Below are 144,179 nucleotides of genomic sequence, written 5' to 3'. Positions count from 1 at the left end.
CAATTCAATTATACCTATCTTTAATTCATTTGAAGATAGGAACAATTGATTTAAAAATAGGTACAAATGCAATGAATTGAAGATAGGTACAATTGAATTAAAGATAGGTACAATTGAATTGAACCTATCTTCAATTACTAAAATATTGGCAATAATGAATATTCCCTGTATAGTACGTCATTTCCGTTACGTCACAACTGTCGCGTAAAATGCATAAAAAAAATCGTATAAAATAATTAAAGAGCTTATACTGGTTTTTCAATGCTGAAACCCTAGTGTAAAAGGGATGTCCTAAAGATCTATAAAAGAAAAATCAGAGGTGACATTACTGCTTAACACCTACTGTATATATATTTATAAATAATAAAAATAAAAAAAAGATTGAAGAAAGGTGACTTAGAAATAAAATCGGGATCGGGATGATAAAATAGGCAATATGATTAACTTTTCGAAAGATTGGGCCTTAAAACAAACAAAAACTCATAATAATTGTTACCGCTTTAATAAATAGAGTGATTATCAACTGAATTATACACTCTTAGATAAAATTATGGAAAAAAATAAAGCCAGTTTTTTATTTAGGTATATAGTGACCCTAACTACGTCACTACTCTAACTCCGTCACTTTTGGGGTATTCGGGTATACATGTTTTTGGCTTACTTATTGATATACATGTATATTTTAAAAAGTAAATGATGCCTTTTGCAAATATATTGCACACACATATATATTATTGCGAATTTATCTTTATTTCATCTTCGTTGTTGGTGCTTCCCTCGTTTCCCTCCATGTTGAAATGTCTTAAAGGGAGCGTTCATTATTTTCAACAATACACAAAATGAATTGAACCTAGGTATAATTGAATTGTACCTATCTTCAAATCCTTTGTAGATATGTCTGAATTGAACCTATCTTCAAATTAATTGTACCTATCTTTAAATGAATTTTACCTATCTTCAAATGAATTAGAGATAGGTATAATTCAATTGAACCTATCTTTAATTGAATTGAAGATAGGTATAATTCATTTGTACCTAGGTATAATTCATTTGTACCTAGGTATAATTATTTACACCTATCTTCAATTCAATTGTACCTATCTTCAAATAATTGTACTTATCTTTAATTCATTTGTACCTATCTTCAAATGATTTGAAGATAGGTTCAATTATTTGAAGATAGGTACAAATATTTGAATATATGTTAATTTGGCGTTCCATAGGTTTGTGATATATTCCTTTGGATTTACAAGGCAGCCATTGAACGGATTTTTAATTATTTTATGTGCTTTACAGGACGCCATACAATTTTTATGGAATGGCAACGAAAACATCTGTGAATGATTTGATCGTATGTCCCATTTGTTATGAGATTTTTCAGGATCCCAAGTCATTGCCACAGTGTCTGCATACATTCTGTAAGTCTTGTATCAAATCTTATATATCGTCTTCTGTAACAGATAAATCACTGAACAAGACTTATTTTCACTGTCCTGTGTGTCGGAAATGTTATCACGTGACAAATCCTGAGGAGTGGGTGGATACCTTACCACACAATGCGCATGCGCGGAGGTGGCTGAACGTCTTTCGCTAAACGTAAGAAATAATTAGAAGTTATCTCTGATTTGCTTGAAAATTTTCTCACAAAGATGTGCAGCTAACGTATTAAGACGAAAAGGGATTTGCTGGCCGACATACACCAACATAACTGAAAGGTACGCCAATGCTATCGAGTTATTTAGATCTGATGTACACAACAAAAATGGCGGCCGCCATGAGAACCACATGGTATTATCATCAACACTGAAATAGTGTAACAGTGAAGTAGCGCTGTGTAAAAATCATAATCAATTATTAACTCTTGTGATTTATAAATCATGACCACGACACGCACACACAGACGTCCAGCTAAATTTGAAGAATGCATCACAGGAGACGACTTGGACGAAGTCGTAAATTCAGACGAGGAATCTGTAACCGTTCATCGACAATGTGATGGTAAGATTAACAACATTACGTTCAAGATTGAAGCAGAAAATATTGACACTTGGAAACACGGAATCGTTACGTTCTTTGGTGAATCAAGAACAACATTGTTGAACAGTAACAGGGTTGTTAAAATCAATTATGACACCAAAAACTGGGTAAAATTCAATTTTTTTGACACAGGAAGTGTTAACATACAAGGAGCTTCATGCTTAAGTTTCCATGACACTTACTTTTCAAAACTGGACATGTTTATAAAGGAAATTGTAAGAAAACAGACAGAACCACAGAATCTTGGCTTGGTCAATAAACGAAACAACTCGGATAACGAAAGTGAACAATCTGAAGCGATGAACAATTCAGAAACTGAATTAAAAATGGTTCCTGACCTAGAAACTGAACTTAAAACAGTTCATGAATTAACAAACAACACAGTAATTTCACAATCCAGTGAATCCACACCAATGAAAAAATCAGGAAATGCCCCAAAACGACAAATGACTCCAAAAGAAAAAATAAATCACCATAGTAAAACTATAGAAATGAAATTTAATGAAATCCATAACATCTTGTATGTCATAGACAACACATTGAAATCATTTGCTGAGAAGCTGTCTCAACTTAGTTCAATCAAAAGTCAATCAAAAATACCAGAGTTGTCTCAGTCACTCCTTACAGATCTTCTGAACACTCACAAGAAAAAACTACATGAACATCTAGATGATATTGAATCCAAAGTCAAACATTGCAACTCCACAATTGATTCTTTACATGTAAAGACCAACGTACTAGATAACCAATTGAAAGAAATCATTGGATCTCAGAATCAACAGACTTCTTTGTTAGAAACTCTTCAGTCCCAGATCACAAACCTACAAGACCGTGTTGAATACATAGAGACTACGAATTCATCATGGCTTACACATATCGACAATCCAAAACATCTCAATGAACATCTACCTGTGGTCTCTCCAAAAGCGGGCAAAAGCCCAACACTTCCTAAACCACATTCATTACAATCATCGATTTGCAGTACAAATGCAAATAATCCGGTTGTAAACTCTTCACCAGCAGATGTTATGTTACCAAACCCTCTTGACAACAATTTGCAAAAAACAGAAGATAATGCAAACACAGTTACAGAATGTGATGTCCTTATCCTAAGTGATTCCATGCTTAAAAGAATACAACCAAAGCGATTTACACCAGAAGGGAAAACTATAATACGTTTTATAAGAGGAGGCGCAAAGGTGTGTTCAAACTTCGTTGAGAAGTACTATCATAAATTCAACCCAAAATCAGTGTTGATTCACGTTGGAACAAGAGACCTCCACAACAACAACGTAAAAAGTGAGGAATTCTCAGATCTTCTAAAGTTATGTACAACAGTTTGGACACACTCCAAAATATACTTATTACCAATCATATACCGAAAAGATATTAATGCTAGCAAAGTGGATCAGGCAAATGCTGCAATCTATGCAGCTTGTCGTCAATACTCAAAAGTCACTGTTGCAGACCCATTCCAACCAACAGAAGACATGTACCATGATGATGTCCACCTGAACTTTAGAAAAGGCCTACCAGCCATTGTAAAACATTTAAAATTCGCTCTCAACATTGCTCGTGACAATGGAAATGGTCGTCGTCAATCTACCCTGGGCTCGGCGGGAGCCACCATGCGGCACAGCGGATCTCGGCCTGTGAGTAACACCAAATACGAGAACCCTCCTATGTTCCACTTCCATGGACACCCAGGCAGTGCACCGTGGTTTTTTCCGCCTGCGGATCCGTGGAGGGCGCCCTGGGCCATTCCCCAGTTCCAACGTTAAAATTGAATAACTGTTCAACTGCTTGAAACATGTTCTGTGGCTCATTTAGTACTGAATAACTTTGGAATATTATGATATTTTACTTGCTTTTGTTTTTAATATTAGCTACTTTCTAAAGCCTAAAAAAACACTGTACCAATTTAAAGGGAATATTATGATAATTTACTTGCTTTTGTTTTTAATATTAGCTACTTTCTAAAACCTAAAAAAAACACTGTACCAATTTACAAATAGACATATAATAAGTTTTCTTTTTTTCTTTATTTCTTTTTTTTTATATTATCAGATATTACTAGTCTGAATACTATATAATGTCAACATTATAAATAACGGTTAAATTACATAAAACATTCTACAACTCAATTACTCATTTAGCACTGAACAACTTTGTAATACAGTGTATTATGATAATATGTTACTTGTTCTTGTTTTAGATGTAAGCTACTTTTGAAAACCTAAAAAAGCACTGTTCAAATTTACAAAATAGACATATATGTCCATTAAGATATATGTTTATTATCAGATAGCTAGTCTGATTACTGTATAATGTCAGCATTGTAAGGTATTGCTGAAGAATTTTTGTTATCCAAATTGTTGTACTACATATAATGTACTGAATTGTCCCATATAATTACGACATTTCATCACTCTGTTGATGACTTATTGAATACATCGTATATGATGCTTTAACTAATGTCTCTATCCACTATGAATTGTGGGTTTTCAGGAACAAGTAATTTTTTCTTTTTCTTTTTTATTCTATTTTAGTGTTAGCAAAGAATATTTGCTCAAAGATATGCATATACTTATTACAAAAAGTGTATTTTTCCAGTATCCCTTTTCATTTCAATTTAGTATGAAAAAATATTCAAAACACTCCAAACAGTGTAATGCAGATTTTCTGAAGTTGGGTATGTGGAATGTTGAAGGTCTATCAAATGAAAAAATCCAAGATCCTCATTTTCAAAAGCAATTGTCCCAATTTAACATAGCTAGTCTAGTCGAAACCTGGACAGGTGAAACAAACCAATTCAATGGATTTCCTAATCACCAATTAATTCATTCAAGTTTTAGGAAAAAACATAAAAAAGCTAGGCGTTATTCAGGCGGAATACATATCTATGCTAAAACAACAATTATAAATGGTATAAAACCAGTAAGTAATAATCATCCAGATATTTTATGGATCAAACTTGATAAAAGTTTTTTTAGATTACAAAGGGATATTTATCTTGGAGTTGTTTATATTTCTCCTAAATACTCTAACGGCAATGTAAACGACATTGAAGACATATATTCAATTCTGCTAAGTGATATTGTGAAATATAGTAAGTATGGTGATGTAATCATACAAGGTGACTTCAATGCGTACACCAATACCCAACCTGATTTTGTTATGTTTGATTTTGAACACACAAGTTCTGATGATGTTCTATATCAACCAGATAGAATTATGTCAAGAAATAATCTTGACCACAAACATATTAACAATAGTGGCAAATGCCTTTTGAACCTTTGTAAGGAATCTGGTTTACGAATTTTAAATGGTAGAACAACAGGTGACCTAACTGGTCAGCCAACTTGTATAACATATAACGGCTGTAGTCTTGTTGATTATTGTCTTGTATCTAAGTATATTCTGAATTCAGTAGGTTACTTTGAAGTTTTAGATTTTACATCCTTCTCAGACCATCGGCCTATATGTTGTGCAATATTTGACAGTTTTTGCTCAGAACCTTGCTCCGATAGATTAAATAATTTACAACCTATTCCCGGAAAATTTCTGTGGAACAATGATGCAATAGAATCATACACTAATAATATTCAAAGCAGTTTATTTCAAATTAAATTTTCTGAATTTATGAATAATGAATTTCTTGATTGTGAATCAATCTCAAAAGCCTTTAGCTCAATACTTGTTGAATGTGCAGGAATATCAACCAAATTTATTATGAAAACATCAAGAGGCAAACATAAAACAAGGAAAAAACCATGGTTCTCACAGTCATGCTCTGATCTTAGGAATACAGTTAAAAATTATGAGAAACTTGTAAACAAACACCCATTCAATGGTGAATACAGGAAAATGTTTTATACATATAAAGCAAAATACAGAAGACTATGTAAATTTGAGGAACAAAATTATAGAAACACAATTTGTAATGATATTTACAAAAATATTAACAATAATCCTAAATCATTTTGGGAATTATTGAACAAACTGGATAAATCTACCACAAGACAGGTTTCGTCTCATGAAGTTAATTCTGAAGAATTTTACCAATTTTTTACAAACCTCAATAAAGCTGACAACAATCTTAATGAGTTTCATAAAGATATATTAAAAAAATTTCATGCTATGAAAAATAAACTACACCATAGCAATTTCCTTGAACCAGAAATCACCATAAATGAAATTAAAACTGCCTTAAAATCTCTGAAAAATGGGAAAAGCTCATCTACAGATATGATAGCAAATGAGATGTTAAAACATGGAGGTTATTTAATGTTAAATTCTTTGGGAAAATTGTTTAATTTTATACTAAATTCTGGTACATTTCCTCAAAGCTGGAATGAGAGTTATTTAGTTTTGTTATATAAATCTGGAAATAGGCTTGACCCTAGCAATTATAGAGGTATATCAATTACCTCAAATCTTGGAAAACTTTTCAATAGAATAATACATACTAGGTTACTTGAATTTGTAAAGTCCATGTCACTTATAAGTGAAAATCAAATTGGCTTCAAAGAAAACTGTAGAACATCAGACCACTTGTTCTCTATAAAAACTATCATTGACCATTATAAAAGTAAAAAAGTATATGCTGCTTTCATTGACCTTAGAAAAGCATTTGACACTGTATGGAGAGAAGGTTTATTTTATAAGCTCCTTAACTCTAATATTTCTAAAAAATTATTTAATATTCTTTTTTCCATGTACAGCAACACAACCAGTAGGATAAAATTTTCTGATGGGTTAGGTAAAATATTTAACTCTGAATGTGGTGTCAAACAAGGGGATGTTCTTAGCCCTACACTTTTCAATATATTTATTGATGGTATTGTCAGTGACTTGAAACAAAATGTAAAATGTGAACCTGTACATGTAAATAATCTCAATGTAAACTGTCTGCTTTATGCTGATGATATTGTTCTTTTATCAGAGAGCAAAAGTGGTTTACAAACTAGTTTAGATATTCTTTACAACTATTGTTCAAATTGGAAATTACAAGTCAATGTTGATAAATCTAAAATCATGGTTTTTAACTCAAATAGTAAACATCAAAGCATCAATTTCACTTTCAATGGAAATACTATGCAAGTTGTATCAAAATACTGTTATTTGGGTATTGTATTGAAAAGTAATGGGAAGTTTAATTTAGCAACATCTGTGCTTGTTGAAAAGGCCAGAAAAGCATATTTTAAAATGAAAAAAATAATTGGTATTGATAATCCATGTAAGCTCTTAGAAAAACTTTTTGATTCTATTGTACTTCCTGTACTTCTTTATTGTTGTGAAATATGGGGAGTGGATCTCTCATTGAAAGATATTTCAGTTATCGAAAAATTTCATGTAAAATTTCTTAAAGATATACTTGGATTACATTGCAAAACATCTAATGCTGGTTGTTTGGCAGAATTAAACAGGTTACCACTTTGGTCTAAAATCTCATTCTCAAGCATTAAATATTGGAATCACTTGATAACATCTAACTCTTTGGCATTTAAATTATATCAGGGAACGATCAATTCCAATTCCTGGACTAAGAAAATTTATGGCATCCTAGACAATTTGGGATTCTCAAACATTAGTAATTATAAAAGCACAATCCAACACTTTTTACCAAACATAAAGCAAAGAATCATTGACCAATGTATCCAAGAGCAATCATCAAAAATTTTTAGTTCAGAAAAACTTTCATTTTTTCAAAAATTATATATGAGAAAAAGAAGTCCTTATGTTGATATACTCAGGAAAAGATCTGAGAGATCCTCTATTAGTAGAATAAGATTACAGTACCGTCAACGCGGATCCCGTATTTTCCGCGCACCCCCGCGGTCCAAATTGCAACGCGGTTTAAACACCTGTCTCAGGTAAAAACCGCGTGCCCCCGCGGTTCAATCACCCAAAATGACAACACCCCCGCGGTTTGAACGATCGATTACAGGTGTTAAAAAGTATCGAAAAGGAACACGAGTTATCTCCCTCGATTAAAAAAAAATTTAACATTCATTAAACATAAATGTACGTTAACAAATGCATAAAGATAATCATGATCCTTTTATAGAAAATCACATATTTTGAAGGTAAATATTTTTCTTTAATATTTGCTGTTTATTTGGTAATACTGGGGTAATATTTGAATTCTAATCATTTAAAGCTGTTATCTGTACAATCCAAGGTGAAATGAGCCATGCCCGCAGGTGGTTGAAAAATCATGCTTTACTAATTATTGATCTATCGATGTACGATTAAATTAAATTTTAAAATCTAACAAAAAAAATGTAAAATTAATAAGACTTATTTACTTAAATTAAATATTTTACTTTATAAATATTCAGCTACGTATATTTTTTTTTTCAATATCATTTTATCTTTTTATCCTATGAAACCGTTAAAAATTCATTCAAATTTTAAAAGTGGCTTAATCGCTCATATTACGGAAAATCACGACTTTATAATTGCTGTAACAAGCGTCATTGTTTTGATAAAATTTTTATAATTTGTTAGGAAAATTGATTTCAACCAGCTCTGTAGACCGACTAGTTGTAGCCTTATAAACACACCTGCTCACAATTAAATGTTCAAAGAAAAATCAGTTCTCCTAATTAAAACACAAAGGAAAAAGGTACTCATAATTAAAATTGTATGATTCTTCACATCGCACGGGTTTTATACAGTTTTAAACTAAGTGTTGCCCTGAAAAGATACAGTGAATATATACACGTATATTCTGTGATTTTCATAAAACAATGGCTAGGCGTTCTGGTGTGCGTGAAGATAGACATTTCTTTACAAGAAATGGAATGAGGTTGTTACATCACAAAACAACATGGGAAGTTGTACATGTAATTAAATGCATACATCTCGATTTACTTTTAAAAAATTCAAATGCCAACAATTTTTGTACACATTTCCTTCATTGTGTATATTAATTATAAGTCGCGATCATTTCCTGTGTATAGTGATTAACAAATCTAGGGTAGAAAACGACATGCTCTAGGGGTTTTCACACCTATTCAAGACAAAAGAAAATCTCCAAATTGCGTACAGCTTCGTCTAACCGTAGACCTATCTTACAGAGGAGGCTTCTTGATCATGTTGATTGAGTGTCGCCGATCTTGATTTTATCTACGATCTTTATGTGTGTGAGTGTGTGTGTGTGTGATTGAGAGAGAGAGGGTAATGCTCTTTAGCCCCCCCCCCCCCCCCCCCCCCCCGACGCCACTGCATTCAATTGAAACATAATAATATAAAAATTTCCTAAGTTTAGTATTCATAAAAGACATTGTGATTGAATCCAATATGCAGTTTCAGTCTGAGTCCACTTGCTTCACCTGTCAATCAAATCAGCTCGCGAGCTGCACCACGTGCTTCTTCCTTGATAAAGGAAAACGGTTCAGTTCTATTAGTCTTCAAGTAAAGGAAAAAAAGAAGTTTGCCTAACAATAAAGTATTTAACACTGTTTATGATGTTTAATTTAATGCTTGACACCGTGTTTGTGAAGTTTAGTTCGTATACAACGTTATTTAAAAAGAAAACTAATTCTCTATCTCTCTTTTGGGGGAAGAGACATGTTAAACACCTTTTACAGTTTAAGAAGGCAGTAACATGAAACAATTATTTATTGTTACTGTTAGATAAATTGTTTGATATACGGGAAGAATTCCTGGTTGTCACTTGTTGCAAGGAATATCCACCTGCCTCATACCCGTGAATTCTGTGCGTTCAAGCGAAGAGTGATTTCCTGTCAGTGCGATGGTTTCACACCTTTGTGTAAAACAATTGGGACAAATACAGTTAACTTTGACAGTCATTTAAACGTTGGAAAGGGGGGGGGGTACAAAAAACGTTATAATTCGCTACAGATACGACATATGTGTAGTAGCTTCATATTCAACACACATAAAATGATATCAATATCTTTTTATATTTTAAGGGTAAAGTAAAATTTTCATATTTTGCCGTTGATCGTATGGTATACGTACACCGCGTAGCGTGTGCTTGTCACGGACTAGGTTAATTGTCTTGAGTATCGACAGTCTCTCTCTCTCTCTCTCTCTCTCTCTCTCTCTTAGTCTATATTGAAGGTTTTAGGTTTTTGCGGAGGGGGTGTATCTTTAACAGTTAAACAGATAACAGTAAAATGAATAGCTATTTATTGCTTTTACTGTTAGTAAAATTGTTTGAAAACAAATGAAATTCCTGATGGTCACTCGTTACACGGATTATCCACCTGTCTCATATACATGTACCAGTGTATTCTGTGCATTCAAGCGTAGAGTGATTTCCCGTCAATGCGATGGTTTCACACCTTTGTGTTAAACAATTGGGACTAAAGTCAAGTACAATTTACATGTACTTTCACAGTCATTAAACGTTGAAGAGGTGGAGGGGGCGGTTACGAAAAACGGTATTCGCAGCTGATACTACATGAACATTTGTGTTGTAGCTTCATATTGAACTCACATAACATTATGTCAATATAACTTAGTATTTTAAGGGTTGAGTAAAATTTTCATATGATGCCGTTGACCGTAGGTAAACGTTCTCCGTGTAGCATGTGCCTGTCACGGACTAGATTAATTGTCTTGAGCATCGAGAGAGTGCCGTAAAACGAGCTACAAACTGATATGGATTAAAACATTTTTGTAGTCGGAAATGTTTAAAATCATTAACAAATCGAAAAATAATATTTTATAGTTCTAACCCTCTCCGTCATGTAGATTACATTATAAAAATGATTAAATATTTTTGAAATAATAGGTATATCAACAGTTACATGAAAATTATTACGGGTGCAGATGATTCTTTGATTAAAATATCTCTAAAATAATCGATAAGGAGTTTTGAAAACGTGCATTAAAAATACGTAATCATTTTAATAGGTTAAATGAAAACAATACATCAGGCATGGCCAGTATAGAATGACTCTCAGTGTTAGGTGGCCGTCTTATTGTCTAATAGCATACAGGTAAAAATCTCCGATCTCTTATTCAACGGTAGGTCACACCGCCGCGGTTTAAACATGTCTGCAGCGAGGACCGCGATGAATTAACCGCGATGGTGTAACGCGGAAAGGATTAAATAACCGCGGGGGGAGCGCGGTCAAATACGGGATCCGCGTTGACGGTACTGTAAGTGCACATAAACTTGCAATAGAAAGTGGTAGATATAATGCCACAATTAGGAATGAAAGATATTGTAATGCTTGTAAAACTGGTGCAATTGAAGATGAAACTCATTTTCTTTTTCAATGTAAAGCCTATTCTCATCTAAGGAACAATTATTTTAGTAATTTTTATAAGATAAGTAAAATAAATATTGCCAATAACTTGGACAAAGAAAGATACATTTTACATGTATGTTTAAATAGTGAAATACATACTATTTTAAATATTACTGTTAAATTCATTAATGACTGCTTTGAACACAGATGTCAATTAGTCTAAGGAAATGTTAAACTGATCTATATAGATCAGTAAAAATATATATACTGTACATGCAACTATTGTAAACATACAATGATTTTCTTATATATTCATTGGGCCTTTGCCAATTATTGTAATTGTGTCTGTGCCAATAAAATATTTGTATTTGTATTTGTATTTAATCGTCAGTTTAACCGACCAGGAGCAAATGGAAAACAAAGAACCTTCGTGTGATATCTGCAATAGGCTAAGCAATTTTCAACCGGCAATTTCTTGGTGCCAGGAATGTTGCGATCAATTGTGCGAAACTTGTGTCAAATTTCACCAGGTCGGCCGACAAACTATGGAACACAAACTGTGCAATATCGGGGAGCAAACCCAGAAGATTAATCTTAGCGTTGAATTGTTTTGCAAGCAGCATACCAGTAGAAGATTAGAAGTTTATTGTTTTGACCACAAAGAGGCGTGCTGTCTAATGTGTGCTACGGTGTCTCATAGAAAATGTGAAAAAGTCACTAGTCTGGAAGATTGTGCCCAGAATTGCAGTGCAGACATACCAAACATTTGCTCTGAAATGGAGGACATCCAAAAAGCGTGCGACACTGAAATAACACGAGTTACGGGCGACATGAAAAGTCTAGAGAAAGAATCAAAAGACATAGAACACAAGGTTAAAACCATGACTGAAGATATCATCAATGTTGTACGGGATAAGGAACAAACTCTTCTAGAGAACCTAAAGAAAATAGAAAAAAAGCAATCAATGCTCTTAAAAAATAGTATAGACGAGTTTTCCGATATAAAAAAGAAAATAGAACATGATGTCCAAATTCTAAAGAATTCGGATAGACTACACAAAATTTCCTTATTTTTGGAGTTAAAACGAATAGGAAAAACAGTTTCCGAAGCTCATATAGACGTTGATAGGCTCCAGAAAGAATATCACACATCTACTTTAGATGTACATGTCGATGAAACTGTACAAGCGTTTCATTCTTCTTTTAATACTTTTGGAGAAATCAAAGTCAAGACCAATAGCAAAATAAATTATCAGTCTGGGCAGATTGTGTTTGAGAAATCAGTGACCGTGGAAGAGAGTCAATACTTTTCTGACGTTGACGTTATTGATGACCGCTATATCGTAACTACTGGTCGGGATAACAAAATGGTGTATATATTGGATGAAAATGGAAAACGATTGTCGTCATTGAAACTGGCTGGATCTCCTTGGGGTATTGCAGCAATGCAAAACAAAGCTTTCTGTGTGGCTATGCGAAATCCTGGTCTTGTTGGGTTTTTTAAAGTACATGGAAATCTTTCAATTTCAACTGAAAAGGAGCTGAATATGTCTCAAAATGCATGGGGTATATGTGTATATGAAGACAGAATCGTTGTTTCTATTGAAAGTAAGTACAATGGTCAAGTATTTAAATTTTATGACCAAGAAGGCAATTATTGTGAAGAACACATAATAACACCAGGATCTTCAAATTGTGGTGCAGTGCTAGCTACATCAAACAAGTGTCTATTTTATACACACCACGACGGGAATTCACTTTTTTCTGTTGACATTAGCAAATCAAAATCAGCTTCCCCGGTGTACCAAGGAAATATTATGAAACTACCAATAGGCGTAACCTGTGATCCGAATGGGAATGTTTACGTCGCTTGTTATGGATCAAATAATGTTCTTCAATTCGATAAAAACGGAAACTTTATCAGAGAGATTATAAAAGAAGAATCAGCGGTTCAGAGGCTGTATGGGATACGGGTCAAAAGATTGGGAGATGACGTCAAATTGATTCTTACAGCACATGGAAAGGTGCTTGTTTACAATTTTATGAAGTGACTGATGTAGTGTTTGTGGTGATGATTACATGAAAGTTGTTTTATTTGTGACATTTTGTTTTTTTTAATTTCAAGTAATGTGCTATTTGTTTATAGAGCTAGACCTTACGAAATATGTAATGTAACTGTTCATGCATAAATTTCGGTCTGAGAGATAAATAAATTTTACCATGGACTTCTACAACATACTATGATATCAACTTAATGGTGTAAAATTTAGCAGCATATGGCTATCTGTCTACCACAAGTAATGTAGCCATATGGTGTAATATTTTTATCAACTTTATTTGTGATTTTAACTATTGATGCATTTTTGGATACTCTTTTATCATTTCTAAGATGGTGAAACTATAATTAATTCCAGTGTATTGAAGGTCATTTAAGGTTTAGAGATGAAGTTTTAAGTACATTTCAAGATTTAATAGGTGTGTGCTAGAGTGATCTTTTTTTGTAAAGAAAAAGTTTAAGTATGGTTTGATTACTTGTATAATTGTGTGAAAATCAGAAAACTTCCACCTGTGATTTTGTGTACTTGCATTATGTGAAATTGATTGCAAACAAAGGTTTGTGTGCATATTAAATATTAATCTGTTGTTGAGTTGAATATTTATATCAATAAATTTATATGTAGCCCTATGGAGTTTTTTCCATTCTATGAGTCAAACTGTAGTTGAGACATATCTATTTGATATCTATTTGATAATACACTGCTCAACAATGTTCATGTACCCTTTCATGTATAGGAAATTTTACATTTTGAAGATAATGACTTGTGTTATTACGTCACATTGAGACAAAAAAATGAAAGATTCAGAACCTTTAAGTTCATCAGTCATAGATCATAATGATTTATCTTTCGATTTGATGGACGGGTTTAATACATCCACCACATGAATGTTTTGGAGTGCACATCGATGTAAATGAAAACAACTTTTTGAAAGCCATTCACCATTCAAAAACTCTTTAATAAAAAACAAATGAGGTACATATATGTATTTATGAAATACCTCGCTGAACTGTCATGATTTTTCGCGATCAGAGTTTTTTAGGTAATTTTTAGTGACTTAACTCTTCCTCTTGCCATGAATAACCCCAGTACTCAATTCATGAATAATCTTTCAAACGACTTTCCTTAACATTTGTAACATATTTTATACAACTCATCATACTGACATAATTTTGGTTTGTCTCTAACAATTTGATATGTAGTGTTTCAAGCGACAATTAATATTTCACGTTTACAGTAGTTTATATTCAATCAAAGTACTAAAATAACTGAAAGCTGGACTCTTTTGATGTGTAAATAACACGGACGAATAAGTGTATTAGGTAGACACTTTTAAATAGTGCTTGGACTTTTGGTAGTTGTATCAAACAGCAACTTGACGTAGACCTGTCTGCTTCTGTTGGCCATACAGCCTTGCCTCTTTGAAATTAACGAGATTTGTCTGGCTTTTGAACTAAAATTACGCAATATATGCATATTTCACTCAAAACCAGTGTCAATTTTAGATTATTTTGACGCAAAAAATATTAGTTACGTCCTACCAATAAATAATTTCGGTCGGGGCGTGATCAAATCTATCATAAAGCCCTTTGGGCTTTATTGGATTTGATAACACCCGACGGAAATTATCACCTCATAATACTCAAAGAATGATTCCTTATTCCTTTTAAAAGTAATTGTGCATTGTTGTAAGAAAAAGAAAAATCACGGATTAGAAACGTATTTTTTAGTATAATAAAACCCTAAAGTTGTTTAATGTTTTTGTTTCGAATTTTTTAGGGTGGAAATATCTGTAACCCTAGATCTGAGTTTTTTTCTTGAGGGCAAAACGGATTTTTTTAAATTGTCGAATCCTACATATAGTTAGGTTTTGGCGACAAATCTTTTGTATATATAACTACTAGTGCTTTTCTTGTTCAAACCATTCACAAATATTAAAGAAGCAAGTGACAGTATAAGGGTTGAATGATAATCCAATGAGACAAATTTTTGGGAAAACAAATAATATATCTCAGATCTTAATTCATTAACCAGAAGAATTTTTAACGTAACCAAATTGACAACTGGTACAGGTTGCTAAAGCTATTTGCTATACTGAGTCCTTTACAATATTTCATTGAAGAACCATTTTCAACTTTGAGATGAAGGGGGAAGCCGGTTTGTGATATATTCTGTTTGGTTTACAAGGCAGCCGTTAAAAGGCTTTTTAATTATTTTATGTGCTTTACATGACACCATACAATTTTTATGGAATGGCAACGAAAACATCTGTGAATGATTTGATCGTGTGTCCCATTTGTTATGAGATATTTCAGGACCCCAAGTCATTGCCACAGTGTCTGCATACATTCTGTAAGTCTTGTATCAAATCTTATATATCGTCTTCTGTAACAGATAAATCACTGAACAAGACTGATTTTTACTGTCCTGTGTGTCGGAAATGTTATCACGTGACAAATCCTGAGGAGTGGGTGGATACCTTACCACACAACCATTTAATTGTCAGTTTAACCGACCAAGAGAAAATGGAAAAAAAGGAACCTTCATGTGATTGTTGCAGCAGGCTGGGTCAATCACAGCCGGCAGTTTCTTGGTGTCCGAAGTGTTGTGATCAATTGTGTGAAAACTGTGTCAATTTTCATAAAATCAGTCGACTCACTATGGAACACAAACTGGGTAATATCGCGGAAAGAGACCAAAATCTTAGCGTTGATTTATTTTGCAAGCAGCATACCAGTAGAAGATTAGAAGTTTATTGTTTTGACCACGAAGAGGCATGCTGTCTAATGTGTGCTACGGTGTCCCATAGAAAATGTGAAAAAGTCACTAGTCTGGAAGATTGTGCCCAGAATTGCAGTGCAGACATACCAAACATTTGCTCTGAAATAGAGGATATGCAGAAAGCGTGCGACACTGAAATAACACGAGTTACAAGCGACTTGAAAAGTCTGGAGACAGAATCAAAAGACATTGAACACAAGGTTTCAACCATGGCTGAAGAAATCATCAATGCTGTACGGGATAAAGAACAAATTCTTATAGGAAACTTAAAGAAAACAGAAAAAGAACAATCAATGATCGTACAAAATATTCTGGATGAGTTTTCAGATGTTAAAAAGAAGATAGAACATGATGTCAACATTCTGAAGAATTCAGACAAACTACCCAAAATTGCCTTATTTTTAGAATTAAAACGAATCGGGAAAACAGTTTCCGAAGCTAAAACAGACTTTAATAAGCTCCAGAAAGGGTATCAAACTTCTGATTTAGAAGTACATATTGATGAAACTGTTCAAAAGTTTCATTCCTCTTTTGATACTTTTGGAGAAATCAAAGTCAAGGGACAGAACAAAGTAAATTATCAGTCTGGGCAGCTTGAGTTGGAGATATCAGTGATTGTAGACGGAAATACATACCTTACTGATGTTGATGTTATTGATGAGTGCTGTATCATAACTACTTGCCAGAATAAAAATATGGTATATATTTTGGACGATAAAGGAAAACAGTTGTCATCATCTAAATTGACTGGAACTCCTTGTGGTATTGCAGCACTACAAAACAAAATTTTCTGTGTAGCTCTGCGAGGTCCTGGCGCTGTTTGTATGTTTAAAGTACATGAAAATCTTTCAATTTCAATTGTAAAGGAGTTAAAAATGCCTCAGAATGCATGGGGTATTTGTGCTATTGAAGATAGAATCGTTATTTCAGTTGAACGTCCTCAAGGAAACGCCGGTCAAGTTTTTAGATTTTATGACCAAGAAGGTAATTATTGTAAAGAACACACAATAACACCAGGATCTTCAAATTGTGGTGCAGTGCTAGCTACATCAAACAAGTGTCTATTTTATACACACCACGGCGGGAATTCACTTTTTTCTGTTGACATTAGCAAATCAAAATCAGCTTCTGCAGTGCACCAAGGGAATAATGTGAAAAAACCAGTAGGCGTAACCTGTGATCCGAATGGGAATGTTTACGTCGCTTGTTATGGATCAAAAAATGTTCTTCAGTTCGATAAAAACGGAAACTTTATCAGAGAGATTATACAAGAGGAATCAGCGGTTCACAGTCTGTTTGGGATACGGGTCAAAAGACTGGGAGGTGACGTTAAATTGATTCTTTCAACATATGAAACACTTCTTATTTACCATTTTATGCAATGACTGAAAATTATATTTGTTCCATTATTCACATATTGGACATACGGGGTCATTTCAAGCAAATATGATAAATGGAATTAAGGTGGCTATGCATATCAAGGGAATCTTATTTACTTATTTAATCTGACCAGAGTCTTAGATATGTGATAATAGTATAGTTATTGCAAATACATGAACATGTATCAGTAAAAGACAAAGAGAATTATCAAATCTTGTGCATTGTTACTTTATAAGTACATGTACCTATACTTTAGAATTAAATCATGACTTGATCCAATTATATTTGTTATGAGATTTTTCAGGATACAAGTGGGTTACGGCAAAGTCATAATACGTTCTGTAATTCTTATGTTAAATCTTATATACACGTATCATCAATGTATATCAATGTATTTAAGGAATGTTTTTAATTCTTGCCCAGATTATCCGATATAACCTGATTTGGGGCAGTGCACGCTTTATAATCCGTGCAGTGCTTTAAACAAGGTTATATCGGATAATCTGGGCTGAAATTAAAAACATTCCTGATGATTTAATTAAAAGTCTTTTAAAAATTAATTTTTAAAGATAGAAAATTATTTATTTTAGCATAAAATTTGAATTTACGTAAAAACTGTAACACGCACATCAATATGGGGTTGTGAAGGGGGCGTGGCTACATAGCTAACCAGGTTATACAAAATTAAAAAAAATCTGTGTGTTTAGCCAATCAAAATGCTTGTTACCAATGAAATTTAATTATATCATCGTGTATATCGAAGTCATTGAAAAAGATTGATTTCATTGTGGTGTGTGTCGGAAATGGTATCATGTGACACGTCAGGGGGAGGATAGACACATTTGATCGTCAGTTTAAGAGAGCTGGTGGTCGTGGAAAGACATGACAACCACTGCACTGGAAAAAAATATCCAATGAAATTTAAAAATAAACAACAGACTGAAACAGGCACATGTATTGCAAAATCCTCGACCGTTGTAGAACGTTTCTGTTTAATGTAATGTTATATCAACGCACGTCACTTTTGTCACATGCGCAAACCACACATTGCACTGTAGTAATAGTGCAGTGACCGTTTGGAATTTGAAAACGGGGTTGTTGTAGAAACTGCTGAAAACGACAACACCTTGTTCCTTTCTTGGATTTACTTAGGGGGATGGGGGTATACTTATCACTTCAATCTTCAATTTCACTGTTTATTTCCTTATTTAGTACTGAAAAGCGCTCACCTAGCACTATTGCTACTTTTTTGAAAATGTCAATTGCAAAATAAATGTGAATAATGAAAAACAGACATTGTAAAATAACATTGTTGGTTTTCAAAGTATAAGTGTAAGTGTAAATGACATTGAATATGAGTTATACTTCTTCTTTTTCACGCCGACGATACCGTCATAATGGCGGAATCTGCAAACTACCTACAAAATGCCCTCAACGAATTCGATACATTTTCTACTCGGTGAAAACATAATAATCATAAATAAATCATAATAAGAAACATAAAACATAGTTAAACAAAAATAACAATTTTCTCCATAGGTGCAACATTGAAAAATATTTTTAGTATAAATAAGAAGTTTTTGAAAATTTTAAAGACTTCAAATACTTGGGTATTGTACGTATTATCAAGATTTGGGTCATTTACTTATGTAAAAAAATATTTTTGTGTGAACAGGCTCAAAAAGTCATTCATGATGTTATAAGAAAAATTAGGAAGGACAAGTGCACTTCAGCTACAAAAATATGGGCCGTTTTTATGAGAAAATACAGTGTCAACCATTTGCTTCTTTCCCGTAATACATGTATATATTTAAACACTGACGGATACTTTTGATTTATATGCACACTTAAATTTACCAAAATAAGCATACGTTTTAAACAATTGAGGACTTTTAATTGCTAATAAATAATCTAAACCCGGGAAATTTGTTCCGAACCTACTTGAATTGTGTCTATTTAAATCAGAGGGAGGAGACATTTAAATCAACATTATTCTGTTGGTGGATCGATTGGCGCGTTTGCTGCATTATACTTAATGCATCAGTTTGCGTCTGAAAGAAATCTAATAAAGCTTTGAAAATGCATATGACAATTGTGATTAAACAAACATCCCCGACCATACAAAGTTGATGGAAACGATTTAAAACGTGACAGTGATTTACAGTGAGCACAAGCGACAAGCTAAGACTACCTGGATAGAACTCACGTGACTGTTTGAAATAATTTATTCCTAACGTGGGGCTCAAACATTGGTCACGCAGGCAATAGCTGTCACTTGCTGTAGGAAAAACATTGAAATTATCATATGTTTTTCATATTTTAGGTACCAGCCTAATGACTCCAAAGGGCTCTGTGCCAAGTTGGTTGAAATTGACCAAGTGATTCTGTAGGAGAAGAAAAAATACGAAATGTTTACAAAAACGATGACAATTACGACAGACAACAAACGAATTTTATCAGAAAAACTCACTCGAGCTTTCGGCTCAGGTGCGCTAAAAATTGTAAAACCTTAGATATTGGTCTTCTTAGTTTCAATATTCTATCTAAGCTTTTTAGAAGGAGGCTCTTTATGAGCATTTAGTTTTTGAGTACATGTATTTAGTTTTCTTTCTAAGTCCAAGTCTCGGTATTAATGAAAACACTGTAGAAGTTTATAATATCTTCACGTTCAACTAAAATTCAGACCACCAACTTGAAGAGCATCACAATAAATTTATCCCAGGTTATTTGTAATTGAAAACAAATTAATTTGTTATGGTGCATAAAATAAATTACAAAAATGTTAAATACAAAAATACACAATTAACAAACTTCCCTTAAGAACCATGTTAATGAAAGTTTAAGTAACCCAAACCTAATTCCAACCCACTTAGCAGGGTCTAAACTCCTATCATATTCCCGCCCGGTGTTAAATTAAGCACCATAGAATCTTAAACAAACGTGCTATACTATGAACAAGACAGGTAAACGGAGTCTATAGCCTTCTTACTACATGAGAAGTGACCTGACTCGAATGTATTTATAACTCGAACTATCGTTTTCCCAAATCACATCGAATCTTTCCGATTGTAAATTAAACGATTTCAACCAATCAGCATTGTCATTACGTTTTGCTGACGCTATAGACGAACATGAACTTGACATGAGATCATACTAAATATACTTCTATCCCACAACCATAATTGGATGTAATGTCTATGCCATTTGTTAAGAGATTTTTCATACATTATGTAAGTCTTGTATATTTATATTTTATGTATTGTATTGACTTCTGGTTGAGGGAGGGGGGCATTGAATAAGACTGATTTTTATAGGTCTTTGTGTTGATAGGGACAGAGTATCACGTGATAAATCTGACGACTGGATAAACAATCTAACAACAAATCATTAAACAAAAAGTTGGATTGAAGAGAAAATGGAAGAAGAAAAAAACCCATTGTGTGATAGTTGTGACAGGCTAGGTGATTCACAACCTGCAACTTCCTGGTGTCCGGAATGTTGTGATCAATTGTGTGAAAATTGTGTCAAATATCACCATGGAAATAGACTTACTATGCAACACAAAGTTTGTAACATCGCCGATAAAAAGCACATATCTAGCAAGAAAGTTGACTACTTTTGCAAGAATCACCGCAACAAAAGACTAGAAGTTCACTGCTTTGTACACGCAGAGTCCTGTTGTCTTTTGTGTGCCACCGTTTCTCATAGAACTTGTAGAGAGGTTAAAAGTCTAGATGACTGTGGGCAACAACGTGTTGCAGATATTCCAAATATATTCACTAAAATGGAAGAACTTCAGAAAACATGTGAAACGCAAATAAACCGCATGACGATGGATATGAAGAATATTAAGAAGGAATCAAAATACTTAGGACAAATGGCTAAAACCACGACTGAAGAAATCATCATGGCATTGAGAGATAAACAAAGGACATTTCTTGAAAACTTACAAAAAACTGAAAGTGAACAATTAGTTCTTGTACAAAAAACTCTAGATGAGTATTTGGAAGTTAAGATTAAAATGGAACGCGATATTCAAATACTGAAGAATTCAGAAAAACTACATCGCTCTGGTTTATTTTTAGAATTAAAGCGAATGGATAAAACCGTTTCAAAATGCCATGTGAAGCTGGATAATCTAAAGGAAAATTATCAAACACCAATTTTAGATGTAAAAATTGCATTCGGTGAAATCAATGTCAAGGATATTTATCAGCTAAAACTAAGCCTGCCTGTGTTTAAGAGATCATTGCATGTAGAGGGGAGTTTATGCCTTACTGACGTGGACGTTATTGATGACCACTATTTGGTAACCACCTGTCTGTATAACAAAAAGGTTTTCATATTGGATGAAAATGGAACACAGTTGTCGTCACTCGCACTGTCTGGTACTCCTTGGGCCATTGCCTCAATTCAATACAAAACGTTATGTGTAACCCTGCGAGACCCTGGTCGACTTTGTTTTTTAAAAATAGATGAAAATCTTTCAATGAAGATTTGGAAAGAGCTGAAAATGCCTCAAAATGTTTGGGGTATTTGCGCTGTAGAAGACAGAATTGTTGTTTCTGTTGAAAATCCAAAAAATTGTCTTATGTTAAGATTTTATGACAAAGAAGGCAATTATTTTGAAAAACAAATAATGCACGAGGCTTCGCGTTGTGCTGCATTATATGCTATTTCAAGCAAGTCCTTTCTGTTCACAAACAACGAAGGAAATTCGCTTTTTAAAGTTGACACTAACAATTTTAACCCAGCTGTTTCACTTTATAACGGAAATAATATGAAATTCCCACAAGGTGTAACATGTGATCCTGAGGGAAATATTTATGTCGCTTGCTTGGTTTCAAATAATGTTCTTCAGTTTGATAAAACTGGAAAAATTCTTCGAGAGGTTATTCATGATGACCCTGCAGTCCAGAACCCATATGGAATTCGTGTGAAAAAACTTGGGAATAATATCAAATTAATTCTTACAACAAAGGGAAAATTGCTCATTTATCATTTTATGCAGTGATAAAAAAAATACTGTATATTAAATTGAAGTGATACATATTTCCGCTAGACATGTATTTCTATTCAATTCTGCATTTTTTCTTTATTTGCAATCTTGTATTGAGTGCCTTTCAAAAACTATTTACTATGTCCATGTTCAGTGCATTTTTTTCCTTTCACTTAACCTATAAACGTATCAAAATCGTTAGGATTTCAAACGATGATAATACCTAATATAAAGAAACCCCTTTTCAAAAGAGGGCATACAAGAAGGGCGTGAATTGCACGTGTTAACGTACAGAAGCTAATGACATAAAAACCTGCTATAGCAATGATGATGCAAGGCAACGTAACAAAATACTACTACAAATATGCAAAAATGCCTCTCTCTGGAAATCCTATTGCAGTTTATTTCTTACTAATTTCCTTTTCCTTACTTTGATACTTTTTTTATTCAACTGTTTGAATGAATTACATTTGACATTTACATTTGACAATTACATTGAAATTAAATTTAGATTCAAAGCACGAGAAAACCATAGAAAGCAGGAGATTCAAAAAAGGCCGCCATAAGAACAATCTTAAAATACTGATGGGATAAAACTTTTTTATGTTGAAAATGTAGCATGCAATTTAAATTAATATTCCCTATGGGTATGGAAAGTAGATATCAACAACATATCAAAAGAAGAAGTCGACATTTGTTTTTAAATTAAACTTTGTCCTTCTAAAAACGAAAATTTTTCATGTGTTTCTATTAACGGGAGTGCAAACACAATCAACGTATTTCAAGCGAACTGCATATCATCCGGTGCAGCATTTTCTCTTTTTTGACAAAAGTTTAAAAATTGAAAAGATAAAATAGTAATCCTACTACATTATTAATGCCCCATGCAACTTTTAAAACAAAGTATGACTATTACGAAATCATTATAAGATCGAATATCACAAAGTTTTGTTCTCTCTCTCTCTCTCTCTCTCTCTCTTTCTCTCTCTCTCTCTCTCTCTCTTTCTCTCTCTCTCTCTCTCTCTCTATCGTGCAAGCATTGTTAGAGTCTATCAAGAGTCGATATAGACATTATTCTACCCTCTCTAGAGCCTTTAGAGGCATTGAATCACATTCTATAAAGCTAATGCTTAAGGCTCGTTTGAGCGCCAACTCAGGCATTATTTATTACTACACGCCAAGGTCTGTTTTTTCATACCATTTGGCTTTTATGAATGTAAGCGCATTTTACATTGTATACTGACAAAAGAATTGCACAGCATGTCTTGTATTATCATTCATTAAATTTTGATTTTTTTTTGTACGATTTGTTAGAGTTAGAAACTTTATAAAGACTTTAATGTCACTGTACATTTATGTATAATTACTAGTATATATATCTACATTATCTGTCTGATAGATGAAAACTAAAGTACATTGCAGCGTGGAACTTTGCCTAAAAACATTCCATGATATAAACTTGCTCATGAATTGCTGTTTAGCCGTAGTTATATGTGACCAAAGAGTAAACCATCTAATTTACTTGATTTGTGATGTTAATTGATGATGCAAGTTTGTATAATTTTCTTTTTTTTTTTCTTCAATGAGTGTTTCATAACAATATATTAATTTGATTTACTTACGTTAATTTACATCAGCATTATCAGTTTACTACTTATACATTGATTATTTCAGTAAAAAAGTTTGAAGAACGATCTGGGCATTTCTATGAAAAACAGAAAAAAAAACAATTTTACGTGTGATTTTATGTGCATGTATCATGTAAAATTCGTATTAACCATATAAATGTGTTTTTTAAATATATAAAATACTAGATGATATCCCACGTAAGCGTGGGAATTGACACTTTACATTTTTAAGTGATACAATGCTTAATATGTAAAACCACATTTTTTGTTCATTTTTGCATATAAGGATGTCAGATTTTATTTCTTAATTTCTTGTTTTCTTTAAAATTCTTTAAAACAGCATTGCTAAATATATTTGGAAGAGCGGGTAGGGATGAAAAATAGAAACTAAAATGTATGATATATACATGGTCATTAATTTATTTTCAAACCAGTGAGTCGGTTATAAGTTCGTCTTACTCCTAAATTTTGTTCTTAAGCTTAAATTTTATTGTAAATTTTGTCACTGTTTCAAAAAAGAAATTCAGATAAAAGACTCTTATGAAGAAAAAAAAATTCTCACCAGAGGTCGTGCTTCGCAAGCGTCTATTCGTCAAAACTAAAATCGCGCATTAAAGAAACGACCCCCACCCCCATTGTGGCCCCGATCTACACCCTGGGGTCATGATTTTCGAATTGACTCATTTTATTTGTCAAATCTTTATTTCTGTATATACCATAAATAAGTTTCCAGTAGATATACCGGTATACACTCTTTACACTCTTTACATAATCATTCATAATTATTCCATTGCAAGTATATACTTTGATGCAAACTCCCACTTACTTGGATCCGCCAAAGCGTGTTCACCACCTTACTCGCATTTCTTTCGGGCTTGTTCATCGAAAATGAAAGTAGGTTTTAAATTCATTTCTCAATAATTACTTATCTGGTAAAATTCAAATATAGCTTATGGACATCATATAACACGTGATGAAATATCAACCCATTATGCAACCTGGGGGATGTGGGGCTAACTTGTTCATTTGAGGATAATAATGTTACCATTTATTGACCTGGTTTGTTTTTGTCCAAAACTGTTGTCAAAAGATAAAATAGCAAACAATACGAGGTTCTACATGTTGTTTTATATGCAAATTACGCATACAAGAGCAGAACAATACCTTTTTAGTCGCTTAGCTACAGCTGCACAGCTACAGACTAATATTCAAGATTTTAAAGTCTGAAGAACTAGATGATAGCCCTCGCAAGTGCGGGAATTATAACACTTTACACATTATTATAATATAATGCTTAAAATGTTGAACCATATTTTTTTTCATTTTTGCATACACTTTGTCCAAATTTTTCCTTATCTTTATCGTTTAAATTTGAAATAAAAAACCCCTGCATTGTTGGATATTTAGAGTAGAACGCCGGGATGAAAAATCTAGACTGAAATGGATAATGTACATGTACGTGGCCTTAATCCGGTTTGTTGCAGCAGACTGGAAAAAAAGTAAACTTTTTCATTCTACATGTATTTATTTAAAACCAGTGAATAGATATTTAGTGTATTTCTCTGTAATTTGGTTCTTTAGGTCAATTTTCAATATAATTTCTATAACTGTCGAAAATAAGAATTTCAGATAAAAGAAAAAACAATCTGGAGGGGGGCATCCCCGTTAAACTTTACCATTTTATGCATACATCATTTATCTATACAGTATAGCAATCGCAACTTCCCGAGAAGTTGCGATTGACAGTATATAGACGTGGAATACATTTATCTGTTCAGTAATGTTTAAGGTCTACAACCAATCTGTCGTGGTATGAAAATTTTTCAACTCCTACCCTACTTTTAATAAGAATATCAAATTTATATTCTACTTCTAAAACTGGGGAAAAAAAATAAAATTGCATCGTTCTGTTCTTGTATGCGTGAATTGCATATAAAACAACATGTAGAACCTCATATTTATTGCTTTTTCATCTTTAAAAACATTTTTGACCAGTTTTTTGGCAGAAGCCATTCCAAGAAATGTTTACATTTTTTTCCTCAAATGTACGAGGGTCAATCAAAAAATACGAAGACTTTTGTCATAGCTATGTTACTTTACGTCAAATCATTGCTAAATTTGGAAGACATAATTTAACAATAGTTTCAAACAATTTGCAAGAAAAAAGTTAATAAATTCCTTTATTTCTAAGAAATATTTAGAATCTAATCCTGCAAAAACGAGGTCACGGCGCACGGTCAAAATTTGTGTTATGTCGACAATAAACCCTATAAAGTCGAAAGTTATATCTCTATAAATTGGGCTTAAAACCAAATAATATTGAAACCTCAAATTAAGTTTTGTCTTGGTATTCTATGTTCCAAATAATGACGCGATATATTGTTTTGTCGAACAGATAATTATTACTTACTAAAGACAGATAGTCCTCTTTAGAATTGACTAAAATCATCGACGTCACCGGACGTCACGGCGCAACGAGAGGTACAAACAAAATGGATTTAACCCAGGAAAAAGCCGACACAAGCTGTAAAAATGCTCAATGGTGCAAAAAATAAGTCAACAATTATTTGCAAGTTTGTGTTAAACTGTAATAAATTCTGTGGGGGTGGTGGTAATTGTATTTTGAATATAACACAGTCCGAAAGAGAGTAGAATATCTGTAAATATTTGGTCAAAAAATAAGTAACGTCAACCGACGTTCAGGGTTATCGTTACTGTAAACCAACAGATAGACGGTTAGAAAATGAAAACTTTGAGGAACTAACTTATGATTCTCGAACAAATGTGTGCAAATAAGATGTTAAGTGGTTCAGTGCAATTTTAAATTGTAAGGAGAAAGGCACAAGAGACTAAGCGTGATATAAAGATGGGGTTAATCTATAAACTGTGTGTGTTTAATATTGACGTCATGCATGTTTTGAACGTTACCGTGCGCCGTGGTGACAAAACATGTTGTTTTTAAAAGGGGGTAACAAATATACCGTATCATCAAATAGACTAAAACTTCGCATATCAATAACATGAGTGTTGGTGCACAGACTAATTTGTTAAATATGACTTTCATGAAAAATATTTGATATACAGCCACATTGTCTTCGTATTTTTTTGATTGACCCTCGTACAAGATGGCCGCACATTCCACTTAACATCAGTATCCACTTTATGATGAACCATCAGTACCTGTTCTTTAAACCAACTGTCAGTGCCAGTGTAGAGCGAGACACACAATTTTCAAGTTGCACATCATTTCACATTAAATAACTAAAATAATCACTATTTAAAGAATATCTAAATCTTGATTTGATGGACTTAACAGGACGCCGGCGACACTCCAATGGCTCTTGAAGTAAACAGATGTGTCGTCGTCCATTTTATTGAATATACATTACCCTTCATTAATTAAGAAATTAGAATCAGTGGTTTGAGATTCATAAGACAGTAAGTATCTTTATCAGATTTATCGACCTAAATCAAACAAAACTGACAATTGAACCAAAGTATTTACATCGCCTTTGTCAAACAGCTATCACGTGAAGGATCATGACGATCAGTGGATGAATACCAAATAATCAGTTTCTGGCCAAAATAACATGGAAAAAAACGGCAAACTTTGTGATTATTGCAAAAGACAGAGAAATGTGAAGATGGCAACTTCCTGGTGTCCAGAATGCGACGATCGATTATGTAAAAACTGTGTCAAGTTTCACCAAGTCAACAGACTTACTACAGCGAGAATCAACTGCTTTAAAAAAGCCATCAAATAAACCTTGTTATATCTATATCATCAAATACAGCAGTAACTGTGATGTACATTTTTACATTCTCAAAGTCAGTGTCTCAATATTGCACAACAAAAACAAAAATTGACACAAAGCCATTAGGGGCTTCCCTGCTTTATTTACCAGTGATTGCTTTTAATTCAGTTATTTGATTGTTATGTTTGTGTAATGTTCATGGCAAGCTGAAAATATAACATTTTCAGCGGTAGTAATATTTTGATATATTTCAAAGCTACTGGTCTTTAAGATTTATCATATATATCATTTAAGTGTTAGGTTAAAAATAAAACAGACTTATATTGATCTGTCATTGAAACCAAAGCAATATTCAAAATGCACAAACAATATTTTTTAATATAAAAAGAAACATATTACATGTAATATACTTGATCAGATGTGAAGGTAGACGAAAATTTAAAAAATAGACTTCAGTCGTACATGTTTGGATCTAGAGATGAGAAATGTCAGAGGTCCAGGCTCCCTCCACCCCTTGGAAATTTCAGTTAAGTTACTTAAAATTTACCTTATAAGTGACATTCTTGCACAGATCTTCTTTATGATTTTGTTATGAAATTGTTGTCATATCGACTGTGGTATAGCCAACAAAGTTTCATGAAGTTATGAAAATTCTTACACTAATACTGTTCTGTAATAAGTGTAATCTGTAGTGCACATACACTAATACGTCTGTAATAAACATGTTTTTAAAAAATGACAGTATATTGCATAAGCTATTAAAGTATTGTAGAATCTGTACAATTTTTTTTGGGGGGGGGGATTCAAAAACTGCTGAATTAAATCAACAGTATTTTTATTTTCCAAGATAAACATTTGCTTTTGTAGTATTTGTAGTACAAGTACATTGAATTCAGGTAGGTTGACATATTGATTTTAATATTTTGTCAAATTGACAATTTTGTGTGTACCCTTAAATTTGCGAATAGATCAGAATCATTTTGTTTTTGATCTTTTTTTGTAAAGAAAAAGTTTAAGTATGGTTTGATAACCTGTATAATTGTGTGAAAATCAGAAAACTTCCACCTATGATTTTGTGTACTTGAATAATGTGAAATTGATTGCAAACAAAGGTCTGTGTGTATAAATATTAATCTGTTGTTGAGTTAAATATTTATATCAATATATTTATATGTAGCCCTATAGAATTTTTTTTTCATTTTCTGACTCATATTATAGTTGAGACATATCTATTTGATAATACACTGCTCAACAATGTTCATGTAACCTTTCATGTATTGGAAATTATATGTTTTGATGAAAAATGACTTGTGTTATTACATCACATCGAGACAAAATATGAAAGATTCAGAACCTTGACCAGTCACCACATGAATGTTTTGGAGTGCGTTTCAATGTATATGAAGACAACTTGTCCAATATACTCTTTCATAAAAAAACAAATGGAGTATTTGTGAAATATTTCACTGGACTGTCCTGATTTATAGCGACAAGAATTTTTAAAATTTTTTTTTAGAGACTTACTCTCCCTCTTGCAATGAATAACCCTAGTACTCAATTTATTAATACTCTTTCAAACAATTTTCTTTATCATTTGTATATACTTTTCTCGCATGTTTATCTCAATATGCGGTGGATATCAATCATGGGATAAATTTTTAATATTCCATTGTGTGTTCTTACGCCACGTGACGTCATAATTAAACAGTACGTTTATTATTGACGTAGAATGATAAAGTAACAAAATAATTCAGATGAAAAGTTATAAATGTGCAGCATTTAATGCTGTTTCAATTATTATTTTTATACAACTCATCATACGAACATAATTTTGATCTGTTTCTAACATTATAAATGCATGTATTGTGTTTTAAACGACATAAATGGGTTTAATATTTCCCGTTTACAGTAGTTTAACGTATATTTAATCAAAGTACTAAAAGAATTGAAATTTTGGCTTTTTTGATGTATAAAATAAGACGGGCGAATAAGGGTATTAGGAAGACCTTTTTGAACAAGTGCTCGGACGTTTGGTAGTCGTATAAAAAAGCATTTTGATGTAGGCCTGTCTATTTGACTGTTGACCATACAGCCTTGCCTCTTTAAAATTAACCAGATTTGTCTGGCCTTTGTCTTTGAACTAAAATTACGCAATCTATGCATATTTCACTCAAAACCAGTGTCTTTTAAACTTATTTTGATGCAAAAATATCGGTTACGTCCTACCGAAACTCCAAGGTTTTGTTAAGATTGTTCTAATTGTGTTGGAGAAGTGTTTAGACCTGCATTTTTTTCTGGATTTTATACTTTATTCCAACTCGACACTTATAAAAGACAAACCTGGATATATTACCACTATTGGCGATACTGTAAACATTCAGAAAAACTCTTCAAGAAAAAAATCACATTTTATGTTAAACTTTTACATAAATATGAACAGTTATTTCCTCATTAGTCGCTCAGCTAATGGTCCTCGTCGATATTGAACAGTGTTGAATAGAGCACAATGATTAAGCATTAGACTTGGGGGGGGGGGGGGTCATATATGGTTATGTAATCTTGCTGAATTTATTCATTCATGATATGTTAAAAATTTAAAGTAAAAATAAATGAAGCCAGATTTAGAGATGATCCATCCAATTAAGTAACAATAAATATACACAATTTTAATGTAAAAAAAATCTGTGACTTTCAAGACAAAGGCCATTTTATCAATCTTTGGCTGATAAAAGGGAAAACAATGTAATTAATACTGACACACAATATTGTGCAGTGAATTAGAAATCTCTGCCCAGAGAGTGCAAAGTGCAGTGTGCGATACTGATGACTCGAATAAGAAGTCTTATATTCTTTATGTATTCTTTTGTCCTCTCATTTTGTTCAGTATCGATTAAAGGGGGTCTGTAGTTTGTAAGGAATACTGTATAAGTAATTGTGCCTGTTTTAAGAAAAAGAAAAATGATGGATTAGAAACGTACATAGTATAGAACCCTAAAGTTTTTGAATGTTTCTGTTTCGATTTTTTTAAAGATGGAAATTGCTGTACATACTACATCATAGTTAGCTTTAGGCGGCAACTCTTTTGTATAAAAACTGTTGCTTTTCTTGCTCAAACTATTCATAATTATAAAAGAAGCAAGTGAAAATATTAGGGCTGAATGGGGCAAATTTTTGTGAAATCAAATAATACATCTCAGATCTTTATTCATAAACCATAATAATTCTAACGTAACCAAATTCACAACTGGTACAGGTTGCTAAAGCTATTTGCTACATTGAGTCCTTTACAATTTTTCATTGAGGAGCCACTTTCAACTTTGAGGTGAGGGGGGGGGCGGTTAGTGATTCGTTCAATTTACAAGGCAGCCGTTGAAAGGTTTTTAATTATTTTATGTGCTTTACAGGACACCATCAAATTTTTATGGAATGGCAACGAAAACATCTGTGAATGATTTGATCGTATGTCCCATTTGTTATGAGATTTTTCAGGATCCCAAGTCATTGCCACAATGTCTGCATACATTCTGTAAGTCTTGTATCAAATCTTATATATCGTCTTCTGTAACAGATAATTCACTAAAAAAGACTGATTTTCATTGCCCTGTGTGTCGAAAATGTTATCACGTGACAAATCCTGAGGAGTGGGTAGATACCTTACCACACAACCATTTAATCGTCAGTTTAACCGACCAAGAGAAAATGGAAAACAGGGAACCTTCGTGTGATATCTGCAATAGGCAGGATAAATCACAACCGGCAATATCTTGGTGTCCGGAATGTTGTGAAAATTTGTGCGAAAGTTGTGTCACTTTTCACCAATACAGCCGACTAACTATGGAACACAAAGTGTGTAATATCGCGGAACAAACCCAGAAGATTAATCTTAGCGTTGATTTGTTTTGCAAGCAGCACACCAGTAGAAGATTAGAAGTTTATTGTTTTGACCATGAAGAGCCGTGCTGTCTTATGTGTGCAACGATTTCTCACAGAAAGTGTGAAAAAGTCAATAGTTTGGAAGACTGTGCCCAAAATTGCAATGCAGACATACCAAACATTTGCTCTGAAATGGAGGACATCCAAAAAGCGTGCGACACTGAGATAACCCGAGTTACGGGCGACATGAAAAGTCTAGAGAAAGAATCAACAAACATAGAACAAAGGGTTAAAACTATGGCTGATGAAATTATCACAGCTGTAAGGGATAAAGAACAAATTCTTCTTGACAACCTAAAGAAAGCGGGAGAAGAACAGTCAATGCTCTTACAAAATGTTGTAGACGAATTTTTAGAGGTTAAGAAGAAGATAGAACATGATGTTCAAATTCTGAAGAATTCGCAAGACCTACACAAAATTGCGTTATTTTTAGAATTAAAACGAATCGGTAAAACAGTTTCCGAAGCTCAAGTAGGCGTTATAAAGCTCCAGAAAGAGTATAAAACATCCACTTTAGATGTACATATCGATGAAACTGTAAACAAATTTCACTCTTCCTTTGATACTTTTGGAAAAATTAAAATCAAAGGACAGAACGAAGTAAATTATCAGTCAGGACAGCTTGTGTTGGAGAAATCAGTCACTGTAGAGGGGAGTTCACGGCTTACTGACGTAGACGTTATTGATGGCCGCTATCTCGTAACTACTTGCGATAGAATTAAATTAGTGTATATTTTGGATGAGAATGGAATACAGCTGTCGTCACTGAACCTGAATGGAACTCCTTGGGGTATTGCAGCACTTCAAAACGCAACGTTCTGTGTGACGATGCGAAATCCTGGTCTTATTGGGTTTTTTAAAATACATGAAAATCATTTAATTTCAAGAGAAAAGGAGTTGAAAATATCTCAAAATGCATGGGGTATATGTGTTTATGAAAACATAATAGTCGTTTCTATGGAAAATAAGTTAAATGGTCAAGTATTTAGATTTTATGACCAAGAAGGCAATTATTGTGAAGAATACACAATCTCCCCAGGATCTTCACTATATGGTGGAGTGATAGCTACTTCAAAAAAGTCTCTTCTTTTTACACATCACCACGAACATTTCCTTTTTTCAGTTGACATGAACGTGTCAAAAACAGCATCTACTGTGTACAAAGGAGATAATATGAAATATCCAATAGGCGTGACCCGCGACCCGAACGGGAATGTTTATGTTGCCTGTTTTGAGTCAAATAATGTTCTTCAATTTGATGAAAACGGAAAATTTATCAGAGAGATAATAAAAGCAGATCCAGCTGTTAAGAATCCGTTTGGGATACGGGTCAAAGGATTCGGAGATGACGTTAAATTGATTCTTACTACACAGGAAAAACTGCTTGTTTATTATTTTGTGAAGTAACTGAAAATATTGTATGTTTGTTTCAATTTCTCCTATAAGATGTACAAGACAGTATATAAAATGACGAATATTTAGGTTGCTAAAAACCCCATTGGAATTTTCTTAATTAACTATAATTTAATCTGGTCAGAGTTTTTTAAATGTAATACTACTGTCTAGAAAAGCCTATACAGATGCTTAACTAAAACGTACTAGTTAAAGACGAAACGAATAATAAAGCTTGCGCATTGGTACTTTTTAACTACTTGGTATTAATTCTATTAAATCATGTCCTATTTGTGTTATGTATGATATATTTTTTTATATGTTACCTCGATATCTAAATACACTCTGCAATTCTTACTTCAAATCTTATATATCGACTTCTGTAATACACAAATCATTGAACAACACTAATTTTCATTGTACTGCGTGGGACGTGTTATCATGCGATCTGTCATCCGGGGGAGGCTTGATTGACAGGTTTTATTGTCAGTTTAGTTAATCGACCAAAATCAATTTCCATTTGCATTATAGAGGAAAATGCCAAAAATGATGCACAATCCAGTGTAACACTGTCATCAAAACTACAATGATAAATAGGGAAGATACTCTATAATTGGCTTAGCTAAAAAATTCAAATAATAATAGTTACATCTACCAAGTATTTCATCCTCTATTTCTTACGGAAACTTATAGTTTCTAGTAATTCATAGCTCTTTAGCAACAGCCAGACTGAAATCTACTTCCCCACCCCATTTATCGATTGGTCAAAATCTACAGCGATAGAACCTGGCAGGAGTGAAATTAACACGCCCTGTTTATCGATTGGTCGAAACCTACAGCGACCTAAGAAAAATCACGGACTGCACGAAATAATCATGATGGTCTCACAGGAGACGATTTGGCTGTTTCTTTTTAATAAGGTACTTATATACGTTAACAGTAATAAAGTGAATTTTACTAACTTTTCATAATCAATTTATGAACTATTTAAAAGAAAGATGTTAATATAAACAATAGCATGGTTTCTTTGATGATTCATACGGGTTATGAAGGTAGCAATCATTGTAGAAAAAATTTACATAATCCACTAAGTTGGGTTATGAATTTTTTCTGCAATGTCGCTACTTTCATATCCCGACTGAATCACCAAAGAAAGCAATTTATTGAAATAACTGCAGTAAAATTAAACACACCTACAGTTTTACTTTTATCACTATTTAAGAATATTATTTTCCAACAAAATAAATGCAATAGTGTATTAACTGTTTACTTAACTACGACCGAAATACTGTAGTAAAAACCGTATAAGCCCTGTTGGATCCTTGTGAGCCCAAAAACTGTGTACGAGCGTTGTTCGGAAAGCTCTTTAAAATATGCAAAAATACCGAATGAATAATATGTCCACGTGATTTGGCATTCTTTATATCGTTATGATACTTCATTGTCATCATAATCATTATATAAATAGTGCCTGTTTGGGACTTTTGTCAAGAATTTTTGGATGAGTCTACCCCTCCCCCCCACCCCCCACTTTCAAAAACGATGCTACGTGCCTGAACTATACTTACATTCCCTGATAAATGGCTTTGTAGTTCAGAAGAGTTGAGTTTTTCTAACTACGCACAATTAATGAAAGAAGATAACCGTGGATAGCAATAGGTCAAGCTAGTAGTGATTTATGCAATCTGAAATTGGACCACTGGCATTAGGTATGGTATACCATACTTTTATATGTCATGAGCACCATTTGCAATTAGGATAATTAAGTGTGCTCTGCTTATGATATGAAAGTAACTCAGATTTTTTCCCGAAAGTCCGAAAGACCTGCCACCTGGGGGATGTGGGGCGAACTTGTTCATTTGAGGATAAAAAGTTAACCATTTATTGAACTGGTTTGTTTTTGTCCAAAACTGACTAAAGATGTTGTCAAAAGATAAAAAAGCAAACAATATGAGGTTCTATATGTTGTTTTATATGCAGATTACACATACAAGAGCAGAACAATACCTTTTCAGTCGCTTAGCAACAGCTGCACAGCTACAGACTAATATTCAAGATTTTAAATTGTGAAGAACTAGATGATACCCCTCGCAAGCGCAGGAATTAATGTATTTATTAAAGGTTCGAATAACACGTGTTCTTGTTAATTACACCTGTAATCTATTGGTTAGTTGTTGGTCACCTTGTCAGGTGACATTTAAATATTCATTGCACGGGTTTTAACTGACCGATGTTAGCGCAGATTGTTATATAGCCATTCGAAGGCTCTTTTCAGTGCAGATAACTTATTTCCCAGCCACCCGCCCCTGCTTTTGATGTTTATCGGAATATTATGTTAAAGTATTGTTTTATTTTGTAGAAATGAAGATAAAGAAGAAAACAATGCATTTAGATTTGTGTATTTTCATGAATAAGTAAACTGCACTTCAGAGCGCTTCATATCCTAACATACGTGTTTGTGTTATATTTTATAAATTATTTATGCTCGTTTGAGTGGAACGAATAAGAACATAATTTAACACTTTACACATTATTATAATATAATGCTTAATATGTTGAACCATATTTTTTTTCATTTTTGCATACACTTTGTCAAAATTTTCCTTATCTTTATCGTTTAAATTTGAAAAAAAAAAAACCCTGCATTGTTGGATATTTAGAGTAGTGCACTGGGATGAAAAATCTAAAGTGAAATGAATAATATACACATGTACATGTACGTGGCCTTAATCCGGTTTGTTGCAGCTGACTTAAAAAAAAATTCTACATGTATTTATTTAAAACCAGTGAATATGTATTTTGTGTATCTCTCTGTAATTTGGTTCTTTAAGTCAATTTTCAATATTATTTCTATAACTGTCGAAAATAAGAATTTCAGATAAAAGAAAAACAATCTGGAGGGGGGCATCCCCGTTAAACTTTCCCGTTTTATGCATTCATCATTTATCCATACAGTATAGCAATCGCAACTTCCCGAGAAGTTGCGATTGACAGTATATAAACATGGAATACATTAATCTCTTCATTAATGTTTAAGATGTACAACCAATCTGTCGTGGTATGAAAATGTATGAATTCAAATGAAAACACACGCTAGGTTATGCATTATTATCCATTTGCATGCATATTTAAATCCAGAGTTGTCAGATTCAAAGTAGCTGGTCAAAGCCGATGGTTATAACTTGCCCTACACTTTGCCATAGTGTCAATTAGTCAACCCGTTTCTGGAACCCCGTTCTGGAAAGTTCTTTCCATTAACTAAAATCGTAATAATTGTTCCATTTTACTTTTTAACTTTTTGTATTAATCGAAGTCCGATCAAAAGTATCTGACCGCGATACATGATGAACTCGTCCTACACTTTTCGTTAATTAGTCAATTCGCGTTCCTGGTTACCCCGTTCTGGAAAGTTATATCTCTTTTTCTCACCAGAGGTCGTGCTTCGCAAGCGAATGAGCATCGCCCACTAAAGAAACGAATTGACTTATAAATATTTATTCAACATTTGTCAAATCTTAACTTTTAAATATTCTCTAAATAGGTTCACAGTAAATATATTCACTCTATACGTAATCCTTCAATATCATTTCATTGCAAGTATATATTTTGATCGAGACTATCCCCGACTAGGATCCGCCAAAGTGTGTCCACTGCCTTACTCTCATGTTTGCTAATTTGGGCTTGTTTATCTAGAATGAAAGTAGGTTTTTGATAAATTTCACAATAATATCAGATAAAATTCAATTGTAGCTTACGGATATCATCTCACATGTGTTGCAATACCAAAGGTGTAAGCAAGTACTCTGGTGCATGCACTTTGAAGTTTATTTGCAAAATGTATACCTTACTCTCATTTTTGCTAATTCGGGCTTGTTTATCGAGAATGAAAGTAGGTGTTGGATTAATTTTACACTAATAACTTCTCAGATAAAATTCAGTAATAGCTTACGGATATCATCTCACATGTGTTGCATTACCAAAGGTGTGATTTAAGCAAGTACTCTGGTGCAGGCACGTTACATAGTTTATTTGCAAAATGCCTTAATTTATAAGTATAGATATGAAAGGAGGTCATAAGTATCCACTCTACGACCATTTGTTGAAAAAACGGTCTAAATTTGCATATTTTAATTGTATTTTTGTCTTTAAAGAGGGTACCCTATTCTAAGAATAGGTTTCAAAAACCACCAAATCGCACAAGTCTAAGGGAGAACAATAAAGTTTTATTTTCACAAAAAATTATTTTGTATATTTTTTTTTTTAAGACAATTCATTTTTGAACTCCTACCCTACTTCTAAAAAGAATATCAAATTTATATTCTACTTCTAAACCTGGGGCAAAAATTTAAATTGCATTGATCTGTTCTTGTATGCGTAAATTGCATATAAAACAACATGTAGAACCTCATATTTATTGCTTTTTCATCTTTAAAAACAGTTTTGACCAGTTTTTTTTTTTTTTTGGCAAAAGCCATTCCAAGAAATGTTTTACATTTTTTCCTCAATGTACAAGAAGGCCGCACATCCCACTTAACATCGATCAGTATGTAAATTTTCCGATGAACCATTGGTACCTGTTCTTTATAGCAACTGTCAGTGCCAGTGTAGAGCGAGGCTCACAATTTTAAAAATGCACATCATTTCACATTAAATAACTAAAATATTTATTATTGAACGAATATCCAAATCTTGATTTAATGTACCTAACAGGACGCCGTCGATACTCCAATGGATCTTGAAGTAAACAAATGTGTCCTCATTTAACTGAATATACATGATCCTTCATTAAGAACCCAGAATCAGTGGTTTGAGATTCATTAGGCAGTAAGTGTCTTTTTTATAATATACATCGACCTATATAAATAAAACAAAACTTACTATTGAACCAATGAATATATTTTGCATTGCTTTTGTCAAACAGCTACCACGTGACGTATCATGAAGATCAGTGGATAAATACCAAACAATCAGTTTCTAACGAAGAGACCATGGAAAATAACGGCAAATTTTGCGATTATTGCAATAGACAGGGAAATGTGAAGATGGCAACTTCCTGGTGTCCAGAATGCGACGATCGATTGTGTAAAAACTGTGTCAAGTTTCACCAAGTCAACAGACTTACTATGGAACACAGTGTGTACAATACTGCTGAGGAAAACCAGATAAGCAGCGTCAAAATTGACTTATTTTGCAAGCAGCATTCCAGCAATAGACTAGAGGTTTATTGTTTTGACCATGAAGAACCATGCTGTCTTATGTGTGCAACAATTATTCATAGAAACTGTGAAAAAGTAGGTACCTTAAATGACTGCTCTCAAAAATATGCAAAAAATATCCCAAGTATTTGTGCCGAAATGGAGAAACTTCGAAAAGCAAGCGTTGCAGAGATAGCCCGAGTAAGATGCGACATGGAATGTTTCAAGAACGAATCTAAAGATGTAGAGCACAGAATTAAAACTATGACCGCAAAGACGATCGTTGCTTTAAAGGAAAAAGAACGAGTACTTCTTGAAAACCTTGAAAAAACAAAAATAAAACGGGAATTTATTTTGGTAAAAACCCTTGATGAATATTTGGATATTAGAAAAACGGTAGAAGACAGTATTCGGATTTTGAAGAAAAATGACCGACTGCCTAACATTGCATTCTTATTGGAGTTAATGCGAATTGGCAAAACTGTTCCCGAGATTCATATATACATCGAGGAACTACAAAAAAACTATCAAACATTTGTTGTAGATGTGCATTTTGATGATGCCTTTACATCAGTGCACTTGTCTTCCAATCCATTTGGAGAAATCAAATTAAAGACTAAGCACAAAATAGATTATCAGTCGGGGCAGCTTGAGTTGGAAAGGTCAGTGACTGTAGAAGGGAGTTCCTACCTTTCTGACGCCGATGTTATTGATGGTCGCTATATCGTTACTACATGTGAAGAAAGTAAGATGTTATATATTCTGGATGTAAATGGGAGACAGTTGTCGTCATTAAAACTGCGTGGATGTCCTTGGTCAATTGCAGTTTTGCAAAATCAATGTTTCTGTGTATCTCTGAGAGATCCTGGCTGCATATGTATATTAGAAATGCAAAAAAATCTTTCCATTACGACTCTCAAAGAGTTGAAAATGCCTCAAAATGTATGGGGTATTTGTGCTGTTGAAGACAAAATTGTTGCTTCTATCGAAACTCAAGGTCACGGTCAAGTGTTCAGATTTTATGACCACGAGGGTAATTACTCTGATGAACACGAAATAACACAAGGGGAATCCCAATGCGGTACCTTGCATGCTACGACAAGCAAGTGTATATTATTTACTCATCCAAGCGGAAATTCTATCTTTTCAGTTGACCCTGACAATTCCGAAGGAGCTACCAAACTGTATAGTGGAAATAATATGAAATATCCAATAGGCTTGACTTGCGATCCAGAAGAAAATATCTATGTCGCCTGTTTCGGTTCCAATAATATTCTCCAGTTTAATGGAAATGGGAAATATCTCAGAGAGATTCTTCACAAAGATTTATCACTTCAAAACCCATATGGAATACGTGTTAAAGGATTAGGTGACAATATAAAACTGATTGTTACAACGATGGACAAATTGTTGATTTATCGATTCAAGCAGTGACTGAAAATCACGAAAGGTCTTAAAGGAATTAATATGTTAGATTAATTTGAGTTTTAAAATATATAGCCTTATTAGACTATATGGTTTATAGTTAAGATTATTTCCTATTGATGAAAAAATTATCTTCGGTTAGCTTCTATGTTCCAAATTTCTTTCATATAATTAAATCATGTTTTAGTTTATGTGTTGTTCCTTCTTTTGCTTTGGTAGGCATTAGACCAGGAATTCCCCTTTTTAAAGGAGGTGTGATGCTTCTGGTGTATACCGGGGTGTGTGTGTGTATATATATATATATATATATATATATATATATATATATATATATATATATATATATATATATATATATATATATATATATATACACACCATAAGCATCACACCTCCTTTAAAAAGGAGAATTCCTGGTCTATGGTCTGTGATAATAATTGATGCCTTAGATTATTTGATTATTTTTAGTTTGCAGGCAAAGTGATGGACATTAAAATAATAATGTATTCATGAAACGTCTGTTAAGAAGTTTGTAGAATTTTCCATGCAATTTTTATTAAAAAAAATTTCCTAACATATTCGAAAAATACTATTTAAAACAGATATGATTGTTGGTTTTATCTTAATCCTATAAATTCATCAAAAATGCTTCAGCTATCTAATGAGCGCAGAAAAAACGTGTGTTTACAGTTTATATTCTGCTAAACCGATTTGCTCAAAACTCTTGCTAACATATTTTAACCACATGTTAAAATCCACTGGCTTTATAAACAGTGGTCAAGGTTTTGTTTAAATTATATATGTGAATTATGTCGATGACTACCAGAGTTAGTATCCGACAATGAAGAGCCTAGAGATTACTTTGTTTGTCCGTCAAATATGGCCGCAATGAAAAGAAGTGACCTTGATTTCTACATGCAAGTGTCTTTTCCACCATCTGTACGAGTGCTCAAATATTGTTCTTGTGCGTGTATGAGCTGTGTTGTAGTTTTGCTGAGATCTTGATTTATATAAGCATTCTAAAATTGCTTTAATGTATAATCATTATCAGAGTTTTTCTTTCATATGAATTTGAACAAAAATAACTATCAATACTGAAAATTCCTTCTAAAAAAGAAATAGTATTAATATCCAAAACTTTCTTCAGTTAAAAAAATGGCAATTTTAAGGTAGTTTGTGCTGTGATATTAATGACAACTAAAGAAAAAAGGCAATAATTTGACATTGTTATTCATTACTAAAATGTAAATGACTAGAATATACTTTCATATTGTAAACTTTGGATTTACAGGGCGGCAGTAAACATGACAAAACTTTAAAACATTACTAATTTGTCTTTATATCTAAGACTGTGTACTGTCTTTGAAGAGACCGAATGGAAGTATTTTCGATTGATACATACCATTTCGAGCTCGACTAGGGCTACTTTATGAACACATATGACAACGAAAGCATGCTGACGGCGAGAAAACCAACAGTCGCTTGAAAAATCTTTCAAAATTGGCAGCATTTACGGGTCCTCAGTAATGGAGGGCCTTTTGTAGGTAAAAGTACCTTTAAGGGTGTGCTTATAAAACTTCTCGTATGTTTCTAGAAACAATTGACTTATACCTATAATATCGGTGTTTCGTGTATCGTCTGCCAAGATTTATATCAAACAACAAGCCAGAACCCATGTTTAATCACTAGATAGATAAATGGCTTAACCCATCTTTGTAGAATGGATAACTTCAGCCAGAAGTTAGCCATTGATTTAATTACTGAGTATTTTTTTGGGGTAACATACATGTAATTTAAACTGACCAAAATTTAAAGATAAAGATGGCGTATTTTAATTAAATAACATTAGTAAGATGTAAAATCTATCTATTATCCTCCTTGCAATTTCGAATAAAAATTATTCAATTTTGTACCCTACAGGGCACCATCAAAAACTGATCAGAATGGCGACGGCGAAAACACTTGAAAATGAGTTGATAGTATGTCCTATTTGTTTTGAGATATTTCAGGATCCTAAGTCATTGCCACAATGTATGCATACATTCTGTAAGTCTTGTATCAAATCTTATCTACTGTCTTCCGTAAAAGGTAAATCACGGAACAAAACTGATTTCAATTGTCCTGTGTGTCGAAATTGTTATCATGTGACAAATCCTGACGACTGGATAAACAACTTGCCAGTCTTCAGTACAACCTATGGAGAGAAAATGGAAGACAAAGAACAAACATGTGATTATTGCAAAAGGCAGAATAAATCACAAGCGGCATTATCTTGGTGTCAGGAATGCTGTGACAGACTATGCGCAAACTGTGTCAATTTTCACCATGTGAACAGACTAACTATGGATCACAAAGTGTGTGATATTGCTGAGAAAGACGAAATGTGTAGCCTCAAAATTGACATGTTTTGCAAGAAACATTCAAGCAGAAGACTAGAAATTTATTGTTTTGATCACGAAGAGTCTTGTTGTCTAATGTGTGCCACAGTTTCCCATAGAAAATGTGAAAACGTCAGAAGTTTGGATGAAAGTGCTCAAACATGCACTGCAGATACTGGTATCAGATGCGTTGAAATGGTAACGTTCAAGAGAACATGCGAAACGGAGATAGCCCGAATCACAAGTGACATTGAGCGATTAAAAAGGGAATCAAAAGATGGAGAACACGTTGTTAAAAGTACGACCGAGAAAATTATCAAATTGTTAAAGGATGAAGAACAAAACTTTCTTGATAACCTAAGAAAAACGGAGAAAGAACAAGCAGGTCGTCTGGGAAAGACTTTAGGTACATATTTGGATATCAAACAGAAAGTAGAACAATTTATTCAAATTCTACAGAAATCAACTCAACTACATAAAGGATCGCTGTTTTTAGAATTAAAGCGAATGGAGAAAATTGTTCCCGAATTCCATTCTGTCGTAGAAAAGCTACAACAAAGCAATCAAACATCGATGAAGCTGTGCAAACATTTTATTCATCTTTTAAAAAATATGGCGAAATTAAAATCAGAAAGTTAAGGCAGCTTGTGTGGGAGAGATCAGTACCTGTAGAAGGTAGTTCGAGTCTTACTGACGTAGAAGTTATTGATGGTCGCTACATTGTAACCACTTGTCAGAATGCAAAAATGGTATACTTATTGGATAAAAATGAAAACCGGTTGTCTTCATTAGGTCTGCCAGGATCTCCATGGGCTATAGCAGCATTGCAAAACCAATCTTTCTGTATATCTTTGCGAGATCCTGGTCGAGTCTGTATCATAAAAATACATGAGAATCTTTCAGTTACGATTTTAAAAGAGTTGGAAATGCCTCGCAATGCATGGGGCATTTGTGCTATTGGGGACAAATTCGTAGTCTCTATCAAAAGTCAGGGAAAAGGTCAGATATTCAGATTTTATGATCAAGAATGGAATTATTTTGAAAGACAAGTATTTCAAGGGGCATCAATATGTGGTGCAATACTAGCTACGTCCATGAGGTCGCTTCTATTTACGTACCACGACGGAAACTCGTTATTTTCAGTTGATATTAACAATTCAAAGCCGGCCACAAAATTGTATCATGGGAATGATATGAAATCACCAATTGGTCTTGCATGTGATCCCGAAGGATATATTTATGTCGCCTGTTTTGGATCCAACAATGTTCTCCAATTCAATGAAAATTTGAACGTAGTCGGAGAGATTATTCAAAAGGATTCAGCAGTTCAGCGCCCATATGGAATACGTGTCAGAAGGCTAGGCGAAGACATGAAATTTATTCTTACAAGTGGGGAGAAATTGCTTCTTTACCATGAAATTGCTTCTTTACCATTTCATGCAATGATTCGATGGAAGTTCAAAAAAGTTCAAAGGAACAGTAACATAATGGCCCTCAACATCATATCTTTATTTTTCTTGGCAGCGTGTCTTGCTTCGCCAACGTGTCTGGTTTGTTAGCGTATTAACTTATTAGTCTGGTTAATCACACGTCTTGACTGAGATTTGAAAAAAATGTATTTTGACACTTTTTTCAAATAAAGAATTAGTAAGTTGTATAATTTCTTTGGTCCTTTGTATAGTTAAATATTTTGTATGGAAGTAAAAATTCGTGAAACTTTTTTATCTTATTCGTGTTGATAAAAAGTTTCATTTTATAAAACATTTTGGTTCAATATTAGCTGTCTTTCAAAAGGAATGGAAGTTTTCATTTAAACAATAAAATGCTTTCTTTGGTGATTTGCTGGATATGAAGGTAATGATATTGCAGGAAAAATACACAACCCGCTATAACGCGGGTTATGTACATGTAAATTTTGGTCTGCAATAATCGCTACCTTTATAACCCGCACGAATCATCAGAAGACAAACAAACAAAACATTTCATTGTTTACATTTACATCTTTCTTTTAACAAATTAATGAAATGATCGTAAAAAGTATGTAAAAGTAACTTAAGGTACCTCACTACATATTATACACTTTTATATCTTATATATATTATAATTTTATATCGTTCGAACGAGTTGTATATCGTCGTAGCTCAGTGGTTAAAGGTTTGGTCTTCTGAACCGCAGATCATGAGTTCGAATCCGCCGTTCATGTTCACTGAATTAAATTTTTGAAAATGTAATTTTTCATCCAAAATTGCACATATCATATTTTTGCCTATTAGACTTAAATACTTCTTATCCATTATGATATCTATCATGATCAAGTAATTTTCTGCTGATTTGAGAAAATATTTCATGGTGTAGTGAGCCACCTTAAAATTACTTCTAATGTACATCAGTGCGTTGGATAAAAGAAATAGCTAAATTGTCTTAAATTTGAGTCCGACATCAATAGATTATTTCGTGAAGTCCGTGAATTTTGTTAGGTTGCTGAAGGTTTCGACCAATCGATAAACTGGATCGTGTAGATTACAGTCCTTTCAGTTTCTATACAGCAGTAAATTACAATCAATTTTCGTATTAAATGATAGGAATCATACTTCGTGGATGTAAATATAAACTGGTATCGCCTGATTATTTCGCGTGGTTCTCGTTTGTTCGGGTTTGCTGCCGCGTGGAAGTCTCTGTGTAGTAAAAGAGTTGATTCCTATCGCATTAGCTCTGGATATTTGAAGTATGTTTTGTTTTCTTCAAATATTTAATATAATAACTGATGATTAATTACGTTTAGTTGATGATCGTCAGGTTTTTGGCACACAGGTTTTGGCACCACGACACAGGTTTTTATATTACAGTCAAAGTGTGTTTGTGTATATCAGATGATGTAAAAGCAGGTTCCCAGGTCTATCTGCTGGTATTGATTGGTGCAAATAACAGAATTATATTTCATTTCTGTGCAGAATGTAGATGGTGAATGTAGAAGCCGTTTGATTGCAAAATCATGATAGGCAATCAGTTTACATTTGGAGTCTTTTTGCTCATAAAAATCTATCTACTATTTTGCATAATTCCGTCCCAGCTAAGACATCACGCTAATAAGCTTGTGTTAATGTAACTTTTGCAATGTTAATAAAACATTGTTTGAAAATGATATTTTACTTATAGTTCCCTTACTTCTTAATCCAGCATGTGTTCAACAAACAAATCGTTTAGAGATAAAACCCTATAAGATTTGAAAATTGCATGGAGAATGTAATGATTCTAATTGCTTTCAAAGAATTTGCGTTCAAAAAAGGTTAATCAATCCAAAACTAGCGCACGTTTTTGTCCGCAATAATTACACATTTGTGTTGCAGTGTATCTCCCAAGTCGTTCATTCGAATTTATTTTTCAGACCAGGAGCTAAAGACCTGCAGCTAGCTTTACTTTTCAGGCACGTAGCAGTGGGGGAGGGGGGGGGGGGCAAACTCATCCAAAAACAAAAACTTTTGACAAGCATAAAAACAAAACAAAAACAAAAAAGACAATATGCACAAATCTTCAAAATCCTAATCCGGGGGAGGGGGGGGGGTCGTAGTAATATCTATACTAGTAACTTCGATTTCTCTCATTTCCATTCCAATTTTTTACATACTCGCAAAAAGCGGGGGGGGGGGGAACTCCATGTAATTCAATTTTTACTATGTAAATTTAAGAAAATCATTTTCTGCGAGAAAAGGTGAGTGGGGTGGGGCTGCCCCCACCCCCTGATGCTACGTGCCTGCTTTTTTTTTTTGGCTCCTCTATCCAAAAAACAATAAATGAAGTTTTATTTATTTTGACGATATTATGATAATTTTCACACTCACGTAAATTTTATGGCGTCATGAGCTCTGGCATTTCTAAGGTTTGAAAGGTGCCTTCTCCGAAACAATGCAGACAATTATGGGAGCAAGTAATATTAAGATTTTTCACAAAAAAGATTAACCGATGTATGTTTAATGTGTCAACGTTTATATTCACAATTGATAAGAGTGTTATATGGGATGTAATAAGCAACAATGAGCAAGGGCTGTTCACCATGCACGTGTGTAATACATGTACTGATTTAAGGGGGAATAACGTGTGTACACCGTGGCGTCGGAAGCAAATTGTAAGTGTGTGTGTGTGTGTGGGGGGGGGGGGGGGGGCTAGACTAATCCTCAGAAATCTTGACAAAACCTAATTCCCAAAATCATGAAAATCTTAATCTGATGGGGGGGGGGGTTTAAACCTATAGTTCCAAAAACTGGGGGTGGGGTAGTACATCTCTGACTCCAACTTATCAATATTTCAATCTTTTCAAGGTAAATTTAACAATTATGTTTGCTCGAGAAAAAGTGGGGGGAGGGGGGCTGAACCCTCTATGATGCTATGTGCCTAATGGTTAGTTCTAACTTTGCAAATAAAGTTGCCCCCCCCCCTTTTCAGACGCCTATGGTACACATCACAGGCACGTAGCATCGGGAGTGGGGGTGGGGGGCTGCTTCCCCTTTTTTTGAAGCAGGCACTTATCTTAACTTTACATAGATGAATATAATAAATTGAAATATCATGGAATTGTCCACCTCCACTTTTGTCTGAGCATGTAATAATTGCTTGTCAAGATGTTTTGGATGAATCGGCCCCCACACACTTTCAAAAATTATACGTACTTGAATATCTTTTGTCTATTTTCTATAGTTGGACCAGGCACGTAGCATCAGGGGGGGGGGGGGCAGGGGGCAACAAATTTTTTAAAATTTACATATAAAAAATGGAATTATCATGGAGTTGCCCCCCCCCCACCTTTTTTGGAAGTAGCACGCCAGCCCCCCCCCCCCCCCCCCCCCCCCCCCCCCCCCCCCCCCACGGATTAGGATTTTGAAAGATTTTTGGAAACTTAAAATTTCCCTTTTTTTATTTTTTTATTTTTTTTGCTTGTCAAGACTTTTTGGATGAGTCTGGCCCCCACTTTCAAAAACGATGCTACGTGCCTGTGGACATTTAATAAAATAATTTAATTTCAATTGATATACATGTACATGCACTAGATTTATGATCAGCAGCAAAAAATTAAAATTCATTTCTTATAAGAAAGTCTAATAAGAACATGCATGCTTCCATTGAATAAATTTGTTTAGTCAGGTAAGATTTTTGGAAAGCTATTGTATCGCCGCAAAAAGAAAATTAAGGGGGGGGATAAGACTCCTCCTCCTATGAGGACTATAATGCTACTCGTATCTCATGTATTTTAACGAATTTTTGTTTGTGAATCATTTATTTAGGTTTATGTTTGCTTAATTTGTAAATGAAAAAGTCCATCTGATCGACATCAAAACGAATGTTCAGAACGAGCTAAAATGGGACGAGTTGTCTTGCATCCAATTAATATAATCAGCATAGTTTCGTATGTTCTAATATACAGTTTAAAATACTAAAAGGATGAAAACAACATAATTTTTGGTTTTGAATTTTAATTTCTCTTGCCTTACTGTGAAAATGATATCAAATAAAAATTTTATACGAAAATAACGCTAATCGAAAGGAGAATTCCATAGCGCGGCAAAACAAAAATGGCTGCAGACAGACAATGTTTTTAAAACAGCAGTTTGTCATTACGAACTGTATGAACAATGAATACCAGGAGAGGAAATGATCCTGAAACAATAACTTTGTTACTTCAAAAACTATGCCTGAAAGTAACAGGATTATCAGATGGTAATGTGCTAAAAACAAACTTGGACATGTTTTATTTTGAACTAGAGTGGAAAAATGTGTGTGGTGGGCATTTAATTTCATCAAGTGGAAGAACATGATCGATCTTTTTATATTTTTATGTATTTAACTGTAATTTTGAGTTACTATAGAAAAACAAAACGAGAGAGAAAGAGTAAATCATTTCATAATGGCACGGACACTGGAAGTTAATATAAATAAATTTGAGATCTATTGTATGAGTATGTACATACAATATATTTATATTAACTTACAGTGCCCATGTACAGTAGCACATATGTTTGAAAATAAAAGTTATAGAATATAAATCAATAAAAATGAATATATATAGTATCAGTACTTTAAATAAAACAAAATATTGAACATGTTGATATCAATTTATTGGCCATACATTTTAAAATAAGTCTGTGACAGTCGGGCTGTTTTTATCACTGCCATCAGATAGTATAATTGGTAGATTATCTGACTTAGGATTCAGGGGGCCCAATGTTTGAAATTTGTATTGATCAATCATATCTCTCACATTCTGTTACAAACCCTGTCACAACATGCAATAACTACACCACTGCTCTATTAGTATTACAGGACAATTTAAAATGGGCCTATAGTTAAGTTTTTATGGGTAGATTATTTTACATTATGACATTTGAAGATTAACTGTGCAAAAAACAGTATTACAAACAACAATCTGTTTAGAATATATAAATATTCCAAATGAGATGTAAATTTTTATAAATTTGCAGAAAAAAATGTTTTTATACATTCACTTTTTTTGTATTCATTAGATGTGACAATTAACTTTGGCAAATAAGTTTACCTTAACCCTACATGTGTGATTTTTCCACAAATGGTTTTGGGCTTTTTTGGGGGTTAATCTCCAAAACAGTAGGGTTACAGAAAACTTTTGGCCAAAGTTTTTTGCTCTCTATATGTATATTAATGCAAATATATTTTTTAATGTTCCCAACCTACCGGGTATTTAATGTACTTGCATGGGCAATAATTTTTCTATATTTTTAAGTGTAAATAAAAAACTTCATTATCTAAAATAGCAATCAAGATAAGGTTTAATTTATTTTTAGCTCACCGAGACGAAGTCAAGGAGAGCTTATGCTATACCCTCGGCGTCGGCGTCGGCGTCCGGACCTGGTTAAAGTTTTTGTTGCAGGTCCTGTATCTAAGCTATTACTTGTCCCATCTTCACCAAACTTGCATGGATGATGCATCTGGACCTACTTATGGACTTGAAAGACTTGGATGCCGAATCTGGGTCCTAAATTTCAGATGCTGGAGGAGGTTAAGGTTGTTTGACCAGGTTAAAGTTTTTGTTGCAGGTGCCCTTTGATAGCAATATCTTAGTTACTGCTGGTCCGTACTTCACCAAACTTGCATGGATGGTGTGTCTTATGATACTGATGCACCAGACAGGCTTGAGTGCTGAATCTGAGCTATAGGTTTCGGATGCTGGAGGAGGTTAAGGTTTTTGGAGCAGGTTAAAGTTTTTGTTGCAGGTGCCCATTGATAGCAATATCTAAGTTACCGTATTTTCCCGACGACTCGTCGATGCGGACGACTCGTCGAATTGCCCATTTTTCGCCAAAATTTTAACAAAATCCTTCGATACGTCGATCTCAGACCATACGTCGATCTTATCACTTCAAAATGGCCTATAAAACTGCAGTAACATTATCAGTGTATGATGCCACGATGTCACCGATATTGCTACCAATTATTATTAATGATTAACATTTAAACAATTACGCTTTATACTTATGAAATTTTCAAATACCGGCAACTTCTACAAAGTCGCTTGCATTTTAAACAAATCCCGATATCACGTGTTATGCAAAACTAAACTTACTTTGTCAGAAATATTTTATTCCCAAGCATTAAAATAAGTATCCACTCTGACTATCGCCAGTGTATTCGCTATTACGTAACCAGCCACCTGTTGACTCTGCGCGTGGTCAATGTTTGTTTAACAATTTCCGGTGTCATAGGCATGCACCTGTCTCGTGTCGGACTTCAAAGGGGGATCTCAAGTGCAGAAAGCTTAGCAATTACTATGATTTGATGAAACTTGTTTACTTTGTATCCAGTTACACGCTATTGTTTTACATAGACACTGTTAGAAATAGATCGATCATTTGTACGACTTGATAATGACGATATACGACATACATACGTTTCCTAAAAAAATTATCTAACAATAATCAAAGAATTTGACAATAATTAATCAATGAACTATAATCACTCTTATAACGGTACTCTTTATATACACAGGGAGTGAAATTGCCGTAAAGATCTCAGCCTTAGGGCAAGATTATTAACACAACCGGTGTCAGCCTATTGTATAAACAGTAGTATTGATAATTGCCGATTACGTATTTTAAGATTGAATTTGACCATTAAATATTTCTGATTTATACTTTCCACTAACAACTCTTTACAAATAAAATAATTAAATTTAAAAAAACATCCCCCGGACCTACTGCAATATTTTCTTCCATTCAAACTTGGTTTCAATTTTACTGCGCAATGTTATCTTCCTACTAGTGATACATAGAACCATGTGACGATGTGTTTATAAAAACGGAACGGTAAAACTTTTAATTGATTAAAGACAATGTAACATTTTTTGATAACTGTTGTTATTATTATGTATTAAAGTGTTGACAGATGAGTGAAAATGATAATTATTAAAGATGAACAGTGAATTCAACAACGTAATTTTCAATCACACAGCCAACTCAAGATGATTAAAACCAAGATTTTTAATGCTATTTTAAAAAAATTTCTGACATCGAGCCTACGACAAGTCGAACAAGACGATAAGTCGGGTGCTCTGCTTCAGAGGAAAAAAATACCGACTAATCGTCGGAAAAATACGGTACTACTGGTCCTAACTTCACCAAACTTCTATGGATGATGCGTCTTATGATACTGATGCACCTGACAAGCTTGAATGCTGAATCTGAGCAATAGGTTTCGGATGCTGGAAGAGGTTTAGGGTTTTAGAGCTGGTTAAAGTTTTTGTTGCAGGTGCCCTCTGATGATTATATCTTAGTTACTACTGGTCCTAACTTCACCAAACTTGTATGGATGGTGCGTCTTATGATACTGATGCACCTGACAAGCTTAAATGCTGAATCTGAGCCATAGGTTTTGGATGCTGGAGGAGGATAAGGTTTTAAGAGCTGGTTAAATAAAGTTTTTGAAACAGGTGCCCTCTGATGATGATATCTTAGTTATAACTTGTCCTTACTTCACCAGACTTCCATGGATGGTGTGTCTTATGATACTGATGCACCTGACAGGCTTGAATGCTGAGTCTGAGCCATAGGTTTCAGATGCTGGATAAAGTTAAGTTTTTTGGAACAGGTCACATATTTAATAGATGATAGTACTATTTCAAACTTGCATTGTTGATTTAACTGTAATATGAATGAATCGCAGAGGTAGCTTCAGATGCAGAGCTTGATCTCCATTATCAAGGATGCTAAAAAATAAATCTTAGTTATTACAGGTCCTAACTTCACCAAACTTGAGTGGATGGTGTGTCTTATGATACAGATGCACCTGACAGGCATGGATGCTGAATCTGAGCCATAGGTTGCGGATGCTGGAGGAAGTTAAGGTTTTAATTGCTAGTGCCCTCTAATGATGATATCTTAGTTATTACTGGTCCAAACTTCACCAAACTTGCATGGATGATGCGTCTTATGATACCAATGCACCTGATGGGCTTGAATGCTGAATCTGAGCCATAGGAGTCGGATGCTGGATAAGGTTTAGTTTTTTGGAACAGGTCACATGTTTTATAGATGATAGCTTGCATAGTTGATTTAACTTTATTATAAATTAAACGCAGAGGTTGCTTCAGATGCAGAGCCTGATCTCCATTATCAAGGATGCTAAAGAAATCTCCTACCTCACTCAAACCAGCTTGATAGATAAATGTGTTTGTTGATAAATGATATAACATGATTCTTATGATATAGAATTGTATAATATGAAACAATATTGTTTGATATGATACAATATGATATCATGTTATACTATAAAAAGTTAAACAATACGATATCAATGATATTGTATCAATTTTTTTGATATTTTATGATATGATATTGTATCATGATAATGTTATGTATAGTATTGTATATTATGATACAATATTGTATAATATTATATTGTATTTTGAAATTATTATTTTATCACATGATACAATTACATAAGATATTGCAAAATATTATATTGTATCCTATGATACAATATTGTATATTCTATAATATTGTATCATACAATATTGTATAATATGATATTTGTTTCAGTAATATAGAATTATATCACATGAAATTGTATTATATGATATTGTAGTATTATATAATATTGTATTATACGATATTGTAAGATATGATATCGTTTATATGATATATTATCATATCACATGAAATTGTATTATATGATATTTTTATATATATTATTGTGTCATATGATACAATATGGATAATATAATAATGTATTTTATAATATTTTACTTTATCACAAAATATTGTATCATCTGATAAGATACAATGTTGGAATCAAATTATATCGTTTATATGATATAATATCATATAATGTATCAAATATGTTTCAGTGTCATTCAATAGAATATCATACTATATTATACAATATAATATCATGTTTCAATGTTATGATGTATTATGTAATATGATATTGTAATATAATACTATATTGTATTATATTTTATGATATTGTATTATGTGGTCAAATACAATAAGGTATAACACAATACAATGTCATATCATACGTTACAATATCATATCTCATTATTGTTTATTACGGTATTTTATTGTATTATATGATATATATTATAAATATGACATGATGCAATATTTAATTTTATATCATTGTATTGATTAACATATGAACATATGATTATCATAAAAAAATTTATCAGATGATATACGATATTTTGCCAAAACAGAATCCATGACTATCCAAGATCATAAAGTATGAATTTCATATAAAATGATAAAGGTGGTCTTATGAAGGTGATGTCTGATTAGGGTGATGCTCCGTCTCGGTGAGCTTAGTAATCTATGATTACCTATGTTTTAGGAAAGCCATGGTTAAATATATAAGATCAAATCTTATACTGTAAATAAGACCTGGTTTTATATGAGGTATTTTTGCAATTTTTATTCAGATGTGTATATTTTGTGGATCTTTTTGTTTTCAGAAGCTGTTAGACCTCTTCTTCAGCATTCTCTCAGAATTATTACAAGGTAAACTTATATAGATCTATTAAAATTCTTGCTTGAAACTTTTTTCAGCATAAACATTCAAGTTTTTCTACCATGTACCTATTCAGGAAAAATGGTGTCAATGTAGAAAACATTTCTTTAAAAATGTTTTGCTATCATGACACATTGTCAATTCGAATTAACCAATATGCTTTCAATGACACATGTCTGAGGCAACATTTGTTATTTAAGATTGCGATTTTAAAAGAAGTAAACAATTAAGAGAACTTGCACAATGTTACATATGAATATCAAAATATGATTATGTAACATTCTTTTGATTAGCAGTTAGATCTGGAATTGTGTCTCAGAATTGTAAAGAGCCCCCCCCCTTTACAAATTCTGAGACACAACTCCATATCTAACTGCTAGTTAGTGTTGAAATGTTTACTGTAACCTGTTGAATAAGCAGGGTTTGACATTAAGTTTTTTAGTTACTAGACCAGTCGGGCTACCTCAGCAATTTTTCACTAGCCCTGACTCTTTTACTACTAGCCCTGACCAATTTTGACAAAAATAAACTAAAAGTAATGACAAACATAAAATATTAAATACCGGTACCTGTTTCTGTTTTGAGAAGTTTGAGAAATCGGGGAAACTTTCATTACTTGACAATGGCATAACAATAATGATGATATACACAGATTTAAACTTCAATAATTTAAATTAGATCAGAAACAAGTCATTATGATTAAAAAATAAAATTCTAAAAATTGAAAAAAAAAAAATAAAGTGTATTTAATTTGAATTATTTGATGTATTCATACATTTTATAGATCAAATGTTTTGTAATTGTGTTAACTAAAATGACAAATAAAATCAGTCTCTGTTTTTAGTGTGTTTTGGTGGCATTAGTCCAACCCAACCATTATCATTATGTTGAGGATTTAAATTTTTAAAAAAGATATTATAACTGTAAACAAAGGGTTGATGATTATTTTAGCATAAATTTGGCAGTGTTATTAGCTAATTACAAGTTACCAACAAATTCTCTGTTATATCAACACTAGCCTTAAAGTAATAAACATCGTTTTGTACAGCATGTGGTTGCATCACCCGTATTTATAACCCCTAAAGATAAGACAGACCAGGTTAATTAATCACAAAAGGCATAAACTGAGTTAGTGGAAGACGTCTTTAGAATTAAATAATTATCATTTTACTGCCCTTGGGGTTAATTTACACGATTATATGAACTCCGTATACAGGGTGACTTGGAATTTTCGTCCGGCGAATTTACTGATCAAAAAGTTTTTCCCCTACTTCATCCTCTAGGTTAGTCCTTCGGTTGTACTTAAATTACGGTTTGTAGAATTTAAGCCTATTAGGAAAAAGTGCTTTTTTTTCAATTGGTATTAATATTACAGAAAAAGTATGTGCACAACTTTTTTCACACGACCAGTCGGGCTAGTACACAAACATTTAACCTGACCGGATCTATTGTTTACTAGACAATGTCGGTCGGACGTGCCTTAGTGTCAAACCCTGATAAGGGAAACATTTTTTTTTGTCTTCTATCAACAAGTTTGACAACTTATGCTTATGAACAATCCAACAAGTGCTTAGATGTAAGCAGTTAAGTTTAGATTTTGTTTTTTCTTAACTTAAGATAAACACTAACAAATTTAAAGCCTTTCAATTATTCATATATTTTAATCCTTCTGTGTATTTAATTGATGGTTTTATATTTTTATTCCTTTTGCTAGTAATTATGAATCAACTGTTGATCATGATGAATTTCAAGTGGCTGAGAAGATCAAAAGACGACGTAAGCGTTCATTTATTATATTGCTGAATTATTATATCACGTAAACTGTAAATGTGATTTTGAATTGAAATATGTTTATTTCATTTCACAGCATTTGTACATTCCAGTAGAATTTACTCTGATTGGTAATAGTCTTATTTACTTGATCTTTAAATTACAGTTGTCAGAAAAGGAAAAGAAAAGGATGCAGTTGTGTTTCTTGAACTCCATCGTAAACTTCAGGCTCAGGTAATTAAATGGCCGAAAGATTTTGTTTGAAATGGTTTGGACTATGGAGAATCTTTTGTATTGGCATCTTAGTCATTCAAGCAAAGAAATATAGAAGTGTTGTAAAACTGTGGTAGATGTAATTAAATGGGTTTATACTTTAATCATCCTTTTAACAAAATGTTAAAAATGTACACCCTAGAAAATTAATTTCACAGTTGAGTTTATATGTGTTTCATTTCAATGTCTTGTTAACAAATACTGATACAACAGATAGATGGCTAGTTATGTTTTGATACTCGAGATCAAATCAGACTGCTAAATTCTCTGAAATGTCTGTCATTTTAATTTTGAATTTTTATACTTTTGGACCCCAGGTCCTGACATAAATATCATAAGATATACATATTTTGCAATTCATTTTACTAAAGTTTGTTTTAGGAATTAGAAAAATGTTCTTTAAGGGTGTTGGCTTAAAGCCTAATTTTATTGTTCGTTAAGTATCCTTCACACCTTTGGCGGCTTTGGGAAAAAAAATTGTGTACAAGCCCGAAATTTTATATTCTTCAGAGATATGGAATTCTATGCGTTTGACTCGAAAATGATAGAAAAAAGATTGAAAAGGGGGGGGGGGGGGGGCATAACTTATCTGATCATGGTATTTTGATTATTATTGTTTGCAGGGTGTGATAAAGAATAGATGGGCTGTCCTGTACCTTCTGATGTCATTGAGTGACAGCTCTGTCAAGACCAGCAGAGACAGGGTCAGAAATTTAGTACAACTTTACTTAATAAACTGAAATTATAGAATTTTTTCCGTAAAGTCTTGGGTATATTTACTGCATTGCTTTTAAAACACCCTTCGTTCTTGATTTGAATCCAAACAAGGAATTGTTTAATCAGGACTGTTGATGATTTATCTGATTTGGAATTTACTTAAAATGCCATTTGCATCACTTATAGTCACTGGGCCATAATTTTGTCAGAGGAAAAAAATATCTGATGACCTGAACTATTTAACTTGGTTTCTATTTTCTTTGACACAAAGAAAATTCTATTTTCTCTGCTTTGACTTGCGGTTCAAAAATGTGTAATATTAGTAAGATATCTTTTCATTATTCACTGATATATTTAGTAGTCTTAAGAAAAGACTTTATAATAACTTGGTAACAATAATTATCATAGCAAGATGCTCTTAAAATTTTATCTTTTCATTATTCACATACTAGAAAAGACTTAATAATAACTTGTAGCTAATAATAATTTTTGTAGCAAGTTGGACTTAGTAGCACCCTTTTTGCTGGGAATCTAGCGGGGCATGCTACGTCAACCCCGTTTCACCCAGCGGCAAGAGGGCATGCTGGGAATGGTGACATCACGAGTCTCCATAGTAACACCACACTCCAGTCGGGTCACACCTCGGGAAGTAGTGGCATCAGCAGTATCCATGGTGAAATTCATAGCCATGACCCAACTCCTATACCACATTCATACATGCCATTGTAAGTGTACATCTGCTTCAGATCATTCTTGCAGGCCTATAGAATTGAATTAATATGTTAAAGCATTGTGGGGATCAATAGTCGTATTAAATCTTCTTCTTTTAGACCTTCACATACAGGCATGGATTCTTATCGTGACAGCACTAGTGTAGGTCTGCGTTTAGCTTCCACCTTGTCAAGTGACAGAGGTCAGCAACAATCTATTAATCATCATATATTTGCAATGATCAAAAAAAAAAATCTGAGAATTCAATGACTCGGTCCATTACAAGATGAATACTGATATGTCTTTTTTATTTGGACTTTAGGTTCCTCAACAGCTGTGGTTCCACATCGAGGCCGGACGTCAAAGAAGACCACTATAACTGTTCACAAAAATGATCAATGTACGTAACTTTTAATGTTAATGAAGTCATTGAACTGGATGGGTATTACATTTTACTTAGTGTCGAGACCAAAAACACGAAAAATGTAAATTCTTTTAGACTGTATTTCTTCTGAGTTTTTCTTTTGGAAAGTATCTCAGATCGATGCTTACAAAGCAGTTTATATCTTATCTTAATCCTTTGAGTCGTATGGTCCTGAACTGATACACATTTGTTTCAGCATCAGAAGAGCTGCCAGAAGCTGTGATAATAAGGGACCTGGTGTATGCTTTTCAGGGAATAGAGGGCAGATGGATTAGATTTGATCCCACAAAGGAAGGCTACAGAATTAATCACCAGGTGACTTTGATGCAATATATTTAAGATTCTTTACCGCCAAAACAAACTTTTTTAACTTTTACTTGAATTAATCACGATTCATGATGGTTAAAAGTTCAATTATCCATGTGACTATTACAGGCAGGTATTCCTAAGGCTATCAGACAACTGGTCAGCAAGCTAGCTGAGTGTGGGTGGCTGTTCAACAAAACAAAGACATATGTGGAAAACAAAAGTGCTGACAAGACATTTGGCTTGGTGGGAAAAGTGGGTAAAAGCTTGCATAGTAAAAGACAGACTGTATATTCAAAAAAGAGATTTACTTATTGACATGCACATGTAGATTGAAAAAAAAATTTAAAAATTATATTGCATTATATCAATAAAAAAGGTTATAAGATACACCAAATCTTTTGATGTTGAGAAAAGTAAAAAATTTGAGAAAATCTGTAAAGTGCATGTATATGTGCTTTATTGTGTACCTGGTACATCACAGTCTGCATTGTAACACCATTATTGTGTTGTAGAGTTTTTGTGCTGCCTTGCATGAAGAATTGACAGAATATTACAGACTTATTGCAGTGTTGGAAGGACAGGTATATCTTATTCTATTTGTGTACTAGTATATTGATCAGTATTCTAAATGATAAAAAAAAAAAACTATACAACACTGTCAACCAAGTTTTATCATTCATGACACCTTAGTTTCCTGTTTTAATTGACAACAAATCCTCCTGATTTACCTTTGAAAATAAATTTTCTCGTGCGAGTAAAAAATCTGTTTACAGTACTTAATGATTGAAATGAAAACATCACATATATAGTGTCCTATTGTGTTTCAGATACTGAGTGAGGGGGATAGGAGTGATGGGCATGGTCTGTCCCTGAGACAGCTTGTGCTGTGGACGTTTGATCCCCTACAGCGCCTGAAGTGCTTGGCCACCATTGTTGATGTGTGTCGAGGGAAGAAGGGAGGGGCGCTAGCCTCAGCCCTGTATTCCTATATGCAGCATGGTGACCCGTTTGTGCAGTCTCTGATTCAACACATACTGAACATGGTAGGCTATTATACAATGTGCTCCATTTTACATGCATAGTATACATACTGCCAAGCCCCACAGTCTGTCAATACGAAAATTTTACTTAAAGATAAAAATGAAAATTTCCATTATATACAATTAAAGAATAAAATTATTACATATGAATGTGTAATGATGACATCACCATCAGCAAAACGGATAATTTAGATTCATGTTGATGTGCACATCCATGTATATTGGAAGTATTTCAAATTACCAAACAAGTATTCTTTTTAATGATATCAAACTGAGAACTGAGCTCTAGAAACTTGCCACAACAAATCTTTCAGATAGATGAATATTTACATGTAAATTGCAAGCTTCTCGGACTAATAAATGAACCCTCTTTTATGATATGAGAGATTGAGAGCTAAGCTGTGGTAACACTTGGTCAACAGGTAGCACAGCCGATCTACATTGGACTGGTCAGCTGGATGTACGACGGGGAGCTGGAGGACATGCATGACGAGTTCTTTGTGGCCTCGGATCCGACTGTGAAGAACGACAGGCTGTGGCACGATAAATACAGTCTCCGTAAATCCATGATACCCAACTTTATAACCAGGGAACAAGCTAACAGGGTACTACTTATTGAAGCAGATTCAACATTGATGTAAAAATAAAAACCAAACAAGTTTAAAAAATGTTGCTTTCATTTTAAAAACTTGAAGAGTTAGTGTCAATTGACCACTGGGTGTTGACCTGTAAAATCTTTCATTGGTTTTGGTATTGTTGTTACTGATTTCAGTCATATACATGTATTTATTCTTTGTTTCTCTTTTGAATGTAGATACTGCTGACCGGCAAGTCCATCAATTACTTGAGACAAGTTTGTCAAGACCGCACACCAACCAAAGGGAGACAAGTCATCACCCACATGGACTCTAGTCAAGGTATTTTGACCGAACAGTTCTGTACAGAAATTGACAAGTACTGCTAACTATTAAGTGCCATTATTATTAGCATTCTATGTTATTCTTAAATTGCAATTATTTTGAGAGTTTCTCAGTAATAATTCTTGAGGAAAAAAAAAAAACCTAGAATCTCGCGTACATACATGTGCAAGGCATGGTTCGCAATAAATATATGTTTAGATACATATATTGCATAAGAATGTAGTAAGTAAACTCCTGCCTCTATGCTCTGTGGTTTAGATGACATGATTGACTTTTTAGCTTTAGAGAACTGAAAAGGTTACAGAACAAAATATTTGGTAGAGTAAATTTGAAAGATCAACAAGACCACTATCGCTTCTTAGTTGCAAATGTCTCAGAATTCCCGACGGAATTGTTGAAGGTTGACACTGTCTGTTGCAGCTGATGTGATGTTTCGTCAGGACACCACCAGTGAGTTCCAGCACATGGTGGACCGAGTGTACAAAGAGACAAGTCGCCACCTGCTGGACGTCCTCAACACCAAGTACAAGTTCCTGGAGCACTTGAAGGTCAGAGGAACATCAATTGCAGAAAGGATACAAATGTCTGTTTTATACATGCATGTAACTGTAAACCAACATTGAGTGGCATGTAAGAAGCCTTCACAAGACTCGCTATAGAATTGTCTCTGTGAAACAGTCTTTTTACAATTAGTATTATCTTCATGAACCATTTTAGCATCCAGTATTGTAAAGCAAACAATTTAGTTATCACTTATAAAATATGGTCTATGGTATATTCATATATATTCATCTATATTATAGTATATATTAATGTACATAATTCAGCTAAAAATTGGCCATCTTTCATTGAAATTCAAATGATGGGGTATACAGTAAAACTCGCTTATAACGAAGTCCCAGGGACGGGCAATTTAACTTCGTTATAAGCGTAATTCGTTATATCCGTCAAGTTTACAACATGAAATAGAGACTTGGGGAATGAAATTCACTTCACTGTAAGCGTCAATTTATTATAAGCGTGTTCGCTATAACCGTGTTTTACTGTATATTGTGTCTCACTCTTTGTTCAAACTCAATTGCTTTAAAGTAGGAATGTATAATTATGATATGGTTATGTCCTTTCTTATGAAATGTTTAAGATATAATGATAGGATGAATTTCCTTACATGTAATGAACACTTTAATATTTATATTTAATACACTTGACAGGCAATGAGGAGGTACTTGTTGCTAGGACAAGGAGACTTTATACGACACCTCATGGATTTATTGCTGTAAGTATTAAAAGTTACGGACTAAGGTGCACAATTTTCAGAAATATTGTTGCCCATTTTGATAATTCTAGCATTGTTCTGCATTCTTGAGATAAATATGGTCTACGGTGGTTTCATTAATATTCATAGCATCAAATTTTATGAATTGGGTATAACTCTTAGTTTAAAGGATACATAAAAATTTGGGACAATGGTCCCTCTAGAATACGATGATGAACAACTGATATCATGGATTGACTCTATGGGAAAGAAATCTGCAAAATTGGTTTTCAATGAATTAAGATTAAACCACAGTATCAGACTTTCATTAAACCAATCATATTACAGAGATGATCTTGCCAAGCCGGCCAGTAACCTGTACCTCCACAACCTGACTGGGATACTGGAAACTGCCATCAGAGCCACCAATGCTCAGTTTGATGACTCGGACATACTGAAGAGACTGGATGTCAGGCTACTAGAGGTAGGATCTTTGTTGGTTGCTTTCAATATGGTGCCTGTTTCTTTCAATTAGAGGATAAGAGACGTAAAATGCTTCAGTTCAGTCTGTGTTGTAGTAGTTTAGATCATGTTTTGTAAATTTATCACATGAAGTTTAAGTCTTTTATAAAAATCTTAAGATTAAATGATGGTCTAAAGAAAAAAAACTTTTAAGAGGGATTTTAGATTTTACTTGTGTTCTTATTAGACTAATGAAAAGTTTGTGTATTGTATAAATAATTATATGGTGAACTTCTTTCATCATATATTCTTTTATTCAATAATTTAATACATTTGTAGGTCTCTCCAGGAGACAAAGGATGGGATGTGTTCAGTTTGGAATACCATGTGGACGGACCAATCAGAACAGTAAATAATGCCTCCAATCTTGCTTTATACTATCTATCTTTTGTTGTCTTTGTTTTGAATTCGCAAGACCGTATGACTTTGTACATGCTGATCATCACAAGTTTTTAAATACAATGTAAATGAACTAAGCACACAAGTCTAGGTTTGTTGCTTTTCTTTATCAGGTATTTACTCCCCAATGTATGATGTCATTGCTGAGAATTTTCAACTTTCTGTGGCGTGCCAAGAGAATGGAATACATCCTGGCAATTGTGTGGAAAAATCAAATGTCCAATTCCAGAGGCCTGCGTGGCATTCCTGGTATGTCTTCAGTAATGTTTTCTGTAAATGTACTTTAGGTATATACAATGTACATGTACCAATACTTCTTTACATTAGTACATTAACATACATGTATACTTTAGATTCCTTATTTTAAGCGAGTAATTAATTCCACAATTATACCATTTTCCATCACATTACGAGAGCATAAATTTGCAAATGTTGAATTTTTATCATGATTTCAAAAAGTTTTCAGACCCAAAAATGAAAGCAAGATTTTAAGATTTGCAAGATGTGATTCTCGCAATTTTACGCTGATATTAATTCCTCACGTATAATTAGGAATCTACAGTACCCAAGCGTAGACTATCGTTCTTTAGTAGATTTGTATTTTACTTTTTTTTCATGAATTTTCATTTTAGAATTGTCTGGTATCCTTCATCAGTGTCATGTTCTGGCCAGTGAAATGGTTCACTTTATTCAACAAGTGCAATATTACATCAATTTTGAGGTAACCAAAATAACCTGAATTGCTGAATAAGTACAAGTATTAGACTGCACTTGCAGCAAAATAGTACAACGTCAAGTAATTCTTCCCAAAAGCTATTTAATGGTATTATGCTTTACATTACAAAGGTTTTAGAGTGTTCCTGGGATGAACTGCTGACCAAAGTGAAAGAAGCCGAGGACTTTGACAATGTAATAGCTGCACATCAAGTCTTCCTCAATACTGTAATTAGCAGGTGTCTCTTGGATGAGCAGTCCAGGGTAGGGAGATATTTTATTTCATGTGATAAATTTGTTATTCTGCTCAAAGAAACTCTCAGATATTCAGATTGATTAGGCAAAATTTACTGTATAGAGGCGCCCAATCACACTTTTTAACATACCCTTAAACGATTGTTTAATAAACTTGATTTAAATGTTTTAGTAAAGCCCTCTATCAAGTTCAGCCATTGTGGCAAAAATAAAACAGAGTTTAGACTTTCTTTGTGCTTTTACAGTGTACATTTTTTGAACTGGATGACTTTAATTTTTCAAATTCATACTTGCAATGATTATTATGAAGAGCAGGTAAATGCAAATGAGTTTGGGAGGAGACAAAGACCAACAAATATAAAACTGAACATTATATTTAAGATGTGGTGGTTTAAAATCATTTTATCATCATCCATTGCAGGACATTTTGACCCAGCTGAGGACAATTTTTGACCTCATCATTGACTTCCAGACGGCTCAAAGTGAGTTTTACGAGGAAGCTAACGATGAATTACAAGCTCGACAACACTATGAAAAACTACAACAAATGAGGAGTCAGAAGGTATGTAGTATCTAGAGTAAAAATTTGAATGGAATTTTTCCTAAGAGTGGGATTAAGCATTTACATTTCGCTCGCATTTCAGGGAGACTGGGCTTTAACAGCAGAATATGAAGAAGAGGAACACATAAGGAGAGTGGAATTTCTGAAGAACATTATACCCTCCAAGAGAGCTCGATTCAAAGTCCTGTCTCAGTCATATCAAGTAGGTGTTGTATCTATAACATGCATCTAGAACACTTCATGTACTAAATTGTATCAGAGCAGATTATTAGGTATTAGATAAGTTTACAATTTAATTATCCTGGCTACCTGAAAAAATTAATTTCATATTGAAAATCATTTATGGCATATGTACTGATTGTTCTTATTATGTATGAGAATCATCCTTTTCCTTAATCTGATCATTTCATTTGTAACAGGATATGGTCAAACAGTTCTTGGTGATGCTGACTTATCACAAGGATGTGAGCCTGCGATTCCTCAGTTTCCGATTAGACTTCAATGAACACTACAAGGCCAAGGAACCAAAGCTACGAAGCCCGTCCGTACACCGCCTGTCTCGATCTGCCGTCTCCTAGAGGCCTATTCTAATTTACCTTCATATTTAAAACTTTCATCACACGACCTAATAGTACAAGTGTTAGACATTGCTAGCTTTAGCTAAAGGACACAGTCAAATGATATTATATGCATGGATTAAGTAATCAAATATTGAATGATAAACCTTGTTGAAATTCCATTTTATATGAATCTAGGAATGTAATGAAATATTCGAATACACGTGTTCATGGCTTAAAGTACAAATTTGTGAGAGTTGTACACCAATTTTATCAAAATGATACGCAATTATGCAAAAAGATAGGCTGTGAAACTGTATGCTATATAGTATGCTGTATTTTAGGATTATGGACATTTAAATTAGATGAAGTGAATCTGAAAAGTGAAGGTTGCCAGTAGAATACTTGTTGTGTGTATATGATACAATATGATGCCGATATATGTACTGGTTGCCTTGGTTTTCTAAAGACTACAATATAGAATCTCCATGATTTGTTGCTATGTATGATACGTAGTTGTTTATTTTTATTACTAATGTGAGGATGATGAATAAATTGTTCATGTTTATGCAAGATATCATTGTTGTTTTGTTTTTTTTAATCTAATAAAACATCAAAGCGAGACGAAATACACTGTAGCATTAAAAAACATTTACTTAGTAAATAAATCCCAACTGGTCTTTCAGACTGTCAGTACTGCAAGAGCTTGAACAAAGACAAATTGTGCCTTGACATTTAAAAATAAATGCTACATCAGTAGTTAATCCAAACCCTGACCTGAGTCCTAGGAGCACCGTTTTTGTCTTCAATCTGACAAAAAAAAATCGGACATGGACCCATTGAGTTGTTCTTTGAATGAATTTATAGTGTAAAAAAAATATATAAAGAGCAAGTATGGTTTCCTCTTTTATCCATCATTGATCAATTTTTACAGCAACTCTTGTTATACTGACCACAATTAACATCTTCAGTTTGCAGAATCAAAATTTTTAGATAAGTATTCACTTTTACAATTATTTGCCTCATTGCTACAGAATGTAATTCTAATGTAGTGTGATTCTTTTAAATATGTAAACATGAAACATTATTCAGTACTTTTTAAGATCATACCAAAAAAAATTCAATGATACATTACATCCTCGGTCACCTTGAATTACCAAAACTCCACTTAAAGTCACAAAATGTAACCAATAAATAATTTTACAAATACATGTACCTTGTACATCAGTTTTACATGATAGAGACAACTAGTACTGAAACTGGCTAATTTGGTCACTGTTAACTGAATTTGGGGGCACAATGTGTGATAATGGTAGACTAGCAAAATGGTTTCTAAGATGGTCCAGTCCCCTCTTTGTAGTTTTGTGGGCTTTTATTTCCTTGTTCAGCTCCTTTGTTAAATCCATCACATTTTTCTCCAAGTTTGCAATCTGATCACGACACTGTATTCTGATTGACTCCTCCAAAGCTATCTTTTCACTGGCGGTCTGATGCTGAATGGCCTGCAGCTTCAGCTGAAGTGAATTTTTCTCCATTCGCTCCTTGTCTGCAGCAAGTCTTAATTCATGAACATCTTTCACCATTTTTCCTTTCTCTTCATTGATTTCTTTGAAAATCTGTTCCATAGCTGTCATTCTGACATTAGTTTCGTCAAGTTCATTTTGTAAATGCTCACAGTGTATTTTCAGTCTTGAGTTGGCTTTTATGACCTCTGTCAATTTAAAGTTTTTGTCATCCAAATCTTTCAAGAAGGAGTTGTATTTCATTTCTAGTTCCATATTTCTTTTTTCAATTTCTTTGTTTTTCACACGATACTTTCTATTTTCTTCTTTTACTTGTTTAAAAACTTTGCGCAACACGGAGATTTCTTCAGAGTCCCAGACACAGGATTCCTCTAAATTTACTTCCACAGTTTTCTTTGGTACATCATCTATGAAAAAAATGCATTGGGCAGCTTCATAGAAAATTGTATTGCACTCACAAAATGGAAAATGCCTCAATTTCTTTTTCTCTCATAAAAAAAGTTGCCATTTCATCAAAGAGTAAATTTATCGCTGGTATTTAAACTTAATATCAGTAAGATACACAATTTTATGGTCAATGCATCATGCATATTTTCGAAAGGTAGAAGTGTATCTGTTGTATTGACTTACTTGGTGGTGAGCTTGCTGTATTAGTACTTTTCTGTTCTAAGGGTAAAGATTTTTTCAGTCCTGTTGTTTTCATTTCATCGTTCATCATAGACATCATATGAACTCTTTCATATACTTCCCGAACAGTCTCTGGGTCTAGCATTGAGATTCTCTTTATCTTTGATTTCACTGCAGTCTCTTTATTAACTCCCTCCATGATGGCCTCTTTCTCTAGGTTCAGTGAAGGGGAAAACAACTCCTCTACCCAGTCGTGCCACTCCTGTGGAGGGCCTGGGTCTCTCTTCCATTGTGCAAGGGACATTGTAGAAAACACTGCTGCAAACAATTATGAAGAATTTATGTTCAATCTATTAATTAGAATTAACCAACTATCCTGCATAATTTAGAAGCATTGCATGAATGTTATTTCACCGATTACCTTTTATTAATACCTTTAGTAAACAAAAATGTTAAAAGAAATCCAGTTCATCTGATAATGAAAAACAACCATCAAATTAGGCCTAATAAAGAAGGTAAACACAAAACAAGTTTGAACATGCATAGCAACATGATAAACAATAACATTAGTTTAAATATTGTCTTTAATTCCATTTCCCCAGTCCCTCTAGGTTATCTATATCGTGTTTTAAATAATTAGAGTTATTGAATCGTCTTAAACTTCAAAATTTACCTTTCAGAATGCTATTTCTGATTTTCACGGAAGAGCTTCATGGAGGCTGCCATATTTTGTCATGTGATCAAATGACGTCGAATATGATTGGACCTTTACACGCGATTTCCTTTCCGGGAAGGTTGAGGGTAGCAGAATGGCAGAACGTGGTATGTACCTTATTGATACGCATGAGCTTTTGCATCAAATATCGTGTATATTCTTGCAAAATATATCCATCTTAGTATGTTTTGAACGATATATGCTCTATTTTAACTGTCAGACCCGAAGGTCACGCGAGAATTACAAAACATGGGTATGTCATGAGCTGGCCTACTTTCATTATTGACCCTGAGTGCCCCCGTTTTACATGCAATGGGCGTGCAAATTCAAATATTTAAATGCCAGCTGATTCATTCAACAATACGTCCATTCATTTTGTTTAACACTACATAATTTGCTATCAAAATATGCAGAAAATGTCGAAAGTTCAATAATTCTATTGTGACCTTTTGATATATCTATTATAGATTGCTTGTCAATCTATTTTGCAGGGATAAATAATAAAGCACGATCTTTAATTTAACATGACTTTTATTGTTACACCCCTGACTCCCACAATTACATGTTCCCATTCATTCATTCTACAGTCAGATGGTTGCATGCATGTTTATCTGTTTGCATGGTAGTACTTTGAAGATGTATAATGACATTGCCCACCAAAATTGCTATATTAGCTAATAGTTAGAATTAATCGTTTAGTTATTCCTTTTTTACATATTGTTTTGACTAATGGTTTAGAATATTGTGAACTGTATCCTTTGATAGAGTATTGTCTGTAATCTCTGTCCCTCTAAACTATAAAAGTATTAAGGTCAAAGTGAATAGGGAGTTTCTGTCAATATCTGTTGAGATGTTGAACTATTAACCTCCATGATATGCTTAAACAAATCTAACAACAGTAATAGGTTTGGAAGAAGATCTGAAAAAAGCTTCCCGAAGTATAATTTCTAGTTTCAACATTGCATGAAATTACTGAACAGCACATTTTCATGATGATTTATGCAACTTTCACCTATTTATTTTTTTCCTTTACCAGATTATTACAATATCTAATTGCATTAATTATTTTATTTTTAGTTCTCAAATGAAAAGAATTTAAATGTATTGAATAGCCTTTCTGTCTACATTCTAAAATTTCACAACTTTTGACCTTTGTCACCTTAAAGGTCAAGATCAGAGGATAAAGGTTATGGTCTTATTGTTTGTAAGATAGATGACATGCTCTTCAATTTAATGCATATTCCTTCTGAGGCCTACCACCTAGTGTTTAACAAAAGATATCCTAGATCTACAACAGTTACCTCTTTAGGCCATCCTTAAAATTATGTTTGTTTGCTACCTGGGGATTTTCAGACCAAGGAGGGAGGAAGGAAGGGAATTTTTTTTACTTTTTCAAACTTGAAGTTCTTGAAAGTCATTTAAAATTGGTAGAATAAAAAAATCTAAAAGAACTTCGGGGGGGGGGGGGGGGGGGGGGGTGTTATTTCATTGAAGAGCGAGACAATTCCAAACAAACAATAAAAAAATTTTGGCTTTACGCGGATAGACTAAAAAAATTTCTGATACAGTACTACAGTAGAATGCAGAACAATAATAGAATTATCAAAATGGGCAACAATATTTCTGAAAATTGTGCACCTTAGGCTGTAACTTTTAATACTTACAGCATTAAATCCATGAGGTGTCCTAAAAAGTTTCCTTGTCCTAGCAACAAGAACCTCCTCATAGCCTGTCGAGTGTATCAAATATAAATATTGAAGTGAACATTGCATGTAAGGAAATTCATCATATCATTATTTCTTAAACATTTCATAAGAAAGGACATAACCATATCATAATGCATTCCTACTTTAAAGCAATTGAGTTTGAACAAAGAGTGAGACACAATATACAGTAAAACACGGTTATAGCGAACACGCTTATAATGAATTGACGCTTACAGCGAAGTGAATTTCATTCCCCAAGTCTCTATTTCATGTTGTAAACTTGACGGATATAACGAATAATTAGGCTTATAACGAAGTTAAATTGTCCGTCCCTGGGACTTCGTTATAAGCGTGTTTTACTGTATACCCCATCATTTGAATTTCAATGAAAGATGACCAATTTTTAGCTAAGTTATGTACATGAATATAGATTATAATATAGATGAATATATATGTATATACCATAGACCAAGTTTTATTAGTGATAACTCTATTGCTTGCTTTACAATACTGGGTGCTAAAATGGTTCATGAAGATACATGTATTACATTTGAATCAGATGTGAGTGTTGATTGATTCTTAGTTTCTTAGAATTAAATTATAGGATCTCTAACCTTCCCGTCAGTAAATAGTGTGCATTTAAATATTACAATCATTTATAAATGTTTGTCTTCATTGCATTGAAGTGAATAATGTTGTATGGTAAATAGAAACCAATTCTGTGTTTTGTGATTGACCATTTCAAAATCTTGTGTATCATACTTATCTGCAGTGTTATATTTGTTGGGCCTGAAGGGAGATTGATTGCCTTTTGAACACCCCATCAAGTATATTGTTCATTGATGTGAACATGATTTACTAAAATAATTAAAGTAATGTCATGTATTTTCAGGAGACAGGGAGGCTTTCGTTACCTTGGCAACCAATGACACATATGCTTTGGGATGTCTTGTCCTGGGGAATTCCCTCCGACAGAGAGCGCAAACAACTCGAAAGTTGGTTGTTATGATAACACCAGGCGTCACCCAACCTATGAGGTAATAGAAAACAGCAGAAATAAGTATTCAGTACTTCTGCATCAGAGTTATTTTAAAGAATTGCAACTGATGCTAGTGTTGGAAAGATGAATCAGAAATGGGTCAGACTGTAGTATTAGCCAGAATGTACTGTTGTGGGAATGTAATCTCTTTTAGTGTAGTACAAGAAATTAGTCGTACTTTGCCTATATCATTTGGCAAGTAATTTATTGTTGGTGCTATGCATTTAGTTTTGAGATACAAAGTCTGTTGTTTGCGAATTTAAGATGTTGCATAGGATGAAGAGTGTAGGTAGCTTTACTTGTTGATCAAGTTATACTCTTTTTCTCTTGCATTAATTGCCAGAAATAATTATGGCACAGCACATTTGAAATAATCAGGCGATCTACCCACTGTGATGAGGAGGATGCTATCGGTTGTTGTAAATCTTACCATTACATGTACTAGATCCACCCACATATTTATAGACACTTGGGGAAGAAGGAAATGATTGGGATGTAGAAAACATTTTCATGAAAGTGATGTAATATTCTCTGAATGTGTAAAAGAAAAATAGAAGAGGAAGAGATATTAATTAAAGGTTCCCCATCATAAAAATAAATTGCATCATATCAACTGATGATGCAAGAAATTTTTTTTTCTTTTAAATTTTTAAATGAATATAGTATTTTGGTGTTTTTTTCCAATTTAAATAAATGTAGTAGTTGATTTTTATGTAATCTCAATCTTGCATTTCCTTCCAAACCATCGCAATCAGCTACAGATTTCCTTTTTCAAACTCACTGTCATGAGCCATCATATGAAAGTGATGAATTGCACACAGAATCAGAACTTTCTCGAGTTACGCTCTTTCTGTTACATTATTGATCCAGCAGTGACCTTCAGAATGACCCTTCTCTCAGTTAGAGGTGTCTTTACATGACTATTGATTCGCTTGCAGCACTGCAGAAATTGTCTGAATCGGACAAATTGTCTGTTAATGTCTTAATCTGGGTAATAGGCCTTTCAATGCATGGCTTTCATGCTAAAATTATTCAGAAAGGTTGCTCACTGCTCCATGATTTTAATCACATACACCAGTATTCTTGAATATTTTGTGAGTTTAGGAAGTGTTCAAAAGCTTTGGCATTTTGTGTAAATGTTCACACATATTTGTACATTAACGTGTTCTTGGTTTTTTATTTTGTCATGTAATGTCTGCAATTTCAGCATGGTAGAAGTTTATCTCTTTATTTTACTATATTATTATAGTGAATATACATATCCTTTGCCCTCTGGCAAATCTCTCCATAACTCTAATTAATATTTGGATTCTATGTTGAAATTTTTTTTTACCTAGTGGATTGTACATAGAAATAATGTGACCCGATATTGATGACATTGTAGTCATGTTGAGCAGTGAGCTCTAGATTGAAACATTTACACATATAATGGTTATGATAAGAAAATGTTGAATCTCTATATTTTTACTCGGTGATTCATCTCTTTGATCCCTAGGAAGTCATACTCATAACATCTGTACATGTAACCTGTCATTTTAATCTAATAAATTAACGTGCTTAGTATAATGAGAAAATAAAATACTTTGAATTAAGCAATGCGTTTATTCTTTCAGAAACCAGTTGGCGCGGGTTTTTGACATGATCTACGATGTCAACCTTTTGGACAGTCGAGACGCAGCTAACCTCCAACTCCTCGGTAGACCCGACCTCAGCGTGACCTTCACAAAGCTCCACTGCTGGCGACTGACCATGTTTGATAAAGCAGTTTTCTTAGATGCAGACACACTGGTAATTATATGTAGTTATGTAATGTAATTTCACAAAAGTCTCTCCCAAAAAATAGATTCCATTTTGTACAAAAATTGGGATGTCTAAAATAAATTGCCTGTATCCTTATGCAAGGGGTTAGTACATGTACATAAAAATAGGAAATCAATGTGATTCATTAAGGTTGTTTATTCACAATGTAAAATTTCCTTGTAAATTCATTCATTTTATTAAGTGAGCTTATTTATTTTATCAATTTACGTCATAATTTGTGTATATTTACTGTGTAGGTTTGGTCTTTATAACCTACATGTGTGTTCAATATTAATCTCCAAAGTAGGAGAGAGGCACTGTTCAAAAGGGGGGGGGGGGAAATCAGTTTTCTTTCATTTTATAAATGAATGGATTAGAGGGGTGACTTTTTGCTGAGAAGTCATGCCTGAACACCTGAAAAAATGTCGGGGATTGTCTGTGTGTTTTTTCGTGTGTTTCCTGTTTATTGATGTAAAGATAATTACTTAATAAGCCAGACTCGCAAAATACTGTGGTATTAATGACATTTAAAGCACTAATGAGACACTTAGGGGATGAAATACTAACTTGCTTAGATGGCTAACAGAGATGATAGAAGTGATAAACCTCCCATTGTATTATTGCAGGCCTATGACTGTAGTATCATTATTCACTTTCCAAAAACTGTGTCAGTGACCTATATTTTTTATTTTATTTACCTCTGAATGACATACCCTCAAGATTTAAACTGATATTTATCGGATATTTTCTGTGTTGAATAGAGTGGTATATGCATGTTACAATATCATCAAAATGTCATTCTACTGATCATGTTGATAGCATATTGCAAAAGTGTAGTTTTGGCTTTTAACATTTTCTACACCCCTTTATTTGCAAATCATAGAAGATATTAAATATGACAAAAGCCATTGAATTCATTACATATTGTATGATCTTTGCAGGAACGTTTAAAGTTCCATCATCTTTTTCAAACAAAATGTTGTCTAAGGGTAATATTGAGTGCTTGCAAATCATGAATATATGTGGAAGGAAGACACACTAACATTTGCTGAGTGGGGCTTATCTATAAAAGGGTGTCAAGTAAGAAAGAAAACACACCAGTGGTTTGATAACACGGATCCTGCTTTTATACAACTCGGTTATTGATCACTCAAATGTTTTTATTGTCAGATTTACAATGCTTAATACAGGCTACTTCTTCAAAAATACACAATACAAAGGCAGTGCAGTTATAGGTTGGGGGATTTTTTTTTTTTTTTTGTCTGCTGCTGGGTGTTTTTTTTTTTATTGGCTACACTTGTGACAGACCAATAATTATATTGGAGTCTACAGGATGATACAGATGAGTTTTTAATCAGGCTTGGTGACCATAAATCAACTTGTAAATATATTAATGTTTTATCAGGGGAGTAAGTAATGTAATGGGTTTGTTTGATAAATTATTCGTTGCAGAATTAGTTTATTTTTTTTAATGATAAATAGCCACCTGGCTTCAATACAATAAATGGTTTTCCTGTTACAATGGAGGATAAGGAGGATAAAGCTTAATCTTAGCAAAGCTTGTCTGGGCCTATGTTTAGTCACATTTAGAAATTGGAACCAAAGACACGCAGTACGTGTTTCACTTGATCTTGAGAATCATACGATCTTTAATCAATCCAAAACAGAATTTAGTGTCCAACTTTGTTTTTTTTTAAAGAAACAAACATGATAAACTCAACTAAAAAGTGCATTGCATGATTTTATTGATGTCCAGAGATTGTTCAGAAAATTGGCCAATTAATGTTCAAAATAATCCCCTTTTTGCACTGAATCCATTCAAGCCTATGGCAATTGTACATGTATTTTTGAATCTCAATGCACCGTGAAGTATTGATAATCCACAAAGATGTCCCTGGAATTTTAATGATTTCAGCCTGACTTTGTTTATCGTTATAACCTGCACACAAAATGTTCTTTTTCAACATGTTCAAGGCCTGTATCCATATCTTACTACGGTACTTCAAATTGAAACTTTGTTTGCAGGTCCTGCAAAATGTGGATGAGTTGTTTGACAGAGAGGAGCTATCGGCCGCTCCTGATGCAGGGTGGCCAGACTGTTTCAACTCCGGGGTCTTTGTGTTCCGCCCCTCTGAAGAGACGTACGATTCACTCCTCAAGTTCGCCATGTCCCAAGGAAGCTTTGATGGTATAACCCATGTTAGATTGGATATCATAGGCTGTCCAAAAGTTTGCTAGAGATTGGCACTTAATGTTGCCAAAAAGAAGTATTAAGATTGTTGAGTACTTCTGAATATGCAAACTAGTTTTAATGTTATTTGGCATTAAGGAAATTGTGTGACATCAATAAAGAGTTCTGCTGAAGCAAATATGTCTTAACAAAGCTAGGAAGAATACAGTAAAACTCAATTATAGCGAAGTCCTAGGGACCAATGGATTTACATCCGTATAACGAATTCGTAATAATAACTATAGTGAATTCACTATATACTTGTTTTCTTTCACCAGACTATAATTTTTGCTAATTAAGGCTTAAAATGAAAAAATATATTACTTTGATTCCTTTAGTAATTGGATTGTGAATTCAAAAAAAAATTATGAAAATTAATTCATTCAAACTATTATGTTAATTGTAGCGCAAACTTTATAATTTGTAAAAAAAAACTCGTTATAAAAGTGTTAAATTTCGTTATTATTCACCTCTACGGGACTTAAAATCACTTTGCTATATCCGTAAATTCATTATAACCATAAAATTTTGCAAAGACTTGATTAGAATTTTACAGGGACCAAAAAAAAAACATGCTATATCGGTGTTCATACTAAACAAGTTTTACTGTAGTAACAATTTACTGGATGCAAGAAATTATTCTCTTCATAAGTAGAAGAAGGAAAAAGTAGTAGGAAAATTAAGTTCATTTACCCTCCCCCAAAATCTCAAAAAACAAAATTTTCAAGGGGTGAAGAAAAAACTTGGAAACAACGTCTTGTTAATTGGTTAACTAGTGCCCTGTAGTTTCTTCAAGAGATGATTGTGTGCAAACTGCCTCCATTGCTGACTGAATGCTGCTTGTTTTGTAGGTGGAGATCAAGGTTTGCTCAACATGTACTTCAGAGATTGGGCGACAAAAGATATAGCCAGACATCTTCCATTTATCTACAATGTGGTTTCTCAGGCATTCTACAGCTACCTTCCAGCTTTCACACAGTGAGTCTTGAAATTGCGGTATTCTAGCGGGTTTATCATTGAGTATTCCCCTCTTCCAAACAAAGCCAGCTTGCCCTCACTACATATATGTTGCTGAACATTTTTTTACACAGAGAGTCTTTGACAAAGGCAAAAGTTATGGAAACTTATGACTTTCCGATTTAATAAAGGCTTCAAGGTCACTTTAACAAATTCAACACAAATAAGCTGAACAAATTCTCAAATACCAGTAACATTGTTGATCAAAGCCATGTGAAGTTTTCACAAGAGCAAAAAAGATGCTTGCATCAATTCTGATGAGCTGGGTAATTATTCTCGTAGGGAGAAATAAACATTCATCTTATTCATTGATTTTCTTGTTTTGATTCTGTAGTCAAGGTTATAGCAGCAAGAAAATTTTAGACAAAGATTCATTTTTAATGGTATTATGGTGTCCTGTTTTGTAAAATTCCACATGTTTTCGTATTTATAAATGCAAAACTTATTCTGCAGTTTAATGCAAAAAGTCTTGTAGGGTGTTTTTTTTTTTTAAGAAAAAGAATCTTTAGCAATTTAGTAATTTTGTGAAAGATTTATCATCATCTAATTTCCTCCTTTTCTATCGTTAATGAATATTGTACATGCTAATTGTAGACATAATTTGATAATGAAAAGAACTTGTGATGATATTATCTAGACACTCTATCCTTGACATTTTCTTCATAGTGAATATTTAGGCTACAACCAGAATAATCTTTATCTACTAGACTTGTCAGCGTAATATGATTACATCCAATATTTTTATGGCTCCTCTTCATGAAAAAAGGCTTATTGTTTTACATCTCAGTCAGTTGGTTTGTCGGTCAGTCTGTAGAACAGGTGTTGTCCAACCAGTATCATAATGGCCCTTTCCTAAGCAGACTTCAGATTTATTACACAGGTGTTAGGGAGAAAATGTTTAGGTCTTGAGATCAAACTATTCTAAAATTTGACAAGGTGACAGTTTCAGAAGAACCCTCTGTTTAAAAGACATTCAGCATAGAACACAGGTTACACCTAGAAAGTAGATGACTTAAATGGATTGAGGTCACAAGGTCATCTACTATCTATGAGATATTGCTTTCAAGAAAAAAATGTTCAAACATATACTAGCTTTTAGATTTGATTTGATCATAAGAATTTGTTGCTATGGGTGATAATTCTGTAAGGAAATGAAATTTTGTGACCAAATCCAAAACTGAAATAGGGTATATATTCCTTGTTAGTTAACAAAAAAATTTGAATTTATCTCTCTGTGATCAATTCATCTGGTTTAGAACCAAGGTTCTCTTAAGCTGTTATTTTATTTCTTACCAGTATATGGATTTACTCATCCAAAAAGTGGTGTTAATTGTATTTTTGTTTCATTGTAAGAGATATGTGTCATCAGTATGTCTCATCATGTTTAAAGGTTCAAAGACTCCGTCAAAATAGTTCACTTTATTGGCGCCACCAAGCCTTGGCACCACCCCTACAACACTGCCACCAAGGAGGTCACCCCACTTCCGGAGACCGGCCACAACAAAGACTATCTACAAATCTGGTGGGACATCTTCATGTCCTTTGTTCAGCCAACCCTAGACCCATCATTGGTGAGTACTTCTGCACCTGTTCTGCTTCCTGTCACATGTTATTATTTGCAGCCAATCATATGCTCTTTTCGAGAATGTTGATTTGTGTCTATGAAACTGATTTTTGAGTTTTATGCATCTAAGTTTTGCCTCAGTGTGCATGACTGTGAGTTATCATTTGCATTGAACTATGAAAGATACATGCCGACATGCATGTGCTGCATTTTTTTGCAACTTGTGCTGCTGACAAGCTACAAATGTTGAAATGTTTTCTCCTTGTTTAATATGTATTCTTCTAAATTAAGGTCAAATTTGTTAAGGATTCTGTTAACACAAAACATTATATGAAAATTACAATAAATAGTTTTAAAAAATAAGATGAAAACAAATCTATAGGCCAGGTCTAACTGTAAAAGTCATAAGACTTAGCTTTAAAAAAGCAAAGCCATATTGCTTTACAAATCTTCTTTTGTCAGTTTTCTAGACGGACACCATATGTTGTCTAGTCTGATAGGGAGAAACCTCTCACTCTGTACACATTGACAAGTCAATGAACTCCATTGATTTTTAGGTCAGAAGGTCAAGGATCTTATTATTTACTCTTTGCCAACATTGATGAAGTTTTCGTGAGATAAAACGTTACTAAGTTTACTAATATCATGTAATATACTGTTACCTACCGTAGGTTTGTTTAGTGGAAGGAGGTACATGTATATGAATTAGTATAGATGTTGTTGATTCCACCTGCTTAAAATTTCACTATTTTCTACGTTGGAGCATTTCACATTGTTTTAATTTCAAAATCATTCAACATCTTTCTATTTTTTGTCATTGACAAAATAACATCGTTTAAATCTACTTTAAAATATTAGAGACTTTATGTTCATGAAAAAAAAAATTTATAAAGAAGAAAGTGGAATTAAATCCTTTGTTATGTATTCTACTTTAATAATAGCCATTTTACAGTTCTTGTTATGAAATATTCTTATAATACATGTTGCCATTTTTATTGCTGTTGTAAAAGGTTTGACAAACAAGATTTTACAAAAATAATCACATGTAATGTATGCTCTGTGCTAGCATGTCTGACTAACAGTTATTTCTTTTTCTTCCATGCCTTCTTCTCTAAGGAGGAAAATAAATCTATCGGCTACAATATGGAAAGCCATTGTGTATACATATCAACATATACTTTTAAAACTAGCAAAAGACGAAACAGCTTGCTCAAATATTGGCCATTTAGTTGTTTCCCGTGGCTTTTGAAATTTTTTTGCAAGGTATAGAAATGGGATCTAAGAATAAGATATGATTTGATATTTCAAATAATGAAGTTGTTCGTTCTCTCTCTCTCTCTCTCTCTCTCTCTCTCTCAAATACACTTCTAATAAATGTCTCAATTTTTAAATGATATTTTCATGTCATGCACACTGATATTAAGAGGAATTTATGAATATTGATATCATTTACAACAAGTATTTTGGATATTAAAGGTATTAAAGGTGCTAGTTTTATTTTTCTTTACAATATAAATGATGAAGCTGGTTGAATACAGTATTTTATTCATGTTGATTGTTTGAAGTGGATTTTTTGTTGCATTTTGTATGCTTAAATTTTGCTTTTTCATTGCATGTCTTCCAGAAAGAACAAATGGTAAGAATTTAATGCTCAATTCATTTGCTTATGTTTGATATATGTTACATGTGAAACAGTCGATGGCGATATTGTAAATTTGTAATAGTAGTGCATGATTACATTCACTGTAAAGGCTACAATATGTAGCATACAATAGGTATAGCAAGTGTTAATGACCTAACATTGGCTTTATAGTACATGTACATAACAAATAACAGTTTGAAAACTTCAAGCTTTCAGAACTCATGGATTTATTTTTTTTTTCATCATCTTTTGAACATTATAAACTTTACTTTAAGCCTTAGAGCCAAATGCATTGCAGACTGAACATGGGATCTGAACGTAGAAATTATATTAATACAAAATCGAATATAACATCAAAATTGCACGTAGTACTGTTGATAATGATAGGATACTGATAATCCATTTTATATATGACTTTTACGAAGCCTGTCAGATGAAGTTGCAGCAAAGTATTAAATAGGACAGCAATATCAGAAGTCATCCATACAGATTAAAGTATATTCAACAAGTAAAATTTAAAACTGTTATAGATGAAAGTTATAGGACAAGAGGTTTTTGTCAGTGCTGACAAGATAATAAGATTATGATTGATAATCTCAGATTGGTTTATAAAAAAATGATAAATGTCAGCTACAAGATGTAGCTATCGTACACTTAGTGTTCACCAGGAAAGGAAAGGTATTATCTATATAATAGTAATGAGTAAGTAAACGACAGATGGTCACATTGCCTACAAACTGTTCACAGGAAATAATCATAGGATTAAATCAAATTCATGATAGGACACTGGGTTGAGAAAGGAAGGAGAGTTTAACAGATTTTTAATCTGAAAGGACTCGTATTTGTGTGTCAAGCAATAAATGCAGTGATGGCCAGCAGTGAAACCTACTTTTGATTTAGTAACCAGTAACTTGTGAATATTGAAAGCATTGGACCTATATACTGAAATATACTTTTCAGTGATATTTGATACTTAAATGTATATTAAATACAAAAAGTTGTATTTTTGAGCTCTTTGTTTATAAAAGCTGTTAAAGATAAGTATAAATTCGTCTGCACTGCACCTCTTTCAAATCAGCTACTGCAGAATTAATGGATGCACAGATATTATTTATATCTGGGTTTATATTGTGCCAGGTAAATTTGTCTATTTGAGTTTCTTACACCAAATGCACATAAGACAATAACTGCACATATGGGGATAATTGCTCCCTATATTTACAAATAAGCCGAAGTATGTATTATATGGATATTTTTATGAATGTTTATTGATATATGTCTTATATATGTCTCTCTGATTGAACTAATGGCATGATAGGGACGCATGTATTTCAATTCAGGTACTTTTTTGTTTTTCTGACTCTTAATTACTAACTTATTTTTATTCCCTCTCTCTCTCTCTCTCTCTCTCTCTCTCTCTCTCTCTCTCTCTCTCTCTCTCTCTCTGTGTATTTTTAAAATATTTTTATTTTACATTGTAAGAATTGATAATACATATGATATAGGCTTAAAGATGTAATTTGGAGAGAACATTATTCAGAAATTTTTAAGTATATGCTAGCTAGAGATTTCATTTTCCAAAAACTCAATTCAGAACCAGTTGGGCAAGAACAACATTGTAAGAATGATCCCCCAGAGAGGCACTAGCTGTTTTAACCATGTTTGGTCCACTCCTATAGATATCATTATTTGTTTTCATTCTCAATATCATATAGACACAGAAACATGTTTTCAAGCAATATTGAAATAATTGTACATTGATTTTAATTATAATGACTGGAGTATGATACTGCCATGTGAACAAGGATTTCCCACTAAATTTTCACATTCCTTTTGTAAGCTCTTTGTTCTTCCTGAAAACAAGCAATTTTAGCATTGTATGTCCTTATCACACCTAGCCTAAACAGATGCAAGTATTTATTTATTCTGTTTCCTTAAATGATTAATCACAGAATTATTGGCCAGGGACTGTTATCCTTAAAAGGCATTATGATTCAGATATTAAAAAAAAAACCAACTATGGGCATCTATTTGTTGAGAAATGGCGAAAAAAAATAATCGTCTTTTTAGTATAAGAGAATTGAGCAGTTGATCTTGATGATGGCATGGCTATGTAAACAACTGGGGCTTCTATAGGTTGTATTTGACAACACTGCAGTGAACAAGTGCTGCTTATAACTCGGGTCAGCATGGGGAAATTTAAGCTTCATTGGCTGCTTGTTACTGAACATCTAATTTGCTCAAAGATCATGTAACATCTTTCAGTTCATTTGTCCTTTATAAAATGATTATGTCCATTTTTTTTCTGCTGATGAAATTTTGAAATTATGAGCATATGTATTTTGTAACTAACTCTCAGACTTGTGAAATTGGTATCAAATCACTATATTTACTCTTTCCTTTAAAGAATGCTGGTTTAAATTTTGTTCCTCCTATTTTTTTGTTTGGAATTGTTATTTGGATACTAATTAATTAATTTCATTGTGATCGAGCATGAATTGTTCTGTGCAGAACTGAGTTATTTGTTGTGCTAAACAGAGAATGGGGACACATTGCACTATGAAGGAATCAGTCATGGATTCACAGCACTGGTTGAGGGGATTCCAAATGCTCAAAAGTCGTTGCCTGTAGTTTATACCCTCTCCTTTTTTTAAAACTTTGGGCAGTATGTTCTAAGCATAAGTATGTCTAAAAGTCATAAACTGAGGAGAGCAGATACAATATTGCGGATAGATATCTCAGTCATTCTCCAATGTTTATTATTGATTAACGTTTAAAGAAGACAGAGTGCTTTTCACCGGATTGAGGTCTGGTAATAACCCAGGGTCTGGTACATATATTCTCAAAAAAAGATATTCTGACATGGTCATTTAAGTAACAGGAGACGTCCATTAAAACATTTTATTATGTCGTTTTAAAATTTTACAATACCGCCCAGAAATAGGACTGGGTCATTTCAGTTTCTCCCATATAACTTTCTTTCATTAATTACTTATTCATGCACTCTGTATATTGTGGTTTTACTAATATCTATTTAGCAACAGTTTTTATTGATTTTGTTATTAAGTCAATCAATAATATTACTTATTAGGTTAGTTACTGACTCACTACGGAAATATATTGGGTTGATCAATCTCATAGATGGCGAGGCAAAGCCAAGCCGTCTATGAGATTGATCAACCCAATATATTTCCGTAGTGAGTCAGTAACTAACCTAATAAGTGTTTTGTTTTCCCGAGGACTATCAAGCAACATGTTTATTCACAAATAGCAATGATCTACACAAAGCCATGTACAAGATGCCTAACACCTGGTCCAATTTAACTCATTTAAACTCTTCAAAATTTTCAATCTCACCTTTCAAATACTCTTTAAAAATCTCTGCTTCGACCATGTTCACTTACAATGTTTTGTTGCTATTCAATTTTAAAAGTTTTCTCCCTTTCCTCTGCAGAGATTTGATCAAATTTCGACGCTGCCATTTTGTTCTGCTCCAGACAAAACAATGCGAGGTCAATATTCTAAGGGCAACTACTCTAATTTTAAGGAATTTCAAAGGGCAACTACTCCAAATACTTTAAGAACTTACAGCATGCGGTTTATGTATTAAATTCTATGAAATGTCAAAATGAGTAAGGGAAGCATCGGCCAATGACGGCCATATTGCCTCATATAATTTCTCACCAAACAAATATAGAGATATATGAGGCAATCACGTGCTATGTCTAAACCAATGAAAGTGTGACATTTCAGTCCAAGGGAAAACAAAATCAAGTGTCCATCTTGTTAAGACATTTTTCTCTGATAACAGAACATAGTTTTTGGACCATTGTCACCAAATTTTTATCTCATTGAAATGAAACTTCATTGAATCCATGCTTGATGCCCACAAGCTGCATTAAAATTAATGTAACCATCTCCCGATTTTTTTTTTCAAGGGCTACAACTCCATTGGATCTCCATAATGGTGCAAATGCTGGAGTGATCTAATCCCGCAACGATTTTGTTTTAAATCGTATATAAATGACAATAGAATTTGCATTTCTTACCTCAACTCAAAAACTGTAGTTGTGTAGGGCTTAAATTAGGCGAACATTTTTTTTTAAATTGGATTACGGATTTTTTATTTAAAAAATTGGGTCGGTAGGTCGAAAAAAAAAAGAAAAAAAAACATGGCAAACTTCAAAGAAATAAAATAAGTCTTATGTTTTGTTTGATTTTTTATTTACTATTCCATGTACACATGCTTAAGTGTGTCTTTGGGCCACTTTTAGGGCATTCCGAACCGCAGGTCTCACACCTCTATTGACACACGATTTACAAATTCAGGCCTCTCACACCTATTTTTGGTACTGGGGCCGGGGCCAATGGATTGGGAAAAATGCAACGTTTTGATAGAAATTGGGAATTTTTTTCCTTGCTTAATGTACAGTCCCCTGAACAAAAACCAGGGTATATTGATAGGATTTTTTAAAAGTTATTTTTTTAAATTATTTTTAAAACTGGGAACATGTGTGTATAATAAGGAGAAGGAAAAAAGTGTATTCACAGTGTGTGATACAAGTTTGTTACTGACTGAAGATGTAAAATTTCCCAAAAGGTTTTTTGTGTTTAGTAGCCTGCTATATATATATATATATGTCAAATGGCATAGAAAATAATAAAAAAAAAATTTTTTAGAATTTAAAAAAAAAAGTAATCTTATTTTTATTAATGTAAAATTTAATCTATATTTGTATTTTTACCTTTTACAGATAAATGTTTCCTGATTGTGTTAGCCTATTGACAATATTTATTAAATCAGTCTCTGTACTTCTGTGTATTTGGGGTATTAGTCCAACCCATTGACCCACTTACTACCGTTTTGTAGAGGATCTAGATCTGTTTAGACAAAAAAATTTATAATAATTTTAACATTTACTGCAGAATTATAAACTACTAACAGCTTATCAACTAACTGTAATATCAGAAAAAAAAGTAAATTAATAAACATCGTTTTTAAAATTACACCATCTCTGTCTAAGGAAATTCTGGCTAAGTTACCGATCACAAGAAACAGTTTACAACGCGGTAGTGTTGCACATATTCACAGTGCCTTTATGACTGCTGAATATACAATATATATTTAGAATAAGTATAGTTTTCTTTTAAGTTACATTATTAATTTTGGGCGATCTCAAATTGGGGAAAACACTCAATTTTGGGGGAAAATATGCCTTTTCACGTTGGGAATGGGGCCGAATATCGCCCCCAATTAAAGAGAATCGAGAGGCTTGAAATTAACTGAGAAAAACTGAAAGTGTAAAAGTTAAGGTAATTTTTTCGTGAATGAAACCAATTTATGTGGTTTTTATTGATATTTTTCACCAGCCATTTTATTTTATTTTTTGTATTTCTTTAAATTTATGTCGGTCAGTAAAAAAAAATTTGGAAAAGTGCATTTTATTTTTTTTCTAAAAGTCAAAAAAATTCGGTCGGCGGATCCGTAATCCAACTAATAAAAAAACGTTCGCCTTAATCCAAAAAAATCGAGTATAGTCCATATATTGATTATTTTTTTCGTGTATGTCAACAACTCAAGTTGAATTTGTCTGCCATGTTTAATGACCGTGATTGGTTTTATTTTGGGACAGCCAATGAGAATTCAGGAGCAGAGCTGGAGCTGAATGTAGTGAAATAAGTCTAAAATAACGATCGTTTCAGACTGTAGTCAGCAGCATCAAAGAAATAATATTGCACCATTGCCGAGACCCTATGGAATTGTAGCCATTCCAGAAATCATTATTTAAAAAAATTGGAGAGAGCTACATTATTGCAGCTACATGCCCAGCATTATTAAAGAAACAACAGTATACAGATGCATAAATATACTTTGAAAATTTAAGGAGTCTGGTTAACTATCATATGTCAAGTCAAAGGCAAATCTAGTTAGCCATTAGATTTGCCTTAGACTTGACATATGATAACTTTGGCCTTGAATTAACATATACAGTGTAGTAATGAAGAAATCCAATTATTTTGTATTTTAAAGTTGAGCATTTTTCTATATCACTATTCAGAGCTCTTCTACAAAAGGAGGTAAATATGGCATAAAAATGACCATGACTATCCAGCCCTCTTAAAGTTGTGGAAAAAATAGGATTAAAATTCTTTCATTTGTTCATTATTTATTTAACCTTAAAAGACAATACTTATAGATCGCCCACTCCATGAATGCATGATTTGTCCTCTCATTGAAGTTGGATTTGAGTATTGCTTTTGGTGATAATTTTGGGCAGGTTACTTTTTCATATGGTATCCGGAAAGAGTTCATTGTCAAGTTGTGCTTGCAAAGTATTTTTTTTTCTTACATCGTGGATGGATTATAGTTATCAAGGTAATGTTTTGGCAAGTTGAATTAATTATATTGTATCTGATTTCAGAAAGCTAAGGGAATAATAATGGTACATACACACAAATAAAGCGAAATAGAATAATCAGACATGTTTAACATCTACTCAACATTGACAAAAGTATTTGTGCACAGAAATGTTTTCATCAATTTAAGAAATATCCTCTCAAGAAAACAGAAGCTATGTTATTCAGAATAGGTTAAAGAATTTTAAAGTTCAAACAATAATGTCACACTTTGTGTCAGAAAAAGGCTTTCATTTTTATAGAGGGATTTTTTGTTTAGGACTGTATCAATTATAGTTTGTCATCTACAAGAGTATGGTTGCTCAAGTGAGTGTTATGGCCCCTGAGCCTCATGCTATTACAGATTTTTTCCTTTATTGCTGGTAAAGAGAATTAAAATCACTTAATTCTTAATTAGGTTCCTATATTAAGTAACATCACAATTATTTATGTTTTATTCATAAATCTGGTTGTAGTTTTCCTCCACTTTATATCATTTTTAGCTCACCTGAGCTGAAAGCTCAAGTTTTTCAAAAACCTTCTCCTAAAAAACTATTAGGCCAGAAAAGCTGTAACTTGTGTGGAAGCATCCTCAGGTAGTGTAGATTTAAGTTTGTTCAAATCATGGTCCCCAGGGGTAGGGTGGGGCCCATACTTGCCAACCTCCAACGTGAAAATCTGGTCAGGACCAGATTTGAAAAGTAAAAAATTTGGATGGTCATAGCGCGTAACGACATTCACGACATAATTACCATGCATTTCATAGGTATATACAATAGAAATATGTGTTAAAACTTATGTGTAATATTTCAGTGCAAAGAAGCATTTTAACTACAGTTGCTGATTTTGAATTTTGTAATTTAAAAGTGATCTGACACAGATAATGGAAGGTTGTGTTCAGCTAAAAAAAAAAAACAATTAGAGTTTCTGCTACTTAACCTTGCTTTCGAAATCTGTAAATGATGGCATGAAAGTTGTAAGTGACTTAAAAGACTTTTGTGTATTAAAAAGCATTTTATACATGACTTTGAATGTTTAGTCAGATCATTTTGGGCACTCTATTACTTTGTTTTAGTATGGGAATTCATTTTCCCAGATATGTTGATAGGTACAAAAATATTGTTTTCTTTTTGTTGGTTTTGATTCCACTGGCCCCGATGAAGACCTTTTCTTATTGGAAGCTATCACACTTAATGGTTTAAACCTTCGGTTTGTCAAAACACCTCGCAATAATAATTAACACTTGCTGTGTCTGTTATAGCCATCGACATTGTTTATGTAGATCCACGCTTAGCTTGGGTTCATAACTAGAAGTCAAACGCGCAACGTAATTTACAAACCAAACCCGGAAATCGGGAGATTTTCGGATTGTTCGACAAAAATCGGGTGAAAAGCATGACCCGCCGGGTCATAAAAAATAATTGGGTGAAGGGACGAAAAATGGGGTGTGACCCGACGAAGTCGGGTCAGTTGGCAAGTATGGTGGGGCCACAATGGGGGATGGATTTTTACATAAGAATGTATTTAAAAAATCTTTAAAAATCTTCTTCTCAAAAACTATTCGGCCAGATAAGCTTAAACTCGTGTTAAAGCATCCTCAGATAGTGTAGATTCAAGTTTGTTCAAATTGTGGTCCCCTGGGGTAGGGCAGGGCCACAATGGGGGGATGAATTTTTTTTACATAAGAACGTATAAGGAAAATCTTTAAAAATCTTCTTAAAAACTATTTGGCCAGAAAAGCTCAAACTTGTGTGAAAGCATCCTTAGGTAGTGTAGATCAAGTTTGTTAAAATCATGGTCCCCAGGGGTAGGGTAGGGCCACAATGGGGAGGATGAATTTTTACATAAGAATATATAGAAATTCAAAAATCTTTTAAAATCTCCTTTTCACAAACTATTAGGCAAGAAAGCTCAAAATGGAGTGGAAGCATCTCAGATAGTGAAGATTCAAGTTTGTTAAAATCATGGTCCCATGGTTGGGCGGGGTCACAATGGGGGATGCATTTTTACATAGGAATGTATAGAGAATGTATAGAGAAAAACTTTTAAAATCCTCTTCTCAAAAACTATTTGGCCAGATAAGTTTAAACTTGTGTGAAAGCATCCTCAGGTAGTGTAGATTCAAGTTTGTTCAAATCATGGTCCCCGGGGGTAGGGCAGGGCCACAATGGGGGGATGAAATATTCTGGGAAAGTTTTTAGTCCAAAAAAGCAGTAACTACTGTGAAAGCATGGGTAGTGCAGATTAAAATCCCCTAGAAAAAAGTGGGGCAACAAAGGTGGGGGGGGGGAGGGTTATAGGAATAGAGAAAAATCTTCTTACAGCTACAACTACAAAAGGGGCTTGATATTTACCATAAAAATATGTGGATAGAAATCAGCAGATCTTCTATTCCTAGTTGTAAAGATATTTTGATTTTGATGCTGTAATGCTAATTTGATCAGTTAGGCAATTGTTGCTCAGGTGAGCGATGTGGCCCCTTGGCCTCTTGTTTCAAATTTTAAGGGAGATCTACATCAGACCCTGTAACGTGTATAAAACAGGTTTTTTCTGAAGAATATTTTAAATTGATATAATTATTATATTTGAAGAAATTAAGTGAGTTGAGTTGATATAAGTGATGGATATAGAATAATTTGGACCATGGTACATGTAGGTCTAAATATATATTGTCACTTTAATATGCAGCAAAGAAATTCACTTGCAATTTGTTCTTGAATTATGAGTTTACTTTCTTCTGAGATTTATTTGGAGTTTGCAGACATCTACAACATTCCGTGGCTATTACTTGCACTGGAAACAAGAGTAGGTTTCTAATTTGGCCCAGCACATGTGACGCTTTAGGTCCAAGTCTATAGACATAGTTTTATTCTGTTATGAAATTGAATAATAGTAATGAAAGTCAAAGGGATTCTTGTTTCCTTGCCCCGTTGTCAAGATTTAAATTGGTAGTCTAGGTCTGGCTCCTTAAAATGTAATCCACTCCCAGAATACCTTGTTGAACTGTTTCCTGGTTGGCATCTATTGGCAACTATGGTTTACATTTATGATTCTCGTCCACTGACATTTGAGCATGTCACCCTTTTGACTTTTGTTAAAACACCTTGTGTCCTTTGTATCAACCTAAATAGAGTTATTTATTTATGTGGAAGAAGTTTTTCAAGTAAAGGTATTTCCCAACTTGTTCAGTATTTTTTTTTTTAATTTTTTTTCTCCTTTTACGAAATTTAAACCAGCACCAAGAATGACAAATGTTTATTTTGCCAATTACCCACTCCTCCCCATGTAATCCTTCTCAAAAAAGTCTGAGAGCTTGGTTCACATCTGACCAGTTTGCAATTTAGATCCCACATAGCACTATGTTCTGATTCCAGACTTCAGCCTTAATGTCAAGTCATAATGAACCGACGAAAGGCATAGAACCACCCAAAGCTACAGTCCCCGTTATATATCCATATATACCTCCCGACATTGACGATCTATCTTACCATCCCAAAGCACCACAGTCTTCTTCCAATTCCTCTCACAACTCTCCCGAGATGAAAGAAATCCCAGTGGTCACCAGAATTTACTCTGATCTGGAGTCGCATTATGCAGAGGAACCAGTATCTGTGTACGGTGTAGACAATATGCCAGCTGCTAAGATTCTGGACGTTCCTCTAGTTGTGAATACATGGGCAGCAGCAAATGAAATCAAGAAGGAAATCAAAAACCCGGTTAAGGAATCTGTTAGTGAACCCGATTGTGTTCATAATGTTGAAGTAGACGATTCTAGTGATCTTTATGTCAATATAGAAACGTCGACAGAACCTGAGAGTTCTGTAGCAAAAGTGCAGGCTGAGAGCTGTGGTTGTTATGATAGTACATGTACTAGTTGTAATGAGGCCCAAGACAAAGGCGGGGCAGAGGTGAGTGTCCTTGTGTTGTCAGAGTCACATTTAATATTGTGTGTTGACCTGCATTTAAAAAAAAGTGCAACATGCAGTTAACAAGATTTGAGAAAAAGATCTTGAAGCAATCATAGGCAATTTTAATGTCTTTTTTTGTGTGTGTGTGGGGGGTGGGGGGGGGGAAGTTACATCGTCATTCCTAAACGCAAAGTTTGAGAAATTTTTTTTGGGGGGAGGGGGGTCAGAGGTCTTCGAATATTTTCTGGTTTATAGTAAACAAGCAGCCATAAAATGTAAGGGAATAGGATTATTTATTTTTGAAGCAACTATGTATTGTTAAAGATTTGGTTTTCAAAGAGAAAATATAAACATCCCAGATTTAATTGGAATTCATGGAGGTTTTCTTGTTTAATGATATTTAAACAAAATAATATTAAATACAACTTTGATAATAAAATTCAAAGAAGATAAAAAGAGAAAATAAATACGTTACATGTGTGTGCTGTCAAGAGAAGTAGAAAAAATACAGTAAACTGTGCATTTATTGCACAGCTTTAAATTTCATGTACAGTCAGTCGTTCGAGGAACGAGATTATTACACACTCAAGTATTGCGTTTTTAATAATTTCAAATTGTAAGGATGTAAATATTTATTTTTTAAAAATTCAACATTTTAAAGGTGGATCAAAATTAGAGTATAGAGCACAGTTTGCTTCTCTGGGGTCTGCTTTAACATTCATGATATGAAAATCCTAAAATTCAATTTCAAAATCTTTAGAGAGACCGACTTCATGCATCGTATATTCTGATGGTGATGCGAAAGTATAATGTGGATCCAAAAGGAGTGGATTTGGAAACTACTAAAGATGTAGCATTTTAGATATTTGTAATATTTGAAAGTTTAAAAAGTTCACTTAAACGTTTGAATTTCTGATGACTTAGTTATACAGCATGTAACTTTTGTTTCACTGGATTTTGTTACCATTTTTAATTTGTTACCATTTTTAATTTGGAGAACAAATGGAACTTGCATTTTCACTGTTTTGCATGTTATTTTACTGTAATTTGGATTCACTTTTTTTTAGTCCGATAATTTAATATTCTTTATTCTTGACCTATTACTATCATACTCTCTTTTTAATTTTATCAACTGGATGTATCATTGTCAAAAGGGGGAAAAGAATTTTCAAATGAGATAATTGGTGGATTTAAAAGTCAGTATTTGAGGAGGGATTTTGGGTGTTGGCAAAATGGTTCAAAGATTTGTAAATTTTAGATAAATGGGTAACCCCTTGTCTATAATCCCACTCAGCAACTGATTCGCCCTTGGGTTTGTTGTAGGGTGGACTGATCGGGGAGTTAGCGTCACTGTCCCTCCAGACAGGGGCCACCTTTGGGGGGTCGCAGTCACACCTTAGCGAGCAGGAGCGCAAGCTGAACTGGGAGCGTGGACAGGTGGACTACCTGGGGGCCGACAAGTTCGAGAACATTAAGGAGAAGCTGGACAAGTCCATGAAGGGTCCGGCTACCAGCACCAAGACCTACACATCCAGTCTGTTCAGCACTAGCGTCCCGGTCTCTACCACCAGTTCGGCAAAGAAACCTGTCGCGCCAAAGAAGTGAGCTGATTGGCCAGCGAAGGATTGTCGATTGTAGAGCGAAAGGAATCATGGTTATCTGGTGTCAAGTAAATAGGATATGCGATGTAGTTTAAGTGTTATTATTAATGCATAAACGTCCAAAAGAATATTATATATTGCATTACTGTTGTACTTGATAAATTGTCAGCAAAATTTTGAGAGTGAATATTTTTCAAAAAATTGTTCTTGTTCAGAATGAAAGTACAAGTATAATCATAGTAATATTATTCAGTTTGTAATTTATTATGTAGCAGTTGATGTAGATCAAACGTTTTGAGTCATGAACAGTGCTACCTCTATTTTTGGAAGTTTTAGAGTCATGCTTGTGCATATTTTTGATGATATTGTAAACACACACACATCATACAGACAACAGTTTAAGTATAAAAAGACAATGACCGATTTTTATTGTAAAGATTCTACCTGTACGGAAAAAATTATCTTATTACATTGTGTTAATGGATTAGGATAATAATGATTCCTTTGACATCAGTGATGGTTGGATTTAGTGACCGAGTTGTTATCATGTGATGCGGTCATTGGTGCATGATTAAATGACCAGTGGTGAATAAATGGTTAGAGATCATCTTAAGCTTTAATTTTTCTTAATTAACTTGTTATTATATCTTTATTAATAATAATGTTATGATATCGTATTTTATTACAGCATTTGTTGTATATATCATCTGAGTGTAGGTGGCTTAAAGCAAATATTAACATGCTCCAAGCTTTATTGTTTTTCTTTGTTACGTCCCCAGTAACTGAGTGGTTTGTTATGAAGCCATACATGTAGAAAACTATGCTCTGTAACAATACATGGAAGCTAACTTTTATTTTCTGTAAACAAAAAGCTCAGTTATTTGCATACCTCAGATTGACTTTTTTTTTCAAAAAATTTTGTTTACCGGTAATTTATTATCCCGTATAGTTAATTCCAATTTCAAGGTTTAAGTCAGTCAATTTATTTTGGGAAATATTAGGGTTTTTTTTTTTACCAACTTCCTCCAACAGGCAGACACATAGTTTATTCTTATTGAGTATTCATTCTTTACAGTATTTTGAATATGTATTACGATTTCGTTATTAGGATACAGCCAATAACTGAAAGTAAGAAGTTTGTGGGTTTATTTGGAATTCTCTGCACTAGCTGGAACATATTCAGAATAGATCACATTCCATCCAGACTTTGTGATAATTTTGTGCAATAGTCTCTATAAAGGGAGATAACCCTTGTTTGTTGTGGCTGTGCCACCGTGTAACAGGTTTGGATGACGGTGGAAGATTGGCTCTTTATGGTATATATTGCATAGAAAACCCCCTCAAACAAATATAGCCCCAGCAATGGTCAGTAGGATGGCAGCTTTTTTTGGTTGAAGATGGGAATTTTTTTGCATAAGTTGATATAAAATTCTATGTTTTTGTCTTGTTTAGAGTGAGTTATTGTGTGTTGCATTGATTTGACTCTGGTGACAAAAATTTGATTTGTTGTAGATGTATGCTTTCCATCGTAAACTTCATAATCACTGGGCTTTATATTTGAAATGCTTGCTTCACATATCAAAATATGGTATATGCATATTAGAGAGGTGTTGTAATCTTTTATGTTTTGTTTGGTTTGAAGTGTGTTGGCTTGAAAATAAAATGAAGCAGTCAAATTTCTTTTTTTATGAAAGTAAATTTATAAAGTTTATCCATGTTAAAACACCTAAGAGCATTGTGGGTTGTAATATTTCACTGGTTATTTTATATAAACAGTGCATTAATAATGATGACTGGTGTGTTATGCTTTTTGCCTAGGTTGAGGTTTATTTTCTATGCAAAGAAGACATCTGTATGTAAACAACTGCTATGAAGTGTCTTCCCATCATATCTGTGTTTAATTAATCAAACCATTATTTTACAACATCATTCTGCAAATCTGGAGTATTTGGTGCAAAACATGATATTTTTTTTTTTATTTTGGCTGACATTTTCTTAATGTAGATTCAGCTCCTTAACCTCATAAATTTTTTAACATGAAAAATATGTTTGAATTATTTTTTATTCTGTCACGATTAGCAGGTTAGAAAATGCTGTATTTAGTAAGAATTTGCTTTAGTTGGCAGATTGTGTTAATATCACACCCTGTAATCTGTTTTCACCACTCTTATTCAACATGAAATAATTGCATGTTAGCATTAATAATTATAACTTACCAATTAACAATGTGTTTAATACTTTCAATAATTAGTGTAATTGTATAATAGTGTACCAGTATACCAGTATATGTTCAAAGTAGACTCATAAATGAAGAGTGTCTGGAATGACATTGAAGTCCATATTAATGTGAATCCAAGGCTGAATCTGGAATGGAGACAGTGTGTTTGTACCGGTACTTCATTATTATATAGTTTTCTTTGTCTGGGGTAGACTTGTAATACAATGTAAACTTAAAAAGGAATACGGTGTGTAATATGTTATTAAACTTACCACAGAGGGTTTGTATGAACTTGCAATCAAGATTGCTTAATGCTGCTGGAATATCTCCTGAATAAGTGTTGTATCATTATATTGGAATACCCTCCTGAAATGATATCAAGATATATGTTGAACAAGTGTGTGCAAAGCTTTAAAACATGTCATGTGGTCATGTTATAGATTTCTAGCAAGATTTTTTTTTTTTTGCAGTTGTTGCTTTTGAAATTCTAGCTATTACAGACTGCCTTATTCACGTGGACTCTAGTCTATGAAACTGGACTTGTGTATTCAAAGTCTATCCGTAGGGCATTTTAAAACTGAGAAAATTCACAATGTAGGTTACAGTCAGGCAGGCAAGAGTTGCAGTTACTTCCAAGTGAAAGCTTTTGATCCCAAGGTTCTCCATTTTGTTTGTACCCTCATATATCTATGTTTAATATAATAGACATGTAGTATAAGTATATGTTGTTTTAATTGTTTTATTGTAAACAATATATCCTTCAGAAATGGCCATAACAGTACGGTGTTAACAATACATGTACATTGTATTTTGGTTAGATTAGTTTTTTCGCTCGATTGTTTTTTTCCTTTTTTTTCCCCCACAGCAAAATAAAAAATAAAAAATTATGTGCCATTTCAAAGATATTGAAAAGAGAGGTATTTATCTGTAGTTTTGTATAGCTATTGGTGCTAAGGATCCTATCTCTGATGTTATTCACTTACTGTGTGACAGTGTATCTGTATGTATTATTTTAGCAGCATAATATCCTATAGTAAGCAATACGCTTGAAAGTGTTTTCTTGGAATTTTTATCCAGTTTTACGGTGATCACGTAGATTACAAAAAGTTTCCAGTACACTAAACGGACACAAAAAAATCCTGAATCTTCTGCAATCATGCTACTGTTAGTTTTGTTGGCCAGATTTGTTAATTGTTCTGAAATACCTTATTAGTAATAGGGGAAAATGTTATCTAAGGAATGTTTTGTTGAACAAGTCTTGATTAAAGAATTCACTTGCTGAATTGACTGCGTTAATTTCTTTTTTGGGGGCATTGACCATAATGAGTGAGAGGTATGAGTGGCCGTTTTGATATTTATAGTCATTCAGTGGTACATATATCACTTATACAATAGGTGATACTACCTATTTAAAGGAGAAATATCACCTACAGTTGAAGTTCAGTATCTCGAACACCAATATCTCGATTACAATGGAATTGTCGGAGTGATTACAAGTCCAAACCACTTATTTTTTTAAGTATTTTACCTTCGATATATTGAAGTTTTTAAACAGTGATAAAACATTCACCCTTGATATCGTGAATACTCTGATATCTCGAATTTTAAAAGAGTCCTCATCACCTCGAGAAAAAGAAGTTTGACTGTATTTACCGTAGATTTTAAAAGACCTGTATTAATAAGTGATTCTACCTGCTTGAATAAGATGATGCCTGCATCACCAATTTGATATATCATGTGATATCCTTCATTCAAATAGGTGATATAATATTGGCGCATTTCACCCCTTGATATTTCAACTGCACTGAATAAGGATAAAACAATCCTTATAAAATAAATCTGACGGCCACTAACGCAAAGACTGTAATTTTATAATGTTTTCTCAGCGGTTGATTATCATACTACAGGTATTTACAAAATCTACAGAACTGAATTTGATAGAAGAATCTCCTGACTTGTTAAACTTCAAAGTCATATGTAGTACTGTTTCACCATTGGTAGATCAAGAGAAACTTAAAATTTGCAACATTATAGAACGTTCTATTTTCTGCACCAAGAGGAAATAACTAGAGATGACACCAACATTTTTTTTTTCAGAAGACATGATGATTTGCAGTTAATTAACCCGTTCCCTGGTCGAGTCTTACCCAGATCAAACTGAACCTTACAGTTAACCCGTTCCCTATATATAATTATGTTAGTCTAACCCAGATGAAACTGTACTTGAGAAGCCAGCTTGTATCTAAGCTGTAGAGGTCAACTCTTCATAGCAGACTTGTACCTTACAAACTTTTCAAATTAGTTATTGTCTAATGATTTCACGTATTACGCTCACCTTACTCCTTATCATATACATCTGCATTTCATACATTAATTTAAAAAAAAGGGGGCACTTAAAGTCTTGTAACGCGGCCGTTTTTGATAAATTTCAGACCGACATAAAAATAAACAAAATATAAAAACTTGACACCATAAACATTAAACAAATAGTTATTTAGTTGCGTGATAAATTAAACTTGAAATATAAGTCTTCGTGATTAAACGTCACCTCCTCGTTGGTGTAGCTCATCCAATGATTAATCCAGCATCGGAGCACATAGGATGATGGATATCTCTAACTTGCATAGATACATTAAAGATTAGTTCTGTATCAAAGTATTCTTGCAAGCAAGCATTTGATTTAAAAAAATACAAAGTAAGATACATGTAAAAGCAAAACTTTTCGATCATATTTATACCAAATAAAAAAATGTTTAATGTAATAAATCAAAGACTTGGTTTTTTATAGCCTTCAAACATTACATTATACGTATGTCATTTAGAATCAAAAATAGTTTACGTTTTTTATAAAATAAAAGAATTGTTTGTTTAATGGATATTTGAAAAGTCTTAACTAAAAGTCTGATTTGCGCGTAATACGAAAAAATTGAGTTTGTTTTAACCTATAGTACAGCTTGTCTTATCATTATGAAAATATAATATTTAAGGAATGAATTTAATTTCTACCTATGTTATACGATATAACTTGGGGCAGTTTACGCTTTATAAACCGCGAAGCGGTTTATAAAAAGGCGTAAACTGTTCCAAGTTATGTTATACTCGTATAACATAGGTAGAAATTAAATTTATTCCTTATAATTTAATTTTCTTCTATCTAAATTAGACAATAAGGCCCATTAATTATAGTTAAAATATGTAAATTTGTACAAAATTTAAACGTAACGTCAAGCAGATTTTAATTAAAATACGTTTCACACGCGCGTCTTATTGTGACGTAGGCAAGTTATGTTATACGATATATATGAATTTGTTTAGCCAATCAAATGAGACGTTACAATCAGAATTAAATTATACATATATGTTTAAAGTGCCGATAGCGATCAAGTTACTCCCCTCCCCTTATCCCCCACCAAAGATAATCAAAATTTCCGTTTTTATATGTTCCTCATTTATAGAGATATCTGTTATGTTTTTCGGAATCTGTCGGGTGCCGGTAAACGGAGCATCGCTTGACTTTTTGGCGTCAAGAATTTACGAAAACTGCCGAACGTAAATCTGATCGAATAAAACCGCGTCCAAAACGCATTCAGTGACGTCATAATAGTTGTCCAAGAAACAACGTAAACTACATTACGTTTGCTTCAAAATTGAAAGTTGGTACGGTACAGTATATTTATACACATGTGATTTGAAACCTGTTCAAAATGGAAAAAGCTTATTGGCGAAGAAAACTGCCACCAGGTTTTCAGTTTTGGATGGAAAATTTGGGCAGAAGCGTTGTCTATGCACAGCCAGACAATATATACGAGCATGCAGCAAAATACTTGGAAGAAAAGCTGATGGAGAGAAATATGGCTCTGGAGAGATTGCCAAAGAACTCTTATCTACAAAAACTCGCTCTAAAAAAGAATGGAAGAAAATCGGAAAACGACGCAGTATCCAAAGATGACGAAAATGAGGCAATTTTACGAGTGGATGATGCAAAAGCCGACAGTGCACATACTTTTCAAGCGAAAACATCATTAAGGGAGCAAAATGCCAAATCTTTGGGTGCAATTACTTCTAAAGACATTCCAAGTTCATCACAACTTCAAAGAACTGCTGGAGATGAGAGTGGTAGGGAAACTCCCGTTGAAGTCTCAAACGCCGTCGCGAGAACTCTTCAAGTTGCTCAAGAACAAAGAGCAGACGATACTGCAGTCATGGAAGAGCAAGCGGAGACCGAGAGCCAGGAAGATGCCCATGCAAGTCACGAAAAAACTCTGCTGCTTGAATCTAGCCAGGTAAAAGTTTCCGATCAGGATTTAACGAATGGGAAAGGAAGCTCAGGTACAAACTCGGACGATGCTCAATCAGTGGCATACTCAGAAGAAAATCAAGATTCAGGTAAAAATGATTTGAAAGATGAAGATATAAAAAACAGCTTTAGTAAACGAGATGATGAAGTAGAAAATATTGTTGCTTCTGACACTAAAAGCACTGAGCAACGAAAGTCTGTAAGTAACACAGAGAAGCCTGCTGATATTACGGCAACCGAAAAAGAACCATCAATATCTGAAGAGGAGTCTGTCGTTCCTCAGGAACCAATGCCAGATTCCAGTCCAGTTGTTCCTGCTGCTGAATCTGGTCCAGTTGTTCCTGTTGTAAAATCTGGTCCAGTTGTTCCTGTTGTTGAATCTGGTCAAATTGTTCCTGCTGCTAAATCTGGTCCAGTTGTTCCTGTTGTTGAATCTGGTCCAGTTGTTCCAGCTGTTAAATCTGGTCCAGTTGTTCCTGTTGTTGAATCTGGTCCAGTTGTTCCTGTTGTTGAATCTGGTCCAGTTGTTCCTGTTGCTGAATCTGGTCCAGTTGTTGATGCCGGGCCAATTGTGCCTTTTGTCGAGGGCGGCCCAGTTGTTCCAGTCGCTGAATCTGGTCCAGTAGTTCCCGCTGATGAATCCGATCCAGCCGCCAAATCCGGTCCAGAAATGTCCGTCGCTGAATCTGATCCAGAAGTTCCAGCTGCTGAATCTGATCCAGTAGTTCCAGATGCTGTGTCTGATCTAGTTGTTCCAGCAGTTGACAAGGCAGCTGAATCTGTCCCAGTTGTGTCTGCAGACGAGTCTTTCATCGGAGAAGAAGAAGTGGTTGTTGAGACCAAAACCATAGCTGAACAGGAATCCTCACAAACGGCAGATACTGCAGACAAAGAGGATAGCAACGAGGAGGAACAGACGGTGGAAGTAGGAGCAGTTAGCTGTAGCGTGGAAGCCATCGTTACAACGGAGGAAGAGAGCCAGCAAAATTGTGAGGCAAAGGGTGATGAAACAGAAAACGGCGGAGAGGGAGCGGAACATGCCGAAGAGCATCCAATGGAAGATAGGAAAGACTCCCATCAGGCTGTAATGAATCCAGCGGAAAGCGCTGGAAGGGTAGACGAAATTGCGCAAATTGCAGATTCACTAGACATTATTACACACCATGAGGAGGAAGTTAAAGATGGGGTCGAATCTTTTGCGGCTGAATCAGAGCCGTTAGAGAAAGTGGTTCAACCTTCAGAGGAAACGAAGTCTCCCGTCGTAAGAACAGAAAGTGGTACCGACACTCAAGAAAAAATCACAGAATCTGCAGAAATCGCTGAAACATCGGGAGAGACGGAGGTCGAAGGTTCTGAGGCCAGAGAAGGATCAGGCGGAAATGCAATAAATGCCGCAGTAACCGTAGAGAACGGGGAAAGTAAAATAGGGGATTCCACAAATACCGACACGGAGAATCCAACAGAAACCAACAAGGACGCTCCTACAGTGGAAGATCAGTTAACAGAGGATGGTACCACCGCGAGCAAAGAGGATCACACCGCGGAAGTTCCCGCGGTGGCGGAGTAGTCCTCGTCCCTGTCCATCGAAATATTGTGAATTTTGAAAAACTTTGTGGACATGTTTCTTGCACATTGGTAATCATACAAATACGACATTTGTTTTCCGTCAATTTCCAGAATCTTAGTATATTTCATTTCCACTCAAAAAATCGGTAGACATGATACTGAAATAAAAAAGAAAACATCTAATGGTCTATAGGTTCGCTTTTTTTCATGCAATGCACGTATAAATTCCATGCATGTTTGTTAAAATATTTATTATTTTAATTACTTGTTTTTCGTCCTTCTTCAATGTATTCATCATCTTCAGCATGTGTTTAATTAACTTTTTTTTTTATTCAAATGCATGTATTTTTTTTACAGTAATAAAGCATATGGGTATTTTTAAAAATGTCTCTTTTCTGATAATCAATTCGTACACATGTATGCAAAAGCATTAGAGTAAGATTCGAAGCAAAATATACGATAAAGAAATAAAAATTTTATTTCCAAAATATTATTAGGGAAACATATTCGCTTAAAGTGTTTAATAAATATAAAAGCAATTGGTTTTTTATCTTAGATTTTTTTTAACTTTGCATGGTCAAAAGTAAAATCATTCATTTAAGTCGGGAATAAATTGATTGGGCTGTTTTGACCGTTATTCAAGCAGACCGGTAATTTTTAAATTTGAACATATATAGAGGGGAAGTCAAATATGTTAATTTTGACTTGGATCTAGGAATTATGATTTGATACTTTAAATGCACGTTACTAAGACGATGGACTTAACAAAAGAAAGTTTGATAAAAATTTTGCAGAAATTGACATACATTTTCAATGGTGAAACCGACCTTCTGAATAAAAAGTGAAAAAATGGTATATAAAACTAAATGAAAATCAATTAAGGTTGTATAAATATCTTGAAGCGATTAATAAAGTTGTAACTCATTAAAACTTATAAAACACTTTTATTATCAAGTTATTGTAAAATTAATATTTTTAAAAGTACGTTATGAAAAGTGTTGTAATATTGTATTTATTTTTGTTAATTTTTTTTGAAGCACAATAATTAATTTAATACAAAGTCTGATGTCAAATATTAAAATATTTTCCTCGGTGCGAGAAATCCGGAATTTTTAGCACCCCAGTCGTGTTAAAATTTTAGGCTGCAATCTCCATATCCGATTTTTTTAAGACTGAAACTGGAAAAGGTGAAGAAATGGGTGTTTCAGAAATCAAAGACGAGTCGGCACTTCAAAGCCTGTTGTCATCAGCCTCAAAGTAAGAACATTCTTTTCTTGAAAGGCATGAATATGAGAGGAAAAAAATCCTTGATTACACGTAAAAGTTTAGATACTTATAATAATCACGTTTTTTTATCAGTACTATTCTCTTCAAAGAGAATGATGTGGACATGCATAAGGGCTTCGCCTTTCAACTTCTATTAGACATATAGTTGTCTGTTACAGAACTGAAAATGTTACTAAGTTGGGTGAAGTGAAGCGTCGAATAATTTATATTAATTGCAATTCTTTTTGTTAATTTCGTCTATATTGGTTATTAATTTCATTCAATCTATTCGTCATTTTGATTGTGTCCTGAAAAATAGAAATGTTTGATTGGGTTGTTAACAGTTTCAATTAAATTCAGATCAGTAATGAATCTACTGAATGCAATATCAAGTTAGCTGATTTATTCATTGCACACAACTTGTTTTTCATGCTTTAAAATTTACCTTTGTTATGGATTTGCAGTCAACTGGTGGTACTGCACTTTTCAGCAGCATGGGCTCCTCAATGCAAACAAATGAATGAAGTCATGGAGGAACTCTCTAAAGATTCCCAGTATAATAATGTACAGTTTGCTAAGGTAAAACAATTGTTACTTGTAATTTTTCCTGGCACAATATATTTATTTTCAGCACTGTATTTATGAATTTAATATGTTTTACGGTGCTACCGTTCTGGCGAGCGCAGCAAGAATTACACATACTGTACCTTGCATCATTGCATTGTCAACTTATAGTTTTATTTAGGTATCAACGAACGTCAAAGAATTTTTGAGAGAGTATTGCTCTACAATAAGTATGCCAAATGTACTAATTTTAATGGTTATGATATATACAGCGCAACCCCCTACCCAAAGAGAGAGAGAGAGAGAGAGAGAGAGAGAGAGAGAGAAAGAGAGAGCCCGGTACCTGTTTGTAGGTGTGTAATTTCCCACTTTTATTTAATGGTATGACTATATGCAATATCTACATAATTTTTTTACCTGTTTATTTTTTCATTTTATTCCTTTTTATTTAGTTCAAAATGTCCTATTGTTTATTTCCTCCCTACTCATATACTTACCTGCCTACTGCACGGTACATGCATGCACAATTACTTTAAAAATGGATCGACATGACAGTAAAGTATGGCCCTTGCTAGTTTATATATATATATAAAATCTCTATATTAAAAAAAGATTAAAAACAAATCATATGTCAATGAGGCAGGTATCGCAGACTATACTGAAATAGCCAGTACACTCATTACAGATGTTTGATCCACCTCTAAATTTTTCGCGGGAAATATAACGCGAGTGCACTGTGACGTCATCCATGACTTTGTTCGTCTTTGTTTACGTTTCTCGACTCAATACGAAGGTATGGAAGCATGTAACAAATCTTTTGAGTCTCGCCAAAGCATATGCGGTACTCAAAACGTGTCTTCAAACTTTAAGTCACCGTAAATTACGAGTTAAAAGTCAGCCATTTTTGGCATAGCACCACGGGTGTAAACATTAGAGAGCATTATGGGACGTAGACAAAAAATTTTGTTTGATGAACTGTAGGTTTAGCTCGTTCTTTTTCCCGCGCACACTGGTTCTTAGAGCTCGCTTCGCTGGCCGGCGCTGCGCGCCGGCGAGCTGCGCTTGCTATAAATACATGTAACTATGTAAATTCTGACTATGATATAATGATAAAATATAATGGTTTAAACAATTCATTCATGTGCAATTATGGTACAGTGCACATGGTGTAAAAAAACTAAGATTGCTATTTATATGATACAGTGTAAGGAAGTGTATGGTTTGTAACTTCAAAAGTTAATTAACTACCGAGTAATTTGATATAAATTTGATTTAAATTTGATTTAAATTTTTGATTTTAATAAAGTTGGAAGCTGAGGATGTACCAGAAATCTCTGAGAAATATGAAATAACAGCAGTACCCACATTTATATTCATCAAGGTAGGGTTTTTAAAGCCCATATTTTTGCTTAAAAAGGTTTTCAAATCATAATTAATTTTATATCTCTCCTTATTATGGCACAAATCCATATTTTTTAAGATGTGGCAGATGAATACAGTTAGCTTAAAATAAGGTATACTGTAATAAGATATATAAGGTAGCTAAACACTTTAAATCTTGTTCATAGTGATGTTGATTGCATTGGTATTGGTTTTAAACCCCTCATATAATTCTTGGGTCACAGAACAAATCCCAGGTGGACAGAATTGATGGTGCCAAAGCGGCAGATCTGACAAAAAAAGTAAAACTTCTGTGTTCAGGACAAGGGGGCGTGCCACCGCCAGCGGAAGACAAGAAGCCAATTCAGGTAACTATTTATTTGGTATATCTTGTAAACGTTTCATTTATCAATGACTGAAAACTCGTTTTAAAGAATTTACAATAACTTTCTTTAATAAAAATCCTCTGGGAAATATTTGAAGTGTGTTTTAAATCACACCAAAGATTTTTGTTTACATAGTTAACACATTTATTAAAAATGTACCCTGTACAAGTCCCCAGTTTTTTCTGTAAATAAAAAAGAAAAGAATAACAACAGAATACTGCTCAATTTTGTAACTAGAACCAGTATATATATGTTTCTAGGATACAACTACATGTAAATATATTTTATTGTTAACATAGGATTTAAACACCAGGCTGAAAAATTTGATCAACTCTGCACCAGTCATGCTATTTATGAAGGGAGACCCAGAGCAACCGAGATGTGGTCAGTACCAAGACTCAAGTGTATCCATTACATATTGTCTGAAATATGCTTGTTTAAAAAAAATAAAATCTTCAAGACTGACAAGGGTTGTAAAAAATTTGCTTTTATATTGTACAGGTTTCAGTCGGCAAATCACACAGCTACTGAAAGAACGAGGAATCAAATTCAGTTCTTTTGATATCCTGCAAGATGAAGAAGTCAGACAAGGTAAGCACAAAATACTTCTTTGCTATTCAAATGAGCATAGGAAATCATGTTGCCATCTCCTCGGAGATTCACAAAAAAAGTTGTAGAATTGTAAACTGAAAAAAATAATAACTTTTTATAAATAAATAAATAGTTATAAAATAAAATGGCAGTTTCATTCATGATGAATATGTATTTTGCTTGCAAGTACTTGTGATAAAATAATGTTAGATTTACTGGTATGTGTAAAAAGTCTCGGATGTTTTATAAGGATTGAAGACATATTCCAACTGGCCCACATATCCACAACTTTACGCAAATGGAGAGCTGATAGGAGGGGTGGACATTGTGAAGGAACTAATCGAGTCCGGGGAACTGGAGGCCCAGCTACCAAAACAAACCAGTCTGGAAGACAGGTGCACTCATAACTAAATCTCATTTTCTAAATTTGCAATTATTTTTTTTTTGAATGAACTGGACCAACTGAAGAGCGAAATGTTTATATCTGCAAGAACTTTCTCTAAGGTCAAGAGGCCATCCATTATTTTTCTACATGTACATTTGCTTAGATTTACTGTGTAACTAGACATTAAAACAAACCAATGTGCTTTTACCCTGTATTCATGAGGAAGAAACGTTGAAGTGGAGAATTTTATAATGCATGCATTGCTTTCATCCTCTTCACTTCATACATTTACGAGAGATAAAACCAGTTAAAATGGAATGAGATGGCTGCTAATTTAATCATTCCACTCAGTATGATTCCAAACTCTTCAGTTGCTTTACACGATAATGAAACAAACATAACAAATGCTTTACTACAATAAGATTTACTTGTACTTACTAAAAGAATATTGTTTGTCTTGTAAAATTTTAGATTGAAGGGTCTGATCAACAAATCAGATGTCATGTTATTTATGAAGGGTGATCCCGACACCCCCCGCTGTGGATTCAGTAAGCAGACGACAAGCATACTGGCTGATACTGGGTAGGTTGAAAACAATGTACAAAGTGAATTTCATATTACTGTAATCTTATTAAACTGTTAATAAACATTAAAAACCAGTAATACTAAAAATTTATTGTTAGGTTGTTTTCAAACTTCAAAGTGTATACATCGTAACATGTGTTTGCGTAACTACTGTGGAATCGTTAGATTTCATGGTGGCTCAATTTTCGTGGAATTCGTGGGTACCTCGCATCCATGAATTAACATGCTCCACAAATTAATAAATTAGGGTATTTCCTTTATAGGCTTAAGAAAATACACAAAATTACGTCCCCACCAACCTGTAAAATTTAAGCAATCCACGAAAATTTGCCCCCACAAAATTTAATGATTCCACAGTATACTAGAAAATTAAACTATTGACTGTTGAATTTGCAGCGTGAAGTATGATACCTTTGATATTCTTTCTGATGAGGAGGTAAGACAAGGTTTGAAGAAGTATTCTAATTGGCCGACTTATCCCCAACTGTATGTTAAAGGAGAGTTGATTGGTGGATTAGACATCATCAAGGTAAAAGTAATGAAGTAGCGTTACTTCATAAACACAACTTTTTAATATGAATGATTTTATTAATGTAATGATAAACGTAAATTTGTATAGCTGAAATAAAAATGCATAAAATAATAATATGTATGAAATTCAACACTATCACAGTAATATACATGTGTAAACAATGTTAATAATTGTCTGTGCAGATATAAACTCACACTAACAATACATAAAACTATGAGAGTATTTATAGTCGTTATTAAAGATGCAAATTGACTCAAAATTAAAATTTACTATATCCAGATTACGGTACTGTGTAAGAGGATGATTGAATTCAAATATGTAATTTTTTGTTTTCAATTTTTTTTTAGGAATTGAAAGAATCTGGAGAGCTTGAATCTGTATTGAAAGGACAGTAAAACTTATACGCAATGGGAGAGAACTATGACTAGTGCTAGCCAACTCTGTTGTCATTTGTAAAATGATGCACATATATATATATATTAATGGTTATGTCATTTACACATGATTGGTATGTGCATTCTGTATCAAAATGTTGAAATATGGTCTGTTCATGATATTCCACTTAAAAAATAAATGGAGCTTTTAAAAGAAGAAAATGTAGTTGTGTGTGTTTTTTTATTTGGGGGGGGGGGGGGGGGGGATACATCAGCGACATCTATTTATATCCCTGGTTGCATTAATGAATTTTTGTAAACTTTACTCAAATTTTATGTGACAATACAGTGTATTTATTTATATTATGATGAAAAAAAGTTTACAGTGGCTCTTCGTGTTATAAGTCCAAAAAAGACACCTGAGTATAATTGATATTTTGTCCTATAATCAACATCATACGGACTAAAGTATTGTCATTTCGTTTTTGCAAAAGTTCTACAATACTAAAAATAATTATACTATACAGAAACAATTTAAGTTCTTTTTCAAAATATATACATTAAAATAAGGTTATGTAGAGGATATATTTCAAATAAATGGCGCCGGGGGATTTTAAGGTCATGAGTCATAAAATGACGAATTCTTTAGAAATTCATACGCTGAACTGTAAAGTGCTGAAAATATTTATAAAGAAAAAATATATAGCTTGTTACATTTTTCAAACTAAATTTAACAATAGTATTAAACACCTACCAGCAAAATTGCATAAAACGATACAAAGCCGTTTAATTTATGTTTGTAATACTCGATCAAACCGCGCACTACATTTGTCACCAAACAGGTGCGCATACAGGTAACCGGAAGTGGATTGATTTGGAATGGCGTAGGAAAACAACGACTAGATAACTATTTGAAATAACACGATGGGCACGAACATCTGTGTATCGTTCTTTGCCTTCTTATGTTTAATCGCACTGAGTAATGCTCAAACACAATGTAAGTAATTTCATCTTCTGAATTTTACCGTATTTTACCTTGTTTACAGGTGTGCATTAGAGAATCCGGAAATGGAATTGCATTTGTTGATATTATGGATATACCGTATTGAATTTGGTGTATAAAACATTGATTTGTACTGTACAATTTGTCTTGTCGTATTTATCTATGATTCTATATTTTATTTATCTGCTAAACAGCTACAGGTAAGAACACAGGTGTGATTTCCCCTCACCTTGTTTTGATTTTGTTGGAACAGTACAGATCTCCCCTATTTGTCAAAATGTCTTCAATATGATAAACTTTCTGTCATTTAATGATGTAAATTAGTGTGTCTTCATTACTAATTAGTGGTTTCATTATTAATTGAACTATATATTAAGAATCCTCCCAACTCGATAACATTATTGTTTACAAATTAAATGTTGTATTCAGTACAATATTTTTTATCTGAAAAATAGAAGAATAAATTGGTTTACAGAGAAAAGAATTCCAAACATAAAGTGACAATACTTATTGTAATACAGAAGAAGAATGTTAACAGATTTTTCTTTTATTATGCTGGTAAAACAGCAAGTTATAGATATTACTTGTGTTATAGTGCAATATTTAAATGAATTCAGCATATTGAAATGTTAAATGGTTGTATAACTGTAAAATTAATGTTCTTTATACCTCCTATAGAACTTTGAAATATGTAATGACAGACTGTTAAAATCACACACTGATCACAAAACTTACTTTGAGTGGTAATATGTACACATTTTCTCTGGAGCAATTCCATGCAATCATTTTATGTGATGTCTTAGATTATGATTATTTTTGGAAGTCGGAATTTTGATGATTTATTTTTTATAGGCCCATGCTTTTATCATTTAAGTTTCATGGTCATTTTGTTACCTGAAACACACTGAAATTAGTAGATTTGTACCATATATTGAGCATGACGTACCTTAATTCTGCGGCGTGTCTTGTCTATCATTTCAGATTCATTCTTCATGTGTAAAAAAAAAATACACATAGAAGTTATACTTATTTACTGAGTTAAAATTGCACTATAAATTTTGAGTGCAATGATTTATGTACTAAGTTTATGATAAATACAGTTCTTTTTGTGTTCTTACATGTTCTGACATCAATCTCGGCTCATTCCATATACTTATAGCAAATCTCTCTCTCTCTCTCTCTCTCTCTCTCTCTTAAATAAAATCTAATAAATTTGAATGTACTCTGTGTCTTGATTGGTTATATATTTACTCTGTTTAGGTTTTTAATAACAAAGGACACTTTTTTTATTTGTTAGTTTTAAGATGGTGTGTAATCTCAGAAGCCGAACAGAAGAAATGTCAGGATCTGAAAAAGGTGGCCGCAAGCATGTACGCCAATAGAGTACCAAGCTATGAGGTCATTCCACTGATAGAATGTGTTCTGGGAAAAGATGTGTAAGTAAAAAATATTCCAAAGATCAAAACTTGTTGATTTTGCTTAATTGATATAGGACACCTTTAATACCTTTAACTGAATGATAATTAACCTATATACCACCGAATCATGTAGATATTGATTCTATAGATGTTATTTGTGTAATGGAATTACTGTTTTGAATACCAGGTATAACTGCATGGAGAAGATTCAGGACAATGATGCTGATATCATGGCCCTTGACACAGGACAGGCCTACTTTGGAGGGAGGTACTACAACATGATGCCCTTCCTAGCAGAGAAATACAGCCCAGGGGGCGCAGGTAGGACGATAAGTAACAAGTTCATCTACTTACAAAGGGGAAACAGAAGTCATCAAGATTTTAAATATATTGTAATAACAATAAAATGGTTGATGTTCTAGGTACAGGAGATGGAATGAACTACTATGCTGTAATAGTTGCCAAGAGAGGATCACAGTTTAATGTCTTTCAACTGCAGGACAAAAGAGCTTGTTTCCCAGGTAATTCTTTGTCTTTGCTTTCTCACTGTATGGAATATTACAGTTCTAAATGTTACCATTAAATGGTAATTTCCATCCCATTTTGTGCTATGAGAACAATTGATATTAATTTTGTAGTGAGTTTTTGATACTTCTGTGAAATTCTTTCTACTTTTTGTAATATAAGAACAATATCTTTGAGTTTTGCAATGAATCAGTATTTTGAATCTGCTGTGAAATATTGAAACATGATTTACAACTCATTGGTTCATTTTCAGGGGTTGGAACTGCAGCTGGATGGCTCTATCCTATTGGTGAATTTGTAAAGAAGAACGGTCAGACCAACATCATGCAGGTGACAGAATGTAATGCCATTGTTAAAACTGCCACCAACTTCTTCAAGTCCATGTGCTTGCCAGGAGCCCTGACATCTTTTTATAACCCATTCGGTAAGCTGGTAGCAATTAGGCTGAAATCTGCAGATGGCTCAATACATGAAGTTGAATAAATTCAATTCATTAATTGCTTAAAATATTCAAAAGTAGACAGAGTTTTATTCCTAGATTTGTAATACATGTATAAATATTCCAGATATAAATCAAAAACTGAATTGCAAAATTAAGATTTACCTATTTTACTTAGGAAACAATCCAGCGAGAATTTGTGAGTTATGTTCTGGGTTCTTGGAAAAGAAATGCTCGACTGACGACCCATTTGCTGGATATGACGGAGCATTTAAATGTATGTCGGAGGACGCCGGGGATGTGGCCTTCCTGAGACATGACACCGTGGCACAGATGGCCATGAACTCCAGCTATATGCCTGATGTAAGTAGTACATGTATATCTCAGAGAGATGGCCATGAACTTCAGCTTTATGCCTGATTTAGTAAAGACTCATGAAGCTAAATGTATGAAGAGTTTATACATAAATCTGAGAAATAGACTGGGGGGGGGCACTTTTTGCCTGATGAATGTTCATGTGATGGGTGTCTATGTCCTATGTCCGAGACATAGGCCTTTGGCAACAACAATACATGTCAGATGTTTGTTCATGTTTATACATGTACTATATCTGGGCTTATGGTTGACATAAATGTCAATGTAACAATCTCTACAGTACATGCGAATAAATTTCGTGAGCTAGCTGTTACAATAACATGTGTAACACCATGTTTCATTCCAGAACTATGAGTTGCTGTGTCCTAATGGGATGCGAGTGCCCGTGACAGAGTACATGACCTGTAACTATGGATCCATCCCCGCCAACACTGTAATGACCTCCTCACTGAAAACCAAACCAGAAGTGGACGTCTACAAGAACTTCCTGCTGAAAGCTGCACAATGGTTTGGTCCCAGCGGACAGTACAGGAACCAGTTTGATATGTTCAGCTCCCAGCCCTGGGGATACTTTAACCGCAGAAATCTGCTATTTACGGACAGCACACAGACGCTGGTGGATGTTGGAGAGAAAAACACTTACTACAGTTGGGTTGGTGAGTTGAAAATCTTAGGAACTCAGCTTTTTACCTACACACGTTTACCACATGTTTACCAGTATATGCCTTCTACCCTCAAGCTTGTTAAAGTTATTTCCCAAAACTACCAATTGCCTTTTTGTGTGAAAGTGTTCAGTCTGCGGTCATCTGAAGCCTTATCCGCCATTGTTTGGAATCCACATAGCTCTCTTTTGACATTGGTCTGCTTGAGCCTAAAGTGTTGTAAACTTGTATTGATGTGTAATATTTTGCCACCGTTGTTTAAAGCTGCTTGGTCCGATTTTATATCAAATTTTGTGCGCGTTTCAAACGATGGTTATGCTAAGTATATGTTTAATAATAGATATTGCAGTAGTTTTCCTAGTCAATTAAGCCAAATTTCAATGAAAAAAATTATGTACAAAATTTGTTAACAAAACAAGCGACATAAATAGGGTATCGTGTCATTTCGCCTCATGTTAAAATTCACCCCTGACGTCAAGACGGGTATGGTTGTATTACGACTTTGACATCGCTATAAATAAAGGTCGTAATGTTCAGACAAATTACAAATAAACTTGTGTACATTTTGTTTGCTAATATTTCTGAAGTTTGCTTTCTTTACAATCTATGTATATCATGCGGGTTGAATAACCCCAATCATTGGGGGGACGAAACTAAACAGTTCCTTTTTCTAAACATCCCTTGATGCATTTTGGTTTGTTTTTTCGTTTGCCCAAAGAGAAATTATTTTTATTTATTTTGAATATCTCTAAATTTGAAAGAGGACCGATTCTGCTGGTGTAAATAGCAGAAAGTCAATAACTTTCTAAGATAAATGGTTTGTATGGAAAATTATTTGATACTATAATAACAAAGAAATCGGACCAAGCAGCTTTAAATATGTGAAATATACAATCTCTGTGTACATAGAGCATAAAATGTTAATAAACTGTAGATACAATTAAATCAAAGGTGATATGCAAAGGTCAATCTCTGGCAATGTTTTATGCTGATGGATCAACAATTTCAATAAGCTACAACTTACAAGGTATTCTCTTTTCGAGCAGCTATGGCCAGATGAAAGATGGTTGTACGTTTTAGGCAGTGGTTGCAATGAAATGACCTCTCTTGTAAATGTAATTTTCAGCTCATGAGCCATTAATTATTTCTTTTGCTAGATAATGACTTCTATCAGATAATGGAGTACCACAATGCCTGTCCCTTGATAACAGCCCGACTCTGCGTCATCTCCAAGCAAGAGAAGAAGAAGTGCGAGAAGATGATGATGGCCTTTAACGCCAAGGACTTGCGTCCAAGTCTGGACTGCATCAAAGGGAAGGGAACGGATGACTGCATGAAGCTGATATCCAAGGGAGATGCAGATATGGTGATGTTGGACCCCGGGGATGTGTACTTAGCGGGAAAGTAGGTCAAATTGCAAACGTTCACTCTAGATCAAGACTGTTCATTTGGAATCAATTTTGTTTGGGTTTTTTTAAAGTAAAAAAGGTAAAATTACCATTACTCTGGATCAAAACTGTTATTTTGGAATCAATTAATTTCATTTAAAAAAAAAAAATTAAAAAGGTACAATTACCATGACTGTCCTAATGAATATTTTTTTTTTTTTTGGAAAAAAAGATAATATTAATGCTATGACACACTGCAAATTTTATTTCAAAATGAGCAATATTTAAAAATTTTGATGAACAGGAAATATGGCTTGGAGCCATTTGTGGTTGAGGACTATGGGAATATGAATGCCTCTGTCCATGTGGTAGCTGTGGCCAGAAAGAGAGACCACTATATGACATTGTTCAACCTCAAAAGTAAGTTCTCCTCTGAAAAGTTATCAAGCGTTTTTGAATATATAGCATATGAAGTTAATTTCATTTAATTTAATAGCTACCTTATAAATAGCTTATTATAGTAATTTGGTGCTATCAAAAGTAGTAAAAACAATTAAAGCATCAGTAACAGGAATTGGAGTTTTACAAACATAATTTAAATGTATTTGGATACAGAAAATGTTTTCCTCATTGCAGAGAAAAGAGCTTGTTTGCCAGGAATTGGTCGGGGAGACGGATGGATCATTCCAATGAATATCTTTATTGAAACAGAGCAGTTCATTCCGCAGCACTGTACCCTCTTTGAGAATCTGGGTAAATGTCTCTAATCAAATAAAGCTAAGATGATTCTGAGCTCTCTTAAGATGCATATTCAAAATATGATATGTACAATATGCAATGGTAGTATGCCCAAAGCAAGAAAAATATAAATTTGGAAATGACTTGAGATGAAAAGGAATACATTTTAAAATAGCAATTAAATTACTGCAATAATCTTCCTAATTAGATTTTAATTTTAGCCAAGCTGTTTTAATAGTAGAGCAAGTGTTGAAAGATGGTATCTATGAATTACATGTAATTCATTATATTGTCGGTAAAGTTTTGTTTCATTTTATTTCTATTTGACTGACTTATCCTGCTTTGTTTGGTTGACAGGTCAGCTGTTTATCCATTCCTGTATCCCCGGGGCCATGGACAAGGACTACAACCCCAACCAGAAGCCAGTCAGTCTGTGCGAGGGCTGCGCGGCGGGCGGCTTCAGGAAGTGTCAGAGAACCAGTGAGGACCAGTACTTCAGCTCCAGCGGGGCATTCCGCTGTCTCACTGAGAGTGAGTCTAGAGGATCCATTATTGTTCATTCATTAATATATAATTATGGTGGCTTGATTTTTTTTATTGGATTTCATGGGTACCACTCATTGACATCCTGATATAGAATTATGAAACACCATCTTTATTCTTTCTTTATATCATGGGAGCACAAAGTTATACCTCTACAAATCTGTTAAAAACTGGAAGGCCCCCCTCCCCCTTCAAAAAAAAAAATGTGCTCACATAAATTGAAATGTAAACCAAATTGATATTTCGTTTTTACTGAACAAAAGATTAACTTTTAATCTTCGCTTTTGTAAGTGATATGCAATAAAAAAGGTGATTTTTTCAACATTTTTTTTTTACAGAGGGTGGAGATATTGCGTTTGTGAAACATCTGACAGTACGTGGCAATACTGATGGTAGGAGACAGTCCTACTGGGCCCGAAACAGGCGTTCTGATGACTACGAGTTGATGTGTAAAGATGGCCGCAGAACCCATATTGATGACTGGGAGAACTGTCACCTCGGCCAGATTCCTGCTAGCGCCATGGTTACAGCCAGTAAGTAATGCTTTTGATAAAGCGGGATGACAAGTGTATTGTTTGTAACTGTGTACACAACTTCATATAATTCCAGTGTTTAATTCTAGTCTTTTATAAGAATTTTTTTTTTTTAATTTTTAGAGTACAAGAGTGAACAGGATAGAACCATATTTTGGCAGCTGTTAAACTATGGTCAACAGTTCTTTTCCTCAGACATGTAAGTATTGCACTTTAAGTCAGTCACATATCACTAAAATTTAAACTTGCTGTATGTTATAATTTTGGGTAGATTTATTTTTTGACTGAGTTTTCTCCCTTTGGTTCATAGTGAAGGAGACTTCCATTTATTTGATTCTGGGACTTGGTACAATGATCTGATATTTTCCGACGACGCTGTGCGATTAATGAGGCTGGACAAGAGTATGCAGGATTACAGGAATTACCTGGGTCAGGACTTTATCAACAAGGTGGAAAACCTGCACAAGTACACCTGTGTTCCAGTCAAACCCAAAAGCTCCTCATCACACACTTCCATCTCTCTCCTACTACTGGCAGCCATATTCATACTCCAGTTGGTTGTGTAACATACATGTATGCTGGTGACTTCAACAACAAAGTGATAAATCATATTTCATGGATGAAAGTTGTGATGAAAGTGTGTCTTTCAGAACTGTATCTGTCCTATATGTATATGTATATCATTGTCATTATTACTGTGTAATTGTGAGGATTTTTGAAAACATTCTATATCAATCAATTGCAAGAAGCATGCGTAGTTACATTGTATATTCATTACATTATAACCACTGTATTATATCTCTATTACCCCCTTTTTTAATCTTTAATGTCATGGAGTTGAAGAATGAGGAAAAAACCACAAGTCCCACATGGTGCATTCTTCCTCCAAAACACCTCATTCAGGGAAAGGTTGTGCATTTTGTTGTAAATTACTTATATTATATACCCACTACCAACACTGTATCCATACTGCACTTACTACAAGTAGATAGAAATAGGTTTAGTTTTTAACCAAAGATCGAAATCATTTAAAATCCCATTTTTTTTGTTCGATACTCTGACATCATATAGGCTCAAACTCTTTTGTTAATCTGGCAATGATTTTTATGTAGGATTTCTAGAGGTATGTTTGTACAAGTGTGTTTTTCCATTAATTTGTATCAGGTGCCATTTATATGCTTTGTACATTCCTAGATATGAATGCTAATATTTTATACAAGAGAGTGTACAGTCATTGAGAGAATGAGAGAATGCTTATTTGTAAATACTTGTATCTATTTTTATACAAATCATTTTTTATTTCGAATGTACTTGACATGTATGCAAATATTTTGTATTTTAGGAGAGTGTAATGAATTGTATTTTATATGATGATTATCCAGCAATTAATATAAATTAAGAGTTTTTTCATTAACTGGTATCCTACCAGTGAGTTTGGTTTTAGTTCTTTTTCTCTAAAATCTAATTTATGAACAAATTTAGAAATTCATGATAATGTTTACTGTCTTTATACTGGATATTTCAACTGGACACAAATAAACTGAAAAACTTAAGATCTGACTGGTTTTCATCTCATTCCATTGATAGAGGAAACTGTTGAAGCTCAGTGATGAGGCTCTTGAAGATGTCATGATTACTGTGGAATCATTAGATTTCATGGTGGCTCAATTTTTTGTGGAATTAGTGGAATTCATCCACAAATTTACATCCTCAGTGAATTAATAAATTGGTTCTATAATGTCACATTTCTTCTGAAGGCATAAGTTGATACACGAAATTACATCCCCATAAACCTGTAAAATTTAAGCAATCCACGAAAATTGGCCCCCATGAATTCTAATGATTCTACAGTACTTATACATAATTATAGTCTTTGTTATAGGATATAGCACATGCTAAATACATCCCCAAAAAGCATATGAACAGGTCCAATGTGTACCGGTAAATATTTACAGGTTTAAAACAACAAATTTGCACTCTTAAATGTTTATACCATTACACACTGTACAGACAATGCATGATTTATTTGTAATTTCTTTAAGGGATACTTCAATCAGAAATTGGAGAATTAGAACCAAAGTAAAAATACTGTACAATGATAAATACAAGTCAATAAACAGAATTTATTTTGGCACATGTTGCACACATTATTTTCCGTAACTGCATTAGTATAAAAGTATAAAAATAACAACCAATGAAAATATGAATAAATTAATATATACATGTGAATACAAGTTTAACTGTAGGGAATGTTACTATTAACATTTGCTAGTACATTGTATTCTACATGTGTTTTTCTAATTGTTTGCAATTAAAAAAGATGATTGCGTAGATGCACAAAGGTAAAATGGATGCTGTAAAGTTCAACATGGTTGGAAGAAAATCAAGCATCTTTTATGTTTTTCTCTTATCCAAAATGTCATCAATATCATGGATGACTTTGGAAGTCTTCAGTAATGCTTCCCTCACCGAATCAAATCCTTGCATCATTTCAAGATTACTAGAAAATGGCCCAGACTGGCTTCTGCTAATGCTGCTGTGTTGACTCTGCACTGACATGTGACTATTGTCTTGTGTTCTGATTGGATAACTTGAATGCGACACATGACTACTGTCTTGTGTCCTGAATGGATAACTTGAATTTGAGGCACTAGGAGGAGAAAAATGAACATGGAGTTGGCTCCTTGAGTGTGTGTTCTGCTGCAACGACAAAGTTTGTGAGGCACTGAGATAAGTTTCATGCTGCTCTTGACCTCTCATCTGGTCCATACTTCCTGCTGCCTGCATCATTCCTCCTTTTGATCTGGTATTGTGTTCATTTCCACCATCTCCTCTCGGGGTGGTATGGTCAACAATGTCTAGGAGCAGTGTCAGGAATCACACAATTTATAAGAGAGTTTAAAATCAATACCGGTAGATAAAAAAAATTTATACCGTATATAGGGAAATATTCGCCCCCATTTTATTTTCGCCCCTTTCGCCCTCGTTGTCGGCGACAGAATTTAAGACTGGGCAAATTCTTATATCTCAAACTATCTTTATTCACAATTTTGTTCGGGCAAATTCAAGATGGGGCAAAAACGTTTGCAAGTAAAATAGGGCGAAGACAACACAGGGCGAAAATATCCCTGTATACAGTATAAATCTGGTTTTATCAAGACTGAGCTACATGTATTAAAATGTAAATTCTTGCAAAGGATACAGTTAAAACATTTAATTTTTTGCAGCTCCCTGTGTACCATCCTGAAAGAACAATTATAAAATACAACTTTACACAAAGGAAATTCAAATCTTTCGACCTGATTTAGATTAAAGAGTAGAATAAAAATACAAAATGTACAAAGTGGTTTTTTCATGTGTACATACTGCTCATCACTTTGTTGTTGCTGCCATTTGGTGTAAAATTCTTTTCTCTGGGAGGGAAGGCTATTTACCCACAAACTCCATTCAATGGCTGCATCTGTATACCTTAAATATCAAAGAAGTTATTTGTTAAATAATGCATGAAAACTTACAAATGTACCACTTATTATCAAAACTGAAGGTGGGAGTGGGGGGACTGAATCTTTCACATATTAAAAGGAACACATTACACAGACTTTTCATATGAAATTTGTTGGGGTCATTTTTGCTTCTGACATATTGAATTTTGTGGAAACAAATACTTCTTGAAAGAATTTTCAATTTTAGGTAGATTAATTTGCTTGTACAGGGTATTCAATTAATCTATTTATTCTGAGGTACTTCAATTATAATGTCTTACTTTCTGTACAGTCCTGGTTTTTTGACATCCACCACTTGGTACTGGCCATTGGGAAGAAGAAGTTTACAAAACCCTTCCCTTAAATCTGCATTCACCTTCAGTGCAGTGGGCATGCCTCCCTCTCCATTGCTCTGACACTAAAAATGACACAATATATTTCACTAAGAAATGGTTTTCATATGTCAAAAACAATACTTACTCCAAAGTTAAAAGTGCATATACTCATCAACTTAAACTGAGAATAGAATACTTTCGATTGAATTCATTTTCGAAGGTCTAAGATATCCATATATATTGTGATATTTTAGTTTATCTTGGATAAATGTGATTGAACTTCGTTGCAAATACATATAACACCATGTTTACTTTTGTAGGAATTAGAGAAAGTGACCATTGTTAAAGAAATCTATAATCATTTCATTCTCAATCTTTGTAGATTCTGCTTCTTTTTAACAACCTGTTGACTATGGATCCCTTCACTGTGCTGGAGACAACACTCAAGCCTCTTGGAGAAGTCACACCACATGTCGAGGGATGTACGATCGTTGAACACAATTCGCACGTGCCCACTGGAGAAGGCGGTGAATCTCCCATAGTCAGGGATGGTACACTCCTCTAGTACACTGGTGGGGAGCAGATCTATCACCAGGGACTGTTGCTAAAAACAAATAAATCCAAAATTTTCAATTTCATTACTCTAGCCAAGAATTTACGACCACGAGTATTTTGTTATATTCTTTGGCAGGCAAAGATGAGCTGTCAGTAACAGAAGAACAAAGTCTAACTTGCCTGTTACCTGGTAATTTGTATACCGGTATTACATGTACAAAAAAGAACATTTACCTCATTCTACAATGCTTGTGGACTAATCTTCAAGATAAAATTATTTTTTGTGCAATAAAAATCCTTATCTATTCAATATAAGTCTACACTTATCTTTATTTTACCTTCCAGCAACAGACATCTGCCTTTGTCAGAATCTTGTCCTCTTGATTAGCTTGATTATAGAACCTGAGAAGAAGTCATAACATATTGTGAGAAGGTGTTATACATTTGCATATTCTACATAATCTTGAAAAGTGACAAAAATATCTTAATAACTAATGCAAACTCCTTATATTAAGCTAGTTCTTAATTCCGTGATCACGTTGTTCTGTATCAAATCGCGAGAATATAAAATCACAAGTGCGGAACATTTATCCATATTTGTTATAATTCCCAACTGTCAAAAAAAAAAGTAAAGTTTTAAAATCCGCAAGGGGTGCTTCTTGCGATTTTACGTGGATATAAATCCCTTGTGTCTAATTAGGAATTTACAGTAATCTGTTTTAACCACCCAATTTTGTTTTTATATTCTTTTAAGATTTTAAAAGGTGTACAAGTTTACCTGTAGGCTCTTTTGATCAACTTCTCCACACTGTACAGAGTGCCTGGGGTTGGAGGGGGCAATGCTTTGATCGAGTAACTCCTTTCTTCCACCTCACTCTAATTCAGAAATACATAATAACACTTCAAAAACTGAATTTTAGTAAATCAATTACCAACAATTACCAAAAACTACAATTTTAGGTGATTTAAAGACAAATTCTTCATATTATAATAAATAAATCTACAATATCTTTATTAGTCGCAACTTTCTGGAACATTAAAACTTAGTTTTAGGCCAAAACAAAATAAATGGCGAGCTTCTCAGGTAAAGCCCCATATTGTGAAATGCTGTAGCATTGATAAATTTTATTGTCATTGAAAATGAGACTATCTTAATCTTTCAAATTCAAACTCAAATTTTAGTAAAAAAAATTATTCCCCTTTTCAATTTTGCAATAACCTGTCTTCAGCATTACCAGTACTGGTATATTTTTTCAATTTTTGGCCCAAGAAACTACCGAGTAAAGATGAACTTTTTTATTCAAAGAAAGTTAATAAATTTTATCTTATTTATCTACCCTGTCTCCATAGGGACTGAGGTGTTTGTAGTAGAGACCTTTGACCCCCTGTGACACAATAACGCTCCCATCTCCTGGGTAGATCTCAAGTACTCTGGTGGAGGAGAGCTGCAAAATTCTAGAATAAAAGATTCTACAATTAGCAGACTTAAAATCACCAATAGAAGTTTTTTTAAATTTTATTCTGTTATTTACAGCAGTTTTGAAAGCAATAGAACAAGAGAGTAGTGTTCTTTTAAAGATAAAATAGACTACCTGGTAGTACCGGTATATGCTAATATTTTTAAAATATTTTTCACTTAGTCCATGAGTTTATAGAATTATGTGATAATTCCCCTTTTAGACAAAATTTTCCCCGATTGAACACAATAATTTTTTTTTTTTATATATTTCAAGGGATATAACAAGCTAGTACATGTAGCTACTCTAAACCAGCCAGATAAATCCTTGGAGCCTTACCTAAATATGACCCCATCTACCATTAGAACTTTTAATCGTCCCTGTTTGAATGTGGTCAGGTTGTCCAGACTGTTTTTCTCGTCATCATAGATGTAGCTGCTCTGTAGTTTGTGGAGGTGCTGCGCAGGGCAGGTCAAGGGGAGGGGGATCGGCAAGGGGCACATGCAGTACTGATCTTTAGAAAACTTCTGCAAGGTTGGATCTTTCTTCTTTGTTATACAACCATCCACTGTAATAGGCAGTTTACAGTTTAAATGTACATAGTGAAAATTGTCATTTTTACATAAACTTAGCATACTTAGTATGGTAATTTTGTACATTGTTAAATGGGTGGAAGTAGGAAAACTTTGCACTTATTTTTAAATACACTTAAATGTACATGCTAATTAAAAATAGACATATACAATGTATTACAGCCATTTACAGGTGAAAAACAAATTTTCATGTGCAAGGACATTTTGCTGTTAAATTTGTCATTTATTAGATAATTTTCAAATGTTGGCCAAGTTTGGTCATTTTGTACATTAATCGTTAAACAGGTATGAATAAAACATGTTGCAAGTATTCATTCCCACTGTGTTAAGTAATTGTAGATATTAAAGCAAAACTACTTAACAGTAACTAAGTACATGTAGCTGTACATACACATTTTCTTTTCCTGTTCTTCTCTCTGGTTAATCATTGACCTTGCCATGTTGAGAGGGTGTCTCCACGCCACTGGACACTCATCGCAGGAGAAGTGTCTGGTGACCCAGGTATACAGACACCTGGGCGACGCCCCCTCAACAGAGTCCTGCTCAGATTGCTGGGAATTAAAGGAACTATGGGCCGAGTCTCTTTGAGACGATTTGTTCAATTGCTGTGTGGAGGTGCTAATTCTTTTAGAGGAATCTGAGTGAACAACTTGCCCAGATGACCCTTTCAAAAAATCATTAGCATTAATACCAGACTTTGTATTCTGTTGATTGACAGACGTTGTGGAAGTTTTCTGAGATTCAATGACCTCCAGGAATGAACCGTCTGACCCTTGGTTCTGTGAATGTCTATAATGCTTGAAAGCTGATTTCTTGCCCCCGATCTCTATCCCATCATCCACATTCCCATCGGGTGAGCGGTTTGTTGGTGTCGAGTAGCGGTGAAACTTGTTACATTCTTGCTGACTCTCTGGAGAAGTATGAGGACTCCTCAGGCTACTAGCCATGCTTATCGGTGAAATATTGAGTTCACTACGAGCTGGTTTACTCAGAGATTCATCTGCATCCAAACCGCCCTCCTCAAAACCTTGGCCAGGATGACTACCACGATGTGAAGATGAATGAATATTCAACTCATCATCCTTGTGAAATGAACTACTTCTCAAAGTAGCCTCTAGCGTCTCCTTCCTGCACTCTGATGGTTTGTTCGAGGATTTTGTTTTATGATTTGTTTTTTGATGACAGTTTCGTTTTGGTTTTGGGGGCTCGGAACTGATCTGAGATAGGTAACACACTGTGAAGTCCTGCTTGTGAGGGGAGAGAACTATGCTGGCATATTCATCTGCCGACAAGAGACGAACACTTCCGTCTGGAAGATAATCTATCTCGCAGTCTTCCACTGATTTTGCCCAGGCTGCTTCTTTTATATTGGCATATAGAGGCTGCAGAAAAACAAAGTATATGTATGTCAACAATGCTTTCAAATGTATATTGTACGGTACATGTTTTTGTTATAATAAAATTTCAGAAACCCAACCATGTAGGGATACGCAGTGTATCAAGTTAAGTAAATACTTTTATTCAAATATGTTTATCACTTATCAGTATTACCGGTACATATGATAAAACTGAATGAATTAATTGTTATTATTAACCCCTCCTCCCCCCCCCCCCCCCCAAAAAAAAAAAATTGGCTTAGGAGGGCTGAATCTTCATGGAAATTTTGAGTCTTCATAAATCTTCTTACCGTATTTAGCAAAAGAGCTATGTATAAAGAATTTTAATATATGTAAAAAAAACTTTCAAACTTTAAAGTTAAGTACAACAAATTTTTATTAACTATTAAAATAATAGTTTATAGCTAAACAAATTATTTTTGAGAATTGAGGGTCTATCTGGTGGGTAATTTTTTTTTAGCATCCAGCCACTGTAAATACTGTTTCTTCTTTATGTATATTCATAACATACTTAAGAATGCGTAATTTGAAAAATACACATGCATGCTCTCTACTTACGACTATCTGATCTGGCAAAATCAATTCATTGCACAGAAATGGTCTCTCTGCAAATCTATTTCTGAAATCTAAAGCTTGAATCAGTTTGTGTCTGTAGTCACTTGTCACAAACTCACTTCTCTGACTGATAGTCTTCATTCCTTCAAAGAATAAGAAACAATCAACACTGTTCAAGCTTGAATAATTGAATTCTTTTACTTATTAAAAAGCTAGGATAAACAAAATACATGTATGCATACAGTTACTAAGTAAAATACCTAAATGATGAAAAGTTCATGAAAATTTGCTAATTTCCATAGTACATACCATGAGCTGGATGTAACACTTCTTTCGGACTTTCGTGATGGACAAATGTGGAACCACAAGGAGCCACCTGAAGACATGATTGGTCAGAATAGCGAACCTCAACTGCATCATTTGAATAGAGCACCATCAAAGCTGGGGATGTCATATTTTGATTAACATGAATCTTCAAATCACAACAGAGACTACAAAACAAATAAAGAATGTTTATATGTCATAAGACTTCATATGTGCAAGGTGGGTAAATAAAAAAACATAAAATGCTGAACAAAATCATACTGAATTATATGCCTTCCAAAATAATAAAGGTATACTTATTGTCCTAATTATATACATGCATGCCTTTTTATATCCCCTGATTGGTAAATATACATATATATACATGTATTTACATTCTCACATTTTAAGTTTTGGTCAAATATATAGAAGTTTCAATGTCTTATTTATAGTGTGTGAGGAATCCTTCACAGTTACATGTACCTAGTAAACCTAGTAGTGCTTCAGTTTTCTTTTAAAATACGGTAATTTAATTTAAAATAACAAGATATATATGATGCCATATGACTCTAATTTAACATCATAATAAATTAATATGTTGGTGTGCTGTATAGTTACACTGGTATTTCAATATTCCCTTGACACTTTGATTCAAGGGCCAACTGCATTTTGATATCTAAAGCCTTACTCATCTAATTAAAAGAAGTAACAGCTAGTGAGCACAGCTTGCCAGCGTAAAGGGCTGTCAAGCACTGCGAGTTCCAATAACATCAATTGCCAGCATGCATGGGCAAAGAGAAAATTCAAATTACTAATTCCTCCCTTTGACGTATTAACTTTTAACTCTAATTCATCGTTTTTCTGTACAAATTGAATATTTTGAATGTTATCTATGGCTTATAAGACAAATTGATCTTCTTGTCATATAGACCTATTGTCCTCAAAAAGGAGGGTAATTTCAAAAACTAAAATTTTATTGTTTAAATATTGTCCAAAAGCAAATGCCAATATACCAAATTTGTAAAACATGAACTATTTAAACACTAATTTAAATATTTCTGCTAACCAGTTAACAATTTACTACTGGGAATTCATATAAATCTTTTTAGGAATCTCTCCATGTTGTTTACATCCCCCCTACAACAATGAAAAATAAAATATAAAAACAATTCGTTTCACTGTAATCAAAACAGAATTTTATGTCAATTAAAAACCACAATAAATTCAATACAAATGATACAGTTTCATAGTAAATCAATGTTAAGAAACTGCTTTCAATAGATATATTTGTAATGATATAAGCATTATATTCTTCAACTTCCGGTTTTATTTCGGATCGAAATGTTGAAATAGTCATGCTTGTACATTGGATTATATAAACAAGAGACATGGGTAACCAGAGCTCGGGACATGGGAAAGGTAAGCTTATTCTACAGTTTACTAGAATATATTTAACTAAAATTAGTTTATTGCAGTAAGCAAATAGCCTTATGTAAACAGGCGTGTCAGATTGGTATAGCAGGTATTTTTTGTGATGACACATCCACTAAAGTTGATCAGCTGTTGATACTATAAAATATCCGTCATTAAAACTTCTCTTACTTTGATTCTATTCGGGTGTAATGATACAAGGGATTATCTTCAATCTTGCTTTGCAACACTTATAGCTTTATTGTTGGATATTTCCATATAGTACCTCATAATTCAAACAATATTAATACACAAGTAAAAGGTCACAAGGCATCTTTTTTTTTTTTTGAAACAGCCCCTCTGTCTTGACGTTGCTTATTAAGGATGCAGCCAAAATTCTTGTCATTTTGAATTGGTAGATGGAATTTATTATTACTGTATGTCAAGGTGCGCCGCAAACTGTCAAATATATCAGAGATATCAGATTTTACTATTTTTTTATCTTGCATATTCTTCAAAGTAAAAAAGGTTTTAAAAAAAGGATATGTCAGAGAAGGAATCTCCCTCACCCTTTGAACATTTTTAAATGTTCTTTAATTATTGATACTTGCAAGATTCAATATAAGTTTTGTTTTTAAAAAGTTATCTAATCTTATCAATTGAAAATTTCTTAATCAGATTGCATTGGAAAAAATTGAATTTGTCAGGTGGTGAAAAGTCAAGTCTCAACCAGAACTTGAACCCAGGGCCTCTGGTGTACCATGCCACCTTTCTTACCACTGAGCTTTTGAGACCTGATATATTGACTGACAGTCAAACACCTATTAACCCGGTGACATACTCCCCCTCTTGGTAGGAAGTCGTCCTAAAATTTACAAGTAGAATTCTAAGAGTTAAGGAAATGTTGTGAAACATGTTCCTAGGGAGTAATCGTGGGATTTGTACATTGGACGCCAAATGTTACAGGTGATGAAAAGTCAAGTCTCACTCAGGACTTGAACCTAGGGCCTCTGGCGCACCGTGCAGGCACTTCTATCGCTAAGCTATTTAGACCCAATATATTGACGGACAGTCATACACCTGTTAACCTGGTGGCTTGAATTTATTGTCAGTAGATATTTCATTGCTTTGCACTTCTTTAGGCAGCATATCAATGTACATAAGCAGTATATAATTCTCCTGGTTGTTTCGAACCTTTAATTAGAAGATGTAATTTTTTGGTATATTTAAGCAGTTGCAAAAGACTTGTTAGGAATTCCACATCCTTCTTTTGAGCTTTATCTTGCTTGCTATGCTATGTTTTTGGACAATACATATGTACTTTAATAGCATCTTGCAATTTTTATCCCACTGTAAATTAACTAAGATTGCAACAAAGTATAGTAAAATATAGCAAAATAAAAATTATTGTTCTTTTGGTATATTCTTATTTGAAAACACCCTTCTGAAAATAGAAGTAAAGATTTTGTTATATTGCTTTTTTTAGATTAATTGTCCAGAATTTTTTTTATACATCTAAGAAAATACTTAATACTCAGCTTTGTTATCATCAGATTTAATTTCAACATTATTTAAAATTAAAACACTTACATTAATAAAGTAAAAGGCTTGCATTTCTTATTAATAGATTAGTGTCTATAGAAGTCGCAAAAATATTCAGTCCATGCTGTAAGAGGAAAGTATTCAGGTGCATTCCCTTTGTTTGTATATCTATTTAAAATGAACAGTGAAGTCATAACAGGTAATAGAATATCGTAATAATATGTATGTTTTTATCAGATTTAAAAAAAAAAGGTTTGAAAAAAATATGTACATGTATTTACTGTAAATCTGGATATGGAATATATGTATACCGGTACTAATCAATTTAAAAATAAAAAATGTCCATGCAATTTACTCCTTCTAGGTTGAAAAATCCTCTGCCATCATGATGATAGATAATGGAACTGTGCAATGATGCCCTGTTAAGTCTTCCTGTTTTCATGAACACCTCCTGTTGGCTATTTTGATTTGTCCAACAACAAGGACACCCCTTAATTTTTCTCTTTTTCTTCAACCTTTACATTTATATTTTAATGAGAAAAAAAAGATAGATAATATAAAGTGTTGCTTCTAAAAGATATACTACAGCACTTGTGAAACTGTTAAATGTTCGCAACTTATCTTATATCTTATATCAAGAGTTGCTTCCCTTCTAAAATACATTGCTTTATATGTAGTTGTACACTGTAATGGTTAACTTAATGCAGATGATCTTCTCAGGTTCTTTTCTTGATTTTCTGAATGTAACTTGTGACTGTCACAGTTATTTTTAATTAATTTTGTTCTTGTTTTGGTAGTAATTAAGGCAAATTAAGTCATGCCCCATTATTCAAATAGTACAACAACGAACGGACTCATATCAACAATTTAAATCCTGCCATGTACCAATGTACCAATGAAAAATTTTTTAAAGTTCATGTGTATTGTAATCAATATAATGTACTTGTGACTTTTACCTATCAACCCAAATAAACCCTATTAAATCAAAAGACTTCAAAAAGATAATTGCAAGCCCTGCAGCGGATTAACAAATTGAAATTGATGCCTTTTTAGTGTGTAAGTCCTGTATGATTAGCTTTTTCCAGACTTGAGATTTGAAACAAAACAACAGCTAGAATAGCAGAATGGATATTGTTATCATTTTTTTAAAGTAATGTATTCACGTCCATATAACTTCACATCAAAAAAAAGAATATGTAAATTTAAAGAGGTATTGGTGTTTTTATTGTAATGATCTTTTTTTTCTTTTTTATTGTGTTTTAATTCATAAAATATATAAATGATGCAGTATTAAGAACTGGATTCCGGCCGTCCTAAGAACAAAGTTGAAATCGCTGATAAAAAGGCAAATACTTGCACATGTATATACCGGCCCATAGTGTAAAACACATATACACTTGCAGTAGTGTTTCCCTAATTATAGTTCCCATCTATTTCATCAAAGGTAAAAGGCAAATAAATTGCCCATGCATGAATTTAAGAGATAAAGAATCATTCTTTGAGTATTATGAGGTGATCAAATATGGTCGGGGATGATCAAATCCAATAAAGCCCGAAAGGCATTATGACAGATTTGATCATGCCCAACTGTTTTTAATCACCTCATAATATTTAAAGATAGATTCCTTATTACTTATATTTATATAATTTTTCAGCAATTTTACACTTAAACGGAATATATTATAAAATAGTCATTGATGTAATGTATTGGACTATACAGAATCATTTGTAGTGTTAACACAAACAAAGACACTGGAAAATGCAAATAAATACCCATACAGTAAATGAGTAATGAACTACTTATACATGTACAAGCATATATTTACTAGATAATGCTAAACTTTTGAACTGTCAAAGTATGAAGGTTAAGCTAGAACAGTTGTCATCTTTCTTTCATTAGTGTATTTACGGGGCTTTTTAGTATGTACCTGTATTTCCCTTCATCACAGGGTTTTGAGCCATTTTAGCAATAAGAAATCTCTGAGAGGAATGTGCTCCAATGAAATATTATTGTTTATTAATCCAATTTATAATTTGGAAGCAAAGCTGCTAGACTAGACGGTGTTTTTCATACCTGCTGCCTCATTTCTCGCTGTGCAGAAGTCGAACGCAGAAATTGGCAGATTCTCAAAATCGCTTGTCAGTGTGTGTTCTGTTATTTCATTTTCATAAAGATTACAGTGCAGCGGCAAAAAAAAGTGTACCACGATTTTATCCGAGTATATCGACTCCCTGGCTTCCACCGAGGGAGAGAATGTTTTGATTTATTTAGTGTTATTGAGTCTGGAAGATACACCACCAAAACAAAATCTTAAGTGGAGAATTAACGTTTATTCCCAATTGAAGTTCAGTCAGAATTGTCAGAAATCGTTTTGAAATAATTAGGGGGTTTTTTTTGTCTTCTCTCTCCATGCTTTTGATTTTTGAAATTGATGGTGAGAATTTCAACACAAGGTAATTACTCTGAAGAACAGCTTGGTGGAATTGAAGAACTCATTAAGTTTTATGTTGATTTTTTTCATTATGAACACAGAGTCTTGCTAGGCATAATAGTTCTCTATGAATTTTTACAGCTACATGTTTAGGAGTTGAGCTAAAGCAGTTTGAGATCAGCTTAAAGTTTTACATATCTATTTAATCACTATCATTAAATATATTGCTCTTATAATTTCAATTTATATCCAATTGATTTTTTATTTCAGTATACTCTTTGGGCAATATGACATATATTGGCCATGCAGGCTTGTCTACTGTCTTCTCAAAATGAAAAAGGCTACATATTTATTTTTTGCTACTACAGTTATAACACTTTAACACACACAGGGTACTGAAAGGTTAAAATGAAAAGTTTTATTATGATGTCATAAACATTGAACGCTGTAAAGTGCAACATCACGAGGGAGAATCAAAGTTCACGCTTGTGGCTGTTACAGTGGCTCTTCCATTTATATGAACTTGCCCTTAGGATAAAATAGAATTTCTTAAGGTATAAATCACATTTGCAGACAAAGCAAGACGTTAAAAAAACACAAATGTAAGCATTTAATCAGCATTTTTTGATAGTCTCTTAACTACAGTGATGTGTGCATACAAATTTTAATTTTGTATCCACACACCACTGCAGTTATGAGACAATATCTTAAAAGAAATAATGATGAAATGCTTAATTGTATTACATTTGCTTTTATGAGAGACAAGATAATTTATTTCATTTACTTGTATATATATAAGAGACATTGAGAGAATTTATTACATTGACAGGTGTATTTATAAGAAAAAATGTATTGATTCAGAAATACTGAAAATTCTGATGTCACTCAAAATAACTTAATGCATGCAATTTTTTGTAATTGAATAGAGACATGATCATATTAACTAGCAATGGTAAGTATATTGTGGGTTTGTTTGTTTTTATTTGGTGTGGCTTAATTGTGAACGCTGAATTTGACCGAATGACCCGGACACCCAGAAATCTACTCTGGGTTTATCAGGTCTGACTCAGGTTACTGTAGAGATGACCTTGTGAGTTGACTCACACGCTCAGTGAATCAGTTGTTATTAGCTATCAGCTTCATCATCATCATTCACTCATTGTTTATACAGTGATCTTGTAGATATCCATTGATCTGGACATCTGTTTTAGGGGCTAGTCTGGTATCACTATAAGCTTTAACATGTAGTACACTATAATGTATCCCCCATAACGTGTCAGGGGAGCTAACACAGACACATGTGCAGCAGGTTTTGACACAGCTGAGTGTGAATTGAGTGTTCTTTTGGGCAGCAAACTGTGACCGGTAGAAATGATTGATTTATAGTTATTGATATGAGCTGATAAAATTACATGCACAGATAATTAAAAGTAAAAATGGTTTCAAAAATGAATAAATTCTTCATGCTTTTTTCTTGGATTTTTTTATCAAGGCTTTTGTTTTGCTTTTAATAAAGAAACTTGTCTGTAAACTTGGATACTAATGAAAAAATAGCAATTTGAAATTAAAGATGTGAAAAAAAAAACATGTTTGGATTGAAGTTGAAATATGTTTGGGGTAAACTCATACTGTGGAATCATTAAATTTCGTGGGGGCCAATTTTCGTGGATGACTTAAATTTTACAGGTTCGTGGGGACGTAATTTCGTGTATTCATATATATCTACAAAAGGGAATATGACTTTATTACCCTAATTCATCAATTCGTGATGGATGTTATTTCGTGGATGAGAGGTACCCACAAATTCCACGAAAAATGAGCCACCACGAAATCTAATGATTTCACAGTATATATTAATTTGAATCGTGTCTGGGATGGTCCTAGATTAGCTGCTATTAAATATGAAAAATATCTTTTTAGATAAACTATATAACAGATCCAAGTCATGGAATCAAATGGCATTAAGCTTCTCATGTAAAGCAAAACTCTGTATGATTAAAGAAATAAAACAAATATTAGTTTTTTTCTTATCTGTTTTTCATAAGTTATCAGCAGTTCTTTAAAAGTTTTTTAATTGAGCACTTGTTGCTAAATCTCTGTTCTTTGAGGACTGAGTGTGTTTTAAGGTAGGGAGACCAACTTCAATCTAATCCCCTTTTTATCAATACAAGGTATTGGCACACTCCCTTCTTTCATCATCAAACAGGCTCCAATCATTATTTTGACATTTCCCCCATTTTTTACCCCTCTCTGCTATCGGGATGTACAGCTGAGTTTTGAATTACCGTTTCTCTGTGATACTGCTTGCTGATCACCAGCATCCTGGAAGGGGCCCTGTACAAGATAAGAGGCAGAGGGAAGCCGTGGATGTACAAATGGATTTCAAAACATCGTCTGCACCAAACTCCCAAAGATGTTGTGAGTAGCTTGTTAAGCCGCCAAAAATAAACAGAGATGAAATGGGAGTTTTGACCATGGAGACCATATCTTTTGATTCTTCTACCACCGTGAACACCGCTGTCACCGCCAATTCCACCACCAATGTGAATTCCACGGCCAGGCGGTTTTTCGCGGCCAAGAGATCAGCCTCGCATCACTTGGACTTTCATGGAACAGACTTGCACATGTTGCAGCAGGCGGGATGGATGGGGCGGATGCACAGAGGCCTTTATCGTGGGACTCAATATAGTAGGTGTCAGACATCTTTGATTTCTGATCCATATAAATGTGTTACATTTTAATTTATTTTTGCCTGTAGAGAATTAGGTCATCCAAAGGATGAAATTTTGACAATTCCTTTTATCAAATGTTAACCATATGACATTCTTTTCATTCTTGGATAGCTATAACTTTGGTATTTGTTTGTACATGTATATATATACAGCAGTGTGTAATGGTTAATGGTATAGGCTGATATTTATGTAAGATGGGCAGTACTTCGCATTCCTGCTCCTTCTTGGCTTATCAGAATGGTATGAAGTTGTTCAGGCAAATGCAGACACCGAACCTGTAATCGGTTCATCGTTTCGATACACAATCTTTGATCTCTAGCACATGTTCTTCAAAGTTCTGGATGATTGATAAAAGTACAGGCTTCATGATGCAACATCTGCATCTAATTCCTGTTTGCAAATCACGGCGCAGTGAATACTAATGAAAGATCAACACGATTGTCCTTTCTGTGTAACAGTTTCCTGGTCTTGCATCCTATTTACTGGTACTGTACATACTACATACCAGTAAACATTAAAAAAATTCTCTGTCGTAGAACATTACCTATTCTGAAATTCTTTGCTTCTGTGAGCTTCTGGATTTTTCTCAACTGATCTATCTAAAGATTGAACACCATTGCATCACACATGAAAGAAAGAAAAAAATGGTTTTGAAAAGCTGTGTATAAATTGCCAACAATTTTAGGTGTTTGAGTTTATCTTGGTGTAAGTTTTCGACAAGATTTTGCCAACTCGAAGAATTCTCCTGTGGCAGATCAAGTCAGTGCAAGATAGTAGGAAAACGCAGAACTGCTTTATGGGCTCAAAACCATGTGCATTTTTGTACAATGTTGCATTTTCTATTTGAAAAGTTTTTTTTATTATTACTGACTTACATGGAATAAGATTCTTGTGGTAGAAAGTTCTTATACTGGTAGCTTTTTTATAAAAACATGTACTGAAATATGTTCCACAAACGTAAAACAATGTGAGTATGTAACAAAAGATATTGTACAGGTATGTCTCGTATTGCTGTAGGTGGTATGTCACTACTTGATAAGTGCATACATGTGGATCAAACATGTCTGGTCAAAATACTGTCAAATATTCATGATATGAGTGATGAAAAGCATGTAGCTAATCTTTATAAGCAGGTTTAAAAGGTTAGATTTGATATATGTTTGCCACTGGGCACACATTTTAGGTAGAGTATAAATTCAAGTTCTAGCTTACGAAACGGCTGCATTTCGGGATTATACAAGGTGTAATTTAACATACCTGTTGATATGAATTCTGCACAACGCCTATCAGATATTCAAATTACTGACTTGTCATATGAACCCTATAGACAAAGTCGCTCATTGTTCAAAGTTGGGGGTGTTTACAAGTAAAATGATGCTTGAAAAAATTAACTGTAATAGTATTTTGTTTATTGGTGAAGACATTATTAACATTATTCATGAATATGTGCATTGAAACACAACCATGAAAATTTGATCAAAAGAAAAATTGTGGTCCAGTTGAGAATCTATTATATACCAGTAACACTAGGTATAAATGATCAATGATGAATGTATTGCAGTTGTCACTGAAATAATGAAGAAATTTTAAAGTAGTTTGATTATTTCAAGTGTCAAGAAATAAAACAATAAACTTTAAGGTTGCTGAACTTTCTATCAGCTCTTTCTAAGAGGCGGTGAATTGCTTCCCAGAACTTGACAGAAGTTTCCTCTTTATGGGCTCTCTTTATCTTGAAGACAACATAAACTGAAGCCATAAACCCACATAAACTGGTGTTCATACTTCTGTTACATTGGCAGTTTGGTGGTGGTGGTTTTTTGCTTCTTCCATCAAGAATTCATGGTCTGGTTTAACCATTTTCTATCCCATTTACACACTTTTTGTGATCAGAAAAAAGAACAAACGTGGGGTCTTCCAATAATAACTGATGGAACATTTGTGTACTTTTATTAGAAATTGAGCTCATTGCTTCAAACTCTTTTCCCCCCTTTATGTGGATTTTTTCCCCTGACCACATGGCAGACTGTTTAGTTGTGCTGGTATTTTTATCCATGTTTTGTTGCAACTCTTTTGACAAGTTGTACAAATTGATCAGGTTATGCAACAGGCAAGCAAGATTGTGTTGTTTTTGGCAGATAATGAACAACATGTGTTTCTGGAGGGTTGCATTAATTGCACTGGTTCTAAATGTTGTGATGAAGATGATGCCTAATTGTGTCTGGCACGCTGTCTTCGAGTTTAGAACAGCCATTTTGGTAATGTCCCATTGATATTTTTATGTGGATATGAATGTAGAGACTATATGGTGGGTTTTTATGCCTGCTGCGGCTGATGTCACATTGAAGATTCTAAGGGCCCCGCTGCAGAAGAAGCAACCGATTTATTCCCTGAGAGTAGAGAAGATGAATTGAATAAGGGATTATGCTGGCAGACACTGTTAATGTACCTGCATTAGTGTGTTGCATTTATTGCAGTGAGAAAGAGTAGGCACTTGGGGAAAATGGAACATGGATAGACAACATTGTTTATGTCTTGATTCTCTGTCTGTCCAGACCTGACCTTTTTGATATTGCATTTTATTTCTGTTTTTACCCAGATGGGTTATGTCTATTGAGATAAAAAAAATATAGAAGAGAAGATGGCGATCTGTCACTTATTTTATGTACCGGTCTTCCATTATCTCCCTCTTCACATTGTTACACAGTGTGCCGCCACATTTACTGTTCGGGTATATCAGATTCGCTGTTATTTTACATCTGTTAGCTGGTATAACTTCCAGAGTCTGCAAGGAACCGCCAAGTGGTGCAGGCTATCAGAACTGTATGTTTTCTCTCCATCTCCCCTCCCTGCCCCTGTGGCTTGTTGATAAGTTTTTCGGTTGCACCTGCTTTCATGGTCTAATTGTTTCGACTGATTTGCAACAATATCTGTGCTAATTAGGTTTGACTGCTTATGGAAAGTTCAAATCTAATCTTTGTATATATAGAGAAATTGATGTGAGCCAAGATGAAAGATTATGGGAGAGATTCCTGATAACATATATAATTTTTCTCAAACTTTTTTATTACTCAATTTGAGAAAAGTACATTATTCATCATCATCATCATCATCATCATCATCTTGATGTCATCATCATTATCATTTGATTTGTCATATAGAATGAAAATCTAAATGACACCAAATATGTGAAAATTCCATAAATTATACAAAGTAATGATTAAAATATGGTTTCACTAAGGTTGGAGGGGGTATAATTTTATTTTTTTCATCCTTGCCATCAGTTTGGGCAGAGGTAGATGGTCAGATAGTGTCTGATTGCAGGGCTATCTTATCCAAACACCTACACACTGTCCAGAGGGTCTTATCTTTAATAGCTATGCTAGCATTGTGGCGTCCTGATTTTTCAGCTGTAGACAGCTTTTGCTGACATAGGGATAAATATTTAGACTTCATTGTATACTCACTTTTATATAGATACATGTATGTTGGAACATATTAGTTGAATTTTTAATTTTTCAAATCTCAGCATCTCTTTTTTTTCAGTGCATTAATGTTTAAAAGCTGAAATGTACTTTCATTCAGGATTTTTGGATATTTATTTTTTCCCCATCAATTTAATTGGGTTAGTAATTATGTTGTTTCTTTTAGGATTTGTGATGATCTATTCTATCATTTCTATATTGCTAAAAATAAAAACAAGAATTCATAAGTAAGGGCATTAAAAACAATGCAGTAATTAAAAGATCATAAAAAATACTATTGGTACTGCAAATAAAAAACATAACAGGTTTCTTTCATGTTTGAAAAATTGCAACACATGATGAAAAAATATATGAGCCTGGAAAAAATCAGTACCGTAATTAAGAAGTTTAAACAGAGAACATTTTATAAATCGACTTCCGGAAAGGTTAGACTGTTTCAACCATGAGTTGAGTTGGCGTACTATCTGTGGAAACTGAGGCTACACCAATTTAAGGAATCTGTTCATTTCAACAAAGTTTAACTTGGAAAGCAGTGATAAGGTGAATTCTTAAGCTTGCTCACATTCCGTGGAAGTTTATTTTTAAACACTGAAATCAATAACTTTTTTCATAAAAATGAAAAAAAAAATTATGAAAAGATAAGAGCACAGTGGCATTCTTAGGATGTCAGCAAAATGTCACTCATTTCGTTGCTTTTCACTCCCACACTGTACATAATCTGCAAGTTTCGAGACTTTACAGACATGATGTTCAAGAGATTGGGTTGTAGTCTCGCCTACAGAACACATTGAATTTAACACATCTATAGATAAATGTTGAGATGCCAAATTAATGGATGGACCAATTTTTTTTTCAGAATTGTTTAAACTGCATCCTTTGTAAGAATGGCCAGTTATTAATAAATTATACATGTATATAGAAAACATACCAGGTAACATGTTTTAAATTGTCAGATTTTGTCAGTAACAGAAGGGCCCATTTGGTAAAAAAGTTTATCAACCTTGGAGCAGTGTTATATTTGGACCATTATATAATGCAGTGTCTGGTGTAAGTTAAAACTGTATTATTTCCAACCCTCCCCAAATAAGCTGCCGTAGTTACCATTGCACCGATAAGTTGTATTACCCATACATGTATTATAGATGTATCTTTTAAAATCCAAAAAAATTATGATTTCAGTATGGATAATATCATATTTCTTACTGTACATTTTGAATGTATACTTGTGATAATTCCATATACATATGGTGTGGTTAATTGCTACAGAATGGATGCAACATTAATATCAGCACCCTCTTCTCCAAATATTTTATTAAAACTTGTAGGGTACTTTTTTATCAGGTACTTAATATACATGATGTAGCCAGTATACTACTGTCGTCTTGCACAAAACTAGCATTTTCTTTAAGACAAGCATGTTTTAATTACTTTCAGGACACAGTACTGGGGACTTAGCCTCCATTCAAGTCAGCTGGCCCGTCAAATTCCACGAGATTCATGGCGACAATGTGATCCTTCTCAACGACAACACGCTGGCCAAGCGGGGAGACAGTTTCTGCAAAGCCATCTGCTTCAGCAGCCGTCCAATCGCCATCAATGAAAAAGTCTACATCCGCTTCGCTGAGACTTCCAGTAGCTGGAGCGGGGTTTTACGGTTTGGATTTACAAACATTGACCCAGGGTCGGTGAGGGGTTCCGATCTACCCCGATATGCGTGCCCCGACATGACAAACAAACAAGGCTGCTGGGCCAAGGCTTTGGGGGAGCGATATGCGGCCTTTAATAACATTCTTCATTTCTACGTCACCCGTAATGGCGACGTTATGTATGGCATTAATGGAGAGGATGTGGGACTGTTTTTCACCGGTGTATCCACGTTATCCCCACTATGGACTCTTCTGGATATTTATGGCAATACCATTGGCATTGAGTTTGTTAATCCGGGTAAGAATATTTTAGCTTTTTCATTATTTCATGTTTAAAAGTGAAATTGTGACACACAAATTATTTCCTTTACCAAAAAATACGAGTTTTTACATGGTTCTAATTGTACTTGTTTCTCAATGGAAAATGGATGTGTAAACTTTAGAAAATACCGGTAATCATTCTATAAGTCACTTTAAAAAAAGAAAAAGTAATCTTGTGTTTTAAGATACCTTTTTAAAAGAATACAAACTGAACGATCATTGGAAAATGACCAGTGGAGATTTGTTGTGCCGTATTCAGTGTTTTAGAGTAAGAGGTGAACTAGAGAGTTTTCATCAATGAAAGTTCATGACTGTGTGAGACACTGATTTAATGGCACTCTACATGAATTATTGCATACCATATCTATCCTAGTTAGAGCACAAAAATGAAGCTCTATTATTAGAAGACCAGAAAGAAGATCTTTTGTTAGGTCTGCTTATAGATCCATGTTTAAATTACTTCACACATAGATATGAAATTTATTGGTAATTTTACTAATGATAAATCATATCAGAAGTGCTTGCACTCGATTGTTAAAAAAGTTTGACAGATTTTAGGATGTGGGTGCTATTTAGGATGACTGTGGTAATGCACTATAAAGGAGAATTGATCATATACACATACAGTCTGGACTCGAAGGCTCGTAAATCGTGTCTAGATCTAAAGTTATGACAGGCTGTTTGAAGTTTTTGCTGCAGGTTCATAAGGTACAAAAATTTGAAATAATGTTGTCCAGCCCAGGCAGACACAGTGGAATATAATACAGGTTGTTTCAGATGTAGTTAGTTTGTAAATCATGATCATTTGTCAACTGCATGGTAAGGGGTCAAATGAAGAAAAAAAAAAGCACCAGATGAATAATTGCTTCGAAACGTTTAAAATTACTTACTCAACGAAAAATCTTTATTGGACACTTTTGTTAAGTGCTTGCACCTAGGACAACTGCAAAATGTGCATCATTAATTTGTTGTTCGACTGTTGATAAGGATAAACCTTGTAGATGTACTTCATGTATTGCATTGGATAAATGCAGCTCCTGCAGAGTTGTAAAGCATGTTTCTGGGTATAATATAATATCAAAAGATGTAGATAGTTTCCCAGTGGTTCTTGGAGCCTGAACTCTGCACACCCTGGGTTTTATCTGTGCTATTTTTTTGCACATATGATATAAACATTACCCCAGTGTTTATACGGTACTCAACATTTTTGAAGGCTTCATGCTTTTCGTTGGGAGATAAGCTTTAAAAACATCAAAAAGGCACACTGCCAGAGAAAATGGTACGGTGCCTGAACCTCTTGAGAATAGTTAGGTACAGCTGTGAGGCAGAGGTTGGAGGTCAATGGGGAAAACATTGCCGATAATCTATCATTTTTATTTTCTGCGTATTATTAATAAAAAAAAATCTTACAAAATGTATGTCATGCATCCTTTTTTCGTGCCTTGAGCAGTTAGAAAGGGGACAGTTATGAGTTATTAGGTTTGGATGATTTCTGATGCGCATTAAAGCTAACAAAGAACAAGAAATCCATTGAAGCATGTTGTTATTTATCTGTCGAAGGAAACATGCACTTTAATAGCCTTGAAGTGGTTTTTTTTGCATAAAAAGATATATATTTTGTAATATTTTTGTTCAGATATTTTTTATATAGGCTGATAATGATCTTCGAAATTTTTGGGGGGACATTAATAATAAAACTGAATAACTATACCTGTGGTATGAAAAAGGGGCTAAATCTCTTGAACATTAAAAAACCAGTGAATTGTGAATACTGGTAGTACCAAAACTTCTATAAACACAGGGATCATTTCCTAATTCCTCTGTTTGATTGACAGAAAATGAAAGTGTCATTTGGAAATAAACTTGTGTCAGGTCTAAATATATATACACCTGTATACCGGTATCCCTTATTGCGCAGTGTCAACAGAAGAATTTTAAAGTCCAGGTAGATTGTTTTCTCAATACATGTACAAATATATACAGCCATTAAATATCCTGCCCCGCATCGTCAGCTTTACTAAAGTTTCGTAAGTTCATGACACCCTTTAGGGCAAATTAGGTATAAGAAAAAAATACCATATATATCGTTGTGTACGTTACGAAAACTTGAGTGAGGAGACAGTATTCTGGGGAGTGTAAGGACAGCGTAATGTAGACAGTTCCTGTCCTACTTGTGCCTGAGTTTTAATATCCTGATTGGAAAAAATATGGTCGCTGTACTGTGCCAGTTCAATCGCTAAGATCTCGTGCGTCTGCTCTCAACAAAGTTCTGTACAAAAAAAAACCCACAGGACTATATATGGAGAACTTCAGGTTTTATCTCAGATATGGGTAAAAGTCAAAGTAGTAAGTATTTTGTGTGTCATTTCTTTTTGTTTTAACAGATATTTTGTATGGAGGAAGTGTCATTTTTTAGTATTTCACTAGCAGGAAGATTATGCTCCATTATCAAAACTAGTTCAGGGTTCTGTCTTGTGAGTTTATCTAGGGCAGTAAGATTCCTCTAGTTTGTAGACCATCAAAGATTCAGTAGTAACAAAGTCCATCAGTATAAACTAAGGTTTCGAAGGAACAGCATTACCATGGGATTTATTTTAGATTACTCTGTTTTTCCCCCCATTGTATTGAGTCAGTCAAACAAGCTGCTTGCTCTGCTTTAGGTTTTGATAAGTATTGATTTACCATGAACTTATTTTATAACCAAACAATAAGACAACTGGAAAAGAAAATCATCCAGACTTGGTCTCGATATAAAATATTGATGGTACATCCTTTTATGTACTGTTGATAACACATTAAATGATTTTTTTCTTTCCTTGTTTTAGAGAGGTTGAACAATTCTGGGCCCCTGGGATCCCTTGGGGCATTGAACAATGTCTTGCCCCCTCCCATACCTCAGAGGGAATCCCTGCCCTCGGGACCCCGGACACAGTTCCCGTCCTCTAGTCTTGTGAACCTTCACAGTGAAACCACGGTCCTAGCTCCTGCGGCGCCTTCAATTCCAATCCGCTACTACTCGAACGTGAACTTCAGGCCTATGAGTTGGCATGAACTCTCTGGAAAAAATATACGAGTAGTGGATGCGAACAGAACAATTGCGGTGAGAGCCGATGAGGAATATTGTAACGCTTATGTGTTTTCGTCCCGTCCGCTGAAATGTGGTGAAAAAATTGTGATACAAGTGTTGGGAATCGAGCGGTCGTTTATTGGAGGACTTGCAGTGGGATTTACAGCCTGTGATCCAAGGGAGGTAACAAGGGAGGATTTGCCAGATGATTCGGATATGTTACTGGATCGCAAGGAGTACTGGGTGGTCAACAAAGATGTCTGTAGAACGCCAGAAATCGGAGATGAATTGTGCTTTCATTTGACTCTTAATGGTAGGTCAAACTTTCAAAAAAGAACTCTTCAATTTTATTCAAAATTGAAGTTCTGTCAGGTTTGGTATTTAATTATTTGTCAATGTCATTTGGATTAAACTCTAAAGTGAAAATTGAATAGCTCAAGATTTGTGATTAAAACATGTGTACACGTAAGTCAGATTTAAAAAAAACCAGAGAGGGGAGAATTTTTTTTTACATGTGTGCTTGTATCTGCATGTTTAAACGATCATGATGAAAAATTCTGCCCAAAGCTAGGTGCAAGTACCGGTATTAATTTTTAGTGTTAAGGGGATGCGTTTTTGTTATTACACAACAAACTTAAATTTTGTAATTAATTTTTGTAATTCTCACACACATGCAGGGAGGATCCAATTGTTTTGTTAATTCTTAATTGATAATCATGTTTAAAACAGCTAGAACTGCATGTTTCCTGTGAAATGCATGCCGTGGAATGTAATTACTTTTATTACACCAAAAAACCTGCAGTTTAAAATAAAACTGTAGTGTTTTTTTTTTACCTCTTTTCAATGATCTTTAACAAAAATAAATTTAAAGTGTTACAACTTAAAAGTGGCAATTAGGCAGTTCATTATTTACCCATTACTATTGCCTGTGTGTGTCTGTTCATTCAGAGAAAGCGTAAAATTACTCTAATACGCAGAGGCAAGTCTGGTGTAGGAAAAGTTTGAAAAGGGATATGTAAAATATAGAGAGAGATAAAAACTCACAAACACACCTATATTAAGTCATGGTCTATACCAATTGTCAATTTCCTGTATTCTTTTATATTATATACATGTATGTAAAATCATTTTTAAATCAACTTTTTATATAAACATCTACATTGATACATGCAAGTTTGTATAGATATAGAGATAAAAACACATGAACACATATATAGTCATGGTTTTTGAACTGCCAATTTCCTTGATTCTTTGTGCATGTGAATTCATATTTCAATCGTCACTTTGTTACACAGTTTAAGCGTGTGAATTTACAAAAGATTTGTATGAGAAAAGCTTCAAGTTCCGGGTATGTATGTAGTACTATAAAATGAAAAAGTGTATAATCACAACTTATCCTGTTCAAAAATGTTTAAAAAACACCAGGCATATATGATTGTATTGTCTCTGGATATGGCTTTATGCATTAGCTTAATATGCATTGAAAAAAAATGCACCCAAATGCCTCTCGCACAATGTATTACACACACCCTCTTCAAAATAACACTGTACAACATCATACAACACTTCATTGCACTGTCACACAACATTATTTGCATACTGTAATGGTAACACATGGGACACATGAAGTTACACAACTTCACAGACATATATAGATTATAGGGAAGTTGTGTGTGATAGTGTGTAGTTTAAGAGTGTGTTAGCATGACAGCATATTTGTGAGAAGTTGAGTTAGTGAGATTGCAAATTTAGTGAAACTGCATCACTATGAGAGTCTGTTGTAATGTTTATTAGAGAGCTGTTCATTGTGTTGTTGTCAAAGGTGTGCTTTTGGATGTTGTTATTGCATTGGGCATATTCTGCTCCAACACTAAGGCCTGATTATTTTTTCCATTGGCAGAGCTGTAGTTAAATTCTTGAAATAGTGTATGATTGTATATGGTTTCAATTAGTTAAATTCTTGAAATAGTGTATGATTGTATATGGTTTCAATTAGTTAAATTCTTGAAATAGTGTATGATTGTATATGGTTTCAATTTGCAAAAGCCCAGTAGGGTGATGAGAAAAAAAACCATCACTCACAACAAGCTGTCACCCAAACAAATCTATGTGCAACATGCTACAACACTATCATGAAACACATTGTCATGGTAACACAACTTCACACAAAACACCATCAAAAACTGTCCAAATTTAGTTACTTTAGGGAAGTTGTATTAATACAGCATCATGTTTTTCAAAATTTACATGTGCAATGAAGTGTTATATGTAAGTGCATTAAGAAGGCTAGGTGCGTGTTCAGCAAATTACCTATAAGATCTGCTTAAAATTTTAGATTTAATTCTATTATTTAGTGAAAAAAATTGCTAAAATTTTGAATGAATACCTATATCCTTATAGATAGTTACTCTTCTTCAGGAGATCAATAAGTTTAAGAAATGGCCAGCATGTCGTTCAAAATTGAGTGTGTAAGATGTCGTGTTCAGGGGAAGAGCATGGGTAACTGTAGAGTGACAATTGCATGTTAAAGTGACAACAGCATTGTATGAAGTTGTGGAAGTGCTAAAGCTGCATTTGCTATAGTTGGAGGTTGTATTTATGTATTTTCTACAGTTGGAGGTTGTAAATATGTATTTATTTGCTACAGTTGGAGGTTGTATTTTTGTGACAGTTGCAGGGTGTTGTGTGACAGTGATAAGGTGTGGTCATTCTTCTCAATGAGCTGTTAAGATTTTGCTTATAGTCTTATCCAGATACCATATTATGTAGACTGAAACGATTTAGTGCACTCTGTATATAAAATTAGCATTGTAAACAAGAGAATAACCAGACAAAATCTTACAGAGGAACCTAACCAACTTTCATCTAAAGTTTGAAGAAAATAAATTTTACCTTTAATTTATAGATGACTGTATATGGATTCTAACTCGTTTTGTATTTACGGTATATGATTTTTATATCTTGTTAACTTTGATACCTTAAAGATATGATAACAGTTGGTGTACACATGTTAAAAATAATAAAAGAGACCAACATGTTCATGAGAAGAGGCGAAACTGTCAATATGTCTCTCCACTGGTTTATTTCAAGCAGATTTTGTTGAATTCATAAGGTTTTTATATATCATGATTATCCTTGTTAACTGTTAAGGTGGTATGGGACATCTGTAGCTATTAATGTGAATAAAAGTACATTATAGTGAAACTACTTACACTCATTTAGCATTTTCAAATTTTACATTATTTGACCAAAATATATGTTTTTTAATTTTTTTTTTGGAAAAGTAAAAAAATATATAAGCCCCAGCGGGATTCGAACTTATAACTTACAGATTCAGTTGGTAGCAATCACTTTAACCCACTGCGCTACACTGTTAGGTAAACATTTTGGGAAAGAAAAATAGTATAAAGTTATACTTGATTTTATTGTTTGTTTTGGTAGGAAGCATGTCACGTACAATATGGAGGTGTCCCATACCACCTTAAGTCTAACCCCCTGTAATCAGAATTGAAATCTTATACCTGGATTGATGTTCAACAGATGCTTGTGTATTCATTAACATGAATATTTGGAATTCAAATTACAAGGAGATATATGATTGATATATGTTTGTTATGATATAAACATGATTCAAAAGTTGGCTCACACAGACTTAGATGGTTACTTTCAATGGGAGATCAAGAAACACTATTAGGAAACAGATAACTTGTTTTGTGTTTTTACATATATTTTGTTGTTTATGTATATTTCTTACTTCCTGGAATGAATGTTAACCTCCATTTTAAAATTTAGGTGAAGTTCGCTACTCTAAGAATAACACCAAAGTGGCAACCCTGATGCATGTGGACAAGACTCTTCCTCTGTGGTTGTTTTTTGATGTCTATGGAAACATTCAGAAGATCCGGAGTATCGGTAACAATGGCTCTATTGTATAACTTGTTTGCATTCAGGATAGACGTTTGTTAAATCTGAGTAGCTTTGTAAGTGTTTGTTCATAAGGCAGCAAAAACTGTTAATGTGAATTTCCCGAATCGTGAGATTGTTTAAGAATGTAAACATGCAGTCTTAGCCATGTGTTTAATATTTATTGTTTGCTCGTGTAAATGATGTCGGACAAGTTCAAGAATTTGTGATGATACTCTCACATCTATCATGATAGTGTTTGTTTATGACATCTACAATCATATGATAGATAGCAACACGAAAAGAAAAAAAAACCCACAAGTTTTGCAATATGTATAAAATATCAGTATTTGATTCCTTATTTTTTCAAATTTTTTTGTTATATGGTAGGTATGAATTCTAATTTGTTATAAGCTGTAACTTTCAACTTTATGTTTCCAGGTGTAACAACACATGTTCCTCCTATCCCTCCACGACCCAGGTCCACACCATTCATGACCCAAACAAGCATGCCACAGCTGACCGTGACCCTACCCCCCAGAGACCCCAACACGGCACAGGTGGCCCTTGGTGGCCCTGCTCCGGCATCATCTAGTTCCATCATTCATTCATCAGGGCATCCCAACTACAGTATGATGCGGAGTTACAGTGTTCCGACAGGAGTCACATCGACGGAACCGATGTCGCCGCAACAAAAAACCGGATATATCAAATCTCTTCCCACGTCGCCTGAGACTACCATGGACTCGTGTTCTGAGACGGAAGCTAGCGAGTGCACAGTGTGCTATGAACGTGCTGTGAATGCTGTGCTGTACACCTGTGGACACATGTGCATGTGCTTTGAATGTGCAATAGTTGTGAAAAACCATAAAAGTGCTCTCTGTCCTATATGTAGACAAGAAATTAAAGACGTTATCAAAATATACAAAACATGAAGGAGGTGTTAAAATGTTTAAGTATGTAATCATGTTATTACCATACTGTAAACATACTACATTTGGCTGTGTATTCTATTTAGTGTTTTTGGCGGAATGCGGCTTCCGCTAAAGCAAGTACAACATTAAATGCCATGCATAAATGTATAAGAATGGTCGCATTCAGGACTACGCTAATTCAAATCCAGGCCAACTTGTTCAAAAACTAATTTTCGCCAAATATTGTACACGCCAAATATATTACGTTTACAGTATTTTCTTTCATTGTACAAATGTTCAGTTGTTTTTTAAACTATGACTGGTGCTTTTTACAATAGTGGATTACACCAACAAAAAATTGGATATTAGTGCTAAATTTAAAGGGCATATGGAGTCTATTTTATTCTCAATTTGGCAGTGCAATAGAAGAGTAAGATTTATAAATGAAAACAATATCCATATTTTGTTAGCTGAGAGTTTATGCTAGGATGTTTCATGTATAATAGCAGCACTGATTTGTTTTACATTAATTAATGCTTTTTAAATGATTTTTATATGTGTACATTAACCCAAACACAGAGTACAGAAAAAGAGAAATGAGAACGATTTTTATATCAATCATATGTTTATAATATTGGTTGTATACTTATTAGTTGTTATTATTTGTAACAATATTTTGATAACAATTTTTCTTTGCAAACACATCTGATCATTATTGAACTTCCTTTGATGGGAGAACAGTATAATTTCAAATCATAATGAAAACATGATTCAATTTTATTGTCATAGCTATTTCAGCTTGATTTTGTAAAAAAGAAGAAAAAGTATTTAATAATGTAACTGTTAAAGTCAGTTATAAAATGGTGAACGAATTGACAAAAGATAGCATGCCTCTTGTAGACATCACCACATTATCCATCTGCTCAACTTGTTGATTTTAGATTGCTATTGATGAATTACGTAAGTGTTAAAGCGTGCTCTTTGATTCATCCCCATATTGCCTACACTTTATATTCTTGCTTTGAACAATGTCTAAAATCTCTGCATATCTCAGGTAAACATTTCTCTTCTGGAAAGATATTACACAGATAAACTCTATTCTGATACATCAAAATGGCAGAATCTGCTTAAGTTGAAAGAAAAAAATCAAATCTGTGTGAAAACCATTAAAATAAATGTAACCATTTTCTTCTGACTATATCTGTAGAGAGGTATTGAGAAGTTGTCCCCCATTGTGCTCTTGTCTGTGATATTTACCCTCCACATGTTCATGTTCTTTGGGGGGTTGCTTGTGGGTTTGTGGGTTTGTGGGGGAGGGGTTGAGGGGGTGGGGGGAGTACCCAGGCCTAGGGACCTTTAGCTCAGCTGATCAAGTTCTGAAAGAGGTCTGTTTCAATCATCGTAATAGTTCATCTTACCAAGCAAAGTCATCAGACCACTATACCATCGGGAGCAGAGTGGAGCAAAAACTGTTGACTTTTGAAGATAATATAGTTATACAGTTTGACTCATTTGTTTCCAGTGGGAACTCCTTGGATATCTTTCACACTCCAAAAAAATAATAGTAATTGTTGCTTGTGTGAGACATTGGAGGAGGTCTGATTGCATTAGTTGCTGAGCAACCATTAGTTGCTAAGCAAAAAATTTTAATTTTGTTAAAGACCTCTCATCAGAGTGTTGATTTTTGTCTTATATTTATTGGACAGGTGTGAGTAAGTGAGTTCATGTATTATTTTGTTAGAAAAATAGATTTTTCTAGACATTCTTTCATCCAATGTCAACTGATAGATCATGGGTTTATATTGTTGTATTTTAGTTTCTTAAACAAATTACACTTTGTAAACATCAATGCTAACATGCATATTGGTGATGTACTTGTGCAGCAGATTAATTTTTAACAGATTTGTTCAATTTGTACATATACATAGACCTTAACTTATCACCAAACAGAAAATATTTCCCCCTTTTTCTATTGTTAAATGTGTGTGATATCATATTGATGTATATTTTGAGGATTGTGTTCAGTTTGTGATTAGAAACATATAATTTAAATCAATATTTTTATTCTTCTGAAAAAAAAATCAGTGAGATCATGGTTTTATTTTCTTCATACCTTCATTTTGTATTTTGTTGCCATAGAAACATGTAAATATTTATAGAGTGCTGTTCTCCACTTGAATCGTCAGTAAATCCAAGGTAGTGGTTTCACTTGACCTGATGTACCAAAATAAACATGGTTAATAATGAAAGATTGTTTATCTTTTCTTTAAAATTTCTAAGGATACATCTAGTTGTATTTATACCCCTGCTCCGAATGAGATGAGGTGTATTGTTCCTTGTGTGTGTGTCTGTCTGTCAGTGACAAAATTTTTTGTCACATTTTTCTAAGCAACTATTCATTGCCGATGCTTGAAATTTTAACATACTGTTTGTTGAGGCATGCCATACGTTGGGATATATTTTTGCATCAATCGGACGTCAACTTCCTGTTAAATGACGACTTTGTTCATTTTAAGTCAAAATTTTCTTCAAATTATTATTTCTCAGCAACTATTTATCGCAGATGCTTGAAATTTTAATACACTCTTTGTATAGGCATACCCATCTTTGCTAGCCAAGTGTCCAATTCATAACGAATCGGACACTTGGCTTACGAAGATGAGGCATACCATATGTTGGAATATGTTTTTGCACCAGTTGGACGTCATCTTCTTGACGACTTAGTTTATTTTTAGCCTAAATTTTCAAACAAATTTATGTCAAAGAATTCTCAACAACTATTTATCACAGATGCTTGAAATTTTAACACACTGTACACTCTTTGTTTACCGACAGGCACGCCATACGTTTGGATATAATTTTGTACCA

The 144,179-nt window shown here is 33.8% G+C and overlaps 12 protein-coding genes and 1 pseudogene across 18 annotated transcripts; 11 read left to right on the top strand and 2 right to left on the bottom strand.

Annotated features, from left to right (window-relative positions):
• Positions 1–1,305: 1,305 nt before the first annotated feature.
• Positions 1,306–13,956, top strand: LOC128181515 (E3 ubiquitin-protein ligase TRIM36-like). The gene is made up of 2 exons (XM_052849940.1): positions 1,306–1,558; positions 11,648–13,956. Exons 1-2 carry the CDS (start codon positions 1,319–1,321, stop codon positions 13,319–13,321), a joined length of 1,914 nt encoding a protein of 637 aa, XP_052705900.1. The 5' UTR covers positions 1,306–1,318; the 3' UTR covers positions 13,322–13,956.
• Positions 13,957–15,434: 1,478 nt separating this feature from the next.
• LOC128181209 (E3 ubiquitin-protein ligase Midline-1-like) lies at positions 15,435–17,759 on the top strand. The gene has a single exon (XM_052849519.1). The coding sequence runs from the start codon at positions 15,556–15,558 to the stop codon at positions 17,491–17,493; it is 1,938 nt and encodes a 645-aa protein (XP_052705479.1). The 5' UTR covers positions 15,435–15,555; the 3' UTR covers positions 17,494–17,759.
• A 13,525-nt stretch (positions 17,760–31,284) lies between these two features.
• Positions 31,285–33,675, top strand: LOC128181511 (E3 ubiquitin-protein ligase TRIM71-like). The gene has a single exon (XM_052849936.1). It carries the CDS (start codon positions 31,297–31,299, stop codon positions 33,208–33,210), a length of 1,914 nt encoding a protein of 637 aa, XP_052705896.1. The 5' UTR covers positions 31,285–31,296; the 3' UTR covers positions 33,211–33,675.
• A 4,233-nt stretch (positions 33,676–37,908) lies between these two features.
• On the top strand, positions 37,909–40,006 carry LOC128180702 (uncharacterized). The gene is made up of 2 exons (XM_052848830.1): positions 37,909–38,019; positions 38,117–40,006. Exon 2 carries the CDS (start codon positions 38,184–38,186, stop codon positions 39,822–39,824), a length of 1,641 nt encoding a protein of 546 aa, XP_052704790.1. The 5' UTR covers positions 37,909–38,019; positions 38,117–38,183; the 3' UTR covers positions 39,825–40,006.
• Positions 40,007–41,751: 1,745 nt separating this feature from the next.
• Positions 41,752–43,752, top strand: LOC128182152 (uncharacterized; annotated as a pseudogene).
• Positions 43,753–47,735: 3,983 nt separating this feature from the next.
• On the top strand, positions 47,736–64,226 carry LOC128182505 (gamma-tubulin complex component 3-like). Its single transcript, XM_052851145.1, has 24 exons — positions 47,736–47,902; positions 53,166–53,211; positions 54,936–54,997; positions 55,158–55,225; positions 55,888–55,968; positions 56,477–56,706; positions 56,812–56,894; positions 57,015–57,092; positions 57,313–57,431; positions 57,552–57,677; positions 57,938–58,006; positions 58,253–58,468; positions 58,888–59,070; positions 59,280–59,382; positions 59,806–59,933; positions 60,597–60,661; positions 60,989–61,124; positions 61,442–61,510; positions 61,675–61,810; positions 62,194–62,282; positions 62,408–62,539; positions 62,952–63,092; positions 63,175–63,294; positions 63,512–64,226. Exons 1-24 carry the CDS (start codon positions 47,818–47,820, stop codon positions 63,668–63,670), a joined length of 2,724 nt encoding a protein of 907 aa, XP_052707105.1. The 5' UTR covers positions 47,736–47,817; the 3' UTR covers positions 63,671–64,226.
• A 316-nt stretch (positions 64,227–64,542) lies between these two features.
• LOC128182507 (227 kDa spindle- and centromere-associated protein-like) lies at positions 64,543–66,587 on the bottom strand. 4 transcript variants are annotated; one of them, XM_052851148.1, is made up of 3 exons: positions 66,473–66,587; positions 65,803–66,117; positions 64,543–65,579 (listed from the first exon to the last, which is right to left on the bottom strand). In XM_052851148.1, the coding sequence occupies exons 2-3, from the start codon at positions 66,101–66,103 to the stop codon at positions 64,897–64,899; spliced, it is 984 nt and encodes a 327-aa protein (XP_052707108.1). In that variant the 5' UTR covers positions 66,104–66,117; positions 66,473–66,587; the 3' UTR covers positions 64,543–64,896. The 4 variants fall into 4 exon arrangements, with proteins under 4 accessions (XP_052707108.1, XP_052707110.1, XP_052707109.1 ...); XM_052851150.1 differs by having other exon boundaries at positions 65,803–66,114; positions 66,473–66,539; XM_052851149.1 differs by lacking the exon at positions 66,473–66,587 and adding an exon at positions 66,221–66,330.
• Positions 66,541–92,918, top strand: LOC128182506 (glycogenin-1-like). 2 transcript variants are annotated; one of them, XM_052851146.1, is made up of 8 exons: positions 66,541–66,621; positions 69,113–69,257; positions 70,873–71,047; positions 73,085–73,247; positions 74,141–74,267; positions 75,697–75,877; positions 77,495–77,506; positions 89,140–92,918. In XM_052851146.1, exons 1-8 carry the CDS (start codon positions 66,609–66,611, stop codon positions 89,419–89,421), a joined length of 1,098 nt encoding a protein of 365 aa, XP_052707106.1. In that variant the 5' UTR covers positions 66,541–66,608; the 3' UTR covers positions 89,422–92,918. The 2 variants fall into 2 exon arrangements, with proteins under 2 accessions (XP_052707106.1, XP_052707107.1); XM_052851147.1 differs by lacking the exon at positions 77,495–77,506.
• A 2,421-nt stretch (positions 92,919–95,339) lies between these two features.
• LOC128182151 (uncharacterized) lies at positions 95,340–97,499 on the top strand. Its single transcript, XM_052850763.1, has one exon. It carries the CDS (start codon positions 95,340–95,342, stop codon positions 97,497–97,499), a length of 2,160 nt encoding a protein of 719 aa, XP_052706723.1.
• Positions 97,500–98,666: 1,167 nt separating this feature from the next.
• Positions 98,667–103,787, top strand: LOC128180288 (glutaredoxin 3-like). The gene is made up of 10 exons (XM_052848263.1): positions 98,667–98,755; positions 99,229–99,343; positions 100,635–100,709; positions 100,954–101,076; positions 101,394–101,478; positions 101,596–101,685; positions 101,936–102,080; positions 102,542–102,652; positions 103,052–103,184; positions 103,535–103,787. The coding sequence occupies exons 1-10, from the start codon at positions 98,694–98,696 to the stop codon at positions 103,580–103,582; spliced, it is 987 nt and encodes a 328-aa protein (XP_052704223.1). The 5' UTR covers positions 98,667–98,693; the 3' UTR covers positions 103,583–103,787.
• Positions 103,788–104,399: 612 nt separating this feature from the next.
• LOC128180287 (melanotransferrin-like) lies at positions 104,400–112,738 on the top strand. Its single transcript, XM_052848262.1, has 14 exons — positions 104,400–104,558; positions 105,862–106,000; positions 106,170–106,303; positions 106,405–106,503; positions 106,761–106,931; positions 107,125–107,309; positions 107,668–107,977; positions 109,141–109,387; positions 109,676–109,791; positions 110,008–110,124; positions 110,467–110,640; positions 110,991–111,185; positions 111,309–111,384; positions 111,496–112,738. The coding sequence occupies exons 1-14, from the start codon at positions 104,486–104,488 to the stop codon at positions 111,749–111,751; spliced, it is 2,292 nt and encodes a 763-aa protein (XP_052704222.1). The 5' UTR covers positions 104,400–104,485; the 3' UTR covers positions 111,752–112,738.
• A 133-nt stretch (positions 112,739–112,871) lies between these two features.
• LOC128180285 (uncharacterized protein C5orf34 homolog) lies at positions 112,872–120,999 on the bottom strand. The gene is made up of 13 exons (XM_052848261.1): positions 120,929–120,999; positions 119,869–120,050; positions 119,563–119,702; positions 117,999–118,989; positions 117,354–117,582; positions 116,895–117,012; positions 116,336–116,433; positions 115,896–115,959; positions 115,406–115,606; positions 114,949–115,085; positions 114,552–114,653; positions 114,388–114,428; positions 112,872–114,043 (listed from the first exon to the last, which is right to left on the bottom strand). Exons 2-13 carry the CDS (start codon positions 120,011–120,013, stop codon positions 113,580–113,582), a joined length of 2,730 nt encoding a protein of 909 aa, XP_052704221.1. The 5' UTR covers positions 120,014–120,050; positions 120,929–120,999; the 3' UTR covers positions 112,872–113,579.
• A 183-nt stretch (positions 121,000–121,182) lies between these two features.
• On the top strand, positions 121,183–143,560 carry LOC128180406 (protein neuralized-like). 3 transcript variants are annotated; one of them, XM_052848506.1, is made up of 6 exons: positions 121,193–121,281; positions 126,173–126,198; positions 132,895–133,404; positions 136,253–136,807; positions 140,287–140,406; positions 140,839–143,560. In XM_052848506.1, the coding sequence occupies exons 2-6, from the start codon at positions 126,177–126,179 to the stop codon at positions 141,330–141,332; spliced, it is 1,701 nt and encodes a 566-aa protein (XP_052704466.1). In that variant the 5' UTR covers positions 121,193–121,281; positions 126,173–126,176; the 3' UTR covers positions 141,333–143,560. The 3 variants fall into 3 exon arrangements, with proteins under 3 accessions (XP_052704465.1, XP_052704466.1, XP_052704464.1); XM_052848505.1 differs by lacking the exon at positions 126,173–126,198 and having other exon boundaries at positions 121,183–121,281; XM_052848504.1 differs by lacking the exons at positions 121,193–121,281; positions 126,173–126,198 and adding an exon at positions 127,319–127,934.
• Positions 143,561–144,179: the final 619 nt, after the last annotated feature.

The sequence above is a fragment of the Crassostrea angulata genome, chromosome 4 (assembly GCF_025612915.1).
Source record: "Crassostrea angulata isolate pt1a10 chromosome 4, ASM2561291v2, whole genome shotgun sequence".
Lineage (NCBI taxonomy): Eukaryota > Metazoa > Mollusca > Bivalvia > Ostreida > Ostreidae > Magallana > Magallana angulata.
Note: the sequence above shows the minus strand (reverse complement) of the source record. Positions and strands in the feature narration are given on the sequence as shown.

What these genes read in the sequence shown, in the direction of transcription:
- LOC128182505 (XM_052851145.1), top strand. Translation starts at nt 47,818, where the DNA reads ATGAATACCAGGAGAGGAAATGATCCTGAAACAATAACTTTGTTACTT. An exon ending in ATCGTAAACTTCAGGCTCAG is followed by an intron (nt 55,226 to 55,887) that starts GTAATTAAATGG and finishes TATTGTTTGCAG; the next exon opens with GGTGTGATAAAGAATAGATG. An exon ending in AACAAATGAGGAGTCAGAAG is followed by an intron (nt 63,093 to 63,174) that starts GTATGTAGTATC and finishes CTCGCATTTCAG; the next exon opens with GGAGACTGGGCTTTAACAGC.
- LOC128181511 (XM_052849936.1), top strand. Translation starts at nt 31,297, where the DNA reads ATGGCAACGAAAACATCTGTGAATGATTTGATCGTATGTCCCATTTGT.
- LOC128180287 (XM_052848262.1), top strand. Translation starts at nt 104,486, where the DNA reads ATGGGCACGAACATCTGTGTATCGTTCTTTGCCTTCTTATGTTTAATC. An exon ending in ACTCCAGCTATATGCCTGAT is followed by an intron (nt 107,310 to 107,667) that starts GTAAGTAGTACA and finishes GTTTCATTCCAG; the next exon opens with AACTATGAGTTGCTGTGTCC. An exon ending in CACTTACTACAGTTGGGTTG is followed by an intron (nt 107,978 to 109,140) that starts GTGAGTTGAAAA and finishes TTCTTTTGCTAG; the next exon opens with ATAATGACTTCTATCAGATA.
- LOC128180288 (XM_052848263.1), top strand. Translation starts at nt 98,694, where the DNA reads ATGGGTGTTTCAGAAATCAAAGACGAGTCGGCACTTCAAAGCCTGTTG. An exon ending in CTGTTGTCATCAGCCTCAAA is followed by an intron (nt 98,756 to 99,228) that starts GTAAGAACATTC and finishes ATGGATTTGCAG; the next exon opens with TCAACTGGTGGTACTGCACT. An exon ending in CCACATTTATATTCATCAAG is followed by an intron (nt 100,710 to 100,953) that starts GTAGGGTTTTTA and finishes CTTGGGTCACAG; the next exon opens with AACAAATCCCAGGTGGACAG.
- LOC128182506 (XM_052851146.1), top strand. An exon ending in GGCGTCACCCAACCTATGAG is followed by an intron (nt 69,258 to 70,872) that starts GTAATAGAAAAC and finishes TTATTCTTTCAG; the next exon opens with AAACCAGTTGGCGCGGGTTT. An exon ending in GTCCCAAGGAAGCTTTGATG is followed by an intron (nt 73,248 to 74,140) that starts GTATAACCCATG and finishes CTTGTTTTGTAG; the next exon opens with GTGGAGATCAAGGTTTGCTC.
- LOC128182507 (XM_052851148.1), bottom strand. Translation starts at nt 66,103, where the DNA reads ATGTCCCTTGCACAATGGAAGAGAGACCCAGGCCCTCCACAGGAGTGG. An exon ending in TACAGCAAGCTCACCACCAA is followed by an intron (nt 65,580 to 65,802) that starts GTAAGTCAATAC and finishes TTTTTTTCATAG; the next exon opens with ATGATGTACCAAAGAAAACT.
- LOC128180406 (XM_052848504.1), top strand. Translation starts at nt 127,706, where the DNA reads ATGGGAGTTTTGACCATGGAGACCATATCTTTTGATTCTTCTACCACC. An exon ending in TTATCGTGGGACTCAATATA is followed by an intron (nt 127,935 to 132,894) that starts GTAGGTGTCAGA and finishes AATTACTTTCAG; the next exon opens with GACACAGTACTGGGGACTTA. An exon ending in CTTTCATTTGACTCTTAATG is followed by an intron (nt 136,808 to 140,286) that starts GTAGGTCAAACT and finishes TTTAAAATTTAG; the next exon opens with GTGAAGTTCGCTACTCTAAG.
- LOC128181515 (XM_052849940.1), top strand. Translation starts at nt 1,319, where the DNA reads ATGGCAACGAAAACATCTGTGAATGATTTGATCGTATGTCCCATTTGT. An exon ending in TGGATACCTTACCACACAAT is followed by an intron (nt 1,559 to 11,647) that starts GCGCATGCGCGG and finishes TATTTGTATTTG; the next exon opens with TATTTAATCGTCAGTTTAAC.
- LOC128180285 (XM_052848261.1), bottom strand. Translation starts at nt 120,013, where the DNA reads ATGACATCCCCAGCTTTGATGGTGCTCTATTCAAATGATGCAGTTGAG. An exon ending in TCAGTCCCTATGGAGACAGG is followed by an intron (nt 116,434 to 116,894) that starts GTAGATAAATAA and finishes TTTCTGAATTAG; the next exon opens with AGTGAGGTGGAAGAAAGGAG. An exon ending in AAACCAGGACTGTACAGAAA is followed by an intron (nt 114,654 to 114,948) that starts GTAAGACATTAT and finishes TTGATATTTAAG; the next exon opens with GTATACAGATGCAGCCATTG.
- LOC128180702 (XM_052848830.1), top strand. Translation starts at nt 38,184, where the DNA reads ATGGAAAATAACGGCAAATTTTGCGATTATTGCAATAGACAGGGAAAT.
- LOC128182151 (XM_052850763.1), top strand. Translation starts at nt 95,340, where the DNA reads ATGGAAAAAGCTTATTGGCGAAGAAAACTGCCACCAGGTTTTCAGTTT.
- LOC128181209 (XM_052849519.1), top strand. Translation starts at nt 15,556, where the DNA reads ATGACACCATACAATTTTTATGGAATGGCAACGAAAACATCTGTGAAT.